We start from the raw sequence: 121,896 nt of genomic DNA, 5'->3' as shown, positions 1-121,896 counted from the left end.
TGAAGCTCTCGCTCTCTCACAGCTCGGGGGATGAGAAGGGGAAGACAGTCATCAAACACAGATGCGTCACCTTGACCACTGCCGCAAGTATTCTGTGCGTTGCCTCCGTGGGAAAGCAGAATCCCGCAGTCTTCTCGCAGGTGGTTGAACCTTCTCGAACTCCCCCGCCGGATGGCCGAAGCACGAGACCCCTTCGACACAGCGTCTTTCAATTAGCAGCCTCGCTCAGCGTGACCTTGCGTAGCATCATCCCGTTCGGTGACCCGAAGGCCGACTCGGCCAACGTATACCGCTGCTTCCGCCGTGCTTCATGTGCATCTCTGCTTCCAGCGTTGTTGCTGCTGTCCCAAGTTCCCGCCGCATCTTTGCCTAACGACGACACTCGTCTGACAGTAATTTCTCCCAGGTCCGTGGGACACAGCCTCCTTCGATCGGTTCGGTGATTTGGAGTGCAACAGCCCCGGCCGTCGTCGTCTATGCTTCTGCCGCCGGCGCCAGGCCTCGTCATATCCCTTGCTTTGCGATGAGACACACCCGGCTCTCAGGACCACGTTGTCCACTCTTAACAAGGGGCAGGAGTCGTCACAATCCCTCCTTCAAAGCCGCCGAGCAAGGCAGTGAACTTTCGCCTTGTCTAGCCTGCTTCTCCAACTTGCTGCAAGCAAGGGTAAACAACTAGCTTTCCTTTGAACCCCACCACTGCCGCATAAGTCCGCGAACTTGAGCAGCACCGGAGGCATGTCACAGGCCCGCTAAGAATCGCGTTCCTGTGAGATGGGGTAAGTGTAATAGACTACCACCGTGTCACCGTTTCAGTTGCGCTGTGCAAGCAAACTCACTTTCTTGAATTGGTTTCACATCGCATTATCGTACAACGCATTCATAAAGTGTAGACGTAGCCGCAGTTGCCGGGTGTTCAAGTTAAATGTAACGAAGTTTTTAAAAAACACAGAGTGCCTTAGGCGAGTGAAACCAACTGAGTACTGTTGTGTTTCTACCCCCCCCCCCCCCCCCCTAACTCTCTTTGTGTGCTCCCGTCACACCTGTATCCACATAGGCCATTCCCAGAGGCAGTGTGTGGTTCTGCGAAGGTGGTCTTTCTTCATGCACGCGCTCCCATGCCACCTCCTGACAGGTGGAACCGAACACGAGGGACGCATTCGACTCCTGGATTCCTCGTACCACCACTTCTGCCTAACTGCCACGACGGGTTTTCCGGAGTTCCCCTTAAGCGGCCCCCAACGCAGCAGTATTGACGCTGCGACTTTGTGTGTGCATCTGCCAGGGTGACATGACTCAGCGCCTGCTGCCACCTGCGGAGACGAGCGTCTGCCATTCAACCGCACCTCGCTCTTTTGTCAACAGCGGGGTGACGCCGCAGCAGGTGTTCGCCTTTGGGGCATTTCCTTGGAACAAGATATGGAATCCACCTGGCCGGAAACGACTAGCCCGACAACACGCCCTTCTGGACACTTCCGAGTATTCAAGTGCCTCAGCGGATGAAGCGAGGTGACGACGCTGCAGGTGTTCGCTCTTGGCGTTTCCTCGAAACAAGATATGGAATCCACCTGGCCTGACGGGCCACTTCCGGGTATCCAAGGGCCTCAGCCGAGGAAGACGACGAAGCGGTGAACGACCTTGGAGCACCCGGACGAAGTCCCTACGATTGGTCGGAAAAGGCGGGAAGATCTCGGGAGGGTATATTTAAAAGCGCTCGACACGTTCATCAAGAAGCGCATCCGGGTGGGAGGAGCCACCAGCGCACCCCAGCCGCTCACGAGAGGAGTTCCCCAGGGCAGCGTGCTGAGCCCCATGCTCTTCAACCTGGTGATGGCGGAGCTTCCCCGCTGCCTTCCGGAGGGTCTGTCCCTCCCTGTCCGCATCGCCATCTATGCGGACGACCTTGCCCTATGGTGCTACGGGCCACGGCGCCAGCGGGTACAGGTCATCCGGAATGTGCAGCGGGCCATCACCAGGGTGAGCTCCTACCTGGAACGGGTGGGCCTGCGGCTCTCCGCCACCAAGACCGAGGCCATGCTGCTCAACACCCGCCCAGGAGCACGCCCAGGTAAGACAGCCCTGAGCATTGCGGGACGGGAACTACCGTGGCGGCACTCCTGCCGTTACCTGGGCCTGCTCATTGACCGCCACCTCACGTGGCAACCTGCGGTCAAGGCATTCACGAGGCAGGCATCCCGGGTCCGTGGCGCCATCCGGAGGCTCCTGGCGGGTGGGAGAGGCATCACCCCAAGCATGGGCCTTCAGTTCCACCAGGCCATGGCAGGGGCGCAATTCCTTTACGCCCTCCCCCTCATCCAGCTCACCACCAGGCAGCAGCTGACCATTGAACGCTGCCAGAGGGCCGCCATCCGCCTGTGCCTCGGCCTCCCACGGGGTTCCCAGGTCCCTGCGACGCTGGCAGAGGCCGGGGTATGGCCCATGGAGCTCCAGGCCCAGAGGGCAGCACTCCGCCACGTGGGGCGGCTCCACCTTGCCCCAGACGGACGTCCCCTCCTGGAACGCCTCCTCAGCTGCCCCCACTCACGCATGGGGAAGACCGCCATTGCCTTCGAACAACTGGTGGGAGGGCAGACAGAGCATCTACCTACCCCTCCACGGCCTGACCAGGGACATCAGTTCCGGGTCCTCCTACCAGCACGAGGGGCCAGGCCCAAGCGCCAGACACCTGCGGTCGGCCTCCGTCAGGAGGCAGCGGAAACCATGGAGGAGGACCTGGCTGGCTGCACACAGTTGTTCACGGACGGCTCCGTCCTGAAGGGGGCCTGCCCATCTGCAGCGGCTGCCTGCATCTCACCTGCCCTGGGCGAAACAAGGCAGGCGAGACTCCCCTTCGTGGCCAGCTCCACCACAGCCGAGCTGGCAGCCCTGCACCTGGCGGCGGACATCCTGGATGCACGGCCTGCTGTGCAGTCTGTGGCCATCTTGTCCGACTCCAGGGTGGCCCTCCAGCTCCTGCAGGAGCCCCGGTGCCGACTCCCCATTGTCTGCAAGCTGGCGGCGCGGCTTAACACCCTCTGCTCCCGCGGCTGCTCCATCTCCCTGGCCTGGGTCCCCAGCCATGTGGGAATTCAGGGCAACGAGGCTGCCGATGCCCTGGCCAAGGCAGCCCACGAGGCCTCCACGCCCTGCTGCACCTCAGTCGTTCCCCTGGACGCTGCCCGATCCATCACGGAGCGGCTACTCCTTCTGGAACACCCCGACACCAGGGTTGCCCAAGGGACACCCCCCCCCCCCCCCCCGCTCCTGCCGGACAAGGGACTTGCAAGACGGGAGAGGTCCCTCCTGCTCCGGCTCCGTGTGGGCTGCGCCTGGACCGGGGCAAGACTCTTCCGCAAGGGCCTGGCTACTTGTGCAGACTGCCCCCGCTGTGGTGACCCGGAGGAGACAATAGCTCCTGTGCGGTTGTCCTGCCCTGGCCGCACAACAGGCTAGGCTCTCAGCTGGCTACCGGGCACTGGGTCTCCCAGCTGACACGTCACGTGCCCTGCTCTTCCCGTCCGGACCCAACACCAGCAAGGCCCTTCGGTCCCTCCTTGCCTTCCTGGAGGACACGGGCTTGGACAGCTATTGCTAGTCCTTGGCGGCTGATGACAGCGACGGCGCCTCTATAGACGCTCTTCTTTCCCTTCCCTTTACTTCTTTCTTATCCCCTCTTCCTATCCTCCTCCCTATCTGCACGCCGGCAGTGGTGGTGGCGATATCTCGCCAGTCACAGGCCCGTGCTAGTTTCCTTTCCTCTTCCTTCATGCACTTACTACTACTACTTCATCAAGAAGCCATTCCCGGAGCGACTCCCTGAGCGATTCCCTCAACGTTTCACTGAGACTTGTCAGCTTTTACCATGTTTGTCTCTTTTTGTAAATAATCATGTAATTATGTAAATACAGTTTTTCCTTCACTTCCCCTACTCCCCGTCTCCGGCCCACGTTCCTTCCTCCGTCAGCACAGCGGCGGTGCTCCTGGACCCGATGCCTGGTGGGACACGCTACTAGCCCGGCAAAATATATCAACTGGTGGCAGCGGTGGCATCGTCCACGCTTGGTCCTGGCTTCAGCAGTGGTGAGCGCTTGACTCTCTTTAAGAATCTGCCAGGCTGATAACTCTGGAAATTTATCACTACCTGTAGATTGTTTTTCTGCACATGCTCGCTTAAGCATTTCACGTAGCAGCTTGTTTTGAAAGTCCTCGTTCGGAAGTTGCCATGGATTTGAGCAAACTAAAGAAGCCAGAGTTGATGTTGCTGTGTGAAAAGCTGGGTATTGAGGTCAGGAAAAGTCACAGAAAGCCGCAGCTGATTGAGGCTATTAGAGAATGTGGTGCTGAGGGTGACGGAATTTTGGAGACCTGGGAGGTCATTCAGGAGGGAATCAGGAGGGCTAAGGAGGAGGTCGTCAGGGTTGAAAAAGAGCGCAAGGAGGAAGCCGACAGGGTTGAAAAAGAACGCCTTTACCGCAAGGAAGGCGCTAAGGAGGAGGCTGACAGGATAGAAAAAGAACGCCTTTACCGCAAGGAAGCCGCTAAGGAGGAGGCTGACAGGTTAGAAAAAGAACTTGCTCTAAAGCGTTTGGAGTTGCAACAAATTTTAGAGGCGAAGCGCGCCGAGAGGAATTCGATATTAAATCAGGAGGTTTCGGCGCAAAAAGAAATTAAAATCGAGAATGAAAACTGCGTGTCTTTGCCCATTGCCCGCGTCGCGATCGAGAGCCCGCTCGGGGTGCGTCTGACCGAGGCAGCCGTCTCCCAAAACCTGCCTAAGCAGCATCCCTCGATTTTCTCAAATCGCTTGGATATGCTGCCCAAAGAAAAGGGCCTTAGTTTTGGAGATAACGCTGCGCAGGTCCTCACTATTTCGAAGGCTCGGGAATTCGCAGCGCCAGCAGAGCACGTAGTTGAAGAGGGCAAACCGGAACCTGTAAGTCCGAAGCCTGTAAATTGCCTGAAACCTGTAGCAAAAATTCCTCATCGGTGCTGCGAAAGCTATCGCAAATAAGCAGTATACCATGCCGATAAGTAGGCCTTGTGAGGCTGCTTCTACTGAGGACCTGACATGTAGAGCTGATGTGCTAGAGAGGATAATAGAATTCTACAGAGATAAGTTTGTTTGGAACGTGCAGTGACTGAGTCCGTGGAAAGGACGATATTGGACAAATATCCTTCACTCACTGTCGCGAGCGGCTTCGTACTGCACATATAACAATAATGCAACGTGAAGATTCTCGTTCCGTGTGCCGTTGTCCTGTTGGACCACCGTGAAAAACCAACATGCTTAACAGATCGTGAAATACTGTTTTGAATCATGAATTTTTCCGTGAAAAATTTGCGCGGAATTTACATTGCTCAAAAGCATAATCAAAGACAGAAACCAGGTTTACCAGTAACGCTAATACGAATTGGGATTGATGTCTCCATTTATTTATTTCGTCGCTGCCACTCTCGCGCATGTCCGCATCCTTAAGGCAGTGAAAGTGCACATACTGTGCGCTCAGTTACTGTTTGGAGTATGACACGATTATGAGAACGCCCTTTATATTTTCCCACGGGTGTATACGCTGCAATAATCGCTCCCGTGGGATAGTTAAAGTTTTTTAGGCTCTTTCAGTTGGGGTTCGTATAAAACACGCGTACGGTATGAGCGCGCACTGAAGTGGTTATTTTGAGAAAAATACCTGTCACTTGATTCTCGCACATGCATCCACAGTTTGCACCTCCACTCTGAATAAAATATCCTTGCTCAACGGCTAAACGCCGCTGGTTGTAATATTGAGCTGCTCAGATAGGCTATGGGAACACACAAATTCGGAAAGCGCGCGCGCACGCACGCAACACACACGCGCAATGTTTAGCACTGTATATGTGTTCGCGCTAAACATTTTTTACGTGACTGCTGCGCGTTCGTTGTGTATATGTGGTTTGTGCGGCGTATCCTTGCAGCTTTGTATGCATAATCGCCACCACACCTTAGCAGGATAGTACTACCTTGTGTTATGGCTATGTGCAGAACATGCTCGCTCACTGTCCAAGGCCTTACTGGAGTGGGTCAGCTCGATGGAGTACATTTTGAATTTTTTTCTAAGATATCACAAACGAACAAACCGCTCACATGACAAGCTACTTTTTAAATAATGGTGCTTGGTAAACGCCTTGAGAACAGGAGCTACTATGTTAAAACCTCATCGTACAATTTGGTGAAATCGTTACTTTCTGTTCGGGTGTCTTATTCTGAACAAGTTCACTTTAGCAGGGGTGTAGCAGTGCGAGTTATAGACACGTAAATCTGCGAATCAGATTACAGTGGGCCATTTGGTTGCCTTTCGTGGACGTGTCTTGCTGTTTGTGCTATATCTGCCTGCTTATGAAGCCTGCCCTGTAAACGCTGCTATTTTAGTCTTTGCACCCAGGTGAGCGAGATAACGGCGCTTGTTAATACTGAATCGTAACAATTGTCCAAGACTTTCTTATGCTCTTTTCACCACACGTGCAAAATAAGATATACAGAGCTATAATAATTCATTCGTTCACGTTGCAACTTTCCCATCCGCCTCTCTGAACTCTTGTGCCATTTGCGGGATAAAATATGTAGTTTAACTGAACTTAAATATTTGAAAACATTTTCTTCAAGCTTCCGTCAATCGACGGGAACTCCCTTGTACACCGAAATCGACTAGCGTTCTCTTTGAGCTGGCAAACAAGCACCATGCCTTGTTCGAGGCGGAAGCACCGTGCACTCCGTAGGACGCAAAGATGTCTAGCTATAAAACAGTGATGAAAAGGGCTTCCTGACAGCGCGTCCGGCTTTAGTTGGAAAGTTCAGCGGGGGCGTAACATGTGCGTCGGTCGGAGAACGAACAAACGGAAGGAGGAAGGCAGAGAGAACGGGGGGGGGGGGGGGGGGGGGAGGGCACCGATAGCATAGACCCTGGCTTAAGTCGTCGTCATCGCTCGTAATCAGGCAGTGACGCAATGTGTTGTGCGCCGGTAACGCGGGGTCCGCGGCGTTGCTCGTTTATAGAACGAGGCAACCGAGAAAGATAACACGTCGACCTTCGCGTCTCGCTCGCCGCCGCTTATTTTCACTGCGCGTGCGAGCGCGCGTAGCCAACCCGGCGGCGGACGAGGCGTGTAGCTGTCGTTTTGCGGTGTCGGTCGCGAACCGTTGTCGCCGTCGTCTGCTTCGATCCTGAGCGCCTGCGTCGTCTGCTACGCACAACCGGAGCGCAGCAGCTGGCCGGACAACACGACGCTTGCGTCACACGGTGAGCGCTCTTTTGTGTTCATTTGTTGTGCGGCGTGGTGCTTCGTTGCTGCGTGTAATTCGAGAGCTTTTCCCTCGCTTGCTCTCAGTTTCTGCTTTGCAGCCTCCTCATGAAACTTAAAGCTTCCTTAGCTTACATGTAGGCCGCCTTCAATGGCACCCCGGTTTCTCTCAGGCGCGACGCAACTTTTAAGGCGCATCTAGACCGCGGTTGACTTTTAAGGTGCATGAACCGCGGTCTGGACGCTGCGCATTTGGTAGAGTGCACTGGGAAGTTTAGTGCCAAGTGTCAGCGCTGTGTGTGCGTGCGTCCTATCTGTCGAAGTGTTGGTCGCGCTACATATTTCTTTACGTCTTGCTGCCCAACTTACTCAGAGCTTGGTACTGCTGATGCTGTGGGTTTAAAACTGGAGCGTGGTACGTTAACATCGTGAACTTATTAGTTGACTCACCACGCAGAGAGGGCCTTGCTTGGAAACAAGGCGTAGCGCTACTCGTGATACATCCTCGAAGGCAATGTCGCATCATGGTTTTGGCGTCGTAAATGCGCAGCGGGCAAATGCCCGGGGTAGCGTTGCCCAACTTGTACCAAGAAACTGAATCACATGCGTGTCGCAATTGTTATCGCTACATGCTGCCCAAGGAAGGGGGGTTGGGGGAGCATAGCAGGAAATGTCGCCACTACAGCTTTTTTGTGTTCGAAGAGCGTACACTGCAGGCTTATCCTTGGGAACACTTCATTGAGTTATCAGAATATCAAACAGTGGCTCGCTTCTCCCCGGTTTATGTCGTCGATTACGTCGTGAAAACGCAGACAAGTCACAACAGTTGTTAAGTCGCCGAGCATAAAAGCCCAAAATAAGAAGGAGGAGGCAGGGGAGGCTAGCTTCGGCTAAGCGATGAGCGAGCAGCTCACGGAGAAAAAAAGTTATACGCTGCATGTGCTGTCACGAAATGCGTTGCAATAATGAAATCATAAATAAAAAAAGAGCATTCTCAGATTGTCAGGTTCTTCTGGTACGCGAAATTGGAATAATGGTATTTTTTGGCTGCGTTTACTTTGTACACCTACTCTTTCTTTAACGTCATATGCGAAGGATATTTCTGAGTTTGCATCGAAGCATTCTACCATCCCTCTTTGGACACTGTTTCCATGTTTGGGCTCTATAGCCTCGGTTACGTGAATGCGACAGAAGTCGACTACAGTCAACTTTTCGAGGGAAAGAACAGGTTTTGAGAAGGAAAGGCACGACTCATCCTCTACTCTCCTCCTCGACGTTTTTGCACTTTCCCTCAAAAAGTGAACTGGAGTCGACTTCTGTCGCATTCATGTAAAAGCGGCTTATGTGTATTCAGTGGAAGCGATTGTAAACTGCAGTTGAGTTTCAAGCGCATATGCTATTTTACGCGTTCGAATAGAACGTGTAATAATAACCCTGTGATTTATTGCTTCCTGCTGATTTTGTCACTGTCGTCGTTTAGTTAATCGAGAATTTAAAAGATAAGTGCATTCGCATGCTCTATAGTGGTATTAAACCATAAGTGTATTCCCAGCCGGGGGCCGAAGGGAGGGGTGGGAGGGTAAACTTTATTGTTTTCTCGATACCGATATGCTCTAGAACTGTCGCTGGAATATTATCGCATTATTCTAACATATGTAACGCCACTCTTTTAGAAGCTAACTGTGCGCGTGTTACTAATTCTGTAGCGGTTGCTTGGTAACGGTACATACGGGTATGTTAAAATGTTTTATTTTCCAGTTTCGTGAAACCATGTGTTGCGAATTCCAATAAAGCAAGCGCACAGGATGGACTCGGGCATTCTTCGAAATTGAAATTCACACCGAGCCCTTGAAGTTGTACTGCCGATAGAATTTCGATTGCTTTGCACGTCTTACAGAGAACGTACGCGTTCCTTGAAACCATGAAAGGCGCCCTTGGTTACGTGCGCGCTGTATCGAATAGACATCAGTGCTAGTTGTCAGGTCCAGCAGCGCGATCATGCATGAAGGCACATTTAGTTTCTGTTTTGGTATTTTGCCTGTGTGCGCGCTTGCAGCTTCTGCTGATGATTTAAGAAGTGTAGAGCTTGCCATGTCGTGTCTGGGGAGCAACAATTTATATATATATATATATATCGTTTCGATCGGAAGACCGATCGGAAAGACCGATCTTTTTTTTTTCGTGTGGGTCGCACTTTCTCTATATATTTTTTTGTGTATTTCTCTGCTAAGTGCTTCGTGTTTCTCACTTACCTGTTCTGTGCCCACCCCAATAAAAGGGGATGTAGTAACAAAGTAAAATCACACCTGAAGAAGATCGGTCTTCCGATCGAAACGTCTAGTCGAATAAATATGTTTCCTTTAACAAAACGTATACTTCGATATATATATATATATATATATATATATATATATATATATATATATGTGTGTGTGTGTGTGTGTGTGTGTGTGTGTGTGTGTGCGTGTGAGAGAGAGAGAGAAGCCAACAGACACCGAAACCAAGGGACACAGGGGATTTTTTTTTAAATTTATTTATTTATTTTGTGGTGTTGATCAATTTAGAATATTACTGAATATGTTATCGCGTAATTCAGAGGTCGTGGGTTCGGGTCCCAACGGCAGCATTTGGTTGTTTTTCTGCTTTTCTAATCAATTAGCTTTAAGCGATAACATATTCAGTAATATTCTAAATTGATCAACACCACAAAATAAATAAATAAATTAAAAAAATCCCCTGTGTCCCTTGGTTTCGGTGGCTGTTGGCTTCTCTCATATTTATAACGAGCCCCTCATTCCCCTTCTCTTGTTTGCTATATATATATCTATATATCTCAAAAGTGATTTCTTGGCAGCTGAATAATCAATCTGACAAAGTCATCAAAAACTGAAAAGCATTACATGATTTTATTCACGATGTTTCGGCTGGAGGGCGTGCTGAGCGCGTGATTTAAAAGCTGCGTGTTCCGAATGCTGTAGTACACTCGAAAAAGGCCGGCCCTTCAGCCGTAACGTCGTGAATTAAATCCTGTTATGTTTTTCAATCTCTGGTGACTTTATCTAATATATATATATATATATATATATATATATATATATATATATATATATATATATATATATATATATGCATGCTTCTGGTAAGTAGCATGCCTTTGCCATTCAGGGATGAAACTGGAAAGGTAATATCTATAGAGAGGCAGCTCTAATGAATTTTCAGCACATTATGCAGACACTTAACGGCGCATCCATTATGCGCCGTTATGCGCCTATGGCCTTAGCTGCTTTTGCGCCATTAAACTCACTATAAATAACTAACTAAACCCGAAAAGGAACCAGACGAACAGAAAGCTGGTAGCTAATGGCGCCAGGCGACCAAACAAGCACGCTGCACGGTGAATTTCCGATACATGTAGAAGGAAAAGTCTGGTTCATGTGCAGTTATTAAAACTGTGTCAGGTTTTTCATGGGCATGCACCTTGCCGTTCCTAACTTTTTCGTCGTCGCGACTACTTCACCTCCATACGCTAAGCATTTCAAAAACTAGCACTTAAACTAGAACCCACTATTTGCGATAGCACGATACAAAAGAAAACTGATTAGGGATGAAGCTCAGCAGAGACTGGTGAGGGTTCAGAAATAACGAATTTGTTCGTCGCAATTTACCTTCACACGAATTTTCGAGGTGAAGAGATTACAAAGCCGCCGCGGTGGCTCAGTAGTTATGGTGCACGGCTGCTGGCCTGAATGATGTGGGTTCGATACTGGCCACAGCTGTCGGATTTCGATGGAGGCGAAATTCTAGAGGCCCGTGCACTGTGCGATGTCAGTGCACGTTAAAGAACCCCAGGTGGCAGTGTTTTCCGGAGCCCTCCACTGCGGCGTCCCTGTAGGCTTAGGTGCTTTGGGACGTCAAACCCCCCTAAAGTAAACTAAGGGATCAGAAATGACTGAAATCGCGCTGGCGGTTCTTTATCCTTACGGATCTCTTCGTTTTTCAATCGAGGACAGGATTCTCCATGTACTATTTCCGAGATGCGGGTCCCCGCTGTCCCTTTTGGGATGTCGGTGCGATGCTTTACCACCAGTGTGTGTGCCCAAGGAACCTGATATCATCCCAGAATCGATCCAGTACACGATTCATTGCGAGCACCGACTACGAGCATACCGACTCGCTAAACTACAACTGTGCTTCGCTCGAGGTCGCCCGTGAGAGCCGAGTACTTGTCCGGTCGCCGTCAACAAGAGATCGACAAGAGAATGTGCGCGTACTGGCAATCTGACGCCTGTCGTCTCCATAGCGGAAGCTCAGTTTCCTTGCTCTCTGTCAGCGCACTGGCTTTCTCTCCTGCCTTTTGTCCGAGTGCGCTGAAATGTTGCGTTCCGAGCTGCTGACGAGTGAGCTCTGCATGTGGAGATCACCCGACCGGAAGCAGGTAGCAAGGCGTCGTATTTCGGTCAGGTTCGCAGCACATGGACATTCACTTTCTTACTCTGTGATGTACTACAGCGGCTTAGTGTAAATAATGCAAAAATTCTTTCCGATTGCTTCGCGTGGTCTGTTTGTCGCGTAGAAAGGGACAGCAAACGTACGTTGCAGTGTTTTAGTGTCGCGGTAATCGCCCTACGCGTTACGTTCACATGCAGCATCAGCGGCAGATGAGTAAGCGAAGGTTGCATGCAGCAGGAGGGAGGGCAGGGGGCGGGTGTAGCACGGACGTCCCAAGGGGATCGTACGTGCACACAAAACGAAACGGAGTTAAATAATGCAAATAAAGCGAAAAAAAACGAACAAACTGCTTTCACTACGTTTATGCCTGGTAGCAGTGTGTCAAACTGTGGGTGGCCGCCGTATGAATTTTTTTCAGAGCATTGTGTGATGCTTTCTGCCAGTAAAATAAATGAATACGCATTGCAATCGTGCGCGCCACGCCTAGCTCCCATACTGGATGCAAAGTAAGCGTGTACTCACACTGTCAGTTGTAAAGAACGATACTCTCCCCACAGCTCCAGTAACGCAAGAAAGTGAACACAATTAAACAACTGCATCAGAGAAGCGAAAATGCTAAATTAACCGATTGAAAATTCACTGCTGCATGGTAAACCTTCGGACATAGTTCTGTTGTGACTCACCGTTAGAAAACTTCCAACAGTTGCATGACTTTGATGACTAATCTGGCGTTACTAGACGGGTGATGTGCCGCGAAGCTTGTAGCGCGAGCAGTACAAACTGTAGCGCGAATATTTATTTATAGATATAGGAGCGAACAAAGAAACTAAAAAAGAAAAGGCGCTGGGAACATCACTATCATCATCATAAGCCTAACTACGCTCACTGCAGGGCGAAGGCCTCTCCCAAATCTCTCCAATTAACCCTGCCTTGTGCCAGCTGCGGCCACCGTATCCCCGCAAACTCCTTAATCTCATCGGCCCACCTAACTTTCTGCCGCCCCCTGCTACGCTTGCCTTCTCGTGGAATCCACTCTCTTGAAATTGCTCGGGACCAAACTGCTGCCCAATTTCTCTTGGAAAGCGTCATATGACGTCTGCAGTGTCACTGCGCATGCGTATTTAGAAAGTCGATTATGACATTCCGCCATCCTCTAGGTGCGTGCTGCGGTTTGTGATTTGTGGACCAGGCTTGATGTTGCATGCTTTTTTGCCACCGACACCTGTCTACTACGATTTGTGCTCAGTGTACCGGTACTACGCTTCATGCTGCTTGTACTGTGTACTGATCCTTTTAGTTAGTTCTAATTGTTTTCCTGTGCTTGTCGTGTTTGGAGTCTTATCGCTCAGTGCCTTATTCCTCGCCTCACTGTTTCTTTGTCCTTTCCCATCCTCCAACTCGCTTTCCAGGAGAGGCAGGCATTGTGCTTCGTCAGGCAGCAGTCGTCAGCCTGTTCTCTTCCTCATTTCCTTTGATATCTGTAGGATATCACGCCAAATGAATAATATATTAATATAATGCGTAGAATGCTACCCAAGGGGTAGCAGCTGTTGAGCACATTACGATTTTCTAGCCTCAACTTCAGTGCAAAGCAGAGCGCTTAGTCGAGATTAGCAGCTATAGCTATAACAGCTGTAGCAGCTATAGGAGAGGGGTTCACTTTTCTCCTGCCAACTACGGTACAATGGAGAGCTCGAGCGGGGCTGCGCGAGTCCTCTGCGGCCCCGCGCAAACGGTCTCGATTCACCACCAAGTCCGCTGCGCCGGCGTTCGCGTCGCGCCAAGGTTGGCCGGCGCGTTTATGCAGGCCAAGGTTGCTCGCCGCCACGGCGCGCGCGTCTCGCCCTCACCGAAAAGCCTTCGTTTATTCTGTTGCCGGTTTTATGCTTACACCGGCGGCCCCCGCGGGTCCAGCGTATGCGCTACGCGTTTACGCTAATTCCGTCCGCTCGACCACCCTTGCATATCCAGGTTATTGTTTAATCACTGGCCCATACGCGTGCTAAGCAGTGCAGAGGGTTGATAAAGGCGACGGTGGATAGGTTCACAACGGCGCGCTTGCATGGGTTGGTGTGGCGTAGACTCGTGCAAAATTATCAAAATAAAAAGACGACAGCATGCGGAGTTGAATGCTCTGGAAGCTCAGGGCCGTCGGAGGAGACGTGGCGGGGGGCTCGCGCTCTTATATTTGACTAAAGCGGACGCTCCCACGCTGGTATCAGAATCGCGGTACGAAACGACGCCCCTTCAGTGCGGCTGGAGAAAACCTTGAGCTGAACGGAGAGGCACGTTTCTTCTAGCCTGTACTTCAGACGGTAGGTGGTGGGGAATAAAGAGGTAGAACGAAATAAACTAAAAAAAAAGAGCACGTCATGGTAATTATATCCGCTGCCGAACATGTCCCTTTCACGCTGTGCTGCTTTACTGTCGAGACGCCTGTGACTCAGCTGCCATTACATGTGTTTTCAAGCATGCACGTAGAAAACCCGAGGCACAAAGGAACGACAATTTTTTACAAAAATTACGCGTCAGTGCAATGGTTGCTGTATACGTCTGTTAACTTGCACGAGTTGGTACATATTTCTTTTTCAGATAATTTGGAAGCCTTATACAACAACCAGCCGTTGAAGTTTCGACATTGCATGAAATCGATGATGCGGACAGCTTTTTTATGCGCTGTTTAATTGTCACGGCAGTAATTTAATTTTGTTTGTCAAGTAGAAAAATCTATTTCACGCCAATGGCAATGATGTTTGGCCGACCAGGGGCATGTAAGGAGATTTATAAAAGGTTGTTTTATGTCACCAAAACAACTACCAAATGCAGCAGTCAACAAGTATCTCTGACTGAGCGTGATGGCTCTCTCTGCAAGCTTTGTTAATTCACGTCACATTGAAGGAAGAAGGGAGGTCGGTGCTTCAAGTTCGTGCTGATCGCCGCTGCGACTTCCTGCAGCGAGGTCGGCGTGCTGTGGCAATGGCCTGCGAACGGCCAGATAACGCTGAGGGTCGCCGTTTGGCCTCTGGTACATTGGAACGCAATTTGAATGTTATCGCATTCGGTGTGGCTGAAACGGGCCAACACATTTTTCCTGGCGTGGAGGTCACCTAGTCCGCAACAAACATGACTGTGCAGGATAGCGGAATCCTTCGGCTACCTAAACTGATGCATTCGTTGCAGCCCTCTTGCGAAAATAAACCGTGTTAGAGCAGTTTCAAAACGCGTAGGATAAGTCTGAAGGGATCACCTTTAAATGGCATTAGACTGTACAGGCCAGTAGAACCTTCGAGACCGCGGCGATTGGTTCAGTGCTTCTCATTGGTCTGCACGCTCTCTTTAGAGGGCAGATAAAAATTTTAGGCTTCTCACAGCTTTTCTTTAGGGGCCGAAAAACGTGACTACGAGTAAACCTTCCTAATACGCCCCTCCCACGATTTTTTTTCTTTCCGTTTGTTTTCTTCTTCTGCCTCGCATGTTAGCGAGATTTATTGGCAGATATGCGATTCAGATGTCCTGACGCGCGTGTTTTCCTGCCTCTACACGCGTCCCGACACTGCACATCGAAGCAGAAACAAAAATAAAAGGAATGGATGAAAAACTCATACAATTCCTACATCTCTCTGCCGGAGGGAGGGGGGCCCATTAAAGAAAAGCCTCGCACGCGGTCTGGGTACTCATTTTAATGCAGCTCGTCTGCTAAATGTCTTATGATCAGAACCTTTATATTCAGGAGTTAGTCAAGTACTTGTGCGGTAAAGTGCATTCGCCGAAAGTTCGGCTAGGCGTCTGCGGGGACGAGGGGGTGCTTTTATGCTCCGCCTCACGAATTTCCGCGGAGTAGTGGAAGCTGTAACCAGTACGTTTGTCGCCGTGTAAGAGAACGGTTTGTCGTATGCAAGCGCCTATGTGCTGACGATTACCACAGAACCAGTGGTCCGATGACGAAAGCACCGTCCAACCACATTTTGTGCAGCAGTATCGGGTAATCTTTTAGTTCATACTTGTTTCGCTGCAGCTAATCAATGCCCTTCGTGCGTTTAATGGCGGACCATTTCCACCAACGCGATTGCCGATGGGCATGAGTGTTGGCGGCTGGCGCTCGATGAAAAGCGCTAGCGCTAGTGGTATACGGTATGCTAAAACCTTTTTACAGACGCGTACCTCGATGCCAGCGCCACCTTTGAACGCGTCGCGTCGTGTGAAGGATGACGCTATGCGTATTGAGGCACGCTTGTGCCTAGGTTACTTGCGCATGCCTTGTTCATTCAGTCCCTCATTAGCCTACTAAACGTCCAGCTCGCATAACAGTTACGGCATGGTTGTAGTCAGTTCAGTCGGCATTTTGTGTTTTTCACAGCGCTGTAGTTCTGATTCTAGAACATTCACTTACCTTTTTAAGGCGAAAGCCTTTAATGCCTAATCGTTGTCGACAGAAGGCTGTCAGCAGAAGCTTGTCAGCAAAGGTGTCACGCTTCTGACGGGTGTCCACCGAGATATGTGGGACAGTTACTGCGTAATTTGCTTTCTTCAAATACAATTTTCATTTTCTTCATTACGGCTCCTCTCTTCCTGTACGGTGTGGTTCAAGTGTCCACCGAGATGACAGAGAATTACTGCGCTATTTTCTTTCCTCAAAAGGCGTTGCGTTCAAAGGGCAAGGCATCGCGCCGAACGGGTGGTGGCGTTCCGTGGACGCTACAACGCGCTGTCGCGTTCCACTCCTAAAGGCGAAGCTCAAGCGCCATTAATTAGCAGTTATTAGTATTTAGTCATTAATCAGCAATCAGTCATTAATTAGCAATTTGTCATTACTTAGTAATTAGTCGTTAATTATGTGTGACGTCATCCAGTGGTGACGTCACCAGTGCCACAGAGGCAGTCAAAGTGGTGCGGAAAGCGCTTTCGAGTCTACGCACTTTAGACAGCCAAAGTGCCTCCGGAATTTTTTTCCTGGATAGTTTCCTGAATAGTTTGCTATAGGATCAGATGGAAGGTTGAAAGAGGCGTTGTTCCAGAAGCAATATTTGCCGTCCCGCTTTCTTTTTTATTCATTTGAGAATAAAACGCTGTAGGCTTTGTCTCGATCGTGGCAGTCTGAGCGGAAAGCCCCACCGGGATGTTTTCGCCGACGCTGGGTAAGTATATTTAGCACGGGTCAGCAAAACTCAATATAAAGAGCCTCTGTGTTTTTTTTTTTTTTTGCTATTCTTGTCGTTAGGTGCCTTCGTGGCGTGGTGTTTAGAATCTTTGTACAAGGCTCACTGAAGGCTATAGTGACAGAAAATAACTTGCAGTCTTAATGACCGTGGGCGATTGGAAACGACAAACCGGCTGGGAATAAGATGCTTCTCCGAACCGCTTCCCCCATTTGAACCATGTGACCTTGAATGTCTTTAGCGGGACGCATTACTGAGTGTAGTGTACAAAAGCAGGGTGTCGAACCGGAACCGAACCCGAAACCGGAACCAAAGCCGAATTTTCGCCCGGAACCGGAACCGTACCGAACCCATAATTTTTTCGCCATCTTGGAACTGAACCCGAACCGGAACGATTCAAAGGAACCGCTCCGCGAACCAGTTCGGGACACGGTTCAGCCCCACTTTTTTTGCATCTCGGCATTCCTCTTGTTTTCGGACAAAATGAGATGATCTAGCGCATTGATTTACCCACCCGTAGCTGTCTGCTCTGGGAAGTGCGAAAATAGCACCCAGTATATGCGACAGCAAACTTACAGGAAGTCTGGTGCCTGGGAAGAAGCCTAATTGACGCTTCTGTAATGTACTACCGCCAATTCTTTGTACTTCAGGTTTATGTGAAATCTTTAGTTATTATTCCTCCCCTTTTAAATATTTGCCTAAAAATTTAATCAAATTGTTCCACTGCTCTAACTCAATAAAGTACTATAGACACCAAATTTTTGCTTGCGTGCTTTCTTCTTTCAAATGATGCGTTAGACACCGGTGTACACGGAGCACCGCGTGGTATTTCATCAACACATAATAATTTATATTTGAATTTCATCATGATCCTGTTTCGGTTTCACTAATATAACGATGGTTGAGACGTGTAGAGGAAATTAAGTCGCGTGAAGTGCAATAAAATGGCAATATAACTGCTGATACGTCGTTCGTTGTAATTATAGGTCTTGCAGCCGGCTGATTTAAGTGCCATAGTGAGTCAAAACGACGTATCAGCGTTTGTAATAGTCTTCCTGTGCCTCACGTCACCTAAAGTTGAACTCACGTCACAGCCATCATTCGGTTGATGAAACCGGGACAGCTTGGGAGAAAAAATTATTTTCTAAATTATTTAGTGGCATTAGGCGAATACCACACGGTGGTCCATGTATTCTAATACCTATGGCATCATTTGAAAGGAGAAAACACGCAATCAAACTGGGTGTCTATAGTCATTTAAACACCGATTGAAAATGCCTTCCTTTTCTTTGCGTCGTTTCCCACAAATAGATGAAATATTAGCGCGAGGATCCAACAACGTTGTGATGGTGGTTTTTAAGGAAAGGAAATGGCGCAGTAACTGTCTCACTTCTTGATGGACACCTGAACCGCGCCGTAAGAGAGGGAGGAAGGTGAGAGTGAAAGAAAAAATAGAAACAGGCGCAGTAGGGGACACCTCCGGAATAATTTCTACCAGCTGGGGATCCTTAAAGAGCAAGTGGATAGGTTTTAGAAATCGAAGAGCTTAAAAGGGTCGAATGTGTGAAACTTACAGGCAAAGTATGCGAAGTCCTTTTTTCCTAGCATTTGAAACGATGACGTAATCACCAATTAAAATTGCGACGGCCTTCAAGCTTCTCCACAGCGCACAATGCTAAGTGGGGGACGCATGATGACGTCATCGAAAGTATCGGTACATTTCCAACGCATAAACGCCTGCTTTGAAGGAAAAAAACCAACGCCACCGAAGGTAAAGCCCGCCGAACGTTGTTTGGCAGCGTCCAACGAGGCACGGCAGGGCGTGGCTGACGGCAGCGGTAATTTGAAATCAAAACTTCCGTGACGTCACACTCAACTTCCCCGCACTTCTCCGTTGCTTTGAGGAGAAGTGCAAAATATAATCGTCGATTACGTAACTATTTTAAATGGTAGTGCAAAAAAACTTAGCAAGTTTCACCTACAACCTATACAGGTTTGAATCCTTGAGTACCGCAAAATTCTCAAAAAGTGGCGCAGTGGCCCTTTAACGTGCACTGACATCGCGAAGCACACCGGTGCCTTTTGCGCTTCGCCTCTGTCGAAACGTGGGCCCCGGGGCCGGGTTCGAACCCGGATACACCGAATAACCGAGCGCCCGAACCACTGAGCCACCGCAGTGGGTAGTGCAGCATTTACTTTTGTAGGCGCTCATTGTCTCAGACAGCAGATTCTAAATAAAACCCCTCACGATGTAGGGCAACAAAGAAAAAAAATGGCTCAATGGCTGCGGAGCTCGGCTGCTGATTCCAAAAATACAAAAACCAGCGTGTTCTGTCGCACGCCGAAAATCCCCAGCTGGTCTCCGTTAATCTGGAGCCCTCCACTACACCGTCTATCCTATAGCCCCAATGTCTACTCGACACGTTAAACCCGAGATATTACTACTGGTATTACCAAAAGAAGGATGTATAAATTGGTGCAGCTTTTAGAATCGGCATATTCTTGTTGTTGTTTTTTTAGAATCGGCATATTCTTGTTCTTTGCAACGGTGGAGATGTACTAATAAGAAAAAAATTAATACTGAATACTCAAAAGGGCGATGCGGAAATATATGTCGGCGCGGTTCAGGTGTCCGCCGAGGTATGTGAGACAGATACTGCGCCACTTCCTTTCCTCCAAAGCCAATTTATTTTAAATATATGCGCTCGCTGGCATGCGATAGTGATTACGCCCAGAAAGATGCTACTGCGATTAAATGTAATTGCCATGAAGTGATTTCATTATGCCGATTCGCTGAAATCGTTCTGCTTCTAAGAAAAAATTGCTGCCAGTCGCCAGCGCGCGGCTCCATCGGCTATATCGGGTGCAGGTGTGTGATGGGGGGTGGGGAGATGGGTGAAAGTTTTTGAAGGTGCATTTTTACCAGTTAAAGCCCAGATGTGCGCCCACCAGAGTGTGCATCAAGGTTTGAGGCTGCACGCACCCCCCCCCCCCCCTCCAACACACACACGCACAGTACGGCTATTTTTGGGAAAGCAAGCTATACTATTAACGCAGTAAAAATAACAACTAAAAGAGTATGCATACTTTATCATCTGACTCCGAGTGGGATTCGTACCAATGGCGGCGCAACAGAAAACTCTCTTTACAGATGCTTTAAGCGACTCGGCTATTTTCTAGGCTTCTTTTTATGGTTGTTGCATGGAATATTTGGAACCTCTGTGACCCTCCTCATGCCTTACTTGACCGCGTCGAATTCAGCGATCTCTGCATAAGGCCTCATGCCACCATGACTCCCTTTCTCCGACCGCACATGAAAATTCTAGACGGTGCACACGTCAAGAAAGGGGAACCAGTCAGGAGGTTGAACTTGCGCAGCATATTCCTCTTGCGTTAAAGTGCACTGTTGCCTGAACAGTGACCTCGTTGAACGCGGCGGTTCTGCGTGTTCACCCATCATGAGGGTTTTCCACACGCTAAGCGGTCCTATCAACACGAAGAGTTCGCACGGAATTCCGGTGTTTTTCATCGCAGACATAAATGTTTTAAAGAAATGTATGATGTTAATGGGTTTTTTAAGAGACTGCTTAAGTATGTCCCAGAAGAACACAGCATCGCGACAAAAATATCATTTTATTTCTCAAATTGTCTCTCGTTGCTCGCACAGGTAGAAATGCACTGACCACGGCACAAACATCCCTTTGGCCCGAAGGTTCGTCCTAACATGCAAGGTCCATGTCTGAAGCGTGGAAAAGGTTTTTGTGGCCGATTGAAAGCAGTCGAGCCCACTTATAACGAACCTGACGGTCACGCGGCTTCCGTTCGTTATATCTGATGTTCGTAGCAAGTGGATTCTTCGTACAACAGCCAAAAATACTAAGGCCGCTAAAAGTGGCGTTTATTATAAAACTGCGTTATGCGTGCCTATTTGTGCAAAGCAGAGCCTGTCGCTTCTCTTTCCAGGCTATCTAGGGCGGAAATTTAATCCTCGTCGAGACCTTGCTGCCAACTATCAAATTTAGGGACGGGTATAACTAATCATGGATGAAGTTTGCATAGCAACTGGTGGCAGGTCGGCCACATAAATGAGATTCCTGGCAGTAGGGAGAGCTCGCACTTGGTGTTCAACGTCTCCGTCAGAGCAGGCGCTTCTGCGATTTTGTGGTCCGCAGGAACGTAGTTAATCGAGGAAACATCTGGTCGGCTATGGATCAACGAAGCGTTTCCAAAAATCTTCATGCGTCTGGTCGCGTGTGTTTCGAGCTTCTTCTGTCGTTCCTGGGCTGATGCAGCGACGAAGCAGCGCAGTGCTTGTGGCGCAGAATGCATCCGTTGCACTGTCCGCTGTATGACAATGCCTGCACATAGTAGCGGCGCAAAAGATGGAGACGACTGGGCAGGCTATGCATACCACGTGACCGGCATGGCCAGCAAGGATTTCAAAATTATGAAATCGCTGCTGTTAGTTGATCCGCGACCATGGTCAGTAGCTTCGCTTTCGACGATGCCCCCGTCTCACGCGCACCGCGCTTTTTCATTCAGTATGCTTTGCCGAGCCGGCGAACGCGTAGGCAATGATTGCCCTCGTAGGCCATCGACGCGGGTTTTCTCGCGAGCATGTCCAGAAAAGACAGGCACTTAGTCGCCTATTAAGCATAGCTGCCAGAAAGGAGTTGTTTGTAGTTTTGAAAATAAATGCCTGAAACAAGTTGGTGGACAAATGGTGCACGCCAGATTAACCACTCGTTATCACTCTATCAAGTGCGCAAAAAATTCTGTTGACGCTAAAGTTCCCTTTGATAGCGCCCCAGGAAAAGTCGCAAACATTCAATGTAGTGCAAGTATATCTTCTTCCTAGCACAATGCTGCACTTGCAAGAATGTTGCAGCTCAACGTCGCAACAAACATGTTGTCAATTTGTTTGGTTTGGTTTATTGGATTTTAACGTCCCAAAGCGACTCAGACTATGAGAGACGCTGTAGTGAAGGGCTGCGGAAATTTCGACCACCTGGGGTTCTTTAACGTGCACTGACATCGCACAGTACACAAGCCTCTAGAATTTCGCCTCCATCGAAATTCGTCCGCCGCGACCGGGATCGAACCCCCGTCTTTCGGGTCAGCAGCCGAGCGCCGTAACCACTGAGCCACCGCGGAGGGGCTGTTGACAATTTGTGTCCGTGCAAAAACGAAGCGTTCTCAACCCATCCAAGCGTTTGTTTTTTATGATACTATTTTTATCAGAAGAGAGAAGGTTGACGTCATCATAATAAGTCAATGTCGTAATTTCTTACTATACTATAGAGAGAAGCCACGATTAGCTGACTTTTTGAAGATACTGAGCTATAGGGGGTTCGGGATATATTACGTGAGTCACAAAGGCGATGTCGAATAGGTGATTTAAATAAAATATGTTTGGAAAGTTCTGGATGCTAGGGAGAGCCAGTGCTCCCACGAGGCTCTCGTTGGGAGGGGGATGGGCAGTGGAGGGATTCTCGCACATTTTCTTACCGTGTAGTAAAGGAGGGGGGCACTGGAAAGTCGGTTTCAGGGTGCCAATACATGACAGTTTCGTTTCTCAGCAGTGCGCGGGAACGTAGAGGGCGCGTGCGGCGGCAGTTTTGGGGTCCCGTAAGTACACTGCGTACGAGAAAGTCCCAACTGACGAAAGCTTCAGGGAGACCTATTACTCTAGCTACGGGGTCTCCCAAACTGCTCAAGCAGGAGGGTCTTGTAGATGAAAAATCCAGCGGCTTTTCGCCTTACACCTCATAAGGTGGATTATAGCGCATACATAGCCGATTTTTATTAATTTAGAGTTCATTTCATTTTGTGGCCCTTGCCGTAAATCCGTCTTTGCTGCGGACAATGAGCAAAATGGGTAAAGTGAGAACATCTCGCATTAAACAATTTTTTCATGCTTAAGTAACGCAGTAAACACGACAAAATGAAGACGGGAGACGACACGAGCGCTGACTAACAGCTGGTTATTTTATTCTGGGAAAAGTATATAAAGGCGCAGGACTCAAGGAACAACCCCAAAAACAGAAGAACAGAGGTTAGAACTTAAAAACCATACTGCGCATGCACATCACAGCCCAGTCATGACGTCTTTTTCAACGAAATTCGAAGACCATCTTCCATAGTGACGGCACTCCCCTATCTCCTGGACCCCACACAATTGAAAGCCTTACTCCTTATCGACCAAATTGATAAATGGTGAAGCAACGCACTCATCTGCTTCCTTCCTGATCATATAGGCCTCGACCAACTCCCTACATATGCACTGCACCCCCCCCCCCCCCCCCCCCCCTGGGAAAAGTTCTGCGGACGCCCTTGAAATCAGGCTGTCTTGGCAACTGTGTGAGGTCCCGGAGATAGCGATAGCGGAGTGCTGTCTACTATAAAATATAGTCTTCGCATTTCGTTGAAAAAGATGTCATGACTCGACTATGATGTGCATGTGCAGTATGGTTTTTTAGTTTTAATCTTTGTTCTTCTGTTTTTTGGATTGTTCACTGTGTCCTGCGCCTTCATACACTTTTCCGAGAATGTAATAACCAGATGTTAGTCAGCGTCTGTGTCGCCTCCAGTCTTCCTTTTGTCCTGTATGCGCTGCTTAAGCATGAACCCTTACTAAATAGCAAAGTTTTATGTTCTCGTAAACAAATCTTTGATTTTTTTATATTGTATACCGATGTGCCAGAAAAAAGAAAACGCATAGCAGGGTTGACGGAAACTCATTTGCGTTCGAATTTTTTTTTTTGTCCTGAACCCATTTGAACCCGTTTGAACCGGTTCGGGATGGGCCGAACCGGTTCGAACCGGAACGGAATGGACCTCTGGAGCCGAACCCGGAACTGAACCCGAAAGGCGTGAACCCGAACCCGAACCCGAAAAAATGCCGGTTCGACACCCTGTTAACAAAAGTTCAAAAAGAGACCAAGGAAACTGATATGCTCCTAATGAAACACCACATATAAAGAATCAAATGTGTGATGTAGACACGACGACAACCAGACCCGGAGTCTTTTTTTCTTGTTTGGAAATAACCGTCTAAACCATGAGCGGATTTTTGCATGCCTTTAGAAATCCGGAGCTGCACTTGTAAAAACACGTGGGTTTCCGCAATTTAGCACTACGCATAACAATTCGTGTCGCTAATTATTCTTGTAACTTGTTGGAGTCCCGGGAAGTTTTATGGATATAGCTTGGACATTACAGAGACTTAGCATAGCAGAGACGCATTGGCGTAGACGTATACCGCATTACTTACGCATGCGCAGTGTCAGGCGCGGGGCCAAACGGTGCTACTGCGCGTGCGAAGCTGGCCTCCGGCAATCTGGTATACGTCTGCGCTATTACGTCGCCACTATACTAAATCTCTCTATTCAGCTCCTTCAGTTGGCCCATCTGACATCGTACCTGACCGCCACCATCTATATGATACGTTTATTTAGTATCGGCTCTTAGTGGCCGCGGAATAACTTACAAAGGCGGCGGTCAGACCTGGGCAGAGAGGTGAGATCAGGATATTTGCTAGAACAGAGGGTCGTGGCTGGCGCAGGCTAAGGGTAATGAAAATAGTCGGAAGGGTATTTGTCGGGCGTTTGCATGAACTGTGGGAGGATGATGGAAATGATATTTCTAGCTAACAGGGCATATATTATCTATAACATCTTCAGCGATAACCGCGTTGAGCATGGAGCAGCATGTCGCGAGTGAAGTAATGCTGATGTCCATGTTAAAATTGTGAGGTCCCTGTAACACGCATGCAGCCTCTAGCTGCTGCAGAACCATAGCGGAGACCTCCTGCGATCGACAACCACCTCTGCATGTCATGAGTCGTATATACCTCACATGACATCGCCGAGTCATGTGCCAAGTGCGGTAATGGGGTCCGCGGCATTGGCAGTGGGTGGGTTCACTTCTTATTCCTATTTAGACACGTTTATGTCGCTTTTGGATTGCCTTGTGTTTTCCTGGGTGAAAAGCGTGGGAGGTCGAAACGACTCACTTTCTTACACCCCGCTGCAGCTGAAGGCGAAAACAAGATATAACCTCAAAATACACCGTTGCGCGCGAATCCACGCTACACATAAGCGATGCAGCAGTGAAAATGTCTATATTTACTAGAGTACAAGTAAAAAAAAAAGCAGTATTCACGGCGTCCGGTTGTTTTTCGTGTACTGTATTTAAAGTTTATTTACACTTGTCAGCCTTAACTGACAGCCCCACACAGGTGATGATGATGATGATGTCTTCAGGCTTAATGGCACATACCTGCGGCTGGGGATTGGCCAGGGTGAGCGGATACTCAGCATCTCCGGTATGACTGCGACTTTCTTTTTTTACTTCGATGACCGCCGGCATTTATTTGTTTATATTACAAGTACTGCCAGCCTTGTTACCAGACTTTAGGCAGGAGTGGGCATTTAACACAGTAAAAAAAAAAGCCAACAAGATATCAGGCACTCAAAAATAAACTGCAAAATAAACAACACAGAAAACTGTTCCCATCGAAATGATTCGGCAGGGAGATGCCGGATATGAAGTCATGGTTTATGGGCAAGTGCGCAGAGGAATGATGAAACCCACGGGCAGTCAAAAATGTTGGCGGGTAATGCGTTTCATTCGGAAACCATGCGTGGGAAAAGGGAATTCTTAAATGAGTTGGTCCTGCACAAAAAATCTCGCACCGGACGCGTAATTCGGAGGCCGTGGGTTCGGATCCCACCGGCGGCATGTGGTTGTTTTTTCTTCTGCTTTTCTAATCAATTAGCATTAAGCGATAACATATTCAGTAATATCCTAAATTGATCAACACCACAAATTAAATAAATAAATTTTAAAAAAAATCCCCTGTGCCCCTTGGTTTCTGTGGCTGTTGGCTTCTGTCATATTTATAACGAGCCCCTCATTCCCCTTCCCTTGTTTGCTTAATTGCTAAGCGAGGGCCTCGGTTCTGGCAGCCTTGACGCCATAGGAAGCATAAGAGGGTTCTCACACAGCTTCCACCCTCTTCGTTCGATGACGTTCCACGTCACACCTGCGGTAACTCAGGACGTTCCACGTCCGCCGCTTATGAACGTGGGTGGCGCTGATGAACACTCTCAAGGTTAGGTTACTTGTAAACATAAATACCCCCGAAAGCAGAAGGTTTGACAGCCGTCGCCGTAGCTCAGAGGTAGAGCACCGGACGCGTAATTCGGAGGTCGTGGGTTCGGATCCCACCGGCGGCATGTGGTTGTTTTTTCTTCTGCTTTTCTAATCAATTAGCATTAAGCGATGACATATTCAGTAATATCCTAAATTGATCAACACCACAAATTAAATAAATAAATTAAAAAAAATCCCCTGTGCCCCTTGGTTTCTGTGGCTGTTGGCTTCTGTCATATTTATAACGAGCCCCTCATTCCCCTTCCCTTGTTTGCTTAATTTCTAACCTTTTTAGTGTGATACGAGCGTGTGCACCGGTGGTTAACCGGTAGAATGTATGATGTTTTGTCTATTCCTAAATGACGGTTGCAGAGTAGATAGAAACATTTCAGTCTGTCCCGATAACGCCTTGATGAGAGATTTTTGAGTTCTGCAGCTTCTAGAAGAGATTATAGGGATGTGCGCCAGCTGTATGAGCTAAAGATGAACCTAGCTCATTATTTTTTGGACTTAAGTGACGTTAGTTTGTGCGTGTGTGTGGTTCCCAGACAAACGCGGCATACTCTAGAATTGGTTGGATAAATGCTTTGTATGCCTAGATTTTAATTTCGTGTGAAGCGTTTCCTAATGTTCGCCTTAAAGCCAAAGTTTCTTCTTTTCTTTATTGTAAATATTGTTACATGCTCGTTTCACTGGAGATCTGACGTAATTATTACCTCGAAGTACTTGTAACTGGATACGACAGATAAACAGGGGCTGTTAATGCTATGAGTGAAGTTCAAGGGATTTTTTTTGCTTGTAATAGTCATTGCAACAGTCTTTTTAAGATTGATGGTCATCTATCATTCCGAGCACAAAGTTTGTTTGGTGGTTTGGGTTAAGGTGTTTAACGTTCCAAAGCGACTCAGGCTATTAGGAACGCCGTAGTGAAGGGCTCCGGAAATTTCGACCACCTGGGGTTCTTTAACGTGCACAGCCATCGCATAGTACACGGGCCTCTAAAATTTCGCTTCCATCGAAATTCAACCGCCGCGTCCGGGATCGAACCCGCGTTTTTCGGGTCAGCAGCCAGCACCATAACCACTGAGCCACCGCGGCGGCTAGCATCAAGTTTGTGTCGTTGTTTAGAATTGCGCCTGGCCACTTGTCCTTCAAATCATTCATTCGTTCCCTTAATGGGCCGTTAATTTCTGGGAATCCGTGAATGTTGTTGACGTGCTGCCCTTACTCGATGAAGCCCAGTGCAGCGCTCTTCCGTTGAAAGATTCCGTATACATCCGTCGTAGCCCTTGGAATGAAAGACGGATGCCGCGGCTGTTCCTGCGTGCTAATTGCTTCCTCCAGGCCGAACATTACGCGGAACTCAAAGCTTCTCCGATGGGATCCCCAACTTCCGTGGGAGGGCCGCGCCACGCATCAATGGCCCGCGTGATACTGCGACAGCTTTGCCACCATCGGTGCCGCATGGCCAGGTTACTGACTGGAAATCATGCGAGGAATTGGCAGAGCTGTTCTCGCGTGCGATTAACGACGGTACGCGATCGTTACTGCACCGATGTCGTTTCACAACTAATCTTAGCCAGCCCATGAGCACCGGCCAGTCACGAATCCGTCTTTCCTTCGAAATACCGTTTTGTGCCGTCCCTCTCCCATCCCACCCCGTGCGGATATTTTCCTTTTGTCTCAGGGATCAGAAGAATTACAAATACGATGCTGTTAATGTGCAATTATTAAACACACACTATATTTATTTTTTTTCGACAACTTCTGCTGCTCTTCGTGAAGAACTGTGAAGCGCCGTGAAGCATTGTATTGCGGCTTGAGTATTCGTACCGCATGCGAGAAACTGAGATTGGCTCGGTAGGTGAACCGGGAGAAACGGGTGGGTGGGAGAGGGTGTGCTTTGTAACGACTTCTTTCCTTATGCGTCATTTTATTGCTCATTGATCAGCCCTGCTTTTGACACCAAAAGTTACGACAGGCATCGCTTGCTGTAGTTATCAGCTCGGGCGTCACAGGCGGTAGGTATACCATTGGAATAGGAGCAAAAAAGAATGAATTCTAAAAAGTGGTGTTGGGATATACAGCGTGCACTACACTTTCAGGCGTTGTGTGTCTGTGTTACCGAGATAACCGTAGCTCGCACCAATGACGAGCAAAGTACGTCTTTTCTGTAGTACATGACTTTCAAGGCAAAAGAATGAGATGTGGCTCAGGGTAAATTATTTCCCTACATTTGGCTTCTAGCCAGCTGCTCCTATGTGTGTCGTGCCCCGTTAATACGACCCCCGTTAGTATGGACGACTCGAATTATGGACAATTTTTCTGGGGACCAAACTTTTTCAATGTATTTGCGGCTCGTTAATATGGAAACTCGCTGTCCGGGCAATGGACAGGGTGGAAATGTATGAAGCCCATTGGGGCTCATGTATTTTTTCCCCGTTAATATGGACACCGATGAGAAAAATTTCTGAGTTCCTCTGCCAGGTGTTGTGCGCCTAGTATTTTGAGTGCAGAACACCACCGAAAGGCAGTGTGAAAGTTCAAATGCCCCAGTAATAGCCTTTTTGCGTCTGAACGTCATCATGATTTTCAGTCGCAGCATGCCCGGTCGACGCGCATTTGCCGCATTGCATGAACGGCTGCGAAAAAAAAAAAAAATCCTTGTGTGCGCTACGTTGATAACCACATTCAACAGCTGTCAGCCGAGAGAGTACAGAGTTCTTGGGTTGTAAACAGTCGCAATCGGAGATACTACAGCACAGCACTAAGGCGCCATCACGTGTCTCATAGACCACTAGGCTACTCGAATAATGCACCTGGAACTTCTAAGATTGCCCGATTTCGTCTTCACTGCCCTCCACTACGCATAGAACAAGTCCATAATCGCGGAGTGTTTTCTTTTTAATATGCCTTTTTATTTTTCTTCATGATTCGTTATTACGGACGACTCGCGTTACGGATATTTTTGCTCAGGAACCAAAGTATCCATATTAACGAGGCGTGACTGTATTTTCATCTCATCTCTTTTTTCCGCAGAATTAGTTGTCGACAAGAAAAAAAAAATGTTCACACTGATCTCCAGTCAGAAACGCAGAAGCGGGCGTCGGGTTCCTCGAAACCCGCATTTTTGTTGCCAGCACGTATGAAGAGCGAAGTTAGGCTGCATGCAGTTTGTTGACAGCGTATTATTAACGCCAGGAGCTCAAGGTTTATCAAGATTCGCGAAGTGCAACGAGGCTCAGGTACCACCTCTTTGCTTGTCATCCCATTTGTTCGACTCCATGAACATTCGCGTTTACATGAATCAACGAACGCCTTGAAAAATACTTTTTTACCAGCCGCGGTACAAGAGTGAAATCAATTTCCCGAACATGTTAACATCGAATGTGATCCCCTTAGATTCAAAGAACGTCTAGTAAAAACATCGCACATCGCGCATACAATACCTTGTCCTCGTACTCGAGTAAGACGACATATAGGGACTTTTGAAGCAGGAATTTGCCTAGGTAATCAGAAAACCCAGAAGACGTACCACACACGAATGAAAGAGAATGCATGCAGCTGCACGTGGGAAGCAGGAAGTCAGAACAGCGTCGCAGCGCCGCTGATGTCCTTGAAATAAGCGAGTTTCGCCGAGCGTTGAAACACGCTGGCCGCAGTACGTGATGCAATGCTCGCCGTTGCGAAGGGTACGCTCACCAGCTCACAGAAAATGCCTGGAATCGCGGCGATGCCTCCCAGTTTCCTCTCAACTCGCTAAGGTATACGGCGGCGTACACTTGGCGTGCGCCAGCGCGGAGAGACAAGATCGTGCAACGTCTCAATACCAAGTCGCAGAATTCTCCGATGGCCGCACGCAACATGCTCGTAACATGCGGTGTAACGACGAAAACACGCTCGAATGACGACGGCGTGCGGCATTGTGCTTTGCGAGCAGTACAGACATTTATTACGTCTCCTTTGTCATAAATTAAGCATGTTAGAGGGATGCATGCTCGCTTGTGTGTAAAGCTTATGAAGAGGCGTGTATGGGGCGGGCGTGCTCACGGCAGCGTGGCGAGCGAATAGCCGGGGATGTGCCCTGTACCCTTTGAGCGCTTAGATTTGACGTCGACGCGCTCACGACGGCATCGCGTGCGTGAGGCCCCTGATGTCGTGTGCGTCGAAGCGCCTCGGGCGCAACCTTGAAAACGGAGCGTAGCCCCTTGCGTGGCCTTTTCTGGGCGAGGTGCACTCCGCCGCTTTTATCGAGGCATCAAACTGTAGCATACGGCTTCTTCCAAGGCTCTATTACGTGTTGCATCAAGGAAGAAGGCTAGGGAGCTCACGTCCTTTTCTTTCCTGCAATCATCCTGACATATGGGCCTTGGTGTCCCACACGGCCAGACCTGGCATAATGTCAAATATATTCCAGTCACGGCAGCAGCTTAGACTACAGAAAACAGCGCGCGTCTGGGAGACGAGTAAAGCGTGAGGGATAAGTAGCGTTCGCACAAATCTGCAGCATGCGACACCTTAAAGCAATAGTGCCAGAATTCATTTGCAGCATTTCCAACGCAGCTGCGTTGTATCTCATATCGCTTGTTCTTGCATTAGCTAAAATGCTATCCTTACACGAGCCCAGACACACACACACACACACACACACACACACACACACACACACACACACACACACACACACACACACACACGCACGCACGCCCACACACACACACACACACACACACACACGCACGCACGCACGCACGCACGCACACACACTCTCTCTCATTCTCTCACACACACTCTCTCGCACACACACACACACTCTCTCTCACACACACACTCTCTCTCACACACACACTCTCTCTCTCTCACACACACACTCTCTCTCTCTCACACACACACACACACTCTCTCACACACACACACACACTCTCTCTCTCACACACACACACTCTCTCTCACTCTCACACACACTCTCTCTCACACACACACACACAGACTCCCTCGCTTCCTGTTTGCGGACAAGAACAGGCGTGCGGCAATAGTTTAATAAAGCTTTCCTTTCTCCATGTAAAAAGACCCGGAACGAGCAAGGCGCTATTCTGCCTGTGACTAGAGGTATTATGTCGCGTGGTGCAGTGGCTAGAACCTACTGAGGCTTGCGCCTGGGATCAGTTTTCGCAGTGCTATAGCCATCATTGGCGGTCTATTTCACAAGCCGCGGTGGCTCAGCGTTGACAGAGTTCTCCTGGTTAGCTCGGGTTCGATTCCCGGCCGAAGCGGCAAAAATTTAGACGGAGGTGAGGGGCAGAAACGCATAGCCCGGTTGCAGATTCGGTACGTAAAATAATATTTTTCTTTGGGTGCTTTTGTCTTTGCTACGGGAATATGCGTGCCTACGCACTTCAAGTCGTAAAGTAATTGAATGTGTCATTTACTTTTTTTTTCTGGAGTCATCTTAAATTGCATTCTAACACAATTTATTGACTCTGAACTATGCAGCTGCCGCCAGTAAATCAGAGCGGAATTTCCAAAGCCCTTTGTGCATTATAATGGCCTTTCATTCGCTAGGCTATCATCAATGCTTAAGTGACGGCCGCCACCGAGTCACAAACGGTTCGCGTGCGTGACATGTAATGATAGCTTGGCCGCTGATCCGATCATCTGGGCTGTAGCTTTCACGTAAGTGCCAGCAAACAGTGAGAAGGCACTTACTCTTATTTTGCATGGGAAAGCACATGCAGCACTTTTCCATGTTTATATGTGTCATACCTTTCTCGGTGCAGATCAGATAGATAAGGTCGTATAACCACGGCACCTTAGCGACATTGGCTGCTTTTTCATTTGGAGCTTTAGTCGCATATTCTCAGGCTAAAGACATTGTAGAAAGTAGATAAAGAAAAAAATCTGTAGACACAACTGCAGAGTCTGGCTGTAGCGAAGATCGTGCAGCTCAAAACAAAAACAAAGATGGCAGTAGGAAATAGACTTCCTTGATAATGACCAAACGCTCACTCACATTGCCGAAGGGCTCTTCAAACGTACTGCATAGTGCAAAGAACGACAGGGTCCACGGTACGCGCTTGTGAGAATGTGCAAGCCTGGCTCTTGACTCGGCAGCATTCCGATAAAAAAAAATCAAACGCAAATAAAAGGTACTACACGGCAATATTGCACACTCAGCATTCCGAGATAGTCTTACTTGTATTAACGAAACTGTTGACGCTACCACGAAAAGAACGCTAGCAGGTGCGAAGGAATTTACCACGATGTCATGAGTATCAGTCGGCTCCATTGGCTGGAGGGCCTTCCTTGAGGGCGTCTGCCGCTTCGTTCTCGAGTCGCATCGGATTTTGGTGCGATGGTTACTGCACTAACATGCCCCGCGGATGATGGGGAACCCGCGCAGGCCTCGAACAATCGTCACTGCAACTTCGCTTCTTTAGCTTTTTATCTGGGAATATGCTGTATTCTCATCTAGTGCAAATAAATCAGCTAATCGTTGCATTTCACCTGCAGTAGTGCAGCTTAAGCTGATATGACGCCACCTAAGCCGCAGATCATAATTTGGACCTAGATTGAAAGAAATTGGAATGGGCGAGTAGTGTTGGAGCAACCCACTCGGTTAAAGTAAAAAGAGAAAAAAAAAACGCGAGTAGTGGCTGATGGGTCAAAATTTGAAAAACTCTTTCAGACATTGCGAACGTCAGTATCACATAGTGAACTTATCTGAGTGAACTTATCGAGAAGAGAGTGATACGGTGCAGCCATCTGTACAGATGTCTGCGCTCCAACATTAGCCGACGGCCCTTGCTCGGGCGTCTCGGTAATAATGCTATGACACATAGTATAGGGCTCATTGGTTTCTACTAACATGGTCTATGAGTGTACCGTAGCTGTACGACGTCGTCATGAATAGCACGTGTCACAAATGCTAGCACCTGTCTTGCTTTTGCAAGCCGTGGAGGAGTCAGCACTTTTCCGAAGGCTTCTTAGTCTTTTCGACGGCCTTGTCCAAATAGGCTTTACCCGTGGGACACATTAGTATTTTTTTTTTGTTTTTGTAGACGCCTTGTGCACCACCTGCAGAGGCGGCACCGAGCGGCCGCATTCGAAAGTGTGTACGCTCGGGAGAACAGTTGCCGCCTTTCATCAGTCGCTGGCCGAGCTTCGTGGCTGTCATTTTCCTCTTGTTCGGACGGCCGACGACTACTACTGCGGTGGCAATAGGGGAAAAAAAAAAAGAAAACTGCGGCCCTGTATAAAAGTGAGCACGTTGACGACTGGACAACCGTATGGGAGAACCAGCTGCTCCATGCTTGCCAAATGTCGCGCGCTGACGGAAGTAAAACATGCAGCTACGAAGTAGTAGTGGGCTCCGCGGGGTTCGCTTTACTGGCTGTAGTTAATCATTTCAGCTATCGACTTCGCCGTTCTTTCAATTTTTTTAAACGTAACTTGTTCTTTATAAACGCCTCTGCTCTGCACGGTGTGTCGCGTCTCGACTGGATGCGATGTTCTGCCGTTAGGCGCGACATCGCTTAGCCACCATAGAATTACTACACCGGCTCACCGCTCCAGTAAATATGGCTCCACCACCGTGATTCACAAAATATTCCTTCGGAATGAGTATCGAAGAATCGCATCGGCGGTTTTGCGTACCCCGTAATGCACTTGTACTCTTGAGAAACTACTTCCCAAAAACGTCGAGGCATGAAATGCGCTATGCGAGCTCGTGACATCCAGTAAATTCTGCATAATTATTGGTGATGCCCAAATGTTTTTACAGAGCTTAAAAATAAGTCATGAAAACCATCTTAACGAGCCGGCACACATCATCACATGCAACACGGTTCTATCGCTGGGAACTGTACCACGTGGTTCGAACAGGACCGTAATTGTTCCGCTGTGAAGACCTACAAATCTGTCTTGAAAAGGGCCATAAAACGTGCATTGCTGCAGAAGCAAACCGTTTACAGAGCGGTTAACAAAAACTGGAGCGGACACTTAAGCTCCGCCTTAATGGTATGACGCGATAACGTGATTAATTCCTATATACACAGAACATCACTCTACTTTACATTCATACATCCCTGGGACTCTTCATACCCGTCCTGGCACAATGGTGCAGCGGTTAAACGATTCGCCGCTGCCCCGTGATGACAGGTGTTCCCAGCGGTCAGCCTTGTGCGACCCAGGTTGCTCTTCCCGAGCGACCAGTCATTAATTTAACTGCCACTGCCTTGCTGGGCAGTATGCCCACTATCCGGTGGGCAGGTTCTGATGACACCACAAGGTCACGTGACCTAGGTGGCCCACCTGCCTCCCGGGCTGCTCTCTGGTCACCACCTGCCAGAGTCATGTTCGTGATTTTTCGTTCACAACGCTGACGCCAACAACGCCGACACCGGATTTTCTGGACAACATGAGATGACACGGCGATTACTTCAAATACTTTCTGCTAATCCTTCGTTCATTGCTGTTCTTATAATAGTATCATTTTTGTGGAGGCTTTACTGACCTTCCGGCCGTTATAACGCGTATGTTACGTTTGTTTCTTCTCATCAGCTGGAATAAAGTTATGTTTCAAGCCTGCATGAGATGGCAGGACGATTACTTCGGCTAGAATAAAATTAAAGAATGAAATAAAAAAAACTAAGACAAATTCAAGCGAAATGCACCAGGCTGTGTGTTCCCAATTGTGTTCCCCGTCGGTCAGGGAAGAAACAAAATCACGTTACCGGTTGTTTTCACAAGGGTTTGAACACTTAACCAGGCAGCAACAGATGCATCGAAGCGACGGATCTAGCTTACGTCATTACACGAACGCCTAGAAAGACAATACCACCATGTGACAGCGAAGCACGCGATGAACGGCCGGCTCATCCGGATCCCTCTCGCGAGCGTATACTTACATTCCGTTTCATGCATCAGGTGCAACGCTGCGAAAGGTATACGGATGTAGTCAGCACGAAAAAATAAAGGGAGGCGTGTTACTCCGCGCTTGTTTTGTGACCGTCCGGTGTAAAGGCACGAGAAAGCGACAGCGTGTCGTCAGCAATAACAAGGTATTTAATCGAGCCCATGACAAATGTATCATGTAATAAGCCTGCAGGCAAAGCATTTGCTATTTGTTGTAAATATCCGTTGCAAATATTTGGAGTTGTAAGTCCAGCGGTGTTGTTCGTGTGCCCCTTTGTTCTTGCCCTGCGTCTGTTTCGCTGGTTCCACCATCTGTGCATTATGAACCTATTAGTACAGCAATTTACTCTATTAGGCTATTTGTCGCTCACCACAAGGAACGCACTACTTTTTGGTCGTGGGTGTAGGCAGCGCAAACAAGAGCGCTAAGCCTGACAGCGTTATACCTGATGTATGAAACAGAGACTAGGGGCGCGTCAGTTGCTTTGTATGCGGTGTATCGCGCCCGCTTTTAACATTCCAAATGAAAAAAAAAGAACAGACACACAAAGTATGGCTTGATACAAAACACGGCAACTTTGTTAGTTATGCGTTGCGCAAGCCCTAATTACATACGGAATGCTTCATAGTTGGTGCAAATTGCGTATTTTTTTTTGTCGCGAAAGTCTTCAGAAAAAAACAAACACCCCTTATCTTTGATTTCGTTTAGTTGATTTATTAAGGCGGAAACTTGGGCTAGTTGGAAAGCGTTTGGAATCATACTTGCTAGCGCTTAGTGAACACACGGGACAAGAACACAGCGTCTGTCCAGTGTATTTGTGTTCTTGTCCCGTGTGTTAACTAAGCGCTAGCAAATATGATTCGTTTAGTTGATGTTTGTCTAAAAAAAGACTCCCGTTACAACGCGCATCAAAGCACGCAGAGTCTAAACAGAACTGAAATCACGCCCAAACTTTCCAGTCGAAACCTAGTCGAAACCAAGAGGAAGAAATGGGCTTGGGCAGGGCAAGTAATGCGAAGGCAAGATAACCGCGCCCTTAAGGGTAACTGAGTGGATTCCAAGAGAAGGCAAGCGTAGCAGGGGGCGGCAGAAAGTTAGGTGGGCGGGTGAGATTAAGAAGTTTGTGGGGTACGGTGGCCGCAGCTGGCAAAGGACAGCGTTATTTGGAGAGACATGGGAGTGGCCTTTACCCTGCAGTGGGCGTTGGGTGATGACGATGCTGATGCTGTGTTAACCGTTTGCTCGGCTTAGCGAGGGTGTTTGGGTGTAGGAATGCTTTCGTCACAGGTACTACACTCGGACGAATAGCTGGACTATCAGCAACGCTGCCAGTAAGGGCTATCAGTAAGGCAACAGTAAGCCCATTTTTCACAGAAGAAAACGCCACACACAGCCAGCAACTATGGCAGCTTTCTAATGCTTCCACCAGTCGCTATCAACAGATGGTAGCAGCCGCCACAGCGTGGCTCGGCGCAATAGTCGCATCCCCATGGGGCAGCTGTGCACAGGCCATTTGTTATTATGCGTCCTGAAAAAAAAGCTTCGCCAGATATTTCCCGCGGCTCTTCAGAGCGTCAAAATATGGAGAGGATTTTCACGAAATGAAGGTGAACACAACAGGAAAAACGAATGAAATAATGAAAACAGTACAGCTGTCCATTAATGACGGAGCTCACACGTAAACGAGCGGTAAGAAGGCCAAAATTGCCAGTATAGCATTTTTTCCTCGAGTTTCACCTTCCGTGCGTCCTGTGGCCGCGGCCTTCGTATTCTGTGCGTGTCAGTAATATATATGCGGCACCCAGCCGAAGTGTTTACCGTGTTCGTGGAAATCTATTGTTGAGGAAAAACAGTGTTCTAGCGCAATAAGTAGTCCGCTCTTTTTTTTCTTTTTTTTTCGCATAAAGGGCGACGAAGCCGTGCGCTGTACGCAGTCATGCGCTGAACGTGCTTTCGACGGTGAACGGAGCATTTTTTAGTGCGAAAGCACGACGTCTAACCGGCTCATCTAGTTGTGTGAAGCTTGACCTTCAAAGTGACCTTGGCAAAACCTTGCATAGCAACAGCCCATGCAGAAACAAAACAAATATTGCCGCGACTGGGTTTCGAACCCGCGGCGGCGCGAACAGATCAGCTCGGCTAGCCACTGCACGAGGGCACTACATATGATATATTTTATTTTTCTTTATTGTGGGCACTACATATGATATCACTGCAGTCGATTACGCCTGGAGCTAAACTGCAACACACTCTTGCGCTGTGCATTGCACATAGTCGTCTTCATCAACTTCCATCTACGGCGCGAACAAATAAGATCAGCTTAACCTCGACCAGAGCTTAACCTGAGTGCAATATCGTCGCCATATATGCCGACGACCCAGCAAGGCGAAACCATGAGCCAACCAGGCTAACCCATGCTTTCACGTGTCTACTTGGTTTAGCTACGTTTAAACCCTGCCACTTTCTTCTAGCAATCGTGCACGAATCTTAAATAAGCGGCTGATCATGCGTCTCGCTAGTGCTAGTGCGTCTCGCTAGTGATCATGCGTCTCTCAGAAGCGGATCGAAAAGAAAAGAAAGAAAAATGCTCTTAGTGATCTGTGAACATAATCTAGGGAACAGTTGTTCATATGTTAATTTTAAATTTAGCCTAGACGCTAATTTTAAAGAGTTGTACAACGCATAACTAGGATACTTATCCCACAATAGCAGTATTTTCTTTTGTTGCAAAGGTCGCACAAAAAAATAATGTACCACGCAGCTTGAGATAGGCTCTTGCCAAAGCTGACAGAGTCACCACCGAGCTTTTATCTGTAGCCCACATGCAGGAACATCTATCAATACAGTAAACACTTCACAGAGACTCTTGAAGCGCTGAAAAAAAAAAAAAATCACCCGCACCACTCATGCGGCAAAGGGCAACGCTAGCTGATGCCTCTGCAGTCGTTATGCATATTGACGCATGCCTTCCTTAGAAGATGAGGAAGAACAGGAGACTTCTTTGTAACGTTACGTTACAATATTTATTTGACGATATTTTCACCATGAAAGAGCGTGATGATGTTCGCTTTGCTTCTTGGACGAGCTGTCGGCGATGAGTTCTTTATTCTTCATTCTATAGTTACCTCGCATTGCCCGAAAGCGTTATAGCAGGGGGCTTACAGATTGCATCAGGTCCAGGTTGAAGTCGCTGACAACCAGGCTGGGCGATGTGCGGCCGAATGCGGCGGGGATGATCGTGATGAATTTAGGGGAGACACTGTTGCTAACCGGACATCTGCGCATGGCGGCCAGCCGGCATTGCGTTGTATACTCACTCTTGCACACGCTCCCACTATCAGTGACACTGACCTTCCGTCACTGCAGTTGGCTACTGCGCAATACGGATGCATTACTCCATCCGTCTTTGGGCTGTACTAAGACCAACCAATGGAGGAAACGACGAGCTAGCACTGTAATGTATCGCGTGATGCGAAAGGAACTTGAGGCTGTTGATAAGCTCGTTGCCTCGTTCCCGCTATCGTGTCGAGCTAAGCCCGTGCTGCATACTATCTCCTCCCCCAGTGTCAGTTGCGTGCACAACGCAGTGTGTCGTCCGTTCGCTGCGCGGCAGCCCACTGTCAGGCCGTGAGAGGAAGCAGCGCGCGCCGCGGCAGATGCCTCCCATCTGCGGGGCGTGCGCAGTGACCCTTCCGGCGAGCTCTTGTCGCGCGGCCGACGTCATGTTTCAACCTTGGCGGCGGCCCAGCCCGCGGTGCGTACGGGGAAAGTGCGGCGGCGCTGGCAGCTGCACACGTGCCATTAGCCAATGGCCCGGAGACAGCGTCGCTGTGTTGGTGTGTTTGCGTGCCTCTCAGGTGCTCAACGGATACCCGCCGCGAGTGACGCATCGTGTCGCGTGCCGGCGATCCCCGCCTGTGCCGGACGGCCATCGTCTGCTAAATGAGTGGTCGATGGCGCTGACTCTCGGTTCGTACACATTTCTCGTTGTGCATGCTCTCGACGACGCTGCTTGCGAAATCTCCGCGCTGTTGCTCTGCACGCGTCTGTGTCGTGTTCCAGCATCGGTTGTTGATCTTTGTGGACTGGGATTTGTTCCTTTTTTTTTTTTTGGGTAAGATGACAAATAAGAGAATCGACAGCGGACTCTGGTCCGCGTGCTTTGTTGAGCAAACTATTCCTGCCTGCCGCCGGATTTTTTTTTCTTTTTTTTGGGGGGGGGGGGGGGGGGCGCAGAGCATATTAGACGGTTGCCGTCAGTTTCTAGCAACGTTTACAGTCGCTGCCTTTATTGGCGCAATAGAAAAGAGAACGGCTACCGGGTGACTAGTTCTGCACAGAAGAACTGGGCTAGGCAGGACAGCACCTGTTCTACAGTCTGTTGTCTCTGCATACCGCCTCTTTTATCACTACGTCCTGCCGGATTTGCACATAAATCCGTCCTAATGGAGATGACATGCTTAACGTCTTCGTGCTAACGGCAGCATATTAACTGACTTCGTTTCTTCTTGTATCGCATTCCGGATCTCATTATGGAGAAGCAATTTTCGAATGGTAGCGCCACGACTTGCAGGTCGAATGACTTCGCTCGGTGCGCCGCGCTCGAGTTAAAATGGAGGTTTCGCGTCGCCGTGGTTGCAGCAGACAGAATGGCAAATGATTCACGCTTACGCACCTGACCACTGGTTAAGCGTGCTTCGTTGTTATCCGATGCTCGGTGTGTTATCTAACACGTGATTCACGAAACGCAGCTTTACTTTGGTCTGATACTACGCCTATTTGCCTTACTCCCAAATAAGATTTTTATTTGGTGAGAAAAGTGATGACTGTTTACCGAAAGCTTCAGCAATGTGATCACAACTGAAGCGATATATTATATTCATGCGCTAATACACTTACGAGATGAAAAAGAAAAAAAAAATGCTGTAGGTAGCTCTGGCTCGGCGGCTGTTTTGCTGTGAGCAAGAGGCTATACACCTGGCAACACAACGGCTGTATTTTGACGAGAACGCAGTGCAGAAAGCTCGTGTACCGGCTGAAATACTGGGACGCGTTAAAGAGCTAGAGGAGACCAAAAACCGGAGTTCTTCACAGCAACGTCTCTCGCAGCCTAGGTCTAGCTGAACTAGCATGCATATGGTGGGGCGATAACAGACTGGCAGAAGCAGAGACTCAAAAATGGCCTGACTACCGTAAACAAAAACTAAAGACTTCGCTAAGAGAGCTGTATTGCGTTGCAGCTGTCGTTGTACTCTCTGCCCGCTATAAAACTCTGTGGTGCGGGCCGGGGTACTTTATTTGGCATTTCATTTCGCTGCCACAACATCCCATCTGCTTGTCTTACATCACAGTGTTTAACGCCACAACTCCATGCCATCTACATGAGTGCATGATCTGTATGGCAATTTCTTGGCACTAGGTGGCAGCTGAACGTGCTGCTGAAGGTGGCAGCTGAAGTCCATTCAGTTTTGTTTGTGAAATCGTTCCGCAAAAACGATTACCGTAGTACATTTGCGCATATCGGCTTTTTATCGGCTGGTTCGTTAATGCTATATACAGGGTGTTTCACCTAAGACTTTACACAATTTTTAAAAATAGGCTTTTTAAGTTGGAAGTGCGCTTTTTTCGGCGCAGCATTGCCAGCGGTGTGTACATCAGATTACAGCTAAGACGTACTAACTAATAGTAAATAGTCAACTTTTTAACTACTTCTGTTAGGCTACATAATTACTCAGAGGCGTGTAGCCCACCCTAAGTATATTGATATCAGTTTTTAAAATTCCGAAAATGCGGTTACCCCTGGCGCTGTGGTCCAACAAATTTTGGCTATTTTGGCGAGTTACGTGCGCTGGAGAGGTTGCTTTGCCTGCAAGCTTCTCGAAAGCGCATGTACGTATTCTGGCGCGATCTAGCCACAATTTGTTGGGCCACAGCTCCGAGAAAAACCGCGTTTTCGAGGGGCTAAGAACTGATACGGATATTAATTACGGTGGGCTACAGGCCTCAATAATTAAGGAGCCTAACAGTTATAGTTAAAAAGTTAAGTATTAAATATTAGTTCAGCAGCCTGCTAGTTAGCGCAGCTTAGCTCTATTCTTATGTACTACACCGCTGACAATGCTATGCCGAAAAAGCTCTGTTCTAATTCAACCCCCCCCTCCCCCCCCCTTTTTTTAAAAATTCTGCAAAGTCTTAGGTGAAACACCCCGAGTCTGGCAACAGGGATGGTTCAGGTGAGTTGCTGTTGAGAGACAGACGGAAGTCATGCATAATGCACGGTTTGGAGTCTTCTAAATGGGCTGTGGCAGAAACCGCTGGTTATTCCGCACACGGACAGGAAGCGATGCAATTTGATCATTAGCTCTCAGTACAGCCTAGCGCGGACGGCATCAGGTGAAAGCGATTGTTCAGTCAATCGAGAGCGCACGGAGGGCGGTCTAAGAGCCGTTAAAGGGGAAGCGCTTGGTGACGGGGCGTGCAGGCGCCCTTGAGGCATGCTATTGCACCACGGTCATGCGCGGAACTCCGACTGCGCAACCGGCGCACGGCCAGCGGCACTCTGGGCAGCTATTCAGGGGGCGGGGTTTGTGCGTGCCGGCAAATTACGCCATTGCACGGCTTCTTGGCAATGACACACCTTGCCAACACAATGGTGGGACGAGAAGCAGTTATCAGTTGCTGTTGGCGCTGACCTTGAAGTCTGCCGGTGATCTTGTCCATTTTCTTAGATCGGCGCGGCTCTTTAAACGTGAAATCTTTGATTGCGAGCAGAAAACTCATGCTCACAGTGGATGCAGCTATTGAGCGGCTGCGGGGCGAAGAATGAATCATTATGTACGGTTCTTTCGTTTCTACGCTTTTTACCTATGCTACTTTTTTTGTGATTAGTCCTTGTGATATATATATATATATATATATATATATATATATATATATATATATATATATATATATATAGCCGCCTGAAACCAACTGAGGGTTCTTTAGAGTCGCGTGACCTAGTCTGCAGTATTTTGTCGTTTTTCAAAGTTAATTAGTTAAGCTTAATTAGCTAACTTTGTAATTATTGACTTGATGAACAAAGTGCCAATGAAAAACGTGTAGATCGCTTTGAAAAACAGCTGACTGGAACATTTGCAGCAACGTACTATTTACGTAGTTTTTTTTGCCGGCCTTTAACCGTAATTCGGACAATAAAAAAAAGCTTCCACGTGACAACCGTGCCACTTCAACGTCCCAAGATGCACCATAGAGAACGAAATCCTGTTTTCCTGAACTCCTCTCCTCGATGAGACTTTGGGTGCACATTGGGGCAGAGATGCGAGCGAGCAGCTGGTCACGTGATAACTTCCTTTTAAGGCCGATAAATGAAGCTACGTAAATTGTACCGTGATGGAAACAGCAGTACTAGCGGTTTTTCGAGGCGATCTAAAACATTCTCATTGACACTTTTTTCCTGAAGTTGATAATTAAAAGTTAGCTAATTAAGCTTAACTAATTAACTTTGAAGAATGAAAAAAATACTCGAGACTAGGCCATGCGACTCTGAACAACCTTTAGTTGGTTTCACTGGGCTAGGACACTTCGTCTTTTTAAAAGGTTGGTTACATTTAGCTGGGACACCCGGTATATATAGACACGCACACACACACACACACACACACATACACACACACACACACATACACACACGCGCACGCACTCACGCACAGTTCGACCAGTTTACCCTGTTACCTATATAAACACCCCTGAGGGCTCGAGCACGCACAGAACGGCAGCTTGGAACTGATATGCTAGTGACCCGTGTGTTCCTTTGTCGCACGCACGTGCGTCTCGTTTGGTGCAGAACGTGCCTTTTTTCTTCTTTTTTTGCTGTCGCCTTCCCCGATAGCGGTCATTACTGTCGGTATCACGAAAAACAGAAGGGTATGGAGATGCGAATATTTAAAAGGAAATCCACGATCTCGTCGTGCTTGGACGACACATATTTCCTTCCGCCTGCCGCCACCCTAATGAACTGACGCACACAAACGGGGAAAATGTTCGCTCGCTCGGCCCGGCCCTAAATAGTCCTAAGCACACCTTCTTTTCGACAACACTTGCGGGACACGTGTGCTTGCTCCTCGCTTTTATTTTTTACTTGTACACTTCGTCTCAGCTATGTATACATTGATCAGTGGGTACGAAGTGGCAACCAACTGAATAGAAGAGCAATCACGCAAAGTTCTCCAGCCGGTTGAAGCGGTAGAAAACGGAAACAAGAACATGGACACAGGGTGGGTACTGCTTCTCTGCAGGCATGTTCTAGCGCTGTGGCAAATATATTAACGAAGACACACTCGCGCATTCGTCTAAATTGTTGACGGTATCCGCGCCGGTTGCCGCCACGGCAAAGCACAACAGCTGGGACAGCAGACGCGCGTGGAGGGGAATGCCTCCAGTATTACACACGACGTAATGTTGTCAAGCAGACTGGGACATTGAACCGTACCTCAGTAAATGAAATCGTCGACTACAGTTGGCTTTGATTCTTGGTCCCTTCAGCTTTTTGCAAAGACCCGAACAACTGCCGGTAAGCAATCACAGACAAAGCACACCGATATACATATAAAGCAAGCCGTCGTCCGGTCCCAAATATATTTGGCCGCCGCGCTCTTGCGTTATCGTTTCTAGCCGTGGATTTTTTTTTCTGTGTTCGCAGCACAGCGGCGCCCAGCTGCTCGCTTGACCGCCCTCTGCCTGCTCTTCCCCATTGTCGTTTTCCTCTTTTTTTTTTTGCATGAGATGGCTTTTGGCGCCGCGGTGGATGTCCGAAAGGAAAAAAAATAGTTATATTTGCTGTTTTAATGTGTGGTGAAACATGTATGAATGTTCACGTATTTAGTCGGGCATGTATGCAACGCGTACAGCCAGCCAAATCTTTAGCTGGCGTGCGTGACGGCCGCGTTTTCCGTGCTCCTGCAGCTTATGACGAAGAAAACTGGCGGAAATATCAAATTTAAGCACAGGTTTACTAAGCCCGTGCTTAATATTGAGCTTACCGCAAGTTTTCTTCGTCGCAAAGCGCAGAATTAGCGGCCGTCACGCACGCTAGATAAAGATTTAGCCGGCTGTACATAATGGCTATGCTTTTATACACAGGGTTATTGTATGTGCCTATTTCTTACATCATGCACAGTGATCAAAAGTGCATAGTGAGCAAAAGTGCTTGAAAGAGCATCCCGTTTCGAGCCGCATATGTGTCCCCTTGTTCCTTGTAACTTGGGGTGTAAATTAAGCAATGAGCAACAAAGCACAGCAACAACATTGTCAGCTTTAATGCTCATGATTGTTTTCAAAGCGCGACAAGACGGAGACGAAAGGAAGAAACAAACACGACAAGCTTTAATGCTATTGCAGTTCAAAATGGCAGCTGGCCTTCCGCTGTCACTGACTGACTGATTGACACACTCACTCACAGGTGTACATGTTGTGCTCAGAGCTCCATGCGTAGAGTCCATTGTGCTGGCTGCATCGTCAGCTGTGAACTTCCTTCGCTGCCTGGCCCTGTCAGGTCTCGATTTGGCTGCACTTTCAGCACTAGTTCACAAAAGTGCCGTGCCAGTGCAGCGTCGTTTCTTGCGGCGCGAGTGTAGCCTGACACTATTGCTCTCGGTGCAGCGGCCAAATCGAGTGCAAAAGTACAGAAACGTTCGTCTGCGGCGGCCGTGTGTTGGGGCTTTTCACGTGGTTTGACATAAGCGCGGGGTTGTGCTAGCTGTATTGAACTATTGAACGCTGTGCATTTGTTCGAAGTGGCGCACCTCGTGGAGCGGCGATGAAATTTGTTACTTCCAAAAGGGATAAATTTGATACCGCTCTTTCCTTTGCATTGTGCAAAGTGGCACAGGTCGACCGTCAAAGAGTCAACAGGTACTTTGAAGAGGCAACAAACTTTGAATTCAAGAGGTTATTCAGACTTCCGCTCGAGACGACCTCTGAGTTTATACGCCTGATTCAGGCTGTCGCCGTTCTATCCGGAAAGTGGCTGCGGTTTTCCGCCAATTACAGAACGAAAGAGTTGCCTGATATGTCACACTTATTTGAACTCAACAACTCGCGTTGACAGTCGGCAGACGGCGGCGGCATAGTGACTATCAGAGACTGAGTGGCAGGCGAAGGCGTGGGCTAACTGGCGACCTGGCTGGTATGGTGGAGCCAGCAGCGACCGCATCGCCAGCGTCCCCGCGCGGCACTCCCCGCATTAACCGGATGCCCAGTGTGTTTCCGTCAACCCGTCCGCATAGCAGGCGCGCAGTGACATCGTTGCGAGAATGGCACCTCGGAGGGAGACCTGCTTTTATGCGGATTTGTGCAATGTTCGAAATTACAGACCTTTCCCCGCTGAAAATGAGAAGGCGGGAAATAGAGCATACATTGGACAAAAGAGAGATGTTCTTGTACAAAAAGGTCGTCCAAAAAGATCTTGATGAGATAATCGAAATTGCCCTCTTACAAAAGGCCAGGCAGCAGGTCAACGGTTTGTTTTTGTTTGGATTGCTTTTATTTCTGTTTCTGAGCAGAAGTTAAGAATCGTTGATAAAGGTGGCACCAAGAACGAAAAGTGCGCGTGAGCAGTTCGACAGCACACCGCATAAAAACAAGAACTGCAGACTTCAAGTATTTAGCCATGTTCTTACGTCATCAAGGATGTTCTGTAGTGCTGCAACTTCTTACGGTAAGCTTCGTGGCCTGCTTAATGTATTTGGCCACTGAAAATGTGCTGTACAGCGGTTCAAACTGACCACTTGTTGTAATCCCTGTCAGATTCTTTACAAGTCTTTTTTCCCAACCAAAAGGTCTCGTTCCCCGAAGGCACTCTCGTATTATTCGAAGAAACGAAAAAAGGCAAGTTCCTCCTTCTGGGTTAACTCAGGAATGTTTCCAGTAGACTGCAAGATGACTCAGGGAGGGGTGTCCAAAGGGTACATGGGTTGGCTACCACCCATTTATCCGTAAAATAGAGGGTGAAGGGGCTAGTCCCGCGCCCTGCTTTTCCAGCATGACTGGTTTCGGGCCATCGCTCTTCAGCCTTGAAGAGCGACTTGCAATTGTGAATGCGCCGTAAAGAGACGCCTGCCGCTTTTGGTTTCAGCCAAGACTGCGAGAGTGTCATTCGGGAAGGAGAGCTTTCACGGTAAAACAAACCTTGCAAAGAAGGTGGCTTACGAATTTCCCCAAGTGGTTCATAACATATGCAGTAGTAGTGTCTTTGCAAGATGCGATGCAGTTCTGTTCCATCTTCCACATGACGATGCAGGAAAGAAGATGGAAAAAATAGCTAGACAGGAGTTGTAGCTGGCACATGGGACGACAATTCACGAAGTAACTTCAGTACAAACCTAATGATGACATGCTACGTCTAGTTTCTATTGCGTTCAGGTTGGGCTGATCATCGATTCTGAGCAGCCATGTCTGTGTTGCAGTCCCGACGGCAGTGTGACATCCGGCGGCACATCGCAAGTTATTGAAATTAAATGTCCTTAGTCTAAGGAACAAGTGTCTGATTGACCCAGACAAAGAAATCAGCTATGTGACATCCATTACGGGAATGGGCACTTACAATTGCGCAAAACCCATTCGCTCTACACGCAGATAATGATAATGCTGTATATCCTGAGAATTGACACTGATTTACTTTATGTGTACTGTCCTCAGAGAAGCATAGCTCTAACAATCAAAAAGGACGAAGCATTTCTTGCCGAGTCTATACCAAAGTTGGAGGACTTTTATTTCAGCTATTTCCCGAAAGAACTGATTAAATGGATGCCCAACGACATTTTGTAAATAATGTACAAAGCTCCCCCTGTCCTTTCATGCTATCGCTACCGCTGACTATCGCTGTCTGCAAACTGAACGAGAGTTGCATCCACTTTCCTTCCACCCCCACCCTTCGCCTCCTCTGTTAACCAGATGGCGCCACGCGCTCTCCCCAAACTGCAGCGCACGGAGCCTATACGTGTGCGTATGATGCCGACCGCAGCGAGTCGTCATCGCAAACGTTGCGATCACGCACTTATTAAAAACATCTCGCCATCTGCCTCTTACGCTCCGTCGTGCTGCATGTAATAATAATATTTGCACACAGAAGAGAGGCTGGACAAAAAGCTGAGAACTCATGCACACAAGCACGCACGCACGCACACGCACGCACACGCACACACAGCGACATCCTCAGGACTCCAGCGTATTTGTGGTTCTGAACATTGACTGCGCTCAACACTGTTTCGTTCGGTAGTGAATGGACCATTTGCAGAAATCTAAGTCAGCTTCTCCGCAAGGCTTGTTTTCCAACCAAAGGGTCTCGTTCCCAGATGACACTCTCGCATTCTTCGTGGAAACGAAAAGAGTCAAGTTCCCTCTTCTAAGTAAACTCAGTGATGTCGCCAGTTTGCTTCAAGATGGCCCCGAGAGAGTCGTCGAAAGAGTGCAATGGTAGTAAACCTTCTGTGGCATTGCAGTAGAGGCTAGGCAGGAAAAGAAGGAAATGGGTCTTTGTTCCTTTGCCGGCAGGAGTGAGCTACCTCATACCTTTCTAAGAATTTTCTGCTGAACAATACCGTCGCCCCAACTTCCTCCCTTCAACCCCCCCTCCACCCCCCACAGAACTGTGGCAAAGGATGGTCTGCCTTCTTTTCCTGCCTAGACAGGTTTCCGCAAATAGTCAGTTGACAACTTTCAAGATTCCATGAAAGCTGACGTACAGGAAGCTGTTTTCCAACCAAAAGCCTCGTTCACAGATCGCGTTTTCACTTCCTGCTCTGCTGTCTGAAGCGGTTAGCGCAAGGGGAGAGGAGCCAGGTGCCCTCCACTGTATTATTTTTCGACAATGTTAGGGGGGCTACCCCTCTAGTCTGCGTGAACCTGAAGCCCCGACTGTCACTACCAGCTTTCGAGAAAGAGTGTAAATGGCAACACTTGTTGTTGGGCTAGTTGGTAATACATACTTCTGAAGGAACCAGCGCACAAAACACAACGGACAAGAAAAAGGTGGTACACGACGGACAGGAGCGCTCCTGTCCGTCGTGTACCACCTTTTTCTTGTCCGTTGTGTTTTGTGCGCTGGTTCCTTCAGAAGTATGTAAATGGCAGTTGTCGAAAGGTTACAATGATGCATTCTCTTGACGGGTGCCTGTCTCGACTCAATGCGAGATTGCTGTCTGTGAACGAGGGTTTTCGGTTGTAAAACATCTTCCTGTAAGTCACCTTTACAGCAATTTTGAAAGTTGGTGCTCGCTGGTGGGGGACGCAGGAACGAGACGTGTCTCACCGCTCATGTTTTCGTCTCTGCGTCCTTCTCCATGTTTCACACTGCGTTCATCAGCACTGTTTCCAGCAAGGCGGCTCGATGGCTGCATAGCCCAACGTTCATGCACTTAACGTTGTTCCCATTCGACTCTTGCTGATGTGCATTCGTGGACCCTTTTCGCCACGCTAGCAGTATTTGAATGCGCGGCAATTCGCCTCCTTTTTTCTTCTTCGTGACTTTCAAAATTGCGGGAAAGCTGACTTACAGGAACATGTTTTCCAACGAAAAACCCTCGTTCACAGACACATTTTAGCTTCCTGCAATGCTGCATGAAGGGTTGAGCGCGAGGGGAGATGAGTCAGCAGCCCTGCACTGTGTCCTTTGAAAAAGTGTGCGGGGCTGCCCCCAAATCTGCGTGAACCTGAAGCCCCGCCGGACATTGCCAGCTTTCGAGGTAGAGTGTAAAGGAAAGTTGTGCAAAGGTTACAATGATGCATTCCCTTGACGAGTACCTGTCTCGACCCGTTCCTGTCGTTCGCGCCTCGGCTCTATTGTGTCCTTTCAACAATTTCCCTCCCATACAGATAAAGGGACGTCTCTCCTCTCCCTTTTCGAAGAAGACTGCGAGATTGCCGTCTGCGTACGAGGGTTTTTGGTTGGAAAATTGTAGAGGGCGCTCGTTATTCTGCAAGTTGTCCATTGAGCGCAGTCGTATTCGCACAAGTGCGGCAAGTGCGGCGACAGGTGTGCACTCGTGACTGCGGCCCGCAACGCCCATCTTCCCGCTTCATTTGTTGGCACTTTTTTTTCTACCCTCTCTGCCTGCAGCAACCGTGGCCAGCAAGGACGCCCGGGGGCCGTCGTCGAAGGGGGCCCGCGTCTCGAGCACCAAAGGCTCATCGTCCGCGCCTGCAGCTGCCAGTGAAGACATGAAGCTGGCGCGCTGGGTTCCCTCCTCGCGGGAGCGGCTTCAGGAGGCCGAAGAGAAGGTCTTCTCCTGTGAGTCCCTTCCCTGTTAACAGCGCTAAGCGAACCGCTTAGCTGACTGTGTCTTCCTTTTTGTCCTTGTAATAAGCTCTGACACGTCTCCAAAGAAAACATTTTTAATTTGAAACCCTTCGAAGCCGGCTCTGCTCCTTCAAGGGTGGCCGTGGGCTGTGGCCAGCGTCTGTGGCTAGGTACATAAAGGCGCTAGCCACAGCCCACGGCCACCCCTGAAGAAGGAGCCGAGCCGGCTTCGAAATGTTGGGTGTCGTGCGTGTCAGTAGAGGGATCCCACGTACGGATGTGTCGAGCGCTGTGTGCGTTTGTGTGCTCCATTCCATTATGATATGCAGCACTCTTGGAAAGGAGGTGTGTGTGTGCGGCTGGTTTTCCCCCAGCCCCTAGAACGGATGTATGGAGGGACACATGTTCGTGCGCCGTGTCTATATGTGTGTGTTCATTTGGCTGGACTCAAATTTGACAGTCCAACCAGTCAAATTTGACAGTCAAATTTGACTGTCAATAGTATCAGAGCTTATTACAGCGAGAAAGAACAAGATGTAGCTGTGTACACAATTTACAAAGCACAGAAAGTAAACAAGTTTGCGCCTCTCGCGCGAGTATCCAGTCAACATGTTCTACCTGGAACTACGCAGACGCTCAAGCTAAAATCTTTCGATGGTAGCTTTTTGGGCAGCGCGCGAATGTGTTTCTTGCAACATGCGCCTTTTAGCCTCGGCGTAGCAAAGAAGGCAAGAACAGGGGCTAGTTGGTCGTTCACGGTTCAGGGAATCGCGTTACTTCGTCTGTGCTTTCGTTCCTTCATGTATTTTCCGTTTTTCGTCCTGTAATCAGCTTAGCACGATTCCCTGCACCTCGGGGTGTCGTTCTTCAGAGTATAAGAACGCCAGTGGCAGTTACAGCATCACCGTGGTGCGATTCATAGTAAATACGCCATAAATCGACGGAAAGCAAGCGGAGCCATTCATTTTGGAAAGCGACTGAAGCCATTCTGCTCTTCCAAGGGGATTCAAGGGGGTACATTGCCTTGGATCGCTCACGCTCGAGTGGCGTTGCGTCAGTCAATCGGCATAACGGTCGGCACTAAGAGCGGCGCACCATCTTTGTGGAAGTTGATCGGCATCAGCACGTTTCCAGGGTAGCCATGAACGTCGCGTTCGAACCTTTCGAACGCCTCTCCGTCTCTTGTGGATCGTAAGGATTTCGTATGCCATGTGGACGCGTGTGGATTACCTCGTGGGTGTTTGTGAGACTTTGCTTCCATAACATGTTTCTGTATCTCTAAGCGGTGCTTATTGTTATTTCAGATCTGAAGAGAAAGTATACGGGCCAGTATGTTGAAGTGGGCTATTTTGGAGACGCCACCTCTCCCTGCCGCATGTGGACCATCACCATGAAGCCTGAATCAGAAGACTCAATTACGCAGGTAAGTTAAGCATAGTGTAGAGAAGCGCAAGGCATGTAAGGCTATTCACCGTACCATGATAAAAATAGAGGCAGTTTTTACTCTTGTTACAGTATGATGGCCTCATACTCCTAGCTGTTGTTTCCACGCTCTCATTCGGCTCACAATTTTTACTGTTTTTTTTTATTCTTGTAGTGGAGCCTCCGCGTTTTCGATTAGCCGTTTTCGGTTAGCGGCTGCATTAGGCACGAGTTTTACGGGTTCGATGCCGGCCTCGGCGCTCGCATTTTGATGGAAACGAAATGCATAAACACTTGTCTACCGAAATTTCGTTGCTCATTAAAGGTCTATAGGCGGCCAGAATTAATCCAGAGCTTTCCACTGCGGCGTCCTTTAATGACCTTCATTGTTTCTTTAGCACGTGAAAATTAATCTGGAGTTTTCAATTCTTTTGCACATTTTAGTTGCAATCTTTTTCACATAGAAATGGTAGATTCAGGTCGCTAAGAGCTTACCGAGTGTTTGGATTGTCTTCAGCATCAATTGCTATGATATAAAAGAAGTGACACGGAATTTCGGTACTCACTGCTCTCTTGCCATTCTTATGATTTACCGTAATATCCTGTATACAGTACGCGGGTTGTATACTTGCGCTGTGCGTGCCCATACATTATTATGTGCTGGTTGCATACCTGACTCTTACAGGCTATGTACCGGGTGCGGACAACCAGTATAATTTTTTCCACTCAAAACTTAAGTCCGAGTGCGGGCTGTGTACCAGAAATCACGGCACAGAAAATATTCAGCGAAGCTGATAAGCAGCCCCCATCCCCCGCTAGTATCTCATGGCAGACATTCTAGTTCTAATGGTTTCGACGCCACATTTTTCACAACGGATCATCCTTGGTGGTCTGTTGCCTTTCTTTGTCGGACGTGACGAGAGGGCTCCAAAAATCGAGACACCTGTTTGCCATCGTTTGTTAGAAATTACGCTAGTAAATACCTGAAACTTGTTGCAGCGTTGGCGTAGGAGGAGATTCCCTTTACTAAAAATAGCTATCATTTGAAGAGCAAGCAAATCGCACCAGCATTCTACCGACATTCTCGATCCACCACCCCATTCCACCCTCGCCCAACCACACACCCCACTCTCTCCCCCTCGTGAATGTGATGTCTGTTGGATTGAAGCCTCCAGCCCAAGCGAGGAGCCTCAACCCTCCAGGAACACCATCTCCACTCCGCCACCCCTAGTTAGGGGGGTTGCCCACCCACCAGCCGCAACCCTCGCTCCACTGCCCCACCCCACCCCCGACCACCTTCATCCTCCAGAAGTCCACCAACCCAAATACCTCAACCCTACACAAGGTATCTACCCATTAGAAGCTCACGCAGCGCTGCGAAGAAGTGACGGTGAAATGGAATTCAAAGACGCAGTGGAAAAGCGAGCTAACTTCTAAAGCAGCAACCTCCAGTAGTCTCCGTACTTCACCCCCTAGCGAAAGGGCTTGCCACCCACCCACCGCCAACCCTCGACCCACATCCGCTCCCGTCGCCCTCCAGAACAGTTGTGTCGTGTGTGTGAAGCCTCAGCTCAGAGTAAAAGAATCTACTCGAGTAAATGCATCAACTGTTTTCGCAGAATTGCCGATGGTGGATCGTCCCGTAACTTTTTTTTTGTAGAGCTTTGAAATACCAGTATTTATAAATCAAGGCAAGTGAAAAACGCGTTTCGGTACCGAGAACAAAATCAGCATTGTGGGATTAGTGGCAGGTGCGCAAAAGCTTCCATGCAAGCACACCCATGTGCGAAATGGAGACGTGGGTGACTACTCGTGACACGGCTGCTATAGAAAAACTGGAGGGGACACTTAATCCCCGCCTTAAGGTATGACCCGATGGCGTTAATGGGTTGATGCCCATATCCGCAGAATTGGTTATTCTCTACTTAACATTCATTGATCCCTGGAAGCCCTGAGACCACTGCTGGCGCTGCGGTTAAACGATGCGCGACTACTTTACGATGGAAGGTGCTGCCAGCGGTGGGGCTTTTGAGACCCTGATTGCTCTTCCCAAGCAAGCATTCGTGACCAGTCATGATAATTTAAATGTCACCTGTCACGGTGGGAACTTTGCTCACAATCCGGTGGGCAAGTTGTGATGACGCGCCACATAGGTTGCTTCTCTGGGGATTTTTCAAGGATTTTTCGCTCGTGGCCAATGACGCCCACGCCGGCTTTTCTGCGGCACGTGGCCCTCGACGCTATCACTACCCCTCTAACCCCCCCTCTCACCGCCCCCTTTTTTTTCATAAAAAATGTTCGAGTATTGTCTCCCTTTGAAGGTTGCTATGCTTTGAAGGTTGATTCGCCAGTAAAGACAGGGACGATGAGAATAGTATCTTGTTTTAAGTTATGCACACGAATTTCCATCGCATATTTTTATTGCGCACATTTAACCAAATGCGAGAGCCGGTATCCGGTAATCGGAGAACGCGAAAATTATACACGGCACTCTGAAATTATACGGGCGTGGCTCCTAGCAGTGGAGCCTGCAGTCTGCTATTTCTTCCGCAGTTCTTGGATAGGGTTTGCACTCGTACGCGCATGAGGGCACTTACACGGTCTCACATCCATGGCTATGCGACAAGAACAGCCCGCAGGCGTGGAGTGCTTGGGACAGCGCCTTGGGCGTGTTCAGACGTTATGTGTATCAGGCGGTCGCGGGCAATAGGGTCCTGTTTCGGTGGGTGAGCAGCAGACACCCAGCGGAAGACACCGGGCAGTGCACTGAAGAGGTCGCCTCCCTCCGCCGCCTCGAATCTGCAGTCTTTAGGAGAATCCTATGCCAACTGGCCGCCGGAGGACATCGGAAGCCGAGGCCTCGAAGCCGGCTTCGTCTGCACCACAGAGCCGATGACCTGATATTCTGAATCCTCGTCGCCAGAAAACACTCGACTGCCAGCATGCAAAAAGGTCGGGTCCCCTGGCTTGCTGAATCCGTTGTCCTCAGGGCAGAATTCTTGAAGCCGCAAGAGACCGGGCTCCATTGAGAAGAGGATGACTCCCCCTAAGCAGGCTTGGTTCGTTGCCTTCAGGGCAGGGCCACTGAATTGCCGCGGCAAATCACGAATGGCGTGGCACATCTCTGAGATGACGTTGGTGCGAAGCTAGGGAAAAATGTGGAAAAATCCCGATAGCCTCGCGGCAAGAAAGTGGGCCACAAACTCTGCCTTTGCCAGGGGTAAACACCGTCCGAGACCAGCTGAAGGAAAGACCGGCAGGAACTGTTCGTTGGGCGCCATTTTGCAGCAGAGAACGGCTTGCTCCAAGCTGAGCAGGGCGGCCTGAGGAGCCGGAGGGACTGCCGTAGCATCGGGCGACGTATGCTTCTGGTGCTTGCCAATCCCCACTTGAGGACTCATGCGAATGGTTCTTGGTCAGCACTGTCGCGGGATCGATGGGGCGTGTAGACTGCCTTAGTCGCGGACAGAACGCTCTTCTGTCGGCATGGTTGTTGTTGTTGTCCTCTAAATAACGGCGCGTACCCACTGCGGGGGATTGGCCAAGACAGAGGTGGCAACAACAGCGCAGCGCGCCGCATCGTCTTCCTCGGATACCGCCAAACGGATACGACAGGACACTTTATGACAGTGACAGTTAATTCGCCATATACGTTCTGCAATGTTGAAGCGGGATAAAAAGAAAAGTAATTCGGATTAAATACGAGAAGCAGTGCAGCATGTTCAATAGATTTTATCGCGATGTTTCCAATTGAACGGCTGGTGCCCAGAGCGGGGCAGCACGCGACCATTTTTGCCTCTGTTTTTAGCGGCAACAGAAGAAAGGCTCGTGCCCACTGCATGCGGTGGATTGGCAATCTGGCCATCGCAGGCTTTAGAAAATTTAAAAGAAGTTTTGTTTTTGCGAGATGGACTGATTATTTATTTCAGTCGTTCATCGTCAAGGTTGATGAAGTCAGAAGACGGAACAAAGTAATGAATATATGAGCATTATTCATGTTCTGGAGAAAATAAACGCAGAGTCCAATTTCATAGCTGCTATATTTCTTGAATAGTGCGCGGCGTTGCAGATTTGTGTGTGGTTGTGCCCGAATATGGAGACTAGAGTTGAAAGGATATATTTGAACTGGTGGTGATGTGCTCATGCGGCGTTTTCATACAGCTTCTTCTGAGAGAGGAGAAGGGGTGACAGAAAAATAGGAAATAGTGTACGGATGCTGGTTGAGCAGAGTGGACACACAGGGGAGGCAGCCAGTGAATATATCTATAACTATAAAGCATTACAAATAGCCACCGTGGTGGCTCAGTGATTATGGTGCTCATCTGCTGACCCGAAAGACACGGGTTCGATCCCGGCCACGGCGATCACATTTCGATGGAGGCGAAATGCTAGAGGCCCGTGTACTATGCTATGTCAGTGCACGTTAAAAGAACCCCAGGGGTCGAAATTTCCGGAACCCTCCACAAGGCGTCCCTCATAGCCTGAGCCACTTTTGGACCTTAAACCTCATAAACCTAAACCTGTTATAGCAATCAGAAGCCCCACCTGACTTGTAAGAAGCAGTAGGCTTGGTGAGTGCTGCTGTTATTTTTATAACTAATTAAACATAACTGTGTATGTTGCCCGTGCAAACGTTGGGCTTTTTACAGAAGATAGTCAACATCAAGGTGGAGAACAATCTCCACCGGCATTCCGACACGCCGCAAGCTTGGGCGTAATTGCGTTGTTCTGAATTTGACCAAAAAGTTAGGTGAGAAAGTTAGGTGGGCGGATGAGATTAAGAAGTTTGCAGGGATACAGTGGCGGCAACTGACAAAGGACACGGTTAATTGGAGAGACATGGGAGAGGCCTTTGCCCTGCAGTGGGTGTAGTCAGGCTGATGATGATGAATTTGACCAAGCTGCACTGCCTTGAGCACGAAAAGCGAGACATTCCCAGGCACGTAAGAAAGCAAGCCGAGGCTGCATAGCAGAATTTAAATGGTGGGAAGCAGCGAAAAAAAATTCAGGGGGGTCACTTTGTTGACCTAAAGTGCGGTGAGGCGAAAGCCTTTAACACGGTGTTGCTGCTTGTGCCACTGATGTGTGGTTCAGATGTTAATTAAGTGCACAATTATTTGGAAATCTTAAATGCTGGAGACACTGGAGGGCATTTGGGAGGCATCCGTCTGATTCGACGCCTTTCTGCAAACACTCTCCAGCGTCCTAGACGAGGAGAACTACATATGCGTTGGCAGGAAGTAGTGTAGCCATTAGCACGCTCGGCTGCGGAACGGAAGGATGGTGGTTCGAACCTCATCGTGCACTAAGACTTTTTTCTGGTCTGACTAAAAAGGGAGAGAGAGAGAGAGAGAGGCGATGGAGAGCGCGCGGCAGCGGCGGCGGCCCCGGCACGCTAGCTATGCGTCGCTTCTGCGCATGCGCAACTGGGGAGCGCAGCGGCGGCACCTCTGAGTCACCCGCGCAGCGACGGCGGCGCGCCAGCTGTGCGCCATGTGACGTCACTGCTCCTCGCGCATACGCAGTATGGCCTTTCCTCGGCTCCACGAAATGGCTCGGCGACTAGCGTAGTGTTGCTTTCGCAATAAAAATGGCTGAGGCTTAACTTGGTTAAGCCTGGAGAATGCGAAGCATCATCGTGTCGCGTAATTTGGAGGCGCACAACCACAGCGACGGCGCGAGGTGGGCCCCCGTTTCTCCACTGTCGTGACGTCACAGTGTCACGTGGTGTGACGTCATGTATCACGTGATGTGGAGGCGCACAACCACAGCGACGGCGCGAGGTGGGCCCCCGTTTCTCCACTGTCGTGACGTCATCGTGTCACGTGGTGTGACGTCATGTATCACGTGATTTGGAGGCGCACAGCGACGGCGCGAGGCGGGCCCCCTTTTCTCCACTGCCGTGACGTCATCGTGTCACGTGGTGTGACGTCATGTATCACGTGATTTGGAGGCGCATAACCACGGTGAAGGGCTGAAGTGGTAGCTAAAGTAGTATGCTTCGCATAAAAGCGAGGTCGGGAAGAAGGCGACACGGACCCGCGCTGCCTTACAACTGATCACTTTTATTCCAGCGCTTTGATATATATAGCAGGAAAGAAAGAAAGATGTCGCGAAAGATGCATCACCCCCACTAAAACATGCCACACATATGTGATATGTTTATGCATGTGTGATATGTTTTAGTGTCGCTCATGTATCTTCCGCTATCTTTATTTCTTTCCTGCTATATATTTCAAAGCGGTCGAATGAAAGCGACCTGTCCTTAGCGCGTGTCCGTGTCACTTTCTTCCTGTCATTGTTTTTTTCCGCAGTTTCCCAGCTTTTAAGTTATGCACCAACTAGACCAATAAAAAACTTTATGACTACATAGCAGACGTGTTGCAAGCGCCGGTGTATATCCCTACGTCTCCTTGAGATTAAGCGTGCACTCCGAACTAGTGAGAGGCGAAACATGTCCGGAGCATACACACTGTAAAACGGGCCAGGAAATGAGCCACATCTACTCATGGCCCCCGTGACCTGTCCCATCATCGGACGGCGGGTCAGCGCGGGTGCGTCAATCCCAGCGCGTGAGCAATACCTCCTGGAGACACCTTCGCTTTCGAAGTCCCGCTCGCTTAGGATGGCGTGCGTGCTGGGGATAACAAGCCAGTGGCTTCCGCTCATGATAAAGCTGCCTCGTAGGACTTCCCCACAGTGCGACAAAGAAAAAGGTACAGAAAACTGGCTAAACTAGGCCCTTTAAACAATCAGCGTGAGCCGGCGGCTGGGCGGCAGAGCCTCTTGCTCCGGCGCGGCCCTCTTAGCACGAACCTCGTACTCGTACGCGTGGCAGTTCCCGTCCACTACGCGTTGTTGTCAACGCCGCTCTCACTGCTGCCAGGTCTTCGTCGCCAGCCGTTCCTCGGTCTTGTTACGAAGCTGATCGGCTTCTCGCCACCGTCGAGCCTCGCGAGCTCGCCATCCAGCTGCTGCGCCATCCGCGCACGCTGTTCTTTCGGTTTATTTTGTCTCTCAGCAGCATCCACTGAAAAGAGGGGAGGGAGGGGGGGACACATAATTGAGTAGAACGGCTACGTGGCTCCGATTCGAGGCTCCTCTTGTGACTCCGACTGCGGTCCTGTAGCAGCTCGGGATTCAGATCTTTTTTATTTCTCTTTCTCTCACTCAGTCCGCCACAGTGTCCCTCCATCCCCCTCTCCTACTTCCCTTCTTTCTCCCATCGCCGCCCCTCTTATCGTTCTTTCATCTTTCCTGGCCACTTCGATCGGTGACCTTGGAGGGGCTTCATCCACGTGACGGCTCGAGGTGGGCTCCGTATAACGGCTCACGCTGTTAAAATATAGTGCCGCCGCTCTGGGTAGCTCCTTTCCCGCTTCGTCGATCGGTCCAGCCTGAGCACTTCTCCATTTCGTCGCGGACGAGGCATCAGCGACGAGGCCAGGCCAACTCCTGCAAACCAGACCGCCTCCAGACTGGGAACCTACCACTTCACCCTGCAGCTGCCGTCACTACATTCAAGCCGAAGCGAACGTTTAACATCACGCGGCCGAGTGGCACAGCGCAGGAAAAGGGACTTCGGATTACTGCCTGGCCGCGCATCTGCTACAAAGCTTGCAGCACCTGGGCTGCGGCTAGCAGAAAAAAAAATAGACAGGAGGGGTAAACAAAGAGGGAAGCGATAGATAGAAGGAACAGGTGCTTAGTGTGCGTCCGAAATAAAGCGGTTCCTCCTCTCATTGGTGTAGCACAGCGGCACCAGGTGCAGTTCAAACTAGTTATTAGGGGTGTGCGAATATTCGAAATTTTCGAATATAAATCGAATATTAGATTTTTGCTATTCGTATTCGATTCGAAATCTAAGTATTCGTGCTGTTTCGATTATTCGTTCCCATGCGAATATTCGTATTTAGCCGAATATTTTATTGCGAGCACCGGCGTACATTTCGGTGCCCAAGTCCAATCGACATAGACGTAACAACATGGAGGCGTCCAGAGCCATGCGTAATGTTGGGCCATGCCGTAGCTGGCTGTGTTTGTGACCTTCTTTGTGGCTATACCTGCGAAGCTGGTATAGTCAAAGCTGTGCACGAAGTACCTCGCAACACCTGCCACTTCAGTGCGGAGAGGGAATTACCTGTCTCTGGAGACGTCGTTTCAGCTAGAAGGGAATGACTCCTGACTGACCATGTGGAGCAGCTGGTTTTTCTTAACAACAACCTTTAATGTTCATCCCAGCAACGCGCTTTTGCGCTGATGGCATGCTAGATTCGATCAGTGCTGTGTACTAGCCATTTTATGTGAAAATTACTCTTCTAAGAATAATGATCTAGACTTTGATACTTTCTGTGCAGCCACACACACTTTTTGTGTTCATTTACATATTGATAGTTGAGCTGTGATGTTCTTGGATGCTCAAATAAATGTTTTGCAGTGGTTAAATGCGTCTTTCCTTGATTATTCGATATTCGATTCGATATTCGGAACTAAGTATTCGTATTCGATTAGTATTCGAAAAATTTGATATTCGCACACCCCTACTATTTATTCAATTGTTCTTTACCAAGCCTTGTGTCTATTTTCCTCTTACTTTGCGTGGACCCTTCCTATCGTGGAAAGCGTGGCGCAACCGTAAATTGGGAGGCGTCACTTAGCCAAGTCACCACCGCCGCGCGCTGCGTCATGTAGTTGGGGCCTGTACCGGTATAGTGCGGCGAAATTAGGTGTGGTTTCTCCCGTTTGTCTTGATGAGAATCATAGATGAGCTGTAGGCATACCTTTTGCATGCATATGCGTGCGTCGAAAACCCACGTCTCCTTCTGAGGTTGGGAAATTGCGGCATAAAAAGAAGAAAGTACATAAACCTAGCGACACGTAATAGATAATACAGTCGAACCCAGATATATCGCACCCGGATGTTTCAAATTATTATTTATTTCGAACTGTCAGAGCAGCCCCTTGAAACCGTACAAGAATGAAGAGTATTGATCGCGTTTATCGAACTCGCGTTCAACGGAACATTCTATATATCGAACGGCGCGCCGCGCCACAGGAAGTGGCGCTTCTCCTAACGGCACTCTTCAACCACTTTTCGCGCGCGGAGACGGATAGGTTGCGTACCTGCTAGCGGCCGTAGCTATGTGAAACTGCTTTACGAGATGAATGTGGGTTGTGGTTGAGGGTAGCCTTCGGTCCCTTGTACTCATTTTTCACGCAATATCGCTGTCATGCGGTGAAGCCAGCCTAACTATCAAAAGCTTGACGGCGGCCCTCGCCGGGCATGCTTCGCTGCCAAAAGCGTTTCGGAAACAAACTACTTTAATTTTAATGAGATTATTCTATTTAAGTGTATTGGCAACATGATCAGATGTCTTGTGATAGACAGTGGCTAGTTCTAAAGCACCGTCCACTGCGGCTTCAATGCGATTGCGAAGCAGTTTAATTAGGCCTAGTAACGCCTAGCGAGCGGTGTGCCCTGCCAGCATGCCGGTGGGCTGTACGTCTCTGCAAGCAGCGCGTTGCTAGTGTTGGTGCAATGTGTTGTTTCTAGGTTACAGGCAAGGTTATCTGTTGCCATTTTTCTGTATTTCGAATTACTAATGTATGGAACTACTCCGCCATCTCCATCGAATTCGATATATCTGGGTTCGACTGCATAGTACTTCAGCCGCTTTGTGTACGTCTTAATGGCATGGCGAAATGCGTGTCCTCATGCCGGTGCCGCAGTTTGGGTTTCTTGACTGGCGTGTCGTTGTCTTTCTTGATCACATCCAGATTGCGTTATGTGGATATACAAGATCACCGTTAGCCCTGGAAAGTGTGATCAAGTGGCCGTATTGTTCTTTAAAAAAAAATTGTCATCGATTGCGATTCTTAGTTGCGATCATTTGCTTGCATGTGCTTGCAACTTCGTCGCCTTCGGCACTTGGCCAGCGTTTACGATGGGACCGCTGCAGGTTAGCAGGAGAATGAAGAGGAAGTCGCTCCCAGTACGCGCCACGCTTTCTTCTTAAATTCCTCCTTTCGCTTTCCTCCTTGTGCTCTGCAAGACCTTCACGCGCACGCGACCTGTATATATGTTATTATATGTTATATGTTATTATTTTTTATGTACATAGATTTATTCCCAGTGTACCTCTCCCCCTGTCCTTTATACTATCCCCTCACCGCTTTCATTTCACTTCTACACACTGCCTGCTATCCTTTAATTCCGCTGCCCCAGCTCAGGTGCCTTCAGACGCGATGGTAGATGCCAGGGCTAGCAACAATCTTTTGTCTTTCATTTACCATGTTCATTCAAAACCACCACTTACTTTCCTCATATTCTTACGGTACGGCATCGTCATTGATGCTCAACCCAGGAACGGACGCCTAACAGCTGGGCTTTAAAAACTCAAAGCAAGACAGGAATACCACACGCGTGCTATGCGACCACAGTGAGAACTAGCTTGAAATTGGTTCACGCGGCTGGCCAAGTAGAAACGCGTATTTCGCTGCGAGGGCGGACGAACAGATGACGGGTGAGCGCCGCTGTCAGTCATGTCGCTTATCAAGAAGACGGTTTTGGTCATAAAAGTGAGATACACTGACACAATGGACACCCTGATTACACTTTGCTTTTATACCTTCTACTCTGGGGTCAGTGACCTACCGTTACGAACTTGTCGATCGACATATCGCGTGCTGTGGTGCTGCATGACTTTCGGTCTGTAGTACATTAAAGGGCAACTGAGAAGCCTTAAAATTTGCCGAGTTTAAAGGGGTCGAATGAGTGAAACTTGCAGGTAAAGCGTGCGAAGTCTTTTTGTGCTAGCATTTAAAATGGTGACGCGTTCGCCTAATAGTGCCGCGTCGACGTTCAGGCTTCTTTGCAGTGCACAGCTATCAACAGAGGCCGCAATAATGATCACGTCACGTACGGCGGCGCTAGGTTTCCAGCGAAGAAAAGGTTGCTTCAAAGAATAAAACCAACGCCAGTGCAGGTTAAACCCACGGAGCGTTGTTTGGGCGGTATCGGAAGACGCACGGCAGAATGTTGGCGAAGGCAGCAGACATCTGAAATTTCGGCAGCAGTGACGTCTTTATGAGTTTCGCCGCACTTCTTTAAAGCAGTGAGGAGAAGTTAGGACATCATCACGGATTTAACCGGCTATTATTTGACTATTTTAGATCCCAGCGCAAAACTACTTGGCCTGCTTTAGCTAGAAACTTCATAGATTCGAATTCTTGAATCATCTCGGATGCTTAAAGAACCATTTCAGCTTCCCTTTAAGCTGCTGCAGGGAGCGCGGGGTCTATGTAGGGCCTTTACCAAGGCTTTTAGTCTCCGCGCTCTCACACCTTTGATGTGAAATAAAGCGTGCTCGATTGATTGGTTTATTTATTTATTGACCATGGAGGCGGGTATCTTGTGCAGTTGCCTCTGGTGCTTGTCCATGGCCTGGGATGCGGCTCCGCGCTGTGGGTTTTGAACATCGAGGAGTTGTCCAAGAACAGGGTGGTCCACACCGTGGACCTGCTGGGCTTCGGGCGCAGCTCCAGGCCGTCGCTTGGGAGCGACGCCACTCACATCGAGGAGCAGATGGTTCAGAGTAAGCGAGTTCTTTTCTTGCGTAATGAACTACCAACTACCTTTCGTTCTTGCCCTGTTAGATGTCTTTCAATGTATCGGCTGCGGGAACGCTCGAGGCGATGAAAAACGCCGTTAATGCTCTTGTGTGTCCTTTATTTAATGCGAAAGCATTACTAGTCCCATTACGAGAAAAGGTGGCGCGCGTGTGTGTTTACTCATAGATGGTACAGAAAATCCCAGCGATGGCAAGAAAACGTAGGGTGACGTCATCAAGCGGCCGTATACGACGCACACAGCAATTCGAACACCGCCATTTCAGACAATCATATGCATTTCGTTCTACATACCGGGTGTCCCAGCTAACTTGAGCCAAGGGTTAAAAAATAAAATATTAGAGATAGGCAACTGGAACCAGTTGAATATTGGTGGTAGCCATCTTGCGCAGCGCAGGCAATTTTTTTCTTTGGTAAATAATTAATATATTAATTAAGTTCAATTGTATACATTAATAAATATTGACTTTAGACAGAAAATTGAATTTGTAGATATGTAGAGCACCGCCAGAAACTCCCATTCCATTATTTACGATAAGGAAACCCTCACGTGCGTCTTTTTTTTTCCGGTTCCAAAGAAAGCCCGCGAAAAAAAAAAAAAACACATGACTAACGCATTCGCGCACCACGATCGTGCTGCTCTCAAGCGTGGTTTCAGCAAACGAATTCAGCTTCAGCCTTCACTCGACGGCTCCGCAGCAGAGGCAGGCTGATATGTTGGCGGTGGTTTCTCGTCTGCGTCAGCAAGTGCACCAGTTGTTCTTCCCCTTTTCTGAATATTTGTCTAGAAAATTTTGATTGCTGTGTGAAACTGTGTCTAGTGATCAAATGTCCCCCTGAATTTTTATTACACCAGTATAGTACTGTGCGGGTTCTTTCTATTTCTGCGTTTCAGAAACAAATAGAAGTTCTGAGCACGGTCGCGATAGTCTAGCATGTCTTGTACAGCTTCATCTGCAGCATGCATTATAATATCTTAAGAACGCTTTAGGGAAGGTACTATCACACCTCTACAGGGCATCGCTCCTGCCGGGTACCTAATCAGTGTGCTGTGATGTCAAGCAGCTATCGAATGAGATCTATATCGCTTTGGTCGTGCGATGCTCTCAACCAGGCAGCGCTGTCTAAGCCAGTGTGCTTTATGTTTGATTGTCGGTATGAGTACCAGTCCCTGATGCTGTGCCAGTCAACCCAAGGAACCGTTCTTGTCAGCCAGTGCCAACGCATTCAACATGGTCGGGAAAAGTGCGCTGATGGCCTGGCCTACGCAGGTCTCGAGGCGTGGCGGAGCCAAATGCAGTTGGAGCGCTTCGTGTTGCTGGGCCACAGCATGGGCGGCTTCTTGTCCGCTTCGTACTCGCTGCGGTACCCGCACCGTGTGGCCCACTTGGTGCTTAATGATCCCTGGGGATTTCCGGTGTACGACCCGGGGAGGGCACGTGGCAAGCGGATGGGGAACTGGTTGGCGCCCCTGCAGCTCTACTGCAACCGCTTCAACGTGCTGTCAGGATTGCGAGCGTCTGGGCTACTGGGTGAGTGATGCCCTGTTCATCCACCTGCAGGCAACCATGCTCTTGCCGTGTCACAGTCCCTAACACGGCTTGTGCCGGCCTATACGGGCCAGCTACAGAGAGTATAATGGCCGGACATCTGGCATGAGTGTCGACATGCATATTTTGCATCGCGGGCGATGAAAGGTACGGAAAGGTTGTAGCGCTTCTAACACAGGACGAAGAAAACGAGACCGCGAACACTAACTCTGTCTCGCTTGCTTTTGCCAGTCTCAGTGCTGTTGCATCATTTCCATCAACATGCCCGGACCAGCCTGTATCAGCCCTCTTTTAGGAAAGATACGGGTGCGTCGTCATTACTAAAGTCACACCGCATTACTGGCGTTTCTTTCCATTCATTAAATGAAGCTTCATTATTTGGAAGCAGACATTGCCGTTATGCTCACTGTGCCGCGACCAGTTAAACGGAGCTCGTGACAAGCTCCCCTCGCCAGAGGGCATTCGTCGAGCCGTACACACCGCGGTGATGCCAAAGTTTGCGAAGTCCAACGAGCAAGGCAGGCAAGCCGAAAGCGTGACTGCAATTCACTGCCTCGAACGGCCTGCAGCAGAAGTAAATGTGGAATGAAAATGAAGCTCACATGATTGCAAGTTGGCCCTGCTTTGTCGAATATTTGGCCTCTGCCTTCGACAAAGAGCAAATAGCTAGGCGACGACCTCCTTTAGCCCGCCCTTGTGCTAAACCAGCACGACACCGAAGCCGACACAGCTTCCATCGGTACAGTGCTAGTTTCGGCAGTGCCATTAAACTTCCCGAGAACTGGCGGGCACTGCAAGCGGCTTTCAAGTTCCTTGGAATTTTCGAATGGGAAAACTTTCCATCTGAACATAACATCTGCCATGTTCTGCGGCATTGTGTGAAAAGTTCTTGAAAAGCCGCTTTGTAATAGGCAGAACATCTTAGAAATCAGCAGGTGAATTGCTGTGCAAACTGCGTTAGCAACTGCCCTCTATGCTGCGGTCGTGTTTCATTTTACAGCAGCAGTTTTTAAGGGCATGTTGCCTCGTTGTGCGTCGTTGGCGGAACACCGCGCCACGCTGATTGGTCAGAATGCTGCACGTCACGCATGACGTCACGGCAAAGCGCCACGCTGAGTGGACCGAACACATGACGTCACGAGTTTCAGCTAGCTCAGCGACGTGCCACACACACTACTAAAGACGAAGGCAAATAATAAGACTGTCGTAAACAGCTGTCGCTGAAACTCATGTTACTAGGTGGCAATCGTCCTGCGAGTTTTTCGTTGTTACAATGGGTCAAGAGACACGAAGTCCTGAAAATTGTTTCGAGTACTGTAGCAAGCTTCTTTAAATGACCGCCTTATCTTTGGGCGAAGACAATGACCTTAGATAAATGAGGCAGTTTGCTGCTTGAGAACCTGCGTACGCTGTGCTCATAGTGTGAGGCATAGTCTGAACGCTGTAACCCAGAACTTGAAGAAGCCGTCAGGCGTGGTGAAAGCTATCCTTTGTTGATTTCTTTCGTCGACTTAAGGCTGCCAAAGTCCTCTCCTGAGGTCCATCGACGAGAAGTACTTGGAGCTGCTGAGTAGGCCCCACGTCGGAGCTAAGCATTTTCCTTGATTAGTTTTAGGACGAACATCAATGAGGCAAAATCGCAGGCTGCTCTGTTTCTTTTTCATAAAAAGAATCCCATAACATCCTGCCTTCTCTCTGCCGTGGGTCTTTCTCAGTATAATTATGTTGGTTTGAACCAAGCTCTGCGAACTGGCTTATCATTCTTGGAGTCGTTCTTTTCTTGAGCCCAGTCCCTAAATGTTCACTCATGACAGAGTGGTGCGCTGCTGTACCTTTGAATTTCTGTCAATTTTGCGGCCGTCGACGATCACTTGCAAGTGGGTGGCGGATGGCGGTGTACTTCGGTAATGGTAAGTTGTGGAATGGACTATGCGTCGTTCTGTCTTATCGCAGCTGAGTCGAATCGTCGCTGTTTCTGACACGTCGCTGTGTAATTACCGAGCGCCGTCGTTGTTGCATTGGGAAATGAGGTCTTCGCATCGGTTATTGATCGCGTCGTCGTCGTCGACGAAGGGTATTTTGTCAATTCTCCGCAAAGCCACCTCCCCTTCAAAGCTTACTTCCTTTAGTTTCAACGTACTTGTCTGGAAGACCTTTGCGCAGCCACTGCATAGCTACTGAGGATGACGTAGCAAAACGTGCGTTTGACAATTACGTGGATTTGCGAGACGCCCTTGGCAGCGCAGCGCGGCTGCTAATCTCGTCACTTCTTTTACGGGCGCTGGTTGTGTGGTAGTGGTGGTTGCTGTATCTCCTCCACTGCTCCTGGATGTTGGTAGTTACAGAAATGACCTGAGGTTAGGCCGTTGGAAGCACACTGTGGTCTTCTTCGCGAATAACCTTGCGGATGACTTCTCGAAGACCGTTAGTGCTGTCTCCACTCCAAGGTGATGACTTTGGCCTATGCTTTCTGCACGACTGGAGCTGAGGTGTCGGACGTCTGTGTCGCGAAGACACTCCGGGAAAGCATGAAGTTATCTCAGTTCTTGAAGCATTGCTTCGGCATGTCTATAAAATGACGGGTAAAGGTGCCGCAGCTCGTATTCGTCGCTCCGGTCGTTGGATCAAGACATTCTCTCGAAACGCTTCACATAGTCTTTAGCGTGTTCGCGTTGTTGCAGCAACCGGCCAGCATGGCCGCGTTTTCTCCAGGATCGCTGGAAATGGTGTCTCGGCTCGGCTTACGCTCACCGCAACCTTTTAATATATTTTTTTTTTGTGCGTACGATGTGGTCCAGGAGGGATCTATGCTCAGGTGGCAGTCCTTAGTGGCAGCGGCTGCTTCAAAGCTCATCTTCGATCGTTGCAAATGTGACGCTTTCTCCAATCTGGCCTACTTGAATGCAATTCTGCTGTGGCTTTCAGCGAGCGAGTTCTTAACATGCTTTGAACCTTCCTGAGACTTCATATGGCGGTGAGAGCAGGCAGGCACACAAAGAGGTAGGAATATAGCGATACAAAAGAATGAGACTTGGGAAGCTAACTGTTTTTTCTTTTTTTTAGAAACCTCTGAAAAGGAATGCAAAGGCGGTATAAGTGATGCACACGAACTGTTCTCGTCACTCAAGGACTGCATCAACTCTCGGCAGTAATTGGAACGCAAAGATACTAATTAGTATGTTCACGTCAGTCCTCGTCAAAAGTATACAGCCCAAGGGGTACGCTTCCGAGGCCTGCAGCGTGCCTCGTAATGCATCTTCAGCGACCGTAATCTCTCGAAAGAGGACTTCGCGTCCTCAATCCTCCCAAGCTTTTGACTGCTAGATGTGCTAGGCAGCCGCGCTAAACAGCTTAGAAGCAAACCTCTTGGTCTGTATACTTTTGACGGGGGCTGTGAGTACTGCAAAAAGTAAGCACTTACTGACAAAGCAATATCAAACCTTCGCGGAAATGGGCGTACTGAACAGACTGTCCACGTGTAAGCGCAATACGGACCTCGTTTACAAAGACGCATTTTCTATTAGCCAAAGATATATGTGGTGTACTGCCAGAATACTAAGTGAACGCTTATTTAAATCACTTTATGTGCAGCGTGTGATGTCTCTTTAACTGTGCTACAACGTGCAGACACTGAGGACACTGGTGTTAGACAAACCCAAAATCATACTTCAGGTATGCAGCAGAGGCGGATCACCGATTCTCGCCTCTGTCGCAACGGCGCGTGCGTTGCAGGTGGCCTGCGTGTAAGTTTATAAAGTATTCGTGAATTCGTGAGCATTCGTTTTGGTAACGAAGAAGAGGAAAACACGACGACGTTCGCATAGTGAAAGGGTCACCATCGAGTACCTTGGAAGTACATCTCTTTTAATGTTTGCGTGTACCAATGTTTTCATCATCATTTTGTGTTTAGACTAACTTCAGAGATGAAATCAGCCCCGACTTTATTTAGTTCGTCTTTGCTCTGATGTTGCGCGAATGTTTTGTTTTTCTATTCACAGGGCCATTCATAATGCAGGCGGCGCTTAGTGGCGCTCACAGCCGCTTCGGCCACGTTGTCACAGATCCGACTGCTATTCCGAATTACGTCTATCACTGCAACGTCCGGAGACCAACGTAAGAACAAAAAACACAAAAATGAATTTTGGTGCAAAGTGATTAGCGAGCGATGATATAATCAAGGTCAGCGAAGAACAAATCCTGCCTTTCTTGCTGGCTCAATATTTATTTCTACAGTGCATTAGACCATACTTGGCTCACTATACATGCGCACACTAGAGAAAAAAAACAATTACAACATCTTTGATGTTGTAATGATGATGTTGTGATAAAATTTTTATATCTGTGATGAGATTCACGAGCGTAGCGAGCTATCCGGAAAACAATTACAACATCTTTGATATTGTAATGATGATGTTGTGATAAAATTTTTATATTTGTGATAAGATTCACGAGCGTAGCGAGCTATCCGGACTTGAGAGCCCACATCTGAAATTTCGTCCGTTTTTTCCCCTTGAGTGCTTTCTTTCTTAAAGTGGTGGAGACACCAAATTTTGAAGCTATAAAAAGCCTGCTATGGGATTCCTATGTATGCAAGGGCACTCAAGGCCAGGTGTTGGACGCAACAAACGTTTAAAAAATATTTTAATTCGGTTCCAAAGATTACCTAAATGCTCACTCTCACAATCTAGACCCATCGCTAGCGCCATCAACCATGACGTCACAAGGGGTGCAGAAAAATTAAAGTTTTAGTGACGTCATACCAAAATACAGTGACGTACGATGAGCGGGGCACAGCCGCGTGAGCGCAGTCGACGCACCAGCTAGCCGCGTTTGCTGCTAACCGCCACTCGCTCGGTTTGCGGCGCGCCGTTGCGAACAGCGTCGCAACGTCCGATTGCAGCTCGTTGCCTGCGTCCGGCCTGCTAGATGTCAACGGCGGGCCGCTCGCGGCAACAACGACGGGAAGCGGCAGCGTCATGATGACATAGGGCGCACTCCTTGGAGCCGGGCGGTCTGCGCCAGTCTTCGTGCCGAACGCCGGCATCTGAAGAACGCGATAGTATTGTTTGTTCACGTTCATAGCAAACCCTGGGATATATGAATATCAAAAATGCATCGTTTCTGACGATCGGTGGCAAATACCGAGTTCCTGGTAGAAGTGATGACTGCGATGCAAGCAAATTTCATCAGCGGTTTTGTGCTGCTGCTACCTGGTGCGGATCGCCTGCCGTCTGCTAGCTCTGTTGCTGAAGACGTCGTGGAAATCGAACATATCTTTTATTATGGGACGAGTTCACAGTAAAGGGGTGCCGAGCGGAGCACGTTTCTGAGCGCTGGCCAGTCCCGAAGCGCCCTCAGCTGCGGAGTCGATATGCGAAAGCAGCTAGGCATAGCGACGACTAGGGCAGTCTGGGACCAGCGCGCAGGTCGTCGGCCGGCGTTGCCGCAGGCAGTGTCGCTGCTGAAAGATCCACTTTTAGCACAGTCATGCTGTCGTATCTCGAATCTAGTAAGCATCCTTTCTGGTAGCATGGCTGTTTTGTATTTTCTTGTGCGGATGTGAAGTACGCCGAGTCTGCCGGCCGGTAGGTCAGCCTGGATACCGTCTGCCGACGTCATAAAAGCGAGCTAAAGAGTGTTCTTGACGTAAATAATAAACCATGGGACAAGAAATGTGAAAAAAGTGTCATTTTTGAGGATCGCTGACCAATACTGAGCTGCTGGTAGAGGTAACAACTGTGATATGAGCAATTTTCTCACAACCGCGCCTAGCAGCTGCCGCTGGCGCGACGGGGTCCGGCTCGCCTGGCGCCCGCTAGCTCCGCTGCCGAAGGCGTCGAGATTGATCATACTATTATTTTATTGTGAGATGATTCTGTTAACACTACAGCTATTTGTGAAAAGTAGGCCTTTTATTATAGCGCAGACGACTTCCGAAGCGCCGGCCGCTTGCTAAACAGGCTATAGGCCTAGCGACGACCACGGCAGCCAGGCAGCAGCAGAGCTCGTCGCCCGGAGCGCCCGCGAGCGGTGCCGTTGCCGAAAGCTCCCAACATAAGCAGACATGCTTTGTCGCTGCTCGAGTATAGCTGGCAGTTCTGATAACAAGGCGATCTCGTCTTTTATTGTGATATTTGTACACCATCCCAAGCAGCGCTCAGGTACTGCTGCACGGCAGCGAAGTGTGACACCGGTTGTGGGCGCAGCTTCGGTAGAGCGGCGCAGCGATGCTTACTGGCATTTTGCAAAGTGTTTCGCATCCTCACGCGAATCCGCGAAGGCGATATTAGCGTGCGAACAAAAAAAAAAAAGTCGATGTCCTCACTCATTGGAATCAGATCTGTCAGAATCCGAGCTGCTGGGACTAGACGTGCAGTAGTTTGTTTTCATGCGCTGGTCAGCACATGTGTGGGAAAGCAGACGATGCAGCAGTAGGTGCGTCACAACTTTTGTGGGCCCACGTGACCAAGCGAAGCAGTTGATCTTCCCCCTCTGTGACGTCACTGTACAACTCGGCGTTCCGAAACCGAAACCGAAAATCGTTCACCTAAAAATGCTATAAATTATTCACTGTGAATATATGAATCTTTGGGTGTGTATCACGCTTCCTGGAGCCATAAGAAACGTTTGAAACTAAGAACGCGCGAACGACAAATTTGGTGTCTCCACCCCTTTAAATATTTCTTCATTTTTGTTTTCTTTATTTATTTATTGCTCTCTTAAGTTTTCTTTATTTTTGTTTCCAAACTGGACTTTGATTCTGAAACTATAAGCGTTTTACTTGGCAGAATTGCGAAAGTTGATAGTGGGAGAGGAATCGTTTAAGTACGCGGAACTGCAACCTAAATAGAGTGCGCAGGTAACTACACAAAACACAGTAAGGTATTCATAGCAGTGGGCCATTCGCAAAAGAATCTTAACATGGTTAAGACGCGCACAAAAAACTAAGTAGGGAATTGCCAAGGCGCAAATGTTCAGTTGTGTCGACGAAGTTCTGCTCATGACTGCATTGCTAGAGACTCGACACTTCGTTGTAATGCCTGTGATCTTCCACTGCTTGTGTCCTTATTTGAAAACTGCTCCGCGTGTGGGACGCAGAGGTGAAGAGGCGTTCCGGAACATGAGCATCTACTTTGGGTGGACGAAGAATCCCATGGTCTTTCGTTTCTTGGAATTGGACCCTGCAGTCCCTGTTACGTTTTTCTACGGGAAAACCACTTTCATCACGCGAAGCCCAGCCGAGTACATCAAGAAGAACAGGACGAACGGCTATGTCGACCTACAGGTACGCCAACGAAAAGCTATATTCGTAAGCTACGCTGGCAGAAGCGAGCGAAATATGGCCAAAAAAGGGGAAGGGGAGTGGTGTTCTTGAGTGGCTCGCGATTCCCTCCCGGCCTGTACTTCATAAGGGTGTAACCACATTTAAAGATAGAACATAGATCCCCGAGGAGCCAGTGTACTAACGCCGAAAATGCCTTTAGAGCACTCGTATGTAGAGCGAGCGTGAAGGGAACCTATTTTTGCATTATTTACTGTACTAAGACGCAAAAGGGACCACGTTAAAATAAACGGAGAAATAGAAGGGAAAGTCGAGAAAAGATGGGGAGGGACAGGGGCACGCTTCACGGCATTACTCTCAGCTCTTCGTGTTGAAGATAGGTTTCTTACATGAAAGGTTCAAATGCAGTCGAAATCACCTGCGAGCAGAATTTGTTTTTGCAGCTTTTTTAAATAAGGCATCCAGCAACACTCCTTTCCTACAACGTTCAGCACAGTTACAAGGAAACGCTGCAACACACAATCCTCTTAGCACTGAGAACCCTAGAAAAATATGAGTTGAACATATGGTTCACAAGCTCTACAGAACTGACTTCCGAGATTAACACACGTACAAATAAAAAAAATTGAAACATTGACGAGAAAGTTCACGTAACTTCGTGAGTATCTTGTTGGGCTGTTGTCTCAGTATATGTGTATGTATATGTATATGTGTGTATGTGTATAATATATGTGTATATGTATGTACGTGTATATGTGTGTGTGTTGTCAGTATATGTTGTCTCAGTATTTTCAGTGTATGTGCATTTTAATAGTATTAAGTTTTTTTCTCCTACTGTTGAAACGGCAATGTGTGCACTTTTGTAGATTATTTGACTCGGCAGTCGTTAAGCTTGTGGTTTATCACGAGGAGGCCATGAATTTCTCGGCGGTATATATTAGCTGTACCTCCTTAATGTAACTGTCACGGTAATCGTTCATTTTCTCTGCAATGCTGTTCAGTGCTCAGGGGATCGGGCTCTATCAAGCTGTCCTTAGTGACAGCTTTTATTGCCGGGTTCCAGTGTCGGGTGAGCGCTATTATAATGTTGTTATGCATCAATGGGATCACTGCAGTATGCAAAATTTCTAAGTGACATTTCCGAGTACTTCAGTTGTACAAGTTACAGGTGGAGTTGCATCTCCGGCTGTGAAGTTAAACCTCCCAAAGACACCATAGCGGTATTGAGCATGAAATGCCTGTTGACCCTATTGTTAGTTGTTTTGGGCCGTCTGAGAACAATATGAAGACAATTAAATCGAACACAAGCTGTGGTGGTACAAGCAGTTGAATCTGCTATCTTTCTCGCAATCGCGTAGTGCTCTTGCTTTTGATCGGTTTTAACTTTGTCGCAGTTTGTCACTCAGCTTGTGAATGCAATTACTGTTCGAGCAAAGCAACGTTCACCAAAAGTAACTTCCATAAACCGCAGACGGGCATACTTTGGTGCGAATGAAATACCGGAGTTGTTCTGGAGGATATAAATCGTTTAAAATTTTTGTGAATCCTGAAAATTCTATGAAGGAGGTCAAAGATTAGAAAAGAGCCACAAGTGAAACTGTTCATGTGAAAGTGTTCAGAACTAAAATAATCGACACATAAAAGAGGAGGGCAGAGCTATAAAATTAAGAAACGGATCGATTGGATTAGATGACGAAGACGTAAGTTGGGTTAAAGATTCCTGTGTGCACAGCGCCAGAGTCATATTTCAAACTTGCGGCAAATTGAAAGACAGGCACAGGGTTCGAGGTTAACGGGATTGCGCCAATCCTGTCAAACTCGTCTCTTTTGCTTGTCTTTTGTGCTAGCGCAATTTATTGTAAATTTGAAACCATGACCACGGCCGCTAGATGACCGAGCTCACCCAGCAAGGAGTACTTCTCAGGATGGCACAGTCAAACTCGTTGAACAGGAGGGTATAAGTCACGTTGGTAACGAAGTGTGCGACAGCGAACCTTGTATTAATCGCTCGTTTCAGGTGTGGGGACTTAATGATAATTGCTATGATGACAGTGACTTACGCCGTCAAGGAGTTAATCTCGCGCAGAGGCCGTCATTCCAGTATCGGAAGATTTCAGCGCTGAAACATACTGTGTGATCGTATATATATATGCGGCGAAAATGATACGCAGCGCGCTTCAGCGTTTCAACTTTTCTGACGCGTTCAGCGGGAAAATCATGAAGCTCTCTTGGGTCTATACGCGAGCACACGAGTGACGTTTCCTAGCCATATATATACAGTACCTCCCAATATTCGCTAGGTAAGGCGTGAGAGGAGTTTTTCACCGAAGCGTGCTCTGCGGGATCACCGAAGCGGCTGCGACTGTATGTCTAACAATTTTAAGGCTGATACTCTCTTCAGACTGGGGTAAATCTTAGCTTTAATCTTCTTGCGTGTCGTATTGAACAGTGGATGACTTAGGAAGAAAGGAATAAAATAGTGTTAAGATCACAGCGGCCAGTTTTAAAGGTCATTTCCGGCTGTAATATTTAAGAAAGGTTCATAACATGACAGTGACTTGCTGGGATTTAAATTCCACAAATTCTGTCGGCGCCGCTTACTGGCTCTTCGTCGTGTCCGGTAACGGTAATGTCACATACTTGTTATCGATGAATAGCCACATGAATATAACACTGCGCTTATTATGTCCATTGATACTTCCTGTTGGTTGTTTGATTGGGTCACAAGCTTACGTGCCTGGCGATAAATGAGGGCGGACTTACTGGTGTGCCATGTTTCAGTGAGCTTGACGGAGCTAGACAATATTGACTGTACATGATGAAATTTCCCAGGGCCCCTGCTTTCCCCTAAAAAATTCTTTAGGATGACATCGGTGGCTATAAGATTCTCCTCTGCGAATATATGCGACTTTTCTGGGTTGTTCTATTACCCTAACCACTACCAGTGTTCAGGACTCACCGCGTTATGAGCACCACAACTAGACGGGTGGTAACAGCGTATAGGTATAGACCCAAACGAAAAGAAACAAGTGGACGGAACTCAGGGATGTTTTCGTTCTCTTCCTGCGCTGTCGGGCATGCATCGCTAGCCTGCCAACGTGTTGTACCAATATTGCAATTGTGCTTCCTAGCCAGCGAAGTATTTCTTAACATAACAGTTTCAATTCTCAAGCAGTCGGGGCGCAATTTCAGGACTTTTTCCACAGAGGTGACGGGAATAAAAGGACGTGATACTTGGTGTTTGCTAGTACTGAAAGCGAAAGCACAAAGGTGCCTGCTGCAAAAGGTGTCATTTTTACTCTGAAAAAAAAAAAAACAAACAAACATCAGGGTCTACAGAAAATAAGACAAAAAATGGCAATAACAAGGCAGTAAATGTTTATAGGTTCTAGCTTAGATGATAATGGACTGAACGTATGACCGCAACTCACTCGCCAAAAGATGATAATCATCTGTGAACAGACTTCATCTTTGTTTTACTAAGAGATATTCTGACACCAGGGCATTAACAATTAATTCTAGACCCTGTTTAGACTTTTGGGAACACTGGTGCGGCGGCGTTGTGCAAAATTAACATCATGATGTTGGGGGTGCGATGATGTTTCACGTAGATTTGTAGAAGGCGGCTTCATAACGTTTAGTCTTTATTGCATTCAAACCGCAGCTGCGTCAAATATTTCACCAGCCAGCTCGTGCGGAAACTGTATTTTTTTCAACACAATGCAGGTGTTCGATGACTGCGGCCACAACGTGCACATGGACCAGCCTGATAAATTCAACGAACTGGTCAACAAGGTGTGCGACCTTGCCAACAGCGACACGAAACTGCTATCGGGGCTCTCGGATGCCGATCGTCCGGCGGAAGAGTAGTTTTGTGTTCAGTGCCAAATGTACATTTCTTTTTTAATTACTGACTGTCCAGAATGCAACAACCTGGAACCACGTGAGGACTCGCATGAAATGAAGGGTCCTAAACTTTCTTTGTGGCAAGAGAGAAGGGCCAGTGCGTCAGCAGTGACTGGTAGACATGCCCAAACAATCCGAAATGATGCTTAGCAAAAGGGGACCATTGCGAGCGCTAAAAAAATTGGAATCGATAGAAACACTTTTCTGAGCATGTTTATTCCTACGCCGAACTTCCCCGCCCACCATTTCTTTTCTTTATCAATTAGCAGCAGCCCTGATCGACAGTTTTACATTTATGCATTGCCCAAGTGTACAGCCAATTGTGCAGCCAATTGTACAGCAGGAGAACTTTACCTCTGAGGTCAAGAGGGAAACCTTTACCGCACCACTTTTCCCTGCCTCGAAGTCGTTAGCGAAGAGTCATATTCATAAGCTGAGATTATGTATAGAAGGAAGCAGTGTATCCAGCGTAAAAGCGATGGGCATCGGAAATAAGTATCGCGCAGGAGGTTTCCCTCATTGTTATTTAAGTGGATAAATGTGCTCCTTGGTGTCTGTTTAGAAATGACAACATAAGTGTGTGTGCACGCGCTGAAAACTTATCATCTGAAAACGTGCGCCTTTGTCTTCAGCTCCCCGAGCTGAAGACAGATGCGCACTGCCGGGGCGATTTTTAAGGCTTCCTTGATGAAGAAATAACCGCTCAGATGTGCGAGCAGCCTTTTATTGGCACTGTCAGATAAAAAAAGAGCTAAGTTTGCATTGCCGTATAGCATACCTGACCAATGGGTGCAACCGTGCCATCTGGAAAGAGAACATGACTACTCAGGCAAGCTCACTCTTACTTTTACATTGATACACTACATACGTGGGGTTGCTTTCAGTGAAGGTAAGTTGATGTTTGACAGCTTTTTCTCTGCCTTTCTCCTATCCATTGAGATTAGCGCTGGGAAATATCTCCACTTTGGAGGGGCCCGTCTTTGACCTGGCTCTGAGGCGGAGACGACAACATCGGTGACTCTTGAGACTCATGATGACAACCCTTGGGAGCTGGGTCTAACTCTAGTTTACGTGTAAACTCGCATCACTTTGTATTTATTTGTTGCGCTCAGGAACCGTACCTGGTTTTACCTGAGGATTGAAAACGCTCTCCGTCAGATGCAAGAAAATGCCAATTTCGGGGCTGAAAAAAAAAACAGCTATGCTGGGAGACGTTCTTCGTGAGGACCCCGTTCTTCGTTCCTCGGTGGTGTTGCGCCCCATTAATCTATTCACTGCTTGGAGAAATAGGCTTCTTCTGCTTGCGGCTGCGATTTGCGCTGCGTGCGGTTTTAAAATGCGCAGTTTCCGCTCTTTGTTTAACGTGCGCATGCACATTGGAAAGTCATTTTGTATACTTGTTGCTGGCTGTTTTTATTGCAGAGTTGTTGCTTTTTTCATGTTTTTGATGTTAATGCCTGCTTTTTTGTTATGTTTTCCTTCATGCGTGATATGGCAGGGTCAGTGCGACTACTTGTATGTTAAGTTGTATAAGATTATTAGACTGCACGATGTACCATGAGTAATTTCATGAAATAAATTAAAAACCACTTCGAAAGTCTTCGCAGTTTCCTTCAGTGTAAGTCCGTCAAAAAAAATCAGATGCTTGCTGTGAAATATTTTCACTCAATACATTAAAGGAGTCGACACACCAAAATTGCAAGTTTTTGTTTTTATAGGGGGTGAGTCAATATTAGATATTTTCGAGTAGCGATTCAAATATTCTCCAATTAGATTCGCTGGACAAGTCAAATAGTACACGTTCAAAATTATTTGAAACGAATGGACATCTTGGACAACGAAGGGACATGGACATGAACATCTTAACACTTCAAATAGCTTTCGAATAATAGGCGCGAAGTTCGAATCGGATAAGCCGTAGCTCTGTTCGACAGCCGTTTCAAAAACAGGATCCGCTCTGACGCCGCACAGTATGCTTACATGATTGGTCTGCGCGTTCGGCGCCGCGACGCGGGTCGTTAGTGATGGCGTTCATGATGCTCATGCATATGACCTCCAAGACTCGGTGAAGCGGCAGAGTTCAACCAGGTTCAGAAAACTCTGCCTTCATACGCAGTATCGGAGGCCATACCTTGTAACTCTCATGCCTATGATCAACTGAGATGCGGTGCTTGTTTGGTGGCCGTCGTCGTAAGTAGCAACAGGTAATTTTGCGATGCGCATGGCGTGACAGTCACATCGCCTTATGTATATCGCCTCTGGTCCTTTCTACGCGATGTTTTACGTCATGTTTAAAATTCACCTAGCCCAACTCTAGACTCGTCATTTAATGTACCAATTTCACATTTCATGCCCGTGGTGGAGATAGCTAAATCTCTAACTCCATGAGCTATAGCACAACCTCAGGCGCTTCACTATTTCGCACGAATATTCGTTTTGTACTAATATTCGCACGAATAGCAGATAATCGTAAGAATATTCGTACGCAACGAATATTCATGCGAAACTTAGAAGCGCCAGGGGCGGTGCTATAGCTCTTGGCGTTAGAGCTATAGCTGTCGATCTCCACTATGGGCATGAAACGCCAATTTGGATCATTAAATGATAACTGTTTATAGGGTTAGGCATATTCTTATTCTATTCGGTACCGAAGCTAAACTATATTCGTATCCGATTTGGCTTCGCACAGGAACTATTCGCGCACTCCTACTTTTTTAGTATGTGTAATAACGATGCGCAGGGCATTAGGAATGCGAGAACCGCATGGAGATACTGCCTAGTACTCACTGAAGAAATTATTAAAGCACTTTTTTCGCCTTCGCTTTGTTTTGCTTTCATGGGTCATGACTTAGAAATAAGTTCTTCTAAGAGTAGCGAAGTCGCTTCATGGAGCAGAGCTGCGTTTCCACTTTTTGCAGTGCCAACGCAAAGCATAGAGCTTACTACAGTTGGCACGCTATGTCCACATGCGTGTTTGTAGCCACCTGTGCTTCTTTGGAACGAGAAAAAAGAAAATTGTGTGTCATGCACGTAATCCCAATAATGAATTGGCTAGTATGTAACGAAGCCCGCAGCTGCCGCTGCTTCAGCGGCCTGTACAAATTGTTTTACTTCGGTTGCTTCGATCAATTTCAAGATTAACTTTGAAGCTATCTGGAGGTGGTCGAGATGAGGCAGCTGAAGAGGGAAGATGAAGTTGTTGTTGTTGTTGTAGCCTATGACAGAATGGCACATACCCACTCTGGGGGATCGGCCAAGAATCGGGAGGTAAAGGTTGGTATTCACCTGTACGTAGTAAAGGCAAAAGGAAAGCACACGGGAGAGGAACACCTGGGGAGTCTACCACAAGGGCACGGAGAGGATGAAAAATTAAAAATAAAAAACAAACAAACAAATAATAATAATAATTATAAATAATAATAATCATAAAAAATATAATATAAAGGAGTTTGGATTGGAGAGAGAGTGAAAGAGAGGAAAGAGCGAATAATTCGAAAAATAATGAAGCATAAAAACAAAATACTGAAAGCTTTAGCAAGGTAGTCGATGAGATTCCAGCAAGAAATTTTGAACAGCGTCACAAACAGACCTGTGGCTGAACCCAAGTGTGGTGGCACCAAATGATAGCAAGTGTGGGCTGCTCAAACTGAGGCCAAGTTGCTGTAAGGGCAACTCCAGCAGTCTTCTTCTCAAAGAGGTGAAACGACGACAATGGAGCCAAAAATGATCGATAGATTCAGGCTCACGGCAAAATGCACAGAGGGGAGATAACGCCAAACCAGATCTGTGCAGATAGAAATTTAGAGGGGGGATGCGGCAGCGCAACCTCGTCAGAGATACTTCTAGCTGCCGAGATGGACAAATTTTCCTGCTCCAGGAATATTTCAGATGCTGATATTCCGCCGATGTTTATTTATTTATTTATTCAAAATACCCCCAAAGGCCCTCATTTGAGGGTATTACATGGGGGGGGGGGGGGGGGAGTAAGTACAAAGCATTGTTATAAGGTTAAAAATATTGCACTAAAATAAAATAGAAATCACACAATATTAATCATAAATAGGCATTCACAGAAAGGGTCGCAACAATGCACATAAAAGCAAAATTTGAGCATAAATAACAGCACCGCTAGAAAAAGAAAAAGACGACACTGGAAAAGGTGCGCTGAAGTACAAAACAAAAATTATAAAATAAAAAGAAGACAAGGGAAAAGAAAAGAACGCTAAAAAAATACCTTTTAGTTGTTGAAACATGAGTGGATAAGATGTTGGAATTTATTTAGATCAGATTCTGTGGCAATTTCTGATGGCAAAGCGTTCCATTCGGTTATTGTGCGTGGTAAAGAAGAATAGGCATAATGGAATGACTGGCAGTTAATGCGTTTAACTTTGTAAGGATGATCGCGACGTGGAAAGATAACTGGCGGTGGCTGAAAGAATTCATCATGAAGGGAAGGATGGTGATAAAGCTTGTGGAAGAGTGATAGACGGGAAATTTTTCGGCGCAGTGCTAAGTTATCTAACTCGGCTTTAGTCTTTAGTGAGGTGACGCTGGTGTAACATGAATAATCAGAAAAGATGAATCGCGCAGCACGGTTTTGCAGGGCTTCGATGTTACTGATGATATAATTCTGATGAGGATCCCAAATGGCAGACGCGTATTCGAGCTTCGGACGGATTAATGTGGTGTACGCTAGTTTTTTTTACATGTGTCGCGGCCTCTTTTAAATTATGTTTGAGAAGTCCGAAAGTACGGTTAGCGGAGGCAAGAGAGATTAATATGATTATTCCATGATAAGTCGGATTGAAGGTTAATGCCAAGATACTTGTAACTTGTGGTGAATTCTACGCTATTGTTATCAAGAAAGTAGGCGGTAGGAATACGTGGCTTGTTGGTGAAAGACATGAGCTTAGTTTTGGAAAGATTTAAAGGCATTAACCAATTAGAACACCATGTGCTTATCGCTTCAAGATCAGACTGCAGTGGCTGGCTGTCAGTGTTACAGGTTATACGTCGATAAAGCACACAATCGTCAGCAAATAGTCTGATTCTGGACGTCACGCAATTGGGTAAGTCATTAATATAGATGAGGAAAAGTAAAGGTCCCAGTACACTGCCTTGTGGAACTCCAGACGTAACATTACCGTAACATGAGTTAGAGTTGTTAACTGATGTGAACTGAATTCTAGATGAGAGAAAATCTGCTATCCATGCAATAATATTAGGGTGAATGTTCAGTTGGGAAAGTTTAAGCAACAACCTTTGGTGTGGAACGCGATCAAATGCTTTAGAAAAATCTAAAAATATTGCGTCAACTTGAAAACCAGCGTCAATCAGTGCATGAATATCGTTAATAAAACCGGCAAGTTGGGTGTCTCATGAGTAGCCCTTGCGAAAACCGTGCTGATGATCGAAGATAATGTTATTATCTTCAAGGTAGTTGATGACCTGAGTATGTATAATATGCTCGAGTAATTTACAAACTGTACTTGTTAAGGAGATGGGACGATAGTTAAGCGGAGAAGCACGATCACCTGATTTGAAGATTGGTATTATCTTAGCTATGCGCCAGTCGTTAGGAATGGTGCTAGTTGATAGCGACTGGGAAAATAATGCGGTTAACATGGAACAAATGCTATGTGATGTATTCCTTAAAATTTTATTATTGAAGCCCATATGATCAGCGCTAGAAGATGTTTTGAGATTGTTTAGTAGAGATAAAACACCAGGCTCACTGATGACTATCTCGTCCATAGTTAGTTCCACTAGGGCGCTTAATGTAGGCAAGGAAGTAATGTCTTCATCTGTGAACACAGTTACAAACGCATCGTTAAGAAGTTGAGCGCACTCTGAATCAGGGATGGGAACACCAGCAGAATCTGTAAGAGTGATGTCAGGTCGAATTGCTGGGTTTACCACACGCCAAAAACGGCGAATATTATTTTTCAGCATGGACGACAAGTCATGAGAAAAAAAGTTGCGCCGAGTAGATTTTAATAGTGCCTTATAATCCTTTTCACATGCTCTGTATTTGTCATGTGAACTCACAAGACCATTCAGTTTTGCCTGTCTGTATAGTTTTTTCTTTTTGTTGTTCAGCCGCCGAAGACGGTTGGTAAACCAAGGAGAACTGCTATCACAGGTAATGGTTAACATGGGAATGAACTGGTCGATGAGATCATTGAGGGCAGTTTTAAAAAGGATCCAGTTCTGCTCTATAGATCGAGAGCAGAAATCATGCAAATATTTATCAGAAAACATTAATAATTCTGCATTAATTGCATCAAAATTTGCTTTGCCGTAACATCTTATTTTCTTTTTAGTAGTTATCTTCTTACTAGCGCGAAATTTAATGTACCCAGTGATAACATCGTGGTCAGAGATGCGTTCCTCATGAGTTATGCCTGAAAATATATCAGGTTTGTTTGTGAGAACTAAGTCAAGTACATTGGAAGAGGCTTTAGTTGATCGTGTTGGTTGGTTAATGAGTTGTGTTAATGAAAAATCAAGGCAAGTGCTGAGAAAAGAATGTGCTTCTGCATCTGTGTCCACTACGGAAAGTGTTGACCAATTAATTCTTGGGAAATTAAAATCTCCAAATATAATAACAGCGGAATTAGGAAAACGCGCATACATTTCACTGAGCACCCGGTGATATTCATCTGAAAACGCACCAGACATGTCGGGAGGACGGTAGAAAACGCCGATGATGACACGAAATGCACCATCATTCAAAGAAACCCAAACACATTCAAGGAAAGAATCGATAACGATAGGTGTGGCAATGAAATCTTCCTTCATCGCGATGAGAACACCGCCCCCCCTTCGCAATTGTCTATCGCAGCGAAAAAATTTGAAATTGCAAGCACTGCTAAAGATGTTGACATCATGAATAGTGTCGTTCAGCCACGTCTCAGTTAGTACCACTAAAGAAGCTTGACATGAATCGATGAAAGATGATAGTGCAATACCGTTAGCTACAACACTTCTAATGTTCGTGTACAAAAACAGCCATTCGTTAACTCAGGTTAACGGAAACGGAGGGAGGACGTCATTCGCCATCCTCGCGCCCTGATACAAGAATGGCTCGACTTTCGTTGGTGTTCCACATGTAAAGATCATCGTTAACGAAGAGCTTGTTGAAAACGAGTCGCACTTTATCCCCATCTTTCTTAATAGATTTTGAAAACTGGAGAAGCTTCCGTCGCTTTTCGCGAACGGCTTCGGAGTAATCGCGCGAGATGCTTAAATTAGTGTTTTTTAACTTATAGCCGCGGCTCATGACAGTGTCAACTTCCCTTTCATTAAAAAATTTGGCTATGATAGGCCGCTTTTTCTCGGAAGAAAAGCGGCCCACGCGATGTGCTCTAGAAACAGATTCAACAGTAAGCCCAAGTTTTTCTTTACAAAAGTCATTTACGAGACGTTCAGACTCCTCCCAAGTTTCCGACTTCTCTGGATCATCTATACCGTAAAATAGAACATTGGATCGCCTAGAACGATTTTCAAGGTCGTAAATTTTTCCCTGTACAATTGCGAGACCCTTGTCACTGTTCACCACGAGCTCAGCAGATGGTGCGGTTGCAAATTTCTGCTCTAGATCGTGAACTCGCTTTGTTAGTTTTTCTAAGTCAATTTTTAAGTCTGCATGAATCTGAAGCACTTTGTTGACAGAGTCTTGAAGGACTGCATTGCTAGCTTCAAGGCGTAAGATGGAACCAGCCACAAGGTCCAGCTTTTCCTCTTGAGCCTTAGTCATGGGTCCCGGGTTTAGCTCGACATCGCCTCCCAAAACTAGCAGACACCATAAATAGGATACACCAGCGCGGAAACTTTTCAAAACATGAGGTGGCCACGACACCGCTAAAAGACAGACGTCATCGTCACGGTAAGAATAAGCGTCATAGTAACCAACCTGTAGATACATCAGTGGTGAGCGTGGGATCGCAGTGGCGGTGCCGTGGCCCAGAGGGGCGTCGAAAGGCGCGCACTTTTGTACCGCCCGATCAGCAGTCAGAGTCCCACGTTGCCAGACGGAATCGACCACTGCGTCCAGAAGTGGCGGAGCATCCAGAATAGGTGACGCAGGCAAAAAACATGTTGATAGGCCGCAGTCGGTTGACGTACACGCGCCGAGCTGGGAGCTTGTATCGTTGAGGCATTCCGTCTTGTGCATCGTCCATGGCCGGCCCAGGAAAATCAGCAGCAGCACCTGTAGATACATCAGTGGTGAGCGTGGGATCGCAGTGGCGGTGCCGTGGCCCAGAGGGGCGTCGAAAGGCGCGCACTTTGTACCGCCCGATTGTGTTGTGTCTTGCACGCTTAATAACGCTCGTCGCCGGAACCTAGATGCTGTGATATACGCTGTAGCCGAGATGATGGGCAACACAGGGCCGCCTAGGGAAGCCTTTGCAAGGTTATCCGCGATCTCATTTACAGTCACGCTGCTGTGGCCGGGTACCCATATCAAGTGAACAAGGCTCAAATGTGAAGGAAGTAGCGATAAAAAAGTGCTTAAAGTGGGACAGTCAACATGCGATGCGAGGGACGAACACAAAGATAAAGAATCGGTAATGACTGCCACTGCAGAAATAGAAGGATCAAGCTTGCGCAGAGCAAGAACTACTGCCAGAAACTCAGCTTGAAAAATAGGGGTGAAATCCGGAAGGCGCAGCGAAAAGGACCAGTCTAAACTCGGACAGAAAATTTCCACCCCTGCCTTTTCGTTGCACTGAGAGGCATCGGTTGCTATTGCAATTTTTTTTGGTAGGGACCTTAAATGATCCTCTAATAGTCCATTTAAAATACGGGGTGGTAAAAGTTTCGCGTTTTGAGGAAAAATGTTGTCGAAAACAATGTGGACAGTGGACCCACTGCTTAATGCTGGAAGGATGTTGTAAATCTGCACGTTTAAAGGCTCAAGCAGCCTTTGCACGAACACAACCTGTGGGGTATGAAAATGAGGCCAGTGGACACCAAAAAAGGAGGTCGGCTGGCAACAGAAAATGCTTTGCGAACGTTGAAAATGGGATTCAAAGATTTTGAGGAAAGTCTGCACAGTTAGAAAGTGAAATCGGGATAACAGAGGAGGAATGCGGGCCTCAAGGTACAGCACATTGGTAGCCACGAATTTGGGGACGCCAAGGCACATCCGAAGCACCTCCCTCTCCAAAAGGATGAGAGGACGAAGTTTATATGAAGCCGAGCCTGAAAACAGCACAGAGCCAAATTCTAAAATTGGCCTAACATACAATACGTAAATCATTAGGAGCGTATCCCTGCGCATGCCGTACCTGTGACTGCATAACCTCCGTAACATGCCTGCGGCACGAGTCCCTTTTACAGCAACATGGTCAATGTGAGGCCGCCAGGTGAGTTTGTCGTCATAAATGACGCCCAGGTATTTTAGGGATTGAACTTGAGGTATTGGTTGAAATTTGCATGTAAGAGAGAGCACGACAGGATCCTGTAGAGGAAAAACAAGGACGGCACACTTGTTAACATTTAATGTGAGGTGTAAACTGCTCAACCAGTGCTCAAGAGAACTCAAATATGTTTGCAACTGATCATAGAGGGAATGTATATCAGGCGCAGCCGCAAAAAATGCTATGTCGTCCGCATAGACGTAAGTGCGAACATGGTGGTGGAGAGGAATGGAGCTCAGAAGAATATTGAACAGCACAGGCGAAAGGACAGCTCCTTGCAGAACACCTCTCGTCTGTTTGTACCTCTCAGATTTTACCCCATTATGGACGCAGAAGAATTCCCTGTTATAGAGAAACGCAGATATCCAAGCAACTAAATATTCTGGAAACTGGAGGGACTGTAACCTGTGTATTATGATGGAATGCTTTACACTGTCATAAGCTTTAGAGACGTCGAGCGTAACCAAAGCAGTATACAGGCGTTGACGATGAGCTAGAAGAATACGACTCTCAAGATCTACATGTGCATTCCATATCGAACATCGCGGCCGGAAGCCGAGTTGACACGGGCTGAGAATAGTTCTGCGGTCCACAAAGGCAGAAACCCGCATAAGTAACACCCTTTCTATTAATTTTACCACGTTTGATGTTAGAGAAATAGGCCTAATATTTTCCAATTCATAGCCTCCACCCTGGTTTTTAAGTAAAGGGATCACCTTGGCCAGCTGGGATCCAAGCGTGTTTGATAGAATAGTTGACCAGGTGTAACAAAGAGCCCGGAGACGCCTCAAATAGAATCTTGAGCATCTTTGAAGTAACACCATCAGGACCGGGAGCAGAAGCTGGTAATCTTTGAACAACTTGAGAAAGCTCCGAAAGAGTGACATTAGTGAAATAATTATCTGGCGTCCTTTGCGCAAACAACATGGGACGTAAAGGAAATAGAGACGAGAACCGCTTATGCAAGCCCGCGGCAATTGATTCAACCACCTCGATAGCTTCCTTTGGTGACATAACTAATGACTGTGAAAGAAGCCAACAGCCACAGAAACCAAGGGGCACAGGGGATCTTTTTTTTTAAATTTATTTAATTTATTTTGTGGTGTTGATCAATTTAGAATATTACTGAATATGTTATCGCTTAAACCTAATTGATTAGAAAAGCAGAACAAAAAACAACCACATGCCGCCGGTGGGATCCGAACCCACGACCTCCGAATTACGCGTCCGGTGCTCTACCTCTGAGCTACGGCGACGGCTGTCAATTCTTCTGCTTTCGGGGGTATTTATGTTTACAAGTAACCTAACCTTGAGAGTGTTCATCAGCGCCACCCACGTTCATAAGCGGCGGACGTGGAACGTCCTGAGTTACCGCAGGTGTGACGTAGAACGTCATCGAAGCCTTGACGCCATAGGAAGCATAAGAGGGTTCTCACGCAGCTTCCACCCTCTCCGTTCGATGACGTTCTACGTCACACCTGCGGTAACTCAGGACGTTCCACGTCCGCCGCTTATGAACGTGGGGGGCGCTGATGAACACTCTCAAGGTTAGGTTACTTGTAAACATAAATACCCCCGAAAGCAGAAGAATTGACAGCCGTCGCCGTAGCTCAGAGGTAGAGCACCGGACGCGTAATTCGGAGGTCGTGGGTTCGGATCCCACCGGCGGCATGTGGTTGTTTTTTCTTCTGCTTTTCTAATCAATTACGTTTAAGCGATAACATATTCAGTAATATTCTAAATTGATCAACACCACAAAATAAATAAAATAAATTAAAAAAAAAGATCCCCTGTGCCCCTTGGTTTCTGTGGCTGTTGGCTTCTTTCATATTTATAACGAGCCCCTCATTACCCTTCCCTTGTTTGCTTAAGTGCTTAGCGAGGGCCTCGATTCTGGCAGCCTTGACGCCATAGGAAGCATAAGAGGGTTCTCACGCAGCTTCCACCCTCTCCGTTCGATGACGTTCTACGTCACACCTGCGGTAACTCAGGACGTTCCACGTCCGCCGCTTATGAACGTGGGTAGCGCTGATGAACACTCTCAAGGTTAGGTTACTTGTAAACATAAATACCCCCGAAAGCAGAAGAATTGACAGCCGTCGCCGTAGCTCAGAGGTAGAGCACCGGACGCGTAATTCGGAGGTCGTGGGTTCGGATCCCACCGGCGGCATGTGGTTGTTTTTTGTTCTGCTTTTCTAATCAATTAGGTTTAAGCGATAACATATTCAGTAATATTCTAAATTGATCAACACCACAAAATAAATAAAATAAATTAAAAAAAAGATCCCCTGTGCCCCTTGGTTTCTGTGGCTGTTGGCTTCTTTCATATTTATAACGAGCCCCTCATTACCCTTCCCTTGTTTGCTTAATTGCTTAGCGAGGGCCTCGATTCTGGCAGCCTTGACACCATAGGAAGCATAAGAGGGTTCTCACGCAGCTTCCACCCTCTCCGTTCGATGACGTTCTACGTCACACCTGCGGTAACTCAGGACGTTCCACGTCCGCCGCTTATGAACGTGGGTGGCGCTGATGAACACTCTCAAGGTTAGGTTACTTGTAAACATAAATACCCCCGAAAGCAGAAGAATTGACAGCCGTCGCCGTAGCTCAGAGGTAGAGCACCGGACGCGTAATTCGGAGGTCGTGGGTTCGGATCCCACCGGCGGCATGTGGTTGTTTTTTCTTCTGCTTTTCTAATCAATTAGGTTTAAGCGATAACATATTCAGTAATATTCTAAATTGATCAACACCACAAAATAAATAAAATAAATTAAAAAAAAAAGATCCCCTGTGCCCCTTGGTTTCTGTGGCTGTTGGCTTCTTTCATATTTATAACGAGCCCCTCATTACCCTTCCCTTGTTTGCTTAATTGCTTAGCGAGGGCCTCGATTCTGGCAGCCTTGACGCCATAGGAAGCATAAGAGGGTTCTCACGCAGCTTCCACCCTCTCCGTTCGATGACGTTCTACGTCACACCTGCGGTAACTCAGGACGTTCCACGTCCGCCGCTTATGAACGTGGGTGGCGCTGATGAACACTCTCAAGGTTAGGTTACTTGTAAACATAAATACCCCCGAAAGCAGAAGAATTGACAGCCGTCGCCGTAGCTCAGAGGTAGAGCACCGGACGCGTAATTCGGAGGTCGTGGGTTCGGATCCCACCGGCGGCATGTGGTTGTTTTTTCTTCTGCTTTTCTAATCAATTAGGTTTAAGCGATAACATATTCAGTAATATTCTAAATTGATCAACACCACAAAATAAATAAAATAAATTTAAAAAAAAAGATCCCCTGTGCACCTTGGTTTCTGTGGCTGTTGGCTTCTTTCATATTTATAACGAGCCCCTCATTACCCTTCCCTTGTTTGCTTAATAACTAATGACTGTAAATCACGAGAAGGCAGGACCTGTTTTCTGGACCGTAAAATGCCAAATAATGCCCGACGGTTGCCTGACTTTGAAAGAAAATCAAAATGTTCAGAGTCATATTTCTCTTTCGCACGAGAAACTGTGCGTTTAAAGGTGGCTGCTATGAATTTATAATCTTTCCAGTTATTTGGGCATTGGTTATAACGAAGCTTTTTCCATGCTGCCTTCCTCCGCCTGTAATCCCTCGTACAGTCCGCGTTCCACCAATGATTAGAGGAATTCCCATTTGAGGGCCGCACCAGGAACTCCGACTTTTTCCGGCAATACTCTAAAGCCAGGCATATGCTTGTTGACTGGTGATCTTCGGCGATGTTAGAAACTGACGCGAGGGCAGAGCGCAACACCGTCTCAAATTTGTCATAATTTACATGCGTCCGCAACGGACGAGCCGCAGGTGTTACACGACATATGATATCAAAACAAACAGGTATATGGTCACTTGAGGAGCCGCAATCAACAGTCGACCAATTCATTATGCCAATTCCAGGACTGGTGAATGTAAGATCTAAAACAGATTTAGACTGAGCGCAAAGGTAAGTGGCTGATCCAGAATTTGAACACGCAAGGCTGTTATCAGAAACCCAGTCCCAAAGGCGCTTCCCACATAGATTTGTGCGGTAGCCCCAAGACACATGGTGTGAATTGAATCGCCAGCCATGAGAAGTGGGTTTCCACAGCTAGCGAGAAGCGAATCTAGCGGTCTAGTATCCTGGACTCCATAGGGGAAATAAACATTTACTAAGGAAGATGGGGAGCACCCAGGAAGAACAAAGTCTAATGCCAAAATCTAACAGTCAGGGGACATTAGATGAAAAGATACCTTAGCCTTGTGGCAAAGTTTTGAAGAAACTAACGTTAGCAAACCCCCTCCTCGTGATTGGCGATCTAGACGAAATGAACGATAATTTTTAAAGTGAAAATGTTTGTCGGCTGAAAGCCACGTTTCTTGAAGAATAATGACATCCGGACTAAGCTGGGAAGAAATACAGTGTAAATCTGTTGAAGCTGAAAGAATAGAGCGACAGTTCCACTGCAAAACTCGCAACGACGCTATGGTTTCGAAAGCAGAGCAGCAGCAACTGCCTGCTCTAAAATGGTATCCTTCGGCATATTGCCAAGCTGCTTCTTCTTTGATTTGGATTGTGAACGAGGAGAAGTAGATGAAGGAGATAGCGGGGACCCGCTACGCTTTAGGACCCGCACATCAGGCTCCATCATCTCGGAATCGTAGATAACTCCAGCGTCACTGGAAGTACCCGAAGTAAGAACAGTGTTGGGTGCAGAAGTTTGTTCCTGGGGCTGAGATGTTGCAGATAGAGAAGAACGGACAAGAGCAGGGGTAATTACATTTGATAGAGAAGCCAAACTGGCCTGCTCAGCATTAGTGAGCTGGGAAGCGAGGACGTTGGTGAGGCATTCCGAAACACTTGCAGCAATTTTCTCTACCATTTTTGTCATGGACGCTTCCACAGCAGACGCAATTGCCTGAGTCAGCGATGAATGTAATATCATTCCCTGACGAGCGGTCACCCCTGCATACCCGTAGGCCCGTTCCTTAATTTCCAGTATAGCTTCTCGGCGCGAACATCGTTTCCGGTCTATAACCTCCAAGATCTGAATCTCCTGCGCACGAGAGGGGCAGTTGGAAGAATTAGCAGCGTGGGCGCCACCGCAAAGCAGCACTTCTCGTTCTGCTCAGAGCAAGAGCTCGTAGCATGATCTTCTCCACAGTTACAACAGCGCAAGGTGGATTTGCAACCGCCGGCGCTATGGCCATAGCACCAGCAGTTGGTGCACTGCAGAGGCCTAGACGACAACTGGTCAACCCGAAAAATTAGAGGCCAGGCCTTTATTTCACTAGGGTAAGACGTGCCGGCAAAGGTGGCAATTACCGATTCAGTGGGCACCCACATGTTGCCAACATCTCGGTTACAGCGGTGCACAGCAACAACACCTGCGGCGGACAGCAGATCAAGGGTCTCAACTGGAGACAGCGAAGAGTCGACGCCTCGGACAATGCCTTTCGTGCAAGCCAGATGTGGCGGAATAAAAGAGCTTACCCGGAGAGATGCGAAAGACGAGGTAGCTAGGAGATCTCTGACGCAGGCGAGGTCTGAGGACCTGCAGAGAATACCGCCGCGTCCAAACTGGCGGACCTCACTGATGGCTTCATAATGAGAAGTGGCTGACTGGAGCGCAGCCCGAACAATTCCAGGATTGGTCATCTTGATGGCGCCACCATCCTTAGGCACCAGCGCAACCGGGATGCAGCCGACGCCACTGCGCAAAAAAGCCTCCAAGGGCAAGACTTCAGGGGAAAGGGATGCCGACCAGGAGGAGCTCCCCTGGCCGGGAGACTGGGTAGACATACCCCGGGCTTACGGCCTCACCGTGTGCTTGATGCCCACAAAACGATAAGGGCAAAGGCTCAGGGAGAAAAACAAAACCTCAACCAACCACCCGAAACTCAACCGATCGTTCCCGGAGGCTGCAGGATTAGCTCCGACAGTTGATGGTATGGTATGGTATGGTATGGTATGGTATGGTATGGTATGGTATGGTATGGTATGGTATGGTATGTGGGGTTTAACGCTCCTGAGGTGCACATGGGTCAATGAGAGACGCCGTAAGAGAGAGCTAACAGGACTAGGAGGGCTGAAAGTTTGTCACTGTTGGGCCGCAACCCTTCCCTCTACCCTGACGATAAAATGACCTAGCTTAAATTCTATTTATTATTTATTTAACAATACTGTCAACCCTCGTGTGAGGGTCCTTACAGAGAGGGCATAAAAATTTCATAGAAAAACAGCACTATTCACAAGCATTGAATACATCAGCATGACACGGTACATCATTCAGTCAAGCATCAAATGGCACTTTCAAGCAGGTGGTTATCCAGAGATCGTTCGAATGCATGCACATCACTCTGTTCCACAACACTCATTGGCAAATCATTCCACATTTCAACTGCATGAGGGAAGAAGGAATGTTTGAAAGTTTCACTACGGGCGTTGTAAGGCTGAATTATCCGACCATGATTTGTTCTAGAACTGCGTTTGCCTGGTGCTTGTATGTATGTTTCCTTCTGAATATTTATCTGTCATTGGAGCATCTGGAACAATAACTTCAGCCGATTTTTTTGTCGTCGTGTTTCTAATAAATCCAGGTTACAGGAAGAGAGCATATCCGCAACTGAGTCTGTCCTTCGATATCGGCAGCAAATAAAGCGTACTGCGTACCTCTGAACTCTTTCTAATTGTTTCTTTAAATAATTCTGTTTAGGACTCCATACTACTGACGCATACTCAAGGACTGGCCTCACAAAAGCTTTATATGCAATTAGTCTTACATCCCGTGTAGCATGCTCCAATTTTTTTCTCCGAAAATATAACTTCTGGTATGCTTTAGAACAAACCTCTTCTATATGTGTGCCCCAATTTAAGTTTTGTGTTTTTGTCATTCCTAGGTACTTAAACTGAGTTACATTTACCAAACATTTGTCACCAATGACATATGGTGACAAAATTCTAAAGGATATACCTAGGAGGCGTGTCAGTAAAAGCCGCTAGGCTGCCAAAACACCAATGACGGCAGCCCAGGTAGGATTGTGACAGAAATCATGCGCATGAATTCGAATCAAAATGTATTTATTGTACTCTAATGAATACTTGTTGCAGTATCCATGAGTCCGTGAACTATAAAAAAAAAATCTCCGTGCAGTGAGCTAGTGCGCGCGCGCGCGTCCCACGTATAGGACGTGATGGGGGCCATTTCATTTCGTAACGTTTCTGCTGCAGCTAGAAGAGTTTTGCACACAACGCGTGCCAGTGAGGGCACCTGTTCTTGCAAGGTGACCCCGGCACACAAGTACGCCCGGTGGGTCTGGATGCCTGGAGCGACAGTCGTTGCAGGCACTAGATGCCGGGCGTCTACCAGGGCCAGACACATAGGGCGCTCAACGGTGGCGCGGTATTATTGTGGTGCATCTGCAGCAGGCGATACCAGAAGGCACGTAGCCCCAAGGCAAAGACGGCTGCTCTTGGTAGGCCGAGTGCGTTATCTTCAGGGCGGAATCCTGGCCCCCGGAAGGCACGGCGCCCCGACGCGACGAGGTTGGCTTCGCGTAGTACGTCCAGTGCGTTGTCTCCAGGCCAGGATCATGAGCTTCTTGCGCCTGATAAGTGATGACGTGGCATACATCCGCGACGATGTCGGTTTGGTGGTTGCACGAGATATGAAAATGTCCAAACCGCTGGGAGGCAGTGCGTTGTCCCACCAAACGCGTCTTTACAAGGTGAAGGCCACGTCCGGAGACCGCCGTAGGCCTGAAATGCGCCGAGAGAAACGACGCACTCTTCCCCACCTGGGTAAGAACGCCTTGCTCTGGAGGGGTGCAGGCTGCCGTAGGCCCAAACGATGACTGCGGCTGTTGGTCGTCAGTCATGGCTTGAAGACTCACGAGAATGCTTGAGTACCACTGTCGCGGAAGTGATGGACGGTGCATACAGGCCTCGTCGCCAGCAGAGTTTTCTTCTCTTTCGCCTGTGCTAGCCAGTGCACGCGTACCAGTTCTTCTTCTTCTTCTTCTTCTTCTTCGCCTCTTTATAATGGCACATACCCACGTGGGGGGATTGGCCAAGGTGTAGTGGTACCAGTTGAGCCTGCCGCATCATCCTTCTCGGCTACCACCCAGCAGAGGCTATGCAAAGTGCTTGGCACTAAATTCAGCATGTTTTACAAAGCTATGATCACAAAGAGAAGCAAATCCAGAGGTTTGCCTTGCTCAGAAAACAAAGAACCTTTTGAAATGGAACGTGAATGGCATGTGTTTTTAGGAGCCCTCTTCTGCATGAGACAGTACATCGGTTGCCTGGAAATTGTGCTGCCCATTGCAAGTGGTGTCATGCATTTCACCTGCAAATGTGAGGAAAAGGTGGCAAGCGTAGAACAAAGATTTAAGAACAGTGCACATACACTGACAAGATATTCAACATGAAGGAAAGTTGGAGCAGCCGGTCATAGCCGAAGTACGGCCGCAGTTAATATTTGGTGGAATGCAGCCATTATCCTGCGGCAGTGACGGCGACAGAACGCAGCGGGCTGTCTCGCTCACGCTGTTTATTATTATTATTATTTCAGAGGTACTGCCAGCCTTCGCAGAAGGCCTTTGGCAGGAGTGAGCATACATTGTGAAGAAAGTACAAAAAAGCGCAACAAGACATGATAATGACAGCAGTGGTGTCATCCACCTGCTTGAGCAGATTAACACTGAGAAAGAAAAGAAGAAAAAAATAAAAGAGAAAATGCTCTCTACAAGCTTGCGCTGTTCAGGCATATAGAAGCAAGACTGACACAAGACAAGAACGCGGGCATCAACAGCCCGCTTTGGCACATAAACACTAAGGGAAGACACGCTGTTCCGTCAGCAAACATAAGATGCCACCACAAAGATTAATGAATAAAGTGATATCACCTGAGGCTTATCGCGAACCAGAACGTTTAGGTTGAGTTAACGTATGCACTTCAATTTTGATAAGAAAGATTCGGCAGTCGTGCATTCCACAGCGTCAGAAGGCAGAGCGTTCCACTGACGGACGGCTCTTGGAAATAAGGAATTTTGAAAGGTATCTGTTCGGCACATATATTCTTTTAATTTTTTGGAATGGTTTGACGGCTTAGATATAAGAGACTGAAGAGCTTTCAGCAAAGAGCTTCCTGTCGAAAGCTTCACGATTCGGGGACGTGTCGCCCGGGAATTGGGACAAAGCGCATTTTATTCTAGCGCCTATGTACAGGCGTGCTGTGCCGTCACAAAACTGCCTCAAGCTGGCAGGACGGGCGCTAGTTGACGAAAGGGTGCCCTAAAACGTTAAGCGCGTTTCAGCTTTTCAATTTTCTCGTTTGCGTGGGAAGTGTGGTCGTTGATATTAGAGAAGTTTAGCATACTGGAGACGTATATAGCGCTGATGTATACCGGATTAACACATGCCTGCTGCGCGGAATCACGCCCGCGCGCGGGGTAGACGGTCCGAGAGCAGTGAAGAAAATTTCACTCATTGCCGACGGAGAGCGCGTAACCTCGAGCGTGCTAAGTGATGCCCTCTCCACTTCGCTCGCACGCGGAGGCGCCGGGTTTGTAGCTTTGTAGGAGCATCTCTCCACGCCTTTTCTGCTTTGCCTGTCTGGGTCCCAAATCATGTGTTCAAATTCGGCCCCTGAGTACGGTAGCAAAGCAATGTCACCAGCGAATCGCAAATTACTAAGGTATTCTCCAGTAACTCTTATCGCCAACTGTTACCACTCCAAGTCTCTCATACATCCTGTAAACACGCGGTGAATAGCATGGGTGCGATCATGTCTCTCTTCCTGGCACACCTCCTTATTGGAATTTTATTACTTTCTTTTTGGACGACTATGGTCACCAGGCAGCCGCTATAAATATCTTCCAGTATTTTTACATATGGCGCTTCGACACCCTGACTCCGTAATGCCTGCTTGACTGCTGATATTTCGACTGTCAAATGCTTTCTCGCCGTCTATCAAGATTATATGTAGGGGTTTGTTGTATTCTACGCATTTCTCTATCGACTGTTCAAAAGTACAAGCACGATCTACCGCCGAGTATCCTTTACGAAGAACTGGTACTTTCGTTGATTGAAGTCTAGGGTTGCCCTGATTCGAAGAACGAGTATGCCTCGGTGAATACCTTGTACGCAACGGGCAGTCAACGAATTGGACTGTAACTTTTGAAGTACTTGAAGTCTCCTTTCTCCTTTCTTATCGATTAAGATGTTACAGTTCTTCCAAGATTCCGGTATGGTCAAGATCATCGTTGGGCATACAAGGCGGCCAGTTTTTTTAGTCCAATCACCCCTTCGTCATTCAACAGATCTCCTGTTACCTGATCCACACTATAGCCGCTTTCCCCCTTTGGATTGCTTTAATGCTTTTTTTACTGCCTCCTAGGTTACCGGCAGAATGTCCAAATGCTCTGCACTACTGCCTGTTTCTTTATCGACCGGATTGATTCGGCAACTGTATATATCTGTGTAGAAGTCATCGGCTGCTTTAACTATCATATCCATATTAGTGCGAAAGCATTCATATGCTGACCAACGCCGACCAAGAATCTTTGTCACCGTACGTACGTACGTTCTTTAGATCTTGCGCCTTTGCCTAGCACTCCGAGTTACTAACCGACCTTATCTGAGCTACTCTGGTAAGCTCGGGTAGTAAGTGGGTAAGCTCGGGTAAGTTCGGAGGAGCGTCGTGTTAGCCGCTCGAGAGGTTGCTCGGGAAGAGCAACATGGGTCCCTACCACTGGCTATGATAGAAACAGCCACCTGCCAGTGCAGTGGCGCATCGGTTAGAGATTAGAGGTTAAAAGGCATGAAACCGCATTCCCGAAAGTAAGCACTGGCACCATTATTCTTTTCCAAATGCCTCTCCGTACTTCATATTTATTCTACCTCCATACGCCATATGTTTCATTACCCCGGCATCTTTCGGCCTTTTGCCCTAATAGACTGTTCGTGCTTTTCCATGCATATCTGTCCCCTAGCACGAAATATTTCCATTCTGCTATTCTGGGTGTTTCATGGCCTTGCACTGTAAACACATGATCAGTTGAATCGTTCAGAGTCATCAAACCTGACTTCATTGTGGTAAAAACTGAAGCTTAGAGCGTCTCCTTCAGCTCCATAAGGATTAACGAGAGTTTGAATATCTTCCTGGTTATCTGCTAACAGTACAATATCGTCCGCATACATTATAACCGGGGACCCACTGCTCTTTGAGCTTTCCGCCTAATCTCTACGACAGATTATAACCTAGAATACTTTCTAGTCACCTTATTGAAATATTAATCCTATAAATGATGAACAGCCAAGGTGATAGAAGACAGCCTTGCCTTATTCCTTTGCGTACCTCGACAGTTATCGTACCTCTTATTCCTTCCCATGTCATTTCCACTTTATTATCTCGGTATATTTTTTCTACAGAATCAATCTCATGACCGATACCTTCGTCTTTTAGTATGTTCCACAAAACTTCCCTATTCACGTTGTTGTATCAATTGCTTATGTCCAGGATGGCCAAATACGGAGGTCTGTTTTCTGCGCTAGCTATTTCTATGCATTCATCAAAGCACGAACAAGCTATCACCTAAGCGCCTACCACTTCTGAACACGTTGTGATGTTCTCCGAGTATCTTATTACTTTCCACTCATGACTACTTTCTTAATTTCACTGCCTGCATTGCCAACCTATATAAAACACATGTTATCGTAATGGATCTGAGGGATTTTATGTGCATCCTATCTCCTTTCTCTTTATAAATCAAATTCATTTTACTCTGTCTACAGCTGTCCAGAATTTGCTCGTTTGTTATGACTATTTCTAATGCTTTTACAGCGTTTCCTTGCTTCTTGGACCAAGTTCTTTAATCAGCTTGATTAGAATTTCGCCCATCCCTGCGGATGTGCATTTAAGGAATATTTGCTTCCGCCTTTCTGCGGTTAAGATTGGTCAGTTCTAAGCGGCTTTCTAAAATGCTCTCCTGTTTTGCTCCCACATTTCGGGAGATTGCCCTGTCATCGCTCCTAAATAACGCAATTATAAGTGCTGTAATGTAGTTCACAGCGTCGTTCCCCTCTGTTTTCCCTCGGCATCTTGAATCCGTTCTTGATTTATTTAATTATTTTATCCAGCCAGCTTGTATTGCTCCTGAATTTTCTTGGCCCACCTTTAGTTGCATAAGGAAGTTCAGCCATCCAGCGATCAGTTGACTGCTTTACTTTACCTTGGACGTGGACCTGTACTTCCAGTTTCTTTTGTCGATAAGGTTCTAATTTTTGGTCTATTTCCTCTTGAGCGCCTTCTTTGCCTCTCTGTGTCCCTTGAAGCCAACCGTTATTGTTTGGTAGCCTCCTTAATTTCCTTATTCCAACAGCTCGTGCCTTCCTCTTTCCTTTCCGCTGGTTTGCCCCTTTTACTTGCTTCGTTGTCGTACTCATTAGTAGTTCTAATTGATTATAATTGCGCTTTTCTATGGGGCATTTCTGATTGCTTCCTCAAGGCGTGCTGCTATCAGTGCTGTTTGTTCGCATTTTAGTTTTTGGTTCTCTTTCTGTCTTTTCTGCATTTTTCTTTTGATCAGAGCTCCCATCTGCAGACTATTACGTTTATGATCACTTACCAGACGGTACTGCTCTCTTCCTCTATTTCCATTTTCGTGAGCTTCCAATAGCTTCCCTGCGACATTAGGCAGTAAGTAGTAAATGGTCATCTGCCTGTTCCAGAATGCCCTCGTGATTTATCCTTCACATTCAGTTTCTCTATTCACAATAACTAGGTTATGCCGCTCACCGCAGTCTATAGCTTTAACTTCCCTTTACAATCTGTGTATCCAGTTCTTATACGCCGACGCTCTCTAACGCCCCTATAATTAGTCCCTAAATGAAGGTTGGGCTTGATGACCACAGAGCGTCTGGTACCCGCCGCTGCGGATCAGTGGCTTTGGCCAGGTTCGGCCCCGGGAACTCCGACTCAGCAGCCGAGCGCTCTAACCATCGCACCGAGCGAGGGGGCGACGGCACGTTCCTGAGCCACGAGTGACGACTCTCGCTGAAATAAGGACATTTTTTTATGCGGACTAGAGATGCCCAAGGATGTGTTTTTTATAAAAAGGCATGCAGCATTAAGCCTGGTACAGTCTTTGCCAAAAGTAACCAGGCAACGAGATATCGTTCTCAGCCGTGTAGCACAATCTTTACAGCACCCCTTAAGATCAAAAGGTCTCGAAAGGTGAGGACAAGGGTCCTTCGCAACTTTCTTAAGGGGTGCCATAAGTGCTCCACTATACAACTCAGAAACAAGCCACGTTTTGTTGCTTGGCTACTTTTGGCAAACGCGCTGCATAAACCAGAAATCGTTTTGCACAAGTGGGCCACCGCAGGAAGACGCATTGTTGTATAATCGGTCGTCTAATCCACTTGCCTTTGGAAATTTTAAAAGCACGCTCTGCTCTTGGCCACTCTGAGACGCAAGGCCAGGCAGGAGGAAAATGTTTTCCAGGGCGGCATGATGTAATGCCAGTTGTCACATTAATTTATTTGTCGCAAAGCGCAGGACAGGAAAGGAAGGCGAACACCCATGTTCACCTTCCTTTCTGCTGTACTGTTCTTTGCGCTAAATAGGAACAATGCGAAGTTACAATACAAAATAATCCATAAGTTAACTATTTCATTGTCATTTGCCGGCCTCATGTCAAAAGCTTGGCTTTGTCTTTATGGGGTTTAACTTAACGAACCTGTTAAGCCTATGAGAGACGCCGCAGTCGAGGGCTCCGCATGATTTCCACCACTGTGGGTTATTTAAAGCGCACTGAGATAGTACTATCAGCAACGAATGAAACGCGAACAAGAAAACTGAGGTGGCAACACAAAAACACCGACGTATTAGCTCCTGTATTGGAAATACAAGCGCGGTTGAATAACACTTCTAAAGAAGAGTCTTCACGCCTTAGAAATTGAAATAGCAGGAGCTAGTATAGAGCTTCCCCTGGTTAAGAGCTGCGCATTTTCCAGTGCGTGGTTCAATTGTTTGTTCGCGTTTCATTTCTTGCTGATAGTACAGTACTCGGGCCTCTGGCATTTCGCCTCCACTGAAATTTGAGCGCGGCGGCCCGGATCGAACATGCGTCTTTCGGGTCGGCAGCCAAGCACGATAACCCCTGAGCCACCGCGGGGGCTTTTGTGCCAAAAGCAGAGCACTTTCGGATTGAAGCGCTACCCAGTGAGATGAGTCACCATCTCCACAGTATCGCAGGCTGAACGATAAGGACTGGGTGCCCGCCCATGCCGGTGCAAACACTCGGCAACTATCACACAGCCAGCAAACAGCTTAAGGGATAGTCCCATAGGCTCCGAGCTCGGTAAACCATGTCCGCGAAGAGTTAAGTGGTATGTTGTATTAGGGGCGACGCGCTGGTGAGGTTGGGACCTGGCAAGATGACGATGAATCGAAAGTTCTAGACCGCTGAAGGGATGCGAGATGTCGGAAGTTTCATCGCTCACACAGGCACAATAGGCTGGACAATCATCTTCATTTCCAGTTAAGCCTGCAGCAGCTTGCTGTTACATCAGTCAAGCAAGCACTCAATAACTAGAGTTTGAAGGAAGCGTATGTAAGTAATCTATAAAGTACCTTGATTATCCCAACAGTGACCGCGCTCCTCTGCAGCATGACCGAAAGAATATCGTTCTCAAAGGACTTCAGACATAGAGCCACAATATGCCCGCTCTTATTCGCGGCGTATGCTAAGTGCTGGACCGGGAATAACTCAGTATACGAATTATGCAGCATCACCTTAGTACTGTCGGCTTTACTAATGCTATTTGTCTGCTATGTAACTCCCAGGATGAATCACAGCGCTTATGTAAAGGCCTAAAAAGGAGAATGGAAGCTATAGTTGTGGCTTATAGTCTGTAAAGAAACCAACATTTTGCGATAGCTACTAAGGCGCTGAAAGTAGTAACGAAGTACATCTATCTGAGTAAAGTTGTGACGACACATCCGTGCCATGAAAGATGAATTGCCACGTCAATAATAAAAGGTTGTGGTGCATTTATTAAAGACTCTCACGTTATGAACAGGAACTCATAGATACATCCCCAAGATGCAGTATACGACAGACGTGCCCCACCAGTATTCACCTAGAGCCTCAAAAGTGAAATGCTGACGAAAACGCTTCAAATTAGGCGACGGTTGAGCGCCAACTATTGATAGGGGTAACGTGAAGAGACAGAAAGAGGACAGCTTATGTCATAGAAAAAACTAGACTTTACGATAGCCTAGCAGAGGTGAGAAGGCAGTATACTTTCACCGGATGTGCAGTGCAGCGGAATTGTAGGAATTGTACCCGATGATGTTTTAAACTAAGCGTAGATTACGGGGAAGAAAAACGCGGTAAAGGGTGGCACAAGCTCTGGTGTGGTAATGCGAATACGAATGCAATGGAGTAAAATTTGTTGGGACTTGGTGCCTGCCGCTTGCGAAGGACAAATATCGTTGAAGGAGGCCTCTGACCTGAAGCGAGTCACTTGACTGATGATGACATAGGCATGATGGCATTAAATTGGCCATCATGGTATACCAAGCCCTGCTAAGCGCCTGATACCACTCCGAAGGAACCAATTTTGCACCTGACTGGTGAATGCAGAGGCCAGGAGGAGGGTACACCGAAGAGGCCGGAACTGGGAATAGGGAGAAAAAAAAACTCCAGATCTCGAACAAAAAAAGAGGAAGAAGGGGACACCCGGATTTGAACCGGGGACCTGTCGATCTGCAGTCGAACGCTCTACCACTGAGCTATGCCCTCGACCTACACGGCACGGTGAAGAAATTTCATGAATATCGAATGAGATAGTAATGAAGAAAACTATGCCAGCGCATCGCTCTCCTTCAGCCTGCAGATGAAACTCAGCCTTTCCATACTTAGTTTTCAGGGGTTTAACGTCTCAAAGTTACTTTTAGGAACGCCGTAGTGGAGGGCTTCAGATAATTTCGACCCCCTGGTTCTCTTAAATGTGCATTCACATCGCACAGAACACGGGCCTGTAGCATTTCGACTCCATCGCAATGCGACCGCCGCGGCCGGAATCGAACTCCCTTCTTTCGGGTCAGCAGCCGAGCATCATAATCAGTGAGCCACCGCGCCGGCCTTTTCGTAGCGAAAGCTACGCTACTATAGACGCTTTACAGCGCCGTATCAGAGGGGTTGTCATCTTTGATCACGTGATCACGCCGCCATTACACGCCTCCTGACCATTCGGCGCGCGCCTCGTCGCGACGGCTGCTGCGTCTGATGCTGCGTCTGATGGACATGTGAGAACACTCGTTTGATCAATTTAGGCGTGAAAACGTGATCGGGCTTCATGTCGCGGAGAGCCGCTGAGCTCTCCCCCTGTTCGAGGCAACGGGTGGATCGCCTGAATGCTTGTCTTTGTATCCGCTGAAGGCTTTGCTTAATGTTTTTTATTGTTGTTATATAAAACGGAAAGGTTTAATGCTCCTGCAGCAGCACAGGTCGTTGTCGCATTGTGTACATGCATGCAGACACCGGTCTAAAACGCCTACATGCACATCGTACACATTTGTTTACAACCTGTTAAAGGTGCTCAGGAAACCTAAAATATTGTCTACTGGTTTGCTAAACACAGGAAGGCGACAAAAATAAATAGACACACAAATGTTACTTAATCATGTACGGTGTACCATGCATCAAGCAGCCTTCACAAGCTGGCATGCAATCGTTTCCAAGGATTCCGCGATGTAATTGTTATAACGCGCGCATGGCAACGCATTCATACCACGAAGTTCACAATTATGTCAGCCTCACATATAAAATTGTGGCACTATCCATGCTCGATATGCGGACATGGAAATGCTTGAGGTCTCGTTGGTTGTAAGTAATAAGCCGGAGTCACTTTTAGTGACTGTCTCGCATGGACTGCGAGGATGTGACAACCACCGAGCACAGCAGCCCTTAACGCAAATGCTTTATTCCGATTATGGTCCACGAAAACTACGCTGCTTGGAGCGAAGAAGACGGTGTGCAATATACGGACTGACGGTAAGCGCTGTCCGCTCGCACGGCTATGCACTGCACAATATGCAGTAGCGGTATAGGAGTGTAAGTCGCCTTTTTTTTTCACGTTCCTAATTCGGCCTCGGGCGCTCCTATTATGAATGGCCGCACACCTTAACTTACGAGCAATGGGGTCTCAGCACACTGCACAGAAAATGAAAGCACGAAGTGGCGGTTTCGGTGGCGGAATAACTTGATCATGCGGCTAGGTTGTGCACTTACCCTCGGCGATTTTCCAAGATCCAAACCTTTCTTTCTATATTGGCAATCTAGCGGTGGTGAACGTGTTTGTTGCGTTCGTCCTTTCGGAAATTGGGGATGGCGAACGGGCGTGAACAGGGGCAGTACGTCCTTGCGCAGTTCGGTTCCGTGAAGCTCGCAAGCGATCGCATCCCGCACCTTTAGCTCTCTGTAGCAATTCTTGCAATCCACAACACAGCAGGTATTTTCTCTGCCTTTTTACATATTCGTAGGAAGAACACATTCGGCAGCCACCCGCGATATTTCAACTGCTGCGTCTAGGCATACACGCCGGCGACCTACGAGGCCTGTAATGGCGCCGTGTTCTGAGCGCACCTGTGGCGCCATCTGGTCTCAAACAGAAGAACTGCGCACTGTAACCGGTCTATAGCTGGGACGCATCTCGCCGTGAGCCTCTGAATGACATTGAAACGACCCTGCGATAAGACATGACTAGTGTTGCTATGCAAATATGCCTAATCATGTGTGGTCCACTTAGTGGACCACTTTTGACCTTGGAGTTTGACCTTCAGCTTTGACCTCTGACATTTTACCTTGACCTCTGATTTTGACTTTTAACCTTGAACTTTGATTTTGAAGTTTGATCTTGAACTTTGACATTGAATTTTCACCTTACAAGTTGTCGGCAGAGGCAGTAAGAAAGGTACTTGGTAATCACGTTGTGTCACATGGATCAGTTCACAGTTGTGACATCAGGTATGGGGTATATATAACCAGAGTTGTGCACTTGACTTAGACGCTATGGATAAAGGAGAGCGCGCTGAGGAGCGCACGTAGAGGGAACTACATCTTCGAACACTGCGGCAAGCCGCTTCTGACCATCGGGCAGGTATCACTCTCCGCGAGCGTGCCTGTCAAAAGCACCAAAGTTAAACCATGTTTAATCATGCTTGTGTAGCTTTCGCTACGTGAAACTCGGTTCGGCAGAGTTGAGCCGCTGCCTAACTTTTTATTTTTGCTGCCTGCTCTAGAGCATACACAAACACTTGGAGACAACACATGACAAAACTTATCGCCAGAGACTTTTTAAAATCATTTAAGCTATAAGACATTCCCTGTGCGTCCAAGTGCGCTGGTCATTCGCAAATTTCAGCGTTTTAACTGGCATGCTTAGTCACTGATATCTTCGTTGCAGAATCTTCACTCTGGCCCATGACAAAAGGAGCCGCCGCGGGGGCTGAGTGGTTAAGGCGCTTGACTGTTGACCCGAAAGACGCAGGTTCGATCCCGGCCCCGGTGACCGAATTTCGATGGAGGAGAAATTCTAGAGGCCCGTGTACTGTGCGATGTCAGTGCACGTTGAAGAACCCCAGGTGGTCGAAATTTTCGGAGCCCTTCACGACGGCGTCTCTCATAGCCTGAGTCGTTTTGGGACGTTAAACCCCATAAACCAAACCAAACAAAAGGAGCGCGAAAACAAGACGGACGAAGACAGAACGCACAGCACCAGCGCTCGTGGTGTGTGTTCTGCGCCCGTGGTGTGTGCTCTGTCTTCGTCCGCCGTCTTGCTCTTGCGCTCTTTTAGCCATAGATCATCGATACCGGCTCGCCCAAATTTCCACCCCTCGACTCTGGACGTGCGTCAATACCTGCGCCTTTCATGGTCGTTCTACTCCTCCATATGATGCACACGGCAAGTAGCACAAAAGAAAACTGAAGAGGTTCTCGTCATTTCTTTAACCAGCAAAAACGTGGACAGGGCTATAGAAAATAAAGGTACCCTGCCCCAGAATGCGTATACCGTGAAGATGAAAGGCAGTTTTTTGGGTTGTTTGTTCCTTTAATAAATAATCGTTGCAACACACCGATTTAAAAAGTCCCGTTGCAGCCATCCAGAAGCTGGCGATCAGTTGTGTCGCCTTTGCGGAGTGGCGCTCGCACCATACGTGACGCTCGCTACATGGGCACAGGAGCCGCCCTTCCTTACTAGCCAGCGAAGCTATGGCTGCGCTGCCTAGCGCCTGTCCTTCATCTCCTCGTCCTTTGTGCGTGTTCTTCTAGCGCCATGTCTTTTTCAAAAGCGCAAACCAAGCTATTAAACAAGGAAGGACGCGGCCTGTTGTAATGGGACAGTTATGCGGGGAAGCTCAACCACATGGAATGGACGCCTGGAGATCCCCACATTTGACACACTTTCGTCAGCGTCTCATTGTCTAGACCATGTTCAAGAGGGGCACAAAGAATATAGTCGACGGTTTGACGGAACACCGCCTGGTCAGGAATCATGTTTGATCAAGTTCACTGGTCACTGACCATGCTCAAAAAAGGATGAGGTTTTGGGAGAGCTACGTCTCCCTTCTTCAGAGTGAGGCAGCCGACGGACGCATCTGGGTTTCTGTAGCTCTTGGCAACGTTTTCAGTGACTTGTCATAGATAGGAAGCAAGGTGTAATTCTTCCTGCTGTGTTAGGCGTTGTTCCGATGACAAGAGCGTAGATGTTTTGGAGGGCTGATTCGTTCTTTTACGCTGTCAGCATCTTCGCTTCATCCCAGTCAATCTCGTGACCAGTTTTTGCGTATACTGAGCGATTGCTTTCGTTATTACTATTTCGTTTCGCGCATCGTTCCGGTGTTCTCCCAGGCGTCTAGTGACATCTTTTGTTTCGTCTATGTAAAGCCGCCCACAGACTTAACACGAATGACGGAATGCGTGGCCTGGACTGCCGTCAGCGCCATGAAGCGATAGTCATCGGGTGCGAGATAATGCTCTCGGAATGTTTGTGGTGTCCGACGATAGAACGTGCGAACCGCGGCAGCTTAGCGGGCAGTTCCTGGCTGCCGCGATAAGAGAACTGCAAAGAGCGTTTCCGGGGCCGTGGAGGCCGAATCGGCAAGCAAAAAGCTGTCCACGTGGCGGTCAGGCACAAGCGGAAAAGCAGTAAAAGCGAGCTGCGCACCAGCTATCGTCAGCCACCGCAAATATAACCAGAGCATTGTCTCGCGCCAATGACTATCGCTTCGTGGCGCTGACGGCAGTCCAGGCCACGCTTTCCGTCATTCGTGTTAAGTCTGTGGGCGGCTGTACGCTGGAAAATAACCGGAGCAATCAGTTTCGTAAACGAAACTAGGAAACTTGCCATGGGTGAGCTGGTCCTTGACATTAATAAGCTCAACCCATATCTTGCTCAGAGGGACATGCGCTATATTGATACTGAGCTTGCGAAAAATACGCACAAGCACCTCGCTGATTCCTGCTGCATAGGAGAGAGCGGCTGGTTTAGTTTTCATTATTTCATTGTATCTGCTTTCTCCGGAAGCAGCCTGCTTCCAGGAGGCGGAAGAAGAGGAAGAGGAGAAACCTGAGGACATCATCATCATCATCATCGGCAAAAAGCGTCGGCGGAAGCTGCTGGACTCCTGTACTGAAGACCGCATCCACAATCCGCTCCGGGCTCCTTTTATACAATAAAAATTTATTTCTTCTCTCTCATTCCGGATGAAGGAAAGGGCACAGCCAACCCGGATGCGTCCGCCGGTTGCCTCACTGTGGACAAGATAACCGTTACGCTCCCGAGGCGCCATCCTTTTTTTACCATGGTCGATGACCAGTGAACTTCCGACAAAAAGGATAGCTGACCAGAGTTGTAATTAAGCTCAGACAGGGGAAAGTACTTGGCATCGTGGTCCAATCACCTTGCCATAGTTCAAAAAAGTTTGTCGTTTTAGTATTGACACACAAAACCTTTTAAACATCTCGTAAGATACCGCTGCTGAAATTGTTTTTTGAGATGTTCCTGTAGTATTTTGTCCCATTACAATGTAATGTATACTATACTCTTATATTACATATGTGCAGTTACCATGCAAAATTAATCACTGGGCGCACGTGCTCGATATGCTGGAAGAAGAAAGGTAGCGAAACGAAAGAAACGCGGAGGTCACGCTACTAGTCCCGTAGGCGCCCGCATTACCAGGCCTGGTTTTAGTTACCGCGGCACCGTCGACTCTTGAACCGTGTCAGGGCTAGACGCCTCCACCGTACTGACCCTTTTCCGCAGCTTCACAGAACTCTCAAGAGGGTCTACTCATCTGATCGAAAGCCGAGGCCGCCGCTGGAGCAATGCGTCATATTTCTGCAGTCGACTCCCTAGTCAGCAGTACTCCATAACTGCCGTCACTTCGCAGACGCTTCCACGCACACCTGGTAGCTTCCACTGTGTAAGTTACCAGACGCTCACGGAGAACTTGCTGGTAAGCTGGTGCTGTTCAATTCGACCGCTCACAGGAACGAACAAGCGCGTCAGTAGAGTCCAAAGGCACTTGTTATCTCTCTGATGGAAACACCACGGGCTTGTGGCACTGTGATGGACGAGGCAGGTCCCCAATGGCCGAGAAACACAGCATTGAAGATGGACGATATCCAGATTGTTCACGCTCTCCTCCAGGAACTTGAGATAAATGAAACGGCCCAGCAGGGAGGAAACAGAAGAAAGAGGCGGAGGCATGCTTCAGCGACGGAAGAAGACTGCCCAGAAGGGGCGGTCATTTCATGCAAAACTCAAAAAAAGCCAATGGAAGATGGCCCTGAATCTAACAAGGCTGCCAGGGGACCGACGAGGGGAGTCAAGAGATCGTCATCCATGGACACGGATGTCCTCCATTTCAAGGCCAAGAAGGTAAACACGGCCGCTGATGGCAAGGATAACACCCTTTCTCGCCCATAAAAAAAAGCAGTAGTCATGAGGCGCGAGGGCCAAGAAGGTGCTCCGGACCGAGCCGTCCTCTTGCTGTCGCCGGAAGAAGGGAAAGGAAAAAGTTCCACTGTGTGACCAGCGACCCTGAAAGCCCTTCTGGTGTCAGGAACTGAACATGTGTCGTCGTCTGTGACGGACTTAAGTGTAGTTAGGAAACTCTTCTGTGCTTTAATCGCAAAAGTGATAGTTTGCATGCCCGAATGTCTTGTTGGAGAATGTCTTTTTTTTTTTCAGGATATTTTTTTTTGCAGTGCCACTGGGAATAAATGTTTATAAAGAATGCCTTCTTCCCAGTATCAACACTTTTCAAGGTTTTGGAAATAGTTGAAAATTCAATCGTCGTTTTTTTTTGTTTCTCGCCGGTAGGTGCGTGCATGTGGCATCTAGAGTTAGAAATCCGCTTTTTGGGTTATATTTCAGCTGCTTGTGTCTACTCTGAAATCCCTGAAGTGAACGCAGAAATGTCACAGCGGTCTAATGCAAACTAATTTGTGCCGCATATAGCTTAATTAATGCCCTTTGTGAGCTGTGATGCGCATAGGTCAATACCGACAAAAGCTGTGGGACACGCTGAGCCAAACTTAACTCGCAGGAGCTGAGGAAATAAGCGTGGGAACTTTCAAGTCGATAATGTAAAGTTGCTTCTTGGAACAGTTCATAGCCCGTTGAGCGTGCTTAGATTCGCAAGGCTCGGAAGATTTAAAGGGAATCCAATTTCAGGCAGTGTCATGGTGACATTAAAAAGCACAATATTTCTTGCCGATCAACACCACCTAATGGGGAGACAAAGGCACGCTGTAATAGCATATATCAGGGCACTTGGTAAAGCAATCGCCTTCTCAGCAAGCAAACGCCGCAGTGAAAATCTTAGCTCTAATCATAACTGCATGCGTTAAGTCGTGGGCACTGCATGAGGCTCATTGTATTATGTCATCACCTCCCACCTTCACACTCTACCTCTTTCTGTACTTCTCCCTGCTCTGGTGTTGAACAGCAGGCCAGAGGCATGTTCTTCCGGTCAATCTGTCCACCGTTCACGATATCTAATGTTTTTCTGTCTATCTCCCCAGTAACTAACCGCATCTCACGTCGTAGTAGTGCAGCGTTCTGTGCATACGCCAATGACGGTGGCAATAGCAGCGTCGCAAGAATTCAAGACTGAAATGAAATGTATTCCTTATTGATGGCTGCGAGAAATGGAGGACATCGATGACAGAAACAGACGAAAAAGAAGTCCAAGAACCAATGTCGCATACCGCATCTTACCAAATGCATAAAAACGCATTCCCGCAACTGTATGGGCAGCATGCACTTTTAAACGAGCTGAAACACCAATTTCGTTTCTTCAAGGCTGGAAAGGACTTATCGAAGGCTTTCTGCGTGGAGGCCAATTGCAGGCACAGGCTAGCAGCAAAGGCAAGCACTGCATGAAGCCTATTACAACGCTAGCTGTTTTAAATTCGTTGCTCGGTTTCGCGTCGTCCCCGGTGTCAGTGTCGTCCCGTACGCATCGCGCCTCGCTCACCGTCGTCGGGTGGAGGGCACTTGCCTTTGATCACGTGGCCGCCCCTTCCGCGCAGCAGGTGTACCGCGGCTCGTGCTAATTTCGTGCTGTGTTTGGTACGCCGCGCGTTTGTGGCTCTGGATTGTTGCATACGTGAAGCGCTCTGAGCACGACGCTCTGCCTTGGTTGCAATCCTGGCCTCCCCGCAACATAACCGATGCGGCAACTCGCTGCTGGCGGATTTTATCATCACAGCGGCGGCATATATTGCGCAATGGGACACGATGCCGCGCAATCGTGTGGTTTCCGCAGGTGCTGCGGAAAGAAGTTTCGTGGTGTTTGGCGGCGTCTTGCTGTGACCGCGCGGCCTACCTGATGACCACGAAGGCTCTGGGACGCTGCCCGCTAACTAGCTGCGTGACAAGATCCTCAAGTTCATTCCCACAAATTTATCACACCGTAGAGGACTCACTGTAACCCTCCTATAACACAAAATACCATCGTCGTATCTAATGCGTCGTATCTAATCACTGTGTTAATTCTTTCGCGAACTAGCTAGCGCTGGTGTCTCGTCGTACCCTTCGGGCAAGCGTCTGTAATTTTGTCTTCTGACTAGTACGCACAAACAAGGCTGCTCGACTTAACAACACATGGTGCATGGAGTCACCATAGTGCCTGAAATCAGGCTGAGAAATACACTCATCCCAAATTCCCTCCATGCAGCGCGTGTTGCCGGCTACGTCGGCTCAACATTCGGCCGGAAAAAACGTTTTGCTACACGTACGACACCCACGAGGAGATGTAAATAAAAGTTTTCACCTACCAGGCCATGCTACTTGAAGTCACACTGTTTGCAATTAGCGAGAGGTCTGTATGGTGATGCTTGCGGTTCTTGTAACATTACTCAAAGTAGTCTGTCCAAGAAAGCGCTCATAGGGACTGTCTGTGTGAGACAGCCAACGCGCACAACAAAAATTAAGTATTTTTTTAAATTAGTGGCCGGATGTGAACGCCGTCCTGTTCACGCGCGCTTTTCAGCAATCGCCTTTCATGTTAGGGCGAGGACGTCGTGACAAGTTTGTGCTGTCAACAGTGGCCGCGTACGCTGTGGTTCTGCTACCCGTCTTCACTCGACACCTTGGAGTGAGGTTTGTGCATGTGTTCATATTTCAGGTGGGCAAATGGCCATTACTTCCAGTCACTGCTTAACCTTCCTCCGCCACAACAAAGTATTTGTGCCATCGAGTTTCCTCGATAACGACAAACTGATAACCGGCGCAGATGTGCAGAAATGAAGCACGTTGAAGGAGCCGCACACCATAGTTTTTTGGAGCTGCGGTACAAACTGCTTAGCTCCGAGGTTTTTTCGATGCGATGACTCGCTTAAATTGAAAACGAGAATACTGCGTGTACATAACGTGATAATATATTATCTGCGTCGCCTTGGTTAATATTACTTCGTGTTCAATAGTTCCAGGCGCATATACAATGTTTACCGGGAAAAAAACAATTCTATACGTAAATGCGATGTCTCTAAGCTTAAAAACGTTTTTTCCAGCTTCGCAGTGGTTGCGCAGTAGTTTGGTCATTGGCCTCGAATGCGTGAGTTGCCAGGTTCTCTCAGTAGCTTCGCCGGGTACCAAATGGTTGTGCAGTGCGTACCATATTTCCTCCGGCCTGGAGCTCGGCTTTCCTGTACGGTGAAAAGCTTCAGGAAAGGGTCTTTGGGCAATCCCCAAGACCCATCGAGGGACAGTGTACCCTCGAGTGGCCGAAATCCTTCTTGTGCGGTAATGCCCGGCAGTTCTTTCTTTCTATCGCTCCCATCTTTCTTTCCCCCCTCACTGTCTCTTTGTGACGCTCACTGTACTAGTAATTTCCGCTAGCCGCAGCTCAGGTGCTCCATGCTTCGATGACATATGCCGTGGCTAGCAACAATTTTCTTCCGTTTTATTTTGTTTTTGAATAAATTACTAATAATGATTCCGACTGTGGCCTTTTTTATCTGAGAAGGGCCTTTTCAAGCTCCCAGTGACGGGATTTGAAGGGCTCGTTTTTCGAGTCATCTGCTCTGGAAAGCCGAGCACCAGGCCGGGAAGCAGCTTGTACCCATTTGAGGAAACAGGTAGGTGGGTACCCGGCCATCAGTGGGTGTCGAACCCACCACATCCCGAAGCCGAGGTGGGTGTTATAACTCGAGGCAGTTCTTCGAAGCATGCCCCCGAGAAAACCATCAACTTGCACTAAAGTTAAGAAGCGTAAGGAAAGAAGGCCACATCGGCCTGTTAGCGAATCATAAAGGAATTCCTTTGAGCCGAATGACTATCGGTATTTGTCACACGTCGCAATGAAGCACGTTAGTTTCATAATGTGTGATGGAATATTTTAAACGTTTTGGAGTTTTGATACCTGTTACCAAATCCTAAGCAGCGAAATCTCTCTATTTTAACAAGGTTTATTTCCTTCAAGTGCAGACTAAGAATCGTCCCCTGCCTAACTACGTCCACTGCAGGACAAAGACCTCTCTCATTTAATTAATTAATTTATACACGCTAATTTCACTCTACTACGCTTTCATCCATTGTGATATTAACTATTGTATTTCTTCTTGGGAAAACACGTACAGAACACACACACCGCTACAGCACATACAGGATCAAGCGATACGATTTATTACGTTCAATAACTCTTTATAGAGCGCCGCGCCCTTACTGCGGGCTCATAACATCCTAGATGTCTGATCCACGGTTCATTGATTCCTCGGCATTCCCATCTTAAGTTCACGAAAGGTTCACTTCCCACTCAGATAATTAATAACATCGACGACGAAATTTCACTCGGTTCTCACCCCCAAAAATTCAGGGGGCACTTTGACTGTCTAAGGCCGTAGAGGCCAAAGCGCTTTCCGCACCACTTTGACTGCCTCTGTGGCACTGATGATGTCACCACTGGATGACATCACAACTAATTAATAACTAATTGCTAATTGATGACGCTTAAGCTTCGCCTTTACGAGTGGAACGCGACAGCGTGTTGCAGCATTGCCAGGGAGTCTACGGAACACCATCGCCCGTTCGGCGCGAAGCGTTGCCCGTTGGGAACACATTTGAACGCTACGCATTTTTGAGGAAAGGAAATGGCGCAGTAATTCTTTGCCATCTCGGTGGACACCTGAACCGCACCGTACAGGAAGGAAGTGGGAGTGAAAAAAGAAAGAGGTGCCGTAATGAAGAAAATGAAAATTGTATTTCAGGAAAGGAAATGACGCAGTAACTGTCACACATATCTCGGTGGACACCCGTCATCCTTTTGATTGATAGCTATAGTTTGACAGAATTTTGGCCGAGTGTATGAGCCATTAAATGCTTTGGCCTTAAAACAATTTCTTGCCACCGAAGCCTAGAACTAAGCAGGGTAAATTCACAGTAAATTTATCTGCCCCAATTTTGTGCAATTCATTACCACTTACTACAAACCAATCATCTAACATTCATGCTTTAAAACGTAGTTTCCGTGCTTTTCTTCAATCGCGATAAGCAACTTTTTTCATTCAGAGAGCATACGGAGCGCTCACTTTAATTATTTTCCTATATTTATGCATTTACCCAAATTATGTTTTGTTTATAGTCGCATCATCTTTTATTTGAGCGTGTTTTAAAAATTACTTTATGTAATAATTTTCAGTTTTATCCGCAGTTTGCATGTTATTTTTTGCACCTTTGTAACACGAGGTCCCCTCTGCAGCCCTTGACTTTGGGATCTCCTCCTGTATTTATCAAATGTGTGTACGCGGTGACTGACCGTTTATGATAAACTGATTTTGATTCTGATATTCTCCAATTAACCCGGCCCTGTGCTAGCTGCGGCCACCTTGTCACCGCAAACTTCCTAATCTTCTCCGCCCACCTTTCTGCTGCCCCCTGCTACCCTAAACGTTACCCAAACGATCATCGATTATCCTGCTTTCTCATTACATGATCTTCCCATGCCCATTTCTTCCTCTTGATTTCGACTCGGATGTCATCGACTCGCGTTTGTTCCCTGGTCCACTCTACTCTCTTCGTCTTAACCTTACACCTTTCATTTTTGTTTCCATAGTTCGCTGTGTTGTCCTCATTTTATGCTAAACTCCTTTCGTTAGCCTCCACTGTTCTGCCCCATACGTGAGTACCGGCAACATACAGCTGTTATTACACCTTTCACTTGAAGGATACTATTAAACTGCCATCCATGACCTGACAGTACCTCTAAAATGCGCTCCACCCATCCGTTTTCTTATGTATTGCCATCCGTTATGTATTCCCTTAGGACTTCCAGCGCCTCTCTACCTATCTTAAAATGCTGTTCCTTCCCACAAACATCACTTCCTTCTGCATTCGCTCCAAGGTGCTCTCCCTCCTGTTGTTTGGGCCGTGCTTGGTGGCTTCCCTCCATCGACCAGCCATGAGCGCTTTTCCTGTCCTCGCCTCTATGCTTTCTGTGTGACATTACATGATAACAGCCTATATATAGTTAGGAATATTCGTATTCTATTCGGTTTCTTCAGTAGTGAATTCGTAAAACTCTTCGCATTCTATTTGGTACCGAAGCTAGACTATTAGTGTTCGATTCGGCTTCGAAAAAGTACTATTTGCGCATCCGTACTTTTTAGTGTGTGTAATAACGATGCACAAGACCTTAGGAATGTGAGAACCACTTGGAGGTACTATCGCGCTCAATATGAGTTGCAACGCGCGGTCATCGACCGGGGCTCGTTCCGTGGTGTGCCTCCTCCAAACAGTAGCTCGGAATTCTGGGAGAAACTTTTTCCTGTGCGGGGGTACTGTTGTTTCCTGGAACAGCAGTTTCTCCCAGAATTCCGAGCGACTGTTTGGAGGAGGCACACCACGGAACGAGCCCCGGTCGATGACCGCGCGTTGCAACTCATATTGAGCGCGATAGTACGGCCTTGTACGCACTGAATAAATTATTGAAGCCCTTCTTTCTCTTATTGCTTTCGGTTTGGATTTCACGGGCCGTGACGTAGAAAAGGGGCTCACAAAGAATCCCCGGAAGTCACGTGTGTAGTGACGCGAGCTCTGCTCCTTCGTCTGCAGCAAAAAGGATGGCCATGAGCGTGGTTTCGGCGTTGTCGTCCTTGCCTCTTCAGTCGAACAAGCACTGAAGTTTCAGTCCTAGAGCCGTGACACACGACCTTCTTATTGGAGGAAAAAGAAAGCCTTTGCAGCACTTTTACGAATCCTGTCTGCGAGTGCTTTAGGAGGTACGAACGTCCATCTCAACCTCAACTGATAGACGGTGCAGGTAATATTTTCTGGAACCATGCAGGCTTGGAGCGTTGTCGAAGTCTGGTGCCCCTACGCCTTTTAAACTCTCTTAATGCCCATTATTGCGAACTCGCGACATACTGTTTGCATGCCGTGTATTCATTACTACATGCAGCTTGAGTACAAAGTTTAATATCAGCATATTCTCAGTAGCCAGTGCTTTCCGGTCAGTCTGTATGGTGCCACTGTGAGCAAGACGTGCGACAAAGAAAGGGTGCCCGAAAGCGCATTTCCAGCCAGCGTCCAATTCCTCGTGTCCTATATTGTGACAAATCTTGCGGGAAAAATAGGAAGACATTTGTTGCATAAAACATTGTCTATACTGTCTATATGCCTTCGAGTTAGTTTGAGACCTACGACTTGTTTTTTCACGCCAATCGCAATATTTATTTATTTGCACCTCACAGGCCCCGAGAGCTTTGGGTGAGGGAGGTAATGATTCATTTTCTTTGATTCCTTCCTAATTTGGGTATTAAAGCGCGATCACTTCGGTAGCGCTACACACACGTGTGCAATTAAGCGATGACGACAACGCGGCACACTGACACAGAGCGGCTATTTTTTTTTTTCAAGAAAAAGGGCATGCCCCCTTTGTACGCTTCCCATGTTTCCCACCATTTTCAGACAGCGCTCACCGTCGAACCTTAATGCTGGCTATACGCGACGAGTACACGAGGCAGGCCAGCGTCAACTGTCTGCGAGAGCGGGTCGTCCGAACACAAATCGGCCCTGTTCTGGTGCCAGATATATATGTTGCGAATACGGCCGCCTGCTTCGACGGATCAGCAGCAGGCGCCCCAATAGAACCGCACCGAAGGGGTTGACTCCCACTGCGCCACCTCGAAAATGTTGTCTTCATGTAGGATCAGAGAGAATTCCTCCAGATCAGCATCAACTGAATGGCAAGTATTTCGCTGAACCAACTGAAGCGGAAGCACTCGGGTCAAGAAGTAATGCAAGAGTAACGCAGATGCCAGAATGGTGCGGTTGAAAATGTATATGTAGTCTGACAAAAGTGACCATAGGCCCCGCCGTGGTGGCTCAGTGGTTACGGTGGTCGGCTGCTGACCCGAAAGACACGGGTTCGACCCCGGCCGCGGCGGCGGAATTGCGATGAAGGCGAAATTATAGAGGCCCGTGTGCTGTGCGATGTCAGTGCACGTTAAAGAACCCCAGGAGGTCGAAATTTCCGGAGCCCTTCCCTACGGCGTCCCTCACAGCCTGAGTTGCTTCAGGACGTTAAACCCCAATAAACCAATAAACCAAACCAAAAGTGACCATAGAGCCAACGACTGCGCATGCAGCCAGTACGCAGCCGTCTGCGTGCTGCGAAAAGACTTTTATTGATGCATAAAACATGGTTCCGGTTGGAAAAGGGGAGGTCTTGCGGCGTCCACATCCCTGTCTGTAGTCACCTCTGCATCTTTGGAACAAGAAAAAGCAAAGTTGCGTGTCAGGGACGAAACCCCATAAATGCAATTAACTAGTAGTTAATAAAGCCCGCAGCTGCTGCTGCTTCAGCTGCCTATGCTAATTGTTTTACTTAGCTTGCTTAGACCATTTTCAAGATTAACCTTGAAGCTATATGGAGGGGGCCTAGATGAGGAAACCTTTTTTAAAAGGAAGGTGGAGAAGATGGATTACACGTAATGGTACATTAATTTCCTCGTCGCGCATATGCAATAAGTCCGCGAATGCATTAAAATTTTCGCGACAGTTGATGGTATAGTACGGTATGGCATGGCATGGAATGGTATGGCATGGTATGGTATGGTGCTATGAGAGACGCCGTAGAAGAGGGCTAGCACGGCTGACAGAGTGCTAACAGCAGAGGGCTAACAGGGCTAACATTTGAAACCACTGTTATGCCGCACCCGTTCGACTACCCGCACGCTAATATGACCTAGCTCAACTTCTAGAAGATGTTCCTTGGAGGCGTTCTGTGAACGCTGCTACGCGGGAAAAACCAACCTTTTTAGGATATGAAAACAACCAAAGTAAGATGGTGTTATAAGTTATGCGCATGAATTAGAATCAAAATATATTTATTGCACCCTAATGAATACTGAATGAGTAATGAATAATGAATTGATTCCTTTTTTTTTTCTTTTCTCCCCACCAATGTCAGTCATGTTAAATGTGCTACTCCCCCCTCCCCTTATGTAATGCCCCCAGGGGCCTCTAAGGGTCAAATAAATGATGATGATGATGATTACTCGTTGCGGTACCCACGAGTCAGTGAACTATAAAAAGAATTCTGGCCACAATGAGCTAGTGCGCCCGAGCGCGTTCGACCTGTAGGACGTGATGTGGGCAATTTCCTTTCCTAACTTTTCTGCTGCATCTTGAACAGTTTTGCGCACAACGCGTGCCAGTGCGAGCACCCCTTCTTGCAGGGTGACCTCGACACACAAGTACACCCGGTGGATCTGGACGCCTGGAGCAACAGTCGTTGCAGGCACTAGATGCCGCGCATCTACCAGGGCCAGACACATTAGGCGCTCAACAGTGCCGCGGTCTGATTGTGGTGTCTTTGAAGCAGGTGATACCAGAAGACACGTAGTCCCAAGGCAAAGCAGTCGGCTGCTCCTGACAGGCCGAGTGCGTTGTATTCAGGGCAGAATCCTGGCCGCCGGAAGGCATGGCTCCCCGACGCGACGGGGCTGGCTTCGCGTGGAAAGCCCATTCCGTCTTCTTCAGGCCAGGATCATTAGGTTCTTGCACCTGATAAGTGGCATACCTCCGCGACGATGTCGGTTTGGTGGCTGGACGAGATGTGAAAATGTCCATACCGCTGGAAGGCGATGCACTGTCTCACCAAATCTGTCTTTAGAAGGGGAAGACTACGTCCGGAGACCACCGACAGCCAGAAATGCTAAGGCTCCACCGAGGGAAACGACGCGCTCTTCGCCCCCTAAGAACGCCTTGCTCTGGAGGGGTGCAGGCTTCCGTAGGCCAGTACGATGACTGCTTCTGTTGGTCGTCAGTCATGGCTTGAAGACTCACGGGAACACTTGAGTACCACTGTCGCGGGAGTGATGGACGGTGCATACAGGCCTTGTCGCTGGCAGATTTTTCTTCAGTCCGCCTGTTGTTGTTGTTCACTTCGTAGAATGGCGCATACCCACACCGGGGGATCGGCTAAGAAGAGGGGTGAAGGCGTAGCAACTGATCGTGCTGCATCATCTTTCTCTGCTACCACCCAGCGTAGGCTGCTACAAAGTGCATGGCACTAAATGCAGCATTTTTCACCGATCTATGCGTAAGATATATGATTACAGCGAGAAGAAAATCAGGAGGCGTTTGCCTTGCTCAGGAACAAAGAACATTTCGAACTGGCTTGCGAATGGTATGTGTCTTTAGAAGCCCTGTTCTGCACGAGACATAGTACGTCAGTTGCCTGGAAATAGTGCTGCCCATTGCAAGTGGTACCATGCATATCACCTGGAAATGATTAAGGAAAAGGTTGCAAGTTGTGGGGACTTTGCTCCGCCTCTACCCCTTTGGTTGGCTTCCCCGCGATGCACTCTCCTTAGCTTGTTTCGTTACCTTAACTAACAAGGGAGGGCGTCGGCGGCGCAGCGACACGAGAGGCGGCCCTGCTCGGCTGTCAGGACTTAAAGACCCAAAAGGCCTTGGTTCACCGGACGCGGGCGGCGTTGCTTGCCAATGGGGCCCCGGAATAGGGGCTCCACCTAGTATTGTTAGGGGAAAGGGCCAATAGGGCCTACCCCAATCACCTCTCTGTAAATATTTATTGTATTATAAATGTTTTTCACCACCACACGAGCGCCACCGATGGCGTGATCTTGCGTGCGTGCAGGGGAAGACGGCCCTCTTCGGCTCGAGATTTTGCCGCGTACGAATGTGTTGACGCGGTGTCCGCTAACCGCCAGCGAGGCGCGGTCTCATGGTGGGAACATTCTCCCGCCTAACATTCTCGCTTGTAACCTTGATCGTGAGTCGGACGTCCTCGATTCCTTAGCGTATTTTGTTGCCAGCTAGCGTTGTTATTGTTGTAGCAATAAATGCCTTCTCTGTGTCAGCCAGAGTTTCGTTCCTTTGTTCCCTCGGAGGAAGGCCCGCCGTGGTTGGCGTGCGCTCGGTAGCGTACGCAATCACGGGGTGGTGTCCGGCGGTTTTGATTTGTCAGCCGTGACTAAACGGGGGAAAACGTTTTATCCCCTCCTATTAAAGCCCCCACAAAGTGTAGTGCAAAGACTTATGAACAGTGCATATACACGGATAAGATAATAAACATAATAATAAAGCTGCAGCAGCCGGTCATAACCGAAGTGCTGCCACGGGTAATGTTTGGCGGCATGCTGCCATTATACTGCGGCAGAGCCGGCGACCGCACACAGCGGGCTGTCTTGATCGCGCTCTGCGCTGAAGAGGAATCTGAATTCGTATTTTTATCCCTGAAACTCGACCTACACGTTCCGAGAGTTCTTGGAAACTTCGAATTATTGCCCTGTGCGGCCCATTTCCCTAATTTAAATCGGATTAACGTCGGGCTCCCACCTTTTTTTTTTTTTAAATTCCCCGCAGACGGTGGGAGAAGTCGACCAACCTTTCACTCAGTCCCGTGGCGCTGCCGCTCTGCAATCGGCGGAGTTTAAACTTCAGAGATTGAAGAGCTTTCTGGGAAGAGCCTCCAGTCGAAAGCTTCCTCATTCGGGAACGCTTTCCGCCACAAAATTGCTTCATGCTGGCAGGACGGGCGCTAGTAGACGAAAGGGTCCCCTCAAATGTTGCGTTCGGTTCTTTTCGACACAACGAATGGCTCACCGCGTTTTGGCTTTACCTTTTTGTCGTTTGCGTGTGAAGTGTGGTGTTCGTTGTTAGAGAGGTTTAGCATAGTGCAGTCTTGTTAGCGCAGAAGTATACCGGATTGACGTATGCCTGCTGCGTGGTTGACAGCAAGGTAGGGCTGCGCATACGTCATTATGCGTCTACGCCAATCTCTCTGTCAAAAAATCAGCTCAGATTTGGAGACCCGGAGCGGCGCAAAAGGAATCACGCCCGTGCGCGGCTTAGACGGGTGGAGAACAGCGGAGAAAATTTCACTCGTTGCAGATGGAGAGCGCGTAACCTCGAGGGTCGCTCCACTTCGCTCGCGCGCGGCGGCGGCGCCGGGTCGGCAAGAAGCAGTCCTTTTCCTTCCTCCATGGCGAGGCGAGCTTTTAGAAGCATCTCTTCACGCCTGACCAATGGCGGTGCGCGCTGGCGGGCGGGTGAGAGAGCAATTGTACAGTTAATACTGTGCTTATGTACTCGCCTGTCTTGGCACGGACAAACAGATGCTGGGCACCCTACACAAAGGACGTTTTGCGCCTCCGAACAGCCCGCGCTGTCATTTCAGCTTTGAATGAGGGCGGCCGCACGAAACTCGGATCGACACCACTCACCCAGCCACGCACCAGCGAGGCAGCGTGCGCCAATCTTCGGGACGGTCCCGTCGTGATCCTCCGTTCGTCGGACTGTCCCAGTTCTCGGTGGAGAAATGTTTTTGGTTTGCCTGTCTCATGTATTAGTGCACTTTAGTTGCACGGCCTCTCTTGTATTCTCAACTCCCTCCAGTGCTCTTTGCATGTTTTGCATTGTTTTGTTAATCACTTTGTATGTGTCCTAACGAGGAACTGGAATTCCTCCATCCTTTGAGCTCTTTGCAGTATGAGGTTTGTTTTGCTTGTGCCCCTTAGTCTGCAAAATATGATGCCCAAAATGGGCGCAAATTATGCGCGCATCGAAGTTCGACTTTTCAGAGCCTAATAGACCGATTTCACAAGCAGTTGCGCTACGCCACCGCCGCCGCGATGCACTCTGGGAGTTGTGGTACTCCGGCCGGCGGCCGCGTCGGCGCGGTGCGTGGCGCACGCGCAAGAAGCAGCCCTTTTAGCGTCGCCACACGATGTTTCTCTGCATGAATGCTGCATTTGTGGCACAAGTATGGACACCTAACGAGTGTCATGAGCTCCGACAACTGTGCGAAGCAGAGGGTCCCGGATTTTCCGTTTTATAGAAGAGAAAAAGTACCCAAGACATTGCGTAGAAGCTGTTCACGAAAGACAGGTGAAGAAGTCCTGTTCAGTGCATTTGGTTTGGTTTGGTTTATGGGGTTTAACGTCCCAAAGCGACTAAGGCTATCAGAGACGCCGTAGTGGAGGGCTCCGGAAATTTCGACCACCTGGGGTTCTTTAACGTGCACTGACATCGCACAGTACACGGGCCTCTAGAATTTCACCTCCAAAGAAATTCAACCGCCGCAGCCGTGTTCAGTGCATTTAGCCGTATTGTCCCTGTTGATCAGTGGACATTGACAAATGGCAAATTTTCAAGTTCTGAAGCTGCATGAAATGCCTTTTACGTGCCGCTCAGCTTTGAGGCGGTCCCTTAAATTGTTAAAAAGAAGGCGATAGGATTTACCTTCGTGCTTTGTCGTTAAGCCATCTCTGCAGAGATTTCTGCCCGGTGCAAGGTTGTGAGAGAACAAGTGTTCTCAGATTTATTGTTACATTCAGGAATCAACAATGTTCGTTTGATACATGTGTTCACTCGTGATGTCTCGAGCGGCCATACCAGCGATAATGCTTTCTCTATTTCACGGAATGAGAAAGCGAGGCTATAAAACTGTAGAAATGTGGAATAATTCCTAACGTTTTGTTGCTCACTGGTACTTGAGCATAAGTGGGATTCCAGTATCAGCCACATGCCATTTATGCCGGGATATCACCCACATTTTGCCCGTTGTTTTCGAAAAAAAAATGGGCGATCTACTGTAATCGTACTGCGAAAATAGCGAAAGTGAGTCGTACTGGAGACGCCCTGGCAAAAGATTATATTAACCTAAATAAAAAAGTAATTAGTGTACCAATAATCAAAATAAAACTGTTGGTCACGAAATTAAAAACCCCTAAACCCTAATTAGACGTACTCAAAAGCTCCCCAATTGGCTTTTCTTTTTCTCATTTTGCACTGAACACAAGCATTTCTCACATATCCATTTAGAAAAACGGCATAGCTCGCTCGAATGCTCACCTTTCCTGCTGGTGACCCGCCGAGCACGTCGTGAATACACTTATGTGCTTACGTGAATAAAAAAAAGACTATCTCATGGCCAGTTTTCAGCAAGGGCTATGATGAAAACATAAAGACAACAAACGCTGTGCACAACGTCTATAGCGAATGCCTCGATGAATACAGCGAATACTGAAACAGCTAAATGAGGTGGCAAGAAATGTAAATACTGTCCGAAGACGTTAATTAAATCGCGTGCATCGCTATTCGTTGAAATATTCTGCTGACAAAAATAACGAAAGCGGCGGTCAAGCGCGTTTGCATCGTCACCTGCAGCATTTTCCAAAGCAAGGTTCTAGTAACAAGCGCAGCGTCGCCACCGCGTTCACTCCACTTCAAGGGGCAACTGACCACCCTCTCTGCGCTGCTCCAACCGCGATCAGCATTGCACCCCTCGAAACTCCGCCGTGGAGCCTCTGTTTCCTTTATAGAGCTCAACACAATAAACGAAACTGCGGAAAGTGTGGCCGGGTATAATGCTTGTCAAGGCGCAAAGTAATGTTGGCTGTCATGCAGACGACGCCACGAAGGACTACAACCAAGATGGCGGCTGGCTACTTCCGGTAAACGCGCGCATGCGCAGTAGGCGTTGTGAAATCGGTCTATTTACCTCTTGGTTATAGAGAAGATGCCATGAAGACAATGCACCTTTAGAGAGACATACGAGCTTCCCCGAGTGATCTCAACAAGCTTGGGCAAACTGTACATCCTTTGAGCTTAACGAAGCTCCACCCCTGCTTCATAGGCGCGGTAAGCAAGACGTTCTCGAGAGCACAAACGAAAACGTCGAGCCCGCGCCGCATACGGGTACCAAGCTTTGGTATACAGCCTGACGTTACTAAGACGTCAACCGATCATACGAAACCAGCCGCAAACGTCACGTGCGCCATCGTAGCAGCATGTTGGTATGGCGCGTCAAAGGCCGGTTGTCTTTCAAAACTTCCTAAAAATATACCTTTCTATTCATACACAAACTCTAAGCCGCAGTTGATGTCATGTAGCATAAATGCCTCTCTAAGGGATAGCTAATCAAATGAAGTCCACAAATCAGCTCTTGAATTAACACAACTAGCGCTTACGGCAATTTGGATTTAGAAGACATGGACAAAACGATGCCATATCAGCTGATGAAATGATTAACAGGTAATTCCCTGAAGCGCTGTAGCCCCAGGAAATCCGGCCCTTTTTCTGCACAAAACAGAAATTGAGTGCATGAGGCCTGCAGGAAGCTCTGTGCAAGCGTGACGTCCACTGATGACGTCATGAACATTCGTTTACTTCGCCGATGAGTGCAATATAGGGTATATTCATCGCAAAATGCGTGGTGATCGTTCAATTTCAGAACGACGAAGCGAATGGAAGCGCACGCCGTGTTCGAATATAGAATAGGCAGTTGGAGTTTAACCTGCCGCGGTGGCTCAGTGGTTAGCGCGCTCGGCTACTGATCCGGGGTTCCCAGGTTCGAAGCCGGCCGCGGCGGCCACGTTTCGATGGGGGCG

At 47.9% G+C, this 121,896-nt stretch overlaps 3 protein-coding genes and 1 non-coding gene across 5 annotated transcripts; 2 read left to right on the top strand and 2 right to left on the bottom strand.

The window, feature by feature from the left end:
* The first annotated feature begins 1,812 nt into the window (after positions 1-1,812).
* LOC149351623 (uncharacterized) lies at positions 1,813-3,453 on the top strand. The gene has a single exon (XM_089575622.1). The coding sequence runs from the start codon at positions 1,813-1,815 to the stop codon at positions 3,451-3,453; it is 1,641 nt and encodes a 546-aa protein (XP_089431748.1).
* A 3,566-nt stretch (positions 3,454-7,019) lies between these two features.
* Positions 7,020-76,631, top strand: LOC149351622 ((Lyso)-N-acylphosphatidylethanolamine lipase-like). 2 transcript variants are annotated; one of them, XM_089580939.1, is made up of 8 exons: positions 7,020-7,274; positions 49,067-49,237; positions 50,551-50,669; positions 62,088-62,262; positions 63,568-63,828; positions 67,845-67,959; positions 70,945-71,131; positions 74,855-76,631. In XM_089580939.1, the coding sequence occupies exons 2-8, from the start codon at positions 49,168-49,170 to the stop codon at positions 74,996-74,998; spliced, it is 1,071 nt and encodes a 356-aa protein (XP_089437065.1). In that variant the 5' UTR covers positions 7,020-7,274; positions 49,067-49,167; the 3' UTR covers positions 74,999-76,631. The 2 variants fall into 2 exon arrangements, with proteins under 2 accessions (XP_089437065.1, XP_089437064.1); XM_089580938.1 differs by lacking the exon at positions 7,020-7,274 and adding an exon at positions 38,751-38,919.
* Positions 76,632-82,065: 5,434 nt separating this feature from the next.
* Positions 82,066-92,328, bottom strand: LOC149351621 (uncharacterized). Its single transcript, XM_089575621.1, has 2 exons — positions 92,248-92,328; positions 82,066-83,321 (listed from the first exon to the last, which is right to left on the bottom strand). Exons 1-2 carry the CDS (start codon positions 92,326-92,328, stop codon positions 82,086-82,088), a joined length of 1,317 nt encoding a protein of 438 aa, XP_089431747.1. The 3' UTR covers positions 82,066-82,085.
* Positions 92,329-100,191: 7,863 nt separating this feature from the next.
* Positions 100,192-100,263, bottom strand: TRNAC-GCA (transfer RNA cysteine (anticodon GCA)). The gene has a single exon. It is a non-coding gene; the product is annotated as a tRNA-Cys (tRNA).
* Between the last annotated feature and the right edge of the window lie 21,633 nt (positions 100,264-121,896).

Source organism: Amblyomma mixtum, chromosome 3 (assembly GCF_055824585.1).
Source record: "Amblyomma mixtum isolate Tamu chromosome 3, ASM5582458v1, whole genome shotgun sequence".
Lineage (NCBI taxonomy): Eukaryota > Metazoa > Arthropoda > Arachnida > Ixodida > Ixodidae > Amblyomma > Amblyomma mixtum.
The sequence above is the reverse complement of the archived record's forward strand: the minus strand, read 5'-3'. Positions and strand labels throughout refer to the sequence as shown.

Excerpts from the sequence above, each read along its gene's own strand:
- LOC149351623 (XM_089575622.1), top strand. The coding sequence starts at position 1,813 with ATGCTCTTCAACCTGGTGATGGCGGAGCTTCCCCGCTGCCTTCCGGAG.
- LOC149351622 (XM_089580938.1), top strand. Across the intron at positions 50,670-62,087 it reads CAGAAGACTCAATTACGCAG|TTGCCTCTGGTGCTTGTCCA; the intron begins GTAAGTTAAGCA and ends TATCTTGTGCAG. Across the intron at positions 71,132-74,854 it reads ACGGCTATGTCGACCTACAG|GTGTTCGATGACTGCGGCCA; the intron begins GTACGCCAACGA and ends AACACAATGCAG.
- LOC149351621 (XM_089575621.1), bottom strand. The coding sequence starts at position 92,328 with ATGACTGACGACCAACAGCCGCAGTCATCGTTTGGGCCTACGGCAGCC. Across the intron at positions 83,322-92,247 it reads AGCAAGGCGTTCTTACCCAG|TGCGCGCCTTTCGACGCCCC; the intron begins GTGGGGAAGAGT and ends GGCGGTACAAAG.